The following is a 140,409-nucleotide window of genomic DNA, read 5'->3' as shown; positions in this document are numbered from 1 at the left end:
AAAAAAAAAAAAAGACTGAAGTATTAGTCTTGGGCCACCAACTGGCAATAAAACATGTGAATTTAATTTGATGGGAGCACATGACAAGGAAGCAATTTTTAAATTCACAATAAATGGCTACAGAGATAATGTTTTCTTTATTTTAGGCTCTCCATTTCGACACTGTCAAGGACATTCATTCACGATTTCAGAGTCTGAATGCGGATATCAACAAGTGTGGAGCCTCCTATATCCTGAAACTCGCTAATAGGTTGTTTGGCGAAAAAACCTATCACTTCCTCCCCGTAAGTACTTTGTCTTCAGGCTCTAAACCTCACCAGGCAATGCCGGTTTTTTCCCAGCATGATCCCGTCCCAGAGGCCAGTTTTGATTTCTGTAAAAGCCTTCAGAAAAACGTGATCCCGAATGAAAACAGGACGGAGAGGATTCCCATTCAGGGTGCGGTTTCACTTTCAGCCTCCACGGGGAAAAGACGGACCTTGGCTGTTCTACTGAAGCAAGAGTGAGACGTGTAACTCACCTCCAAGCACACTCAGGATCTGCCTGTTTGTGAGCACCTTGGTCAAAGGCTCGAAATGAATTGGTACATTTTAGGCGGCGCCGCAGCTCCTGAACCGCACGCTTGCAAGTGGTGGAGACTGCCAGTTGGATGTTCCACCGCTTTCACTGTCATAAAACAAAGTAGAAGCGTTGGAATTTTCTGGTGACATGAAACATGCCTTTGGGGATAATTTCTGTTGCTTTTAAGGATTCTAGAAAACCCTTTTTGCATGTAGGAGGAGTTATTCACAACAAGTGTTTTGTCTCACACAGGAATTCTTAGCTTCAACTCAGAAAACCTACGGGGCTGAACTGGCCAGCGTGGACTTCCTGCGGGCCTCGGAAGAGGCCCGGAAGGCGATAAACGAGTGGGTCAAAGAGCAGACGGAAGGTGAGCGAGGGCGGCCGGTCATCCACGCCGGGCCTCGCCTCCCTCCTCCCGCCGCCCCCCTGCGGGCCCCCCTCTCCTCTGCCCTCCCCACCCTGCAGCCTGACCCTGCACCTCGGTCCTACCCAGGACCAGACAGCTTTTTTATTTTTATTTTTTTGTCTTTTCTAGGGCCGTTCCTGCAGCAGCATCTGGAGGCTCCCAGGCTAGGGGTCTAATCAGAGCTGTAGCTACCGGCCTACACCACAGCCACAGCAACTCAGGATCCGAGCCGCATCTGTAACCTACACCACAGCTCACGGCAACGCTGGATCTTTAACCCACTGAGCGAGGCCAGGGATCAAACCGGCAACCTCATGGTTCCTAGTCGGATTCCTTAACCACTGCACCACGACGGGAACTCCCAGACAGGTTTCAAATGTAGAAATTCCTCAAAGCGGAAATGCAAACATGCTTTATCTGAAGAGGCTCAATGTTTTCTCCCCATAAGTTCCCCAAACTACATTTAAAAATTAAAACTAGGGGAGTTCCTGTTGTGGCTCAGTAGTTAACGAATCCAACTGGGAGCCATGAGGTTGCGGGTTCCATCCCTGGCTTTGCTCAATGGGTTAAGGATCCGGCGTTGCCGTGAGCTGTGGTATAGGTCGCAGACGAGGCTTGGATCTGGCATTGCTGTGACTGGTGTAGGCCGGCAGCTACAGCTCCGATCAGACCCCTAGCCTGGGAACCTCCATATGCCGCGGGAGCGGCCCTAGAAAGACCAAAAAAAAAAAAAAAAAAAAAAAATTTAAACTAGGGGTTCAGCAGGTTAAGAATTCAGCGATGTCACTGCTGAGGCCGGGTTTGATCCCGGGGAACTTCCGCATGCTGCAGGCATGGCCAAAAACAAAACAAAGCAAAAACCCTTAAAACTAATATTGAATATAAAATAAAAGGGATGAAAATTTTGCAAGTCAATATTTACAAGAGACTGTGGTCATAAATAATTTGCCACCCCCTTCTCTAGGAAATTGGGGCCAGGGTGTGGGCGGGGGGGGGGCGGGGGCTGAGTCCCTTCAGGCTGCTTTTCCGACCTGTGACTGTATCATGGCCACAGAGCGGCAGAGCTGACACAGGACGCACGAGCTCCTTCCACAGGGGACTGCGGACACTGTGTCATGAGTGGGGCCCGTGGCTCAGAGGAGGAGCCGTCCTACCTTTGGGATGTTTGTTAAGACTTTCCTGCGAGAGTTTGGCTTCCCCTTGGAGGGTGTGAGGAAGGGATTTCTTTACTGGTGGCCAAAAGCATTTTGGAGAAGGATTTTTCTTTCTTGGAGTTCCTGTCGTGCTCGGCAGGTTAAGAACGGACTCGTATCCATGAGGATGTGGGTTTGGTCCTTGTTAAGGATCCCGTGTTGCTGTGGCTGTGGTGTAGGCCGGCGGCTGCAGCTGCCATTGGACCCCTGGCCCAGGAACTTCCATGCACCAGAGGTGTGGCCCTAAAATTAAGGGGAAAAAAGGTTTTTTTTTTTCCTTGAAAAAGAATGGCCATTCACAAAATGAGGCCTATGTTTATCACACACAGAGAAAAGGAGGATTTTCTTATTTTGAGCTCTTTGGACATGCAGAGACGTTCTGAAGCAGGGCCCCTTCCCGGGAGTTTGGGTGCCAGCCTGCTCCGCCCTGGAGTTGGTTTATTTAAAGTAGAAGCCCTCTGGGCTTTCCTACTATGTCAGAGAAAGTTAAGTGGAAGGAAGCCTTTGAATTACATTTCAGAGCTAATCAAAAGTGGGTTCAAATTTGGAATTCTGATAGGTGGGCTTTTCAAACCTAACTTTATCTTTTTAGGGAAAATTCCAGAGCTGCTGGCATCAGGTGTGGTTGATAGCGCCACTAAACTGGTGCTGGTGAATGCCATCTATTTCAAAGGCAGCTGGCAGGAGAAGTTCATGACAGAGGCCACGAAGGATGCCCCGTTCAGGCTGAATAAGGTGAGGCCAGGTGATCGCCCAGGACTCTGACCTCAAGAGGATCACGCCGAGCGAAGGGAGCCAGACAGAGAAAGGCAAATCTCACACGCTCTTGCTTCTACGTGGGAGACGCTAAAAAAAGCATGTCAATGAACGTCTTTGCAAAACAGAAACAGACCCACAGATGTAGAAAACTGGAAACTGCACTTACAGTTACCGAAGGGGATGGCAGGTGGGGGGGGGATACGTTAGGATGTGGGATTAACACGTACACACTGTTAGATGTAAAACAGATAGGCGACAAGGACCTACTCTAGGACACAGGGAAGGTACTCACTCTTCTGTACTAACCTGTAAGGGACAAGAATCTGAAAAAGACGACGTATCGCTAATATAAATAGCAGAGCTGAATCACTGTGCTGTGTGCACCTGACACTCACACAACACTGAGAATCAGCTGCGCTCCGATGAAATGACTCTGCTCTAAAGGCAGGCAGATAATCATGTAAACGATGTGTTTTTCAACTGTTCAGAAAGACAGCAAAACGGTGAAAATGATGTATCAGAAGAAGAAATTCCCATTCGGCTACATCAAGGAGCTCAAGTGCCGGGTGCTGGAATTGCCCTATCAGGGCAAGGACCTCAGCATGGTCATCCTGCTGCCGGACAGCATCGAGGACGAGTCCACGGGTCTGAGGAAGGTGCGGCCTCTCCCCTGCTGTTTGCATGTGATGCTCGGACTCGGGGTGTGTGTGTGAGAGAGACACTGTGTCGTGTAAGTGTTCGGCTGTGCGGACTGAGGTCAGCTGGCTGTCCTTCCTGGGTCTCTGTGCCCACTGATGGCACCTGCAAAGCCCCGAGTTTACTGTTCAGCTACCGTCACCCAACAGCGTGGCGGGAGCATCTAAAGGTACAAACTAAGGCAGCTCCTCTCTAAAGGTACAAACTTCAGGGAGAACACCGTAAATGAGGATTGTTTTCTTGAAACAGATTTGAAAGTTACAACTCCCCGAACAGCAGAGCAAACAGTTGCATCACATGTATGTTATCACACTGCTCCTTCTCACCCAGTGCACAGAGATTGTGCCTTAAGTGTCCCGTCGCTACTCGACAAAGACCAGGTGACTCGTTAGTTAGCAGGAGAGCCCACTTCCCAACGTGACCTTAGGCTGCAGCTTCTGTTGTTCGTAAGCGAAGGGTGCTGGTGTCTCTTGCTGGGACCAGGACGAGGCAAAACTGTGAAGGGGGGTTTTCTCCAGCGTCTCTGGCCCGTTGTGTGCTTTTCCCCTCTGCCCCCCACCACCAAACGTGCCATCGGGAAGGGGTCTAAGATCAGCCGTTTGTCAAAACCGTGTGTTTAAACCAGTGGGTTTCTTCTCTCCGTGGTATTTCCATATTTGTCTCCTGACTGTGAAAAGCCAAGTCTGCAGCCTCACGAGAGGACTTATCAGCATCAGGGGAAGAGGGGAATGTGGTTCTGCTTCGAGCAGTAGCGGTGATCAAGTACCGACAGTGGTTGACACTGTCTAGCACGTCCTGTGTGCCAAGCGCTTTCTAGAGGTGACGCATTCAGGGCTCACAGCAGGGCTCCAGGGCGCTGCTGCTCTTCTCTCATCAGAGGAGGAACTGGGTCGGTTCTGTTCTTACCCGTGAGCCAAATCTATTAGCGATGACGTGGGCTGTGTGAGGCTCACGGATGTGACCAGAGTGACCACTGGAGTCCAGAATGAGGAGAGAAAGCTTTCAATTTCCTCTGCACCACTCCACCCATCAGGGTGGGAGCAGCCCTGGCGGCCTCTCTCTGTTACCCGAAGTCCTGGGTGGGTGGGTGCGGGTTGAGGGACCTCACCTCTAGAGTCCCTGTGCGTGGGCCCGGGGTGGCTTGGACACAGCTCTGTTTATTGAAAGTGGAATCGATTTTGGCGCATGACATGAAGGAAACTGAATAGCAGCTGGTATTACGGATCTGTTCATTTCAAGAATGCTTTACCTATTTAACCATTTTTTTTCTTTTTGGCCACACCCACAACATGTGGAAGTTCCCGGGTCAGGAATAGAACCTGAGCCGCTGCAGTGACAATGCTGGGCTCTTAACGCGGTGCCCTGCCAGGGAGTGCTCGATATGGTTTAAAGCCTCACACGTCCATAAAGTGGCTTCAGCTCTTCTTTTTGCCCCTTCTGATTCCAGATTGAGCAACACCTGACCCTGGAAAAGCTGCGTGAGTGGACCAAACCTGACAATCTGGAGCTCCTGGAGGTCAATGTCCACCTGCCCAGGTTCAGGCTGGAGGAGAGCTACGACCTCAACGCCCCGCTGGCCCGCCTGGGCGTGCAGGATCTCTTTGGCAGCAGGGCTGACCTGACTGGCATGTCGGAAGCCCGCGACCTCTTCATATCCAAGGTGGTCCACAAGTCTTTCGTGGAAGTGAACGAGGAGGGCACGGAGGCGGCCGCTGCCACCGCGGGCATCGCTGTCTTCGCCATGCTGATGCCAGAGGAGGATTTCATCGCTGACCACCCGTTCATTTTCTTCATCCGGCATAATCCCTCCTCCAACATCCTCTTCCTCGGCCGCCTCTCTTCCCCGTAGAGGCGAGATGCAAGGTCACGCTTAGGGCTCCCCCGACCTTTTCATGGCGACCCTTCTCATCTGTCTTTACCAATACCCCTCCTCCTCTCCAAAAACAAATCTTTTAACCTCCTTTGTAAGCTCAGATCTGTTGGCTGTTTACACCCGTTAACTTGGCATGGGCACCTGTTCTTCTTTTTTCCGTACTGAAAAAACAAATCCAGCATCAGGTTAGAGAAAGGAAGAAATCATCAGATGTGTAGATTCTTGACCATGTAGCGACCTGAGCAGTTGCTCTGCTTTTCCTGAGAGGCAAGTGGAACATGCTCACACGGTCACCTGTCTTACAGACAGACTTCTGGAGGCCCTCAGCGAGACACCCAGATTGTTGGAGGGAGGCTTAAAAGCGGATATTCTATTGACATACAGGAGCAGCCCAATGAAGGGCCCGGGCTGTGCGGACAGACTTGCCTTGGCAACGTCCCCGACCGCGTGCGCTGCAGGCCCGGCGTCCCATTTCAGCCCTTTGGGTGTCACACTCTCGAAGGGCCGCCTGGCGATAACCTGACCTCCCTTTTCTGCTCTCCTTGGTCCTTCCTGCTTGGGTTTGGGTGGGGTCACAGGGAATCAAGCAGCAGGTGTCTGTCATATCATGAAAGGTGCCAAGGAGTGACAAAAAGCAGAGCATCACAGGAGAGACTGTTAAGCAAAGAGGTGGAGCAGAGAGCCCGTCGCGAATGGCTTCTCCCGAGATTTCCGATCAAGGCTCTTCACAGCTGGCATCTGGTACAGATTTTATGGCAATGACATGGCTTGATGCAATGCTGCAGTGGGAGATCGCTGGGGGGGGGTGCTTTGATTCATAGAAACCTCTGTCAATATGCTCCTTGGAACGGGGCCTGACGTGCTGCATTTTCTTGCTCCCACAAAGCTCGTGGGCCAGTTAATAAAGCTTCCTAAGGTTCTGCAAACCTGTCCTCAGCCCTCTTCTTGTTGCTCCCCGGCCTCAGACCAGCCAAGGGGGCCCCTGGCCCGACAGTGCGGTGGTCCGTGATGATAGGGAGTGATGCCACGGAACAAAAGCAGAAAGTCTCACGTCTTTTTCTTAAGGTTCTTTCTAGCACCTCCCATGTCCCGGTTCCTCTTAGCCACAACAAGCAAAGCCACGTCACTGGGTCCTCATCCTAAAATCTGCTCAGCAATTTAGAGGAAGTCCTGTTCGTCAAGTCAAAACTGAATGGCGGGCCCCAAGCCACGCTGCTCAAATCCTCCTTTTATATTTGAGGGAAGAAGCCCACAGACTGTCCGTCAGTTGCTGAATCAGAACAACTAGTAAATTCCAGAGCAGCGACTAGATCCAGCGCAAAATAGGGCACATTTTCCAATCCAAAAGAGATAAATGAGGCATGCAGCAGGGGTTTTGATAACGTTCAGGGGTAGGTAGGCAGAGCTGGGACCTGTCAAGAGTGGGGGCCCCATTATACCTCCTGTGCTTTTGCTTGGCATCCTACAAGTATGAGGAAACTGTATCAGGATGCAGCCCTGCTGTAAGTCGTTGGGCAGACTGGAAAATTCCAGTCCCTAGAGTTGGATTAGTTCATCCCGCTTGCTACTGCCCAAACACACACGGCAGAAACAAACACGAAAACTATCTCTGTGGGAAGATCACCCATAAACCTCAGATTATTATTATTATTGCTGTGGTGTGCAGCAGCTTGATGTGGGGTCTCAGTTCCCAGACCAGGAACTGAACCCGGGCTGCCACAGTGACAGCGTCAAGTCCTAACAACTAGACCAACAGATCAATTTTTAGAATCAGATTTTCTGATACCACAGCCAGCATATGATCAAAGACAACTGGATGGGTGAGGAGCCATAACAACGCAGACTAAAACTGCCCCCCCTGCCCCCCCGGCCCCGATACTAGAAACGGAAGTACAGGTGCCCACACAGGGGAGTCCTCGGCACGAAGGCTGAACGACACTGGCTCCCACCCCAAGATGACCAAGGACAGGGTTAAACACTGCGGCACGCAACAGAAACGGAAAAGAGACATCTTTGATAACAATGCAAACAGAAATACCAGAGCTCAAAAATACAGAAATAAAGACTAAATGGTAAGATTTATTAGCAAATTTGAGGTAGCAAAAGAGGGATTGTGAATTGTGAGGCCAGAAGACATCGTTCATAGTTTATTCCAGAAGGAAACGTATATTGAATAAAACCCAGAAAGACGAAGGGATGGGAAACATAAGAGGAAAGACAGGAAACTCAAAGGAATAAGAAGACGCTCGCTTCACAGAACAAGAGAGAGAGTCAGGAGGAGGCAGAACAATGTGTAAAGACCTGGTATTCAACGCGAGGACGCCAAGCTGATACAAGCCATCAGTTCACAGCGTCCCCAAGTCCCGCTCAAGCCAGCAGCCCTGCAGTCACGAGACGCGTACATCCGGGGAAAAGCAGCAGAACGGAGACCGAAGGGCGATCCTAGCAGAGGACAGCGGAAACGACCGAAGAAAACAGAAAAGGCACCTGCACGGGAGCGGCGGTGAGAAGGACAGCACTCGCGTCAACAGCATGAACGCCAGGAGCTCCGAGGACTCTTTCAGCGTGGTGGGAAGAACAACACTACAAAACCCTGCCAGCCGAGAACGCGTCCACACCCGGGAAAAGCATCCCTCAAGATATTTTCAGAGAAACAGAGTGTTCACCATCAGGAGACTTAATAAGAATTTCTAGAGTATTTTTTTATGGAGAAGGGGTGTCAGAATTATAGGAAAAAATAAAGACCCAGGTGGTCAACTTGCTTTGCTCTTGGGGTGAAACATGGCAATTAGTTCTCATATTTGCACAACAATGAAAAAGGCCAAGAATATCCAAGGCAGTCTGGAAGAAGAACCAGACACAACATACTCAACTGCATCAAGACTTACTCTAGGAGTTCCCACTGTGGCTCAGTGGGTTAAGGACTTGACATAGTATCTATGAGGATGTGGGGTTCGAGCAGCTCTGATTTGACCCCTAGTCCAGGAACTTCCATATGTCACAGGTGTGGCCGTAAAAAGAAAAAAAGAAAAAAGACTTACTCTAAGGCTGCAGAAGTAAGACAGAGTGGGTTCTGGTGCAAAGATGTTCAGAAATGGAGCAGAACGGGGAGCCCAGTAACAGCCTCAGAACACGGGCCCTGCTTTATGGCGAGCGACCGGCGTCCCAACTCAAAAAGGCCTATTTATGCCTCTTGTCCTGTTGCAAGTGTCGGCAATGCCCTCTTTTAATCTCAAAACCTAATCACTTTGGAAAATAAATCACATGGTCATTACATTTATGGCAAACGTGGTCCTTCGAAGCTGGGAGTGAAGAGAAGACATTTTCAGTAAGTGGTTCTGTGCACTCGGGAACTCACGGGAAAAAATGAGAGCTGATTCCTGCCTTAAACCTACACAAAACCCACACCAGATGGACTGCAGACTTAACTGTGAAAGCCAGAGTAAGGCTGTTAGAAGATAACATGATAAATAATATACCTGCATGAACCTGTGGAGCTCTTAAAGGGACACCCACACACCCACACACCCCCTTCTGCCACATTGATTCCTAGGCATGTGGACACTGCTGATGCCCAACTGGACCAAATGAAAACTGAGAACTTCAGTTCCGCACAGCGCAGCCCCAACAGTGACAGGGCAGGTCCGGAGAGCCGAGGCCGGCCAGGGCCCCGGGGGGCAGGAGTCCACGTCCAGGGCCGGCCTGCTGCGCCCGTCGCCTCCCGGGCTCCAGCTGAAGCAAACTCGGGGAAGGCAGCCGGGCTTCGTGGGTGCCACTTTGGGGGCCCCTGCTTCCAGACTCTTCGGCGTTTTATACTCAGAAACGCGGCCTCCGCTTCCCAGAGCAAGTGGCGGCCGGACTGGGGGAGGGGGCCAGGGGGGACGGTGTTACCAGCCAAGGGTGTTCAGACCTCATCCAAAAATGTCCAGCGTGTCAGGGGACCTCTGCACAGTCTGTTCCTTAAACAGATTGTGGTCACGGGGCCACGTGCGGACCTCACACCCTGGAACCACCCTCGCCCGATGACCACAGCTGTTCTTGCAGCTTCAGGCCGGAAGCCTGGTGCCCGCCCGTGATGCCCGTAGTAATGCCAACCCACAGGGCGGGGGCTGTTGTCTCTAGTCCGTGGCTGCCCTGGCCTCGCGGCTCTGCCCATGGAGGCTCCCGACTTGTCCCCGAGCCCGACCCGAGGGATGAGAAAGGCCTGGAGGCTCCTCTCGGAGACGCCCCCCTGCAGCCTCAAGGCTGTGTCCGCGGCCTTGGCGGTGAGGCCCCGCCAGTATGAGTGGCATCGGCAATGATTCACAGTCTCGAGTAAACTCACCCGAAAAGGCAGCAGGTAGCCTGGAACCACTTGGGAGCAGGATGTAGCTGGGCCCCCCCCGCAGGACGTGCTGAGTTATGTCTCGTGGCACAAACCCCACACCCTGTCCACCCCCAAGGTCACTGCCGAAGCCGAGATGGCCACAAAAGCCTGGACATCTGGCTGGGGATGAGAAATATACTATGTGTCATTGAAAACAAACAAGAAAAGCCCCTGAGGATACGGAAGGCCCTGTTGAACTTGAACCTGGCGAGGTCGATGGCTCGCAGACACGCTCAGGGTACACGGTGTGAGGCCGTTTCTTCATCTAACCTGGCAGGTTCTAAGTACGCGTACAGAACTGTGACACAGGAGCCCTCGGGTCTGCCAAAGCGGTCGGTAGCCACAGTGAGGGGACCGGCCTGGGGGTGGGGAGAGGGTGAATCAGACAAGTGACTCTGCCCGAGGGTGATGGGCAGTGTGACACGCCACAAATGTTGTGGAGTGGGGGCGAGGGGGGGTTCCAGCACAGGGGAGCGACAATAAAAAAATACACAACCAGCCTGCACAGCAGGAACCAGAGGAAGTTACTGAAAGAGGTTTCTCAAAGTTCTTACGCCAGCCCTTCCTTTATTTGCAAACCTGTTACAACAATCCCGGGCACACATCTTTTGCTTCAGCCGGTGTATTAAGTTTCCTATAAATTAGAAGTGAAAATATTTTATCCCGGCACAAAGAATAAATACACTGCAAACTTCAATCTTCTATGCAAATTTGATACATTAGCTGAAATATTTAGGAAATTGGGTAAAAACTGCTCTCGCTGTAAAGGAAATCCAGATAGTTCCTATCAGGGAAAAACAGTAGCTACTTAGACTTTCCATTGCTTTCATATGACCCTTATCAAGAGGCAAAGACTTCCGTGTCCTTTAAGCTCGTGAATTTCTTCCTGCATCTTATGTCCTACACTGCTTGCTGTTGCGTGCAGAACTAATATTCAAAAAGGATGCTTTTTTAATCATTGTGGTTTTTTTCAATGAACTCCAGAAATATGTTACTCTACAAGAGTCACATTTTCTACAGAACCATGACCACAGCCTGAAACACCTCCCGAGACTGTTCAAGTGAGTTCTCTTCTGACTTCGAAGCCATCCACTTACGGAATTAGCCTTCTCTTGGCGCGTCTTAGCTGCTAAGCTCTGAACCAGGCCCCAAGGCTGCAGCCGTGACGCAAAGATCGCTGCTCCAGGGTAGCTCGTGTCCCTTCAGGAACTGGGTAACTGACCCGGCGGTAGCAGTGGTACCCGGGCTCTGCTGCCTCCTCCTCTCTGCTGCGATGCAGGGTCGTGTTCAGGGTCAGGGCGGCATCCCGGCAGTTCCCTCTGCGTTATGCAGTGAAGGGCTCTTGGGTGAGCTGGTCCCCTCTTTTCTCACTTCGGTGTATTTATTCCACTGTCTCCCATCCTGACTGTGTTTACGCACCTCCTGGAAACACAGCTGCCCTGCAGGGGAGGCGCCCCCTGTGAGGGCACGGGATTCAGAACCCACACTGCGAGGGTGTGACCAGGGCAGGACAGGGAAGGATCCCAGGGGACGTGGCCAGGGAGTGGACAGTCTGGACCACGCAGAGGCAGGTGGACTTGGGGACTTCCGTTTTCAGTGTCATCACCCATCACTCCCCATGTGCATCCCATGCCCTGGTTTAGGAGCGGAAGAAAAGACAGTTAAGAGGGTTTAAAGCCGTGTCCTCTTTGCTGCTGAGGTGCTCCCAAGCAGACAGTGACCGGGCAAATTCAGGACAGTTTTACTCCGCTGTCCTGTGAACACGGGTTGGAGGGTGGCGGGAGGGGAGGCTGAGGATTGCTAGGGGGCACTCCAGATTGCGTCACGGTGGCTTCATCCAGGGGCCAGGGAAGGTGGGGCCCAGCACGTGGATTTGAGATGTGCGTGGAGGCAGCACGTAAATTGTGGGCGATGGAGGGAATGAACATTCGAGGTTTTCTCCAGCCTTCCAGAAGCTGGAGGGGTGGACAGGCCCTCCTGGGGTCTGGGCAGAGAGTCATGGACGGGGCAGGGGTGTCCTCCTGAGGTGGGTCCTTGGGTGTGGGGCTGAGCAGAGAGAGCTGGGGTCACTTAGCTTCTCTTTGGAAGGGAGACGGCAGGGGGGACGTGGGTGAGAGGTTGAGGCCCGGGGGGACCCAGGGGTCCCCACCATCCAGGACGAACGACGATGGGAAGAGCCGGAAAAGGGGCCCCGGGAGGAGCCTTGGGAGGGAGGCTTGAGGAGGAGGAGGAAGTGGGCAAACCGTCCTGCTGGGGTAGCAGCATGGAGGGACCCGGGCCTGGGGGGGCATGGATACCGGTGGCAACAGCGGAAGCCAGAGGGAAGCGGCTCAAATAGGAAAGAGTACAACTTTTGCAAGACTGTGCAAGAGCACTCATGTTTTTTCCGGCTACTCAACCTTAGGAAGCAGAGTTTACATACAGCCACTCATTCTAAGCATGAAGTTGGAGGAACTGTGGAGCTTCCTGGTGGCCTAGTGGTTAAGAGCCTGGTGTTGGCACTGCTGTGGCACAGGTTTGATTCTTGGCCTAGGAACTTTTTTTGAGGGTTGCACCCGTGGCACATGGAAGTTCCCAGGCTAGGGATTGAATCGGAGCTGCAGCTGGCGGCCTACACACAGCAATGTGGGATCTGAGCTATATCTGCAACCTACACCACAGCTCATGGCGATGGCGGATATCTGACCGACTGAGAGGGGCAGGGATTGAACCCACATCCTCATGGATACTGGTCAGGTTTGTTTCCCCTGAACCACCATGGGAACTCCCCTAGGAACTTTTGTATGCCATGGGTGCAGCAAAAAAAAAAAAAAAAAAAAAAAAAAAAGTTGGAGGAGTTTTGAAAAAATATAAGTACCCATGAAGCCACCATCCCAATCATACTCGTCCACTTCTGTCACCCCGGGTGCCCTGTGATTTTTTTATATCACCATAGGTTAATTTTGTCTGTTCTAGAATGTTCTATCAATGGAATCACACAATCCGTGCTGTTTGTGCTTGACTTTTTTCACTTGGTGTGTTTCTGAGATTCACCCCCGTGGTCCCAGGATTCCATGGGACCTGAAAGCCAAGTCCACACAGCCTTCCACCTGGTGGAGAAAGAACGGCGTCACACGCCCCTCCTAGCCCTGCAGGCTGAAGAGCGGAGGGTGAATGAGCTACAGTTATCCTCTTGCAAGGTGGCCGTCAACTTGGGGAGACAACTGTCACCAGCCCTTTGGTACCACAGAGCGTGAGAGGGCAGGGCAGAGGCAGGGGCACAGCACCGGCCAAGGCAGAGGGACCCACTGCCCCAGGGGCGGTCGGCTAGTCTGGGAAGCGGGTGATTGCCCACGCGGTACCACCATCGCACTCTCCTGACTGCTTTTGGATAATGTTTGTTGTTTAGTTATCGCAACCCCCCATCTTCCCAACCCAGAATCACCTTTATTTGACTTTTTAAAACTTACGAAGCTCTTTAAAAGTGTCTGTATTTTGACAAATGGCACGTGACCCGTGCTGAATGTAGTGCCTGCAACGCCTCTCGTGGGATGGGCTCCCCGAGCGCTCAGCACCCAGATCAAGAATTCTCCCAGCCCTCAAGGGCCGCAGCCCTGCCTGGGCACCCTCACCTCTCCTCTCCTGCCCCCCTTTTAGGGATGTACCTGCAGCCTATGGAGGTTCCCAGCCTGGCGGTCGAATTGGAACTACAGCTGCCGGCCTCCACCACAGCCACAGCAATGCAGGGTCCTAGCCATGTCTACAACCTACACCACAGCTCGCGGCAACGCCGGATCCTTAACTCGCTGAGTGAGGCCAAGGATCGAACCCACATCCTCACGGAGACTACTTCGGGTCCTTAACCCACGGAGCCACAGTGGGAACTTTCACCTCTACTTTCCTTTATTTTTGCTTTTTAGGGCCACACCCGAGGCATGTGGAGGTTCCCAGGCCAGGGGTCTAATCAGAGCTGCAGCTGCCGGCCTACCCCACAGCCACGGCAACGCGGGATCCGAGCCACGTCTGCAACCTACACCACAGCTCGCAGCAACGACAGATCCTTAACCCACTGAGCAGGGCCAGGGACCGAACCCGCATCCTCATGGCTCCTAGTCAGGTTTGTTAGTTAATCACGGGGCCACGACGGGAGCTCCTCTCCTCCACTTTTAAAGACGCAGAGGAGTTTCATCCAAATACGGATGCGGAGACAGGGATCGGGATGCTCAGCGTGTGGCGCCCGTGGCACGTGTTCTGCATGACAACTGGCCCCGTGGAGGGAGCAGCACCCGTGTGCACAGCGATGAACCTTTCCGCCCGCCTGGCTCTCTCTCTCCTGCCGCGCGTCTGTCTTGGGTGTTAAGCAAGAGCCTCGGATGATGAGAAATCCTGGCACCAGTGACAGAGGAGACCCTTCTCTTCTGGCCACAGCTTTGTTACTGCGAGTACCACCTTGGCACGGCTGCTCGGCCTGCTGCTTTTCAGAAGAAATAAAAGCAGATCAAATCAGCACGGACCCGGACAACCCCAGTGAGAAGGTGGCAAATGACAGGTTAACGTCGGCCGCCCGGAGACCCCAGCCCAGCAGCCGCGGGCTTCCCGTGGGAGAAGCTGCCTCCTCGGCGGCTCCCCCGGCGTGAACACAGCCTCCTTGTACACACGGCCCTCGGGTCCTGGGTTTTGCTCTGACCTGCGCAGCACGACTTCAACACAGACCAGCCTCTAAAGGGAAGACACTGCCTCTTTCCAGAGTCAGGTGCTCAGGGCAGGGGACCTGTCCCGGCCCCCGAGGAGCCTGTCTGACCCCCTGGCAATCAGATGGATGGGGTGTAACCAGCATCCTCATTTCAGATGACGAAGCCGAGACTCAGGGCTGCGAGGCCAAGGGTCACAGGGGGCTGGGGTTCACCTTGAATCTGGCTCCAGAGTCAGCGCCTCCAGGGCCATGTGCTGACCGAGACTCTCACCCCTTGTCCTGAGGGGCCCTGGTCGGGCTGAGGGGTGAGTGCTCCCGTGTGGTGACGTTCGAATGTGCTGTGCCAGCCGCGGGGACAGGAGGGAGCACAGCAGAGGGAAGTGGGGGGCGGGCCAGTGCATAGAGCTCAGGTCCCGTGGGGACCGGTGGCCTCAGGCCACAGAGGAGGCGGGCGCTTTCACATCCATCCTGGAAGCCACATCCGTCACCAGGGAAAGTAGGCACGGGGCCCGCGTGCCTTAAGCTTCCTCCAAACCCTAACATCTTGCCGTCTTCATGCTTGGTCCCTGCCTGCTCAGGAAAGCGCCCCTGCCACCCTGGCCATGTGGTGGTGACCGGGTCAGCAGGACGTTGCCAGGCTTGCAAATCAAGATGTAGGGACAATCGGGGTGTATCCGGTGACTGCATTTCATTGTGCTGAGTAAAAATGTTATGTACAGCCAGGGCTACAACCATAAAAAATACCAAAAGCGGAGTTCCCACTGTGGTGCAGCAGAAACGAATCCAACTAGGAACCATGAGGTTGTGGGTTCAATCCCTGAGGTTGGGTTAAGGATCCGGCATGGCCGTGAGCTGTGGTGTAGGTCAGAGACGCAGCTCAGATCTGGCATGGCTGTGGCGTAGGCCGGCAGCTACAGCTCTGATTGGACCCCTAGCCTGGCAACCTCTATGTGCCGCAGGTGCGGCCCTAAAAAGACAAAAGACTAAAATAAAATAAAATATAAATAAAATAAATAAATAAATAAATAAAATAAGCAAAAGCCACGAAATGTTCCCATCAGCAAGGACACCCCGCTCCTTGCATGAGCAGAACCCTCATGGGTACCGCGTGGTCCGTGTGTGTGGAAGGGCTGCCTTGGTTCCTCGGAAAAGCGCTGGCCCTCACCCGCCCGTGAGACAGATGTTCTCCAGCTCCGGCACTTGCCATGGTGGCTCTGGGTTCTCACCGAAGACGGTTCTGTCCCTCTGACAACCAAGCAGGTTGCCTGGCAACCTCCTCCTTGTTGAATTCATCCCTCCTCTCACCACTGTTTCTACAGCTTCAGCGAATCTACGCCTCTTCTGCCCCCTCCGACGCGGAATAAAGCCCCTTCCCATTCCTGAATGACCAGGCCGCAGAGGGTGGGTGACAGATGCTCAATAACAAGACGAGAGGTGGAGCCGCACGGCTGTTACTCCCTCTCAACTCTGGTTTGAGTTGGAAGCCTTACGGGAAAAATTCCTCTTGAGATTTTTAAAAATATGACCAGGGAAGGCTGTGGTTAACCTGAGAGGGAGTGAAGGTGAAGTTTAAGTTCAGGCTCAGGAATCTGGTCAGAACTGGACTTTCCTGGGGAGCGGGACGTGTGCGTTGAGTTTTCAACACAAAGCAACGGGGCGCGTTGCCCTTCTCGGGGGTAAAGGCGCTCTTACGTGGCTGTGATTCTAACTTGGAGGTCGCGGGGCGTGGACCGTGCCTGAAGGCGGGCTGGCGCGGCCAGGAGGGATGCTGACGGCCCACAGCTGTGCCTGGAGGGTCCCTCTCCTCTGCCTCTGCGGGCCTTTGGACCAATTCCCGAGGCTCCATGGCTGAGCCACATCCTGCCCCGTTAAAACACAAAGGGCTCCTTACTCTAGAGGGTGACAGTCCTCAGTCACTGAGGCGTCCTGGTGCAGATCAGTCAGCCCACCCTCACGGGCCTGGGGATCTGCCAGCAGGCCTGAAGGGGGCAGACATGGAGCGCTGGGCTCCGGGGAAAATGACAAAATAAGGGGCCCCAACGGGTCCTTGTCTCCAGGGGCTGTCAAGTCTGGTGGGCATCTTTCTCCTCTGCACGTTTTGGAATCTCCGCCAGCCATGGCCCGCGGCCTCTCCCTTGCACCTGCCCTCAGTGGGGTACCAACACCTGCGCCTGTGCCTGCGGATGTTCCACCGTGCGGGTCTCTGCTGAGGGGTTCATGCAGCTGGGGACATGTGGAAGTACCTGGGGACATTGTCAGCTGCCACAACAGGTGACGGTGTCCAGCGGGAGGTGGCAAGGAGCTGCTAAACATCCTACAGGGCCCCCAGGGAAGCCTCTGACCAAATGCCGGCCTGCAGCAGGAAGCCCTCTGCCACCGGACGCGGCGCTGTCCCTGCCCCTTCCTCTTCCCAGAACGCTGTTTCCACACCTGCACCTGGGGGTCGACCTAACCGAGAGTCCCCGTCGGCTGGCCTCCCCCGATCGTCCGATACAGCCGCCTGTGTCACCTCTGTCCCCTCCCTCGACACTTGGCAGATGTGGCTCTGAATTACCCCTGCTGACCTGCCTTAAAGCTGCCAACTGACTAAGCCCCCAGAAGGCAAAGACCCACGTCTGCCTTATTTTTGTCCCGTCCTCAGATCCCAGGAATCGAACTACAACACAAAACGGAGCAGGAAAAGTACGGTAACGCCAAAGGTGCTGGAGCAGCCCTGCCGGAGTGTAACGGAGGGAAAGCCCAAGTCGTCCCCGCGGAGCCGCTGTGGAGGCAAGCCTGCCTGCCACCAGCACGTTTACTCGGACATAAGCGGCAGTAGCTTGAGTACATGGACCCTGCCCTACCCTGATGTGGACACTCTCTCCCTGGCTTCCATATTCCCGGCACTCACACAGGACACCTTTTATTTTATTTTTTGATTTTCAAATGGCTGCACCATGGCATATGGAAGTTCCCAGGCCGGGGATCGAACACGAGCTGCTGCAGTCAGGGGCAGTCTCCACCTTGCCGCAGCAGGAACTCCAACACATTAATTCCTCCAATGAGTGAACGCAATTAGGTGCCCAGGTCCAGTGGCTACCAAGGCGTTACGTCGAGATTCGATGCTGCGAGGTGGAGACACGGAAGCCGGGCTGGTCTCCGCTTCCTCCTTCCACATGCAGCTCGAAGGAGGCCCTTCTGGCTCTTTCTCCAGCGAAACTGGACCATCCACAGGCAGGCCGAGGGAGCTAGCTGACGTCGGGGGATTTGGTTGCATGCCCAGGGTCGGGGGAGGAGGGCCGATCACTCACTGAGAGCAGGCAGGTCACAGGCTAAACTCTCCAGGACCATAAGCCACTGTCAGGGTTTGTTTTTGGGGTTTTTTTCTTTTCTTTTCTTTCTTTCTTTTTTTTTTTTTTTTTTTTTTTTTTTTTTTGTCTTTTTAGGGCTGCACATGTGGCATATGGAAGTTCCCAGGCTAGGAGTCAAATTAGCTACAGCTACCAACCTACACCACAGCTGATGGCAACGCCGGATCCTTAACCCACTGAGCGAGGCCAGGGCTCGAACCCTTGTCCTCATGGATACTTGTCGGGTTTGTTACTGCTGAACCATGACGGGAACTCCAGTCTCGTTTTTTGTCAACTGTCAGTGTTTTTAATGGGTTATTTCTGTTTGTTTCGGAAAGAAGTATCATCCAGACGGCTGACTCAGGCAATGGTGTCTGTTAGGTGTGTACTAATGGGGAGTTAGGGCAGGACAAGTGACCCATCAAATAACTGATTTTGATCTTTTCCCACCACAGTCAAGGGTCACACGGGCAATGGCTGAGCGACCCACGATTACTGCAGGGCCTGGACTGAATGCCTCAGAGGTGCCTTTCCGCCCTGCATGCTGGGACAGCCCTGGTTATCTCTGAGTGATCTGACCTCAGGGCTGAGACACACTGTCCCCCAGTGCTCTGCGTTATTAGTGATCTGACACCACCCGGAAAAGGACCCCACAAGACATCATGAGAAGGCTTTCCAGGTGGAAGGAAGTCACTTCTGGACGGGTCCGAGCACACAAAGGACACTGGTCACCTCTGAAAACACCCAAGATCAGAAAGAAAGATCCCTGCCTTCAACAGAAAGGCAGGGGACTACGCAGGGGTCTTCAAGGCCTTCTAGGGCCGGGCGTTTCAGGGTCAGTATTTTGAGCCCCCTCCACCTCAAGCGGGAGCCTCTTACTGGTAAGAGGCCGAGGAAGGGGGGCAGAGAGCAGAGGTAGGGGCCTGACTCCGCACCAGGCCCCTCACCACCCTGCCGCGTCCAGGCCCCAGGCGGGGACGGGGTGGAGGCCCGGGGGAGAGGGACAGATGCGGAGGGCAGCAGGCTGCCTTTTTGACAGATCTCAGAAACGATAGGAGGACGATGCTCCCACCAGGCTTGACAGCCCTTGGAGCAGGGACCCTGCTCAGCCCCACACGGAGGGCGCTATCATCAGACGGCCAGCAAATGCGGGCTTTCCTCCGAGGGACCTGTGGTGTGAACAGGAATCAGGCGCCTTCAAACCACATGAGTATTTAGAGGTGACAGTCACCAGCCCTGCTTCAAGGCTGGGACGGAGGCCAGAGGCTGGCTGACACCCTGAGACCCCGCCGCTGCCCACGATCCGTGCCTCTGACCTGCAGCGTGCCTGTTCCATGCTTCTCACGCCACTTGATTAAAACGTCGTGGCAAGGTGAGACACGCACGTTGCAATCAGTTTATGGCTTTTGAATAAAGACACTGCAAAAGGGACTGGGTCCTGCTTCAAGTGAGAAGTAGAACATTCACCCCATGTCCTAACACTGTCACTCCCAGCGGCTCCCCAGCTCAGCAGCCAGCTGGGAGGACAGGACCCCCCGACCCCCAGCCAGGGCAAGGTCGCGCCCGCCGTCCCAGACAGGACCAGGTCTCCTCCATGGGCCGTGGGTGTGGCCCTAAAAAGCAAAAAAATCAAAATTAAAAAAAAAAAAAAGCATAAAATGTGAGCAGTGGGTACCACTGAGAAGAGTTCAAGCTGATCTCAACTCTTTATTTCTATGCTGTTTCCTTTTCGGCTTAATTCCCTCTGGTCACACGTTACACACGTTACTTTTGTAATCAAGTAAACAATAAGCTTTCTAAAACACTTGCTCTTGGCCTCGGAGGTTAATCCCCAACAGCAACAGTCCCTGCACGGTCAGGGGCACAGGTGGAAGCCTGTGGAGGTGGCCCTCGCGGTGAGGCACGCCCCCTGGTGGACACACAGGGCAGGACCGACCTTGACCTTGGGACAGCAGCACAAAAGTCTCCGGGAGTTCATTTACTCCCTCACTTTGACTTACTTTCTCTTTCATTGTTATGTATTCACTCACTTCTTACTCACTCGTTCACTAAATACGCACTGATCACACTTTAAATGCCAAGCGTGACAGGAATAGAGAAGGAAATGCGAATCGTGTTTATAGTGGACTCTTGATGATGAAGTCGTGGTTCGGAACGTGGCTCCGTGGGGTTGGTCCTGCGCCTCGGGGATTAGCAAATCACGGCCGGGCCGTTCTGAGAACCAGAGCTTGGTCCTGGTACACCTTCCATCACAACAAGAGTCCAAGCTGCTAATTTCCCTGCATTGTTGACACGTGGCCCTTTTCCTAGACTATGTTGTCAGCCGTCTCGAGGCGCAGATCAGGTGACGCATCTGGGCGAAGAGACCGTCCGCTCTAGGCGTGCCCCCACCCCCAGGCTCTTAACCAGGGACTTCCAGGGGGTTCTCCAAGGGGTGCCAGCCCATCAGAGGGCAGGAGGAGGGGCAGGTCCTCACTTCCTCCCTCGCCCCACTCCTGCTGGGATGTGCAGTGCGCAGTCCAGGCCAAGGTCTCCTGTCTCCTTAAGGCCACCGGCCGACTGCAGCCCTGGGCTGCCTCCAGTTCCCTCCCCTCCTCTCGGGTTGTGAGCTGTGAACTTTAATTTCCTTGAATACTAGTCAGGACGATGGCTCGAACCCATGTCTGACTCCATTTCCTTCCAAGCCCCCACCGACCCCACAGGAAAGGAACCTCTAAGTCGTCAGCCCTTGAGCTGGGGACGAATGACCAAGGGCCGCACAAAGCCGGAGGCTGGGGGGAGGACAGGCATCTGGCAACTTCCAGCTGGAAAGCCAGGACTCTGGTCTTCACGGCAGCGTGTCTGAGGCTCTGGCCGTGGTGGGCACCCTCTCCTCTTCGGGGCCTGGAGAAGCTCTGCACTGGCGCAGGGGGAGCTGGGGCCTGGGTCCCACTTTACATGTGGGGACACACACTGGTCACTGGGAGACGCCTGTGCACGTGGCCCCCAGCACACGGAGATCTGCTCGTGCCACCCTGGTGAGGGCAGAGGCGGCTCTGAGCAGCCCAAGAGAAGCCCCAAGGACACTGATTTCCAGGGTTTCCGACAAATGGCTCACAGGGCAAAGCCAGCCCGGTCAGCCCCAAGCTGCTCTTCATGTCTGGGCACGAGCCGTGAGCCAGGGGGACTGGATGCTGAGGAACGAGCGACAAGAAAGACAGAGCTCCAAACAGAAAACCACCTTGGGAGGAGAGAAGGCTAAGCAGTCACCAACACAGAGGCCGCTGCACACAAGGGACACGAGCAGCTGGGAGCGCACCGAGTCAGAAAACGATGGCGGCAAAGACGGAAAATGAGGTCGAGGGACTCGTCTAGGAGGCCGAGCAAAGTGACCAAGGGCAGAAAACACAGAGGAAAGAAACACTCGGGGACCCAATCAAGAGGCGGAGCTCCAGGGGCTGTTCCCGAAAGAGGGATCAGGGAACACGGGGGTGCGGGCTCTGCAGCCGAGGCTCCCCGAAGAGGCGGGGCGTCAGAGCAGGTGACCCAGGCTCTGAGCCCGGAATGTAGAGGAGGGTACTGTTAACTGGGTTATCGCCAGGACTCCAACCCGCAGTCCCGGTGGCCTGGTGCTTTCGCCGCTGTCTGGGAACTGGGAGTCCCCCCCTGACGACGTCTGCTGCCCCCTTCCTTCCCGTCAGACCCCAGGCCTCCTGCTGGAAGGACCGTGGTTGATGAGGTCTCCTCGGCCACACCACCGCCCCCTGGGTCCCTCCCGGCCAGGGCTCCTCCTCAGCACTGCACTGTCCTGCTGAACCGCGGGCTCCCACATGACCTGTTTCATGATTTGGTCTCTTGTTCACTGCTGCTCCCAACAAGAATCTCAATGTGAGGCAGGCGTTTATTGAATGAATAAAAAAAGAACCTTCCTCGGAACTCAAAAGACTTGAGTTTCCAGACTGAATGTCACCAGAGGCCCAGGAAAACCACTGCAAACTTTCTGATGCCCGGAACAGAGAGAGGACTCAATGGCCTGCAGAGGCCAGAAACCAGTGTCTTCCTCTCGACGGCTGCTGGCAAATAGTTTCCAACGAGAATTGACCAGCAGGCCAACTGGAACGCTGGGCATTTCCAGACTCTCAAGGTCTAAACACTGCCTCCCAGGCAGCTGTGCTCTGTGAAGCTTCCGCAGGGTGCGTCACCCACGCAGAAGAGGGAGCCCGGGACCTGAAGCAGCCACGATGCAGGCGCTGGGACGCACCTGCAGGCCGACCCCTCCACAGAAAAGCACCACCAGCCAGACTGAGGAGGGGCTCTGCACCAGGCCTGCTGTGGTTAGCAGGGGACACGTTGCACAGACACAAGACAGGGCTTGTCACCGGGAGGAAGGCAGGGATCTCTGGGGACGGCCGTGTGGCACTGCAGACAGAGCAGCAGAGCCCAGGAGGGGCTGCTATGAGGGGAACCACCAATGCTGACTTGACCGGACCCTCCTGGTGGAGTGGGCGCCCAGCGGCTAGTAAGGAGCCGGAGAAGAACCAACAGTAGACACAGAGAAGGCCAGCTCCACGTGTGAGCTCTGTAGGTACACCTGTGTGTACACGTGTGTGTGTGTGTGTGTGTGTGTGATGGGGGGACCATCATCACCTGTAGCAAACGCAAGAGGAAATCTGGAAAACTGGATTATCCAGAAACACAGAGCTTCAAGGAAAGGCTGGAGGCTGGGACAGGAGCCTCCGATGCTTCTGGAAGCTATTCAGACGTGTGCGCAGTCCTGTGACACATGACGGGGACTCTGCTTGCCAACATCACCTGTGGTTTTTCCCTGCTGGTGTTCGTGGTTTTCACTCATCAGAGCGTGATGCTGGCAGACGCTGGGACCCCCGGTGGAAAAACACGAAGGAAGTGGAGTGTACTTTGAAATAGTTTTATTGGCTCATAAGACCTTTGCATATAAAAAAAATACCCAAAACACTATGCAGTATTAAATCACAATTACATATTTTTACCAAGTGAAACTACCTAGAATATACATCTTTTAAAGGAAAAGAAAACCTACAGAACCGAATTCTGAAGTGACGTCGTGACTTAAAACTCCATGACAAGATAGGTAACTCCTCACAACATTAAACGACTGCACGGAGCTGCCAGATGTCTCATGAGCATGACACCGCGCAGGGTGCAACTGAACACAATTTCAACGCCACACGCTTAGCTGCAGCAGCTGTGCCCCCGCCAGGCCTCCTACCCTCCCAGCACGAACGTGGGGCGGCCGTCACTTCCACCAGGCCACCCACCTCGCAATCCAGTGACTCTCTGGCCCCCCAGGAAAGGACGCATCCTCCTCGGCCTCAGCCCCCGAGTCAGCACCTCCGCTGCTTAAAGAAATCCACTCCCCGCAGCTCCTCGGGCAGGTACTCCTGGTCCACGGGCTCACTGTACGCGGGGTTGTACTTGTAGCCCTGGCCGTAGCCCAGATCCTTCATGAGCCTGGTGGGCGCGTTGCGCAGGTGCAGCGGGACGGGGGGCAGGGGCCCCTGGTGGCTCCGCAGGCAGGCCTTGACGTTGCTGTAGGCGCTGTACACCTCGATGGACTTGGGGGCTCGGGCCAGGTAGACCACGCACTGGGCCAGGAGCACCTGGGGCGGGAAGGCAGCGCGACAGGAAGGTGGTGGAGCAGCTCCCCACGTCTCCAGGCAATTCTGTACCTGGGACAGGTCTGCGGGGGGCTGAGGGTCGCCTTACCTCGCATTCGGGCATGCCGATGAAGTGACAGCCCTGGTAGGCGGCCACAGCCTGGGTTAATGCAGACGGGTCTGCCAGACCTGCCACACACGGAGACAAGGGCAAGTTATGTCATGATGCACCCACCCCGTCCCGTCGCTGCCTGCAGACTCGGGGCCCCAAAGCCACTCAGCAGGATTGGATCTCAAGAGCTTACTCCAGAGCTGTCCAGGGTCAAGACCTGTTTCCTCGTGGACAAAACCTCTCCACCCATCAGGAAACACAGGAGACTCGGTATAACCAGCATGAGGCAGCGAGGCCGTCAGGACGGTCATCCGGATGGACGCGTTCAAGGCCGAGCATCAGAACAACGAGGAAAGGCAGCCCCCGGCCCCCTGGTTTAAGTCACGCCCAGAACATGCCATTTCTATCTCAGGAGCTGGGGAAAGCCTGAGCACTCGACTGCGAAGCCAATTTAAGTATTTCTTTTATCTGGGAGCTACTACAGGTTTGCTTCCAGACCAGCACAATAACGTGAGTGTTGTGATTGGGCAGACAAGGAATCTGCGGGTTTCCAGCACACAGAGGGGATGCTCGCGCTACCCTGGGGCCTGCAGAGTGGCCAACAGCTTTGTGCCTAAAATACTTTACTGCCGAAACATGCTACCCGTCCCCGGGCCTTCTGCGAGTCATCTTTCTGAAGCAGTGACATCATAGACGACTTGGCCAATTCCATAACCAATGTAACAGGAATGAAAACGCTGGAAACATCACTGAATTACGGAACCGGGACACAGAGACACCAGGCAAACAAATGCCCTCTGAAAAACAGGGTCTGAAGCGGGGTCACCGCAAACCTTCCATCTGCGAAGAATGCACCCCGAGCACAGCGCAGAGCAAACAAGGGGGCCTGCACCCCGCTGGGGAGTGGCCACTGAAGAGGAAACAGAGCCCCTGGCCACGAGGCAGCCGCCGCCCACCCGCCCTTCACACCCCACGCGGCCGTCACTCACCCACGTCCTCGCTGGCAAACCTCACGAGCCGCCTGGCCACGTAGAGCGGGTCCTCGCCGCCCTCCAGCATGCGGCCCAGCCAGTAGAGCGCGGCGTTCTGGTCGGAGCCCCGCATGGCCTTGTGCAGCGCCGAGATGCAGTTGTAGTGCTCCTCTCCTGGGCAGCAGAGCCGTCCCTCAGGCGGGGCTCGCGGCCGCCCGGGCCGCCTCCAGCCCACTGGCCGATCCCAAGGAGGCCCCGACTAGCCTGCGACCCGGGACAGCCCGAGGCGGGCGGGGGCCTGGCCACCCTTGGACACAGAGGACACGTCTGCTGCGACAAAGGTCACCATGGTGATGAAAGCAGGACGGTCAAGGCCCCGGGCTCTAGAACCTTATCAGCCATGTGACTGGGCAGGGTGCTGACCCTGTGTCTCAGCGCTCGTCTGTAAAACGGGCCTGAGACTCACCAGCTCACTGGGTTGCGCCAACAGTGAATGCCATGGAGAGAGGAAGCCTGGGAGCGGGCAGGGGCCAGTGCTGTTCATGCCAGCTTCTACTTTGCTTTAGAGCCTCAAATCCCACCCTACCTCTGCAGAAGCCCCACCTCAGAGAACCGGTTCCATGTGGAAGTGTCTTGACTCTAGAAAGATCTGAGCTGCTTGCTGGATCCCACAGATGGGTCACTTTCTACTAGAAATGACGGCAGTCCTGGGGGTGGGCCTCTGTCTCAGCAGCGTGGTTCCCAGGGCCCGGCTCCCACCTCCGTTTACGGACACGGCCTGGGAGACCATGGCTCTCCAGGAGCTCAAGCGCATCGGAGGGTCTGCACGTCCACTGGGGCGGGGGCAGGGCTGCACGAAGGGGCCGCCCATGGAAAGTGACCCCGAGAAGCAGGAAGCCCAGGCCGGGATGTGTCTGACAGGTGCCGTGTGCGCATGCGTGTGCGGGAGGGCTGGCGTGTGCGGCTGGCGTGGGGGCAGCACTGACACTGGGGAAGGACACGCCCCGGGAACCGGTCAGCCCGCATCTGGGGAGGCGCCGTCCTCTGCAAAGTGGGCACCATTAACACCACCTCCTGAGGCGGTTTTGAAAAATTAAAATCAGGACGAGCTTCAGTGCAAGCTAGTGTCAGCCGGCGGCCTGCTGGTGTTCACACCTGACAGTCTGCTGGCGAGGGACAGAACGGCTCCAGGGGGTCCTGTCAGAAGGAAGGGTCGCCCTGGGACACCCAGTAGGGAGAAGGGCCGCTGTGGCCAGAACCCCCAGAAGCAACGGAGCCCAGCATGGGGACCTATTTCGACGTCTGTAAATGTGAACCTGTGTTCACGCCTCCAACTCCTGCTCTGGCCAAAATGAGGCCAAGCTCTATGGCCGGATGGTCTCATTGTGCAGGTTTTCTGAGCACTTACACGACTTTGGGGGCATGGAGAGCTGGGGTCAGAGATGCCCAGGTTGCTGGGAGAGGCTCTGGTGAGCGGCAGTCACATCAGGACACACAGGACGCTGTGACCAGCCTTCAGCGAGTCCTCAGAGGCCCCAGTTGGCTAAGGAGCTTCAGTCACTTTCCCAAGGTTGCAGGTCCAGCTCTGCGCCCTCCTCGGGAGGCAGCACCTGAAGCTGCAATCACTGCCACCATCCTCCCCCAGCGGAAGTACTGTCCACCACCAAGAAGCATCTGGAAGCGGTCTAGACTTGGCACAGGATGATAGCCGGAGTGCCATCTGCTTCCTTTTACACGTTACTGCAGAGCGCCTGCCCTCCTGAGTCTCAACTCACCTGCCCTTCTCACCACCCAGGCCTCTTACAAACGTGCCATGCTTGTGACATTTAAGAGTGCCAGGTGGGGAGTTCCCATCGTGGCGCAGAGGAAACCAATCCGACTAGGAACCATGAGGTTGCCGGTTCAATCCCTGGCCTCACTCAGTAGATTAAGGATTCAGCATTGCCGTGAGCTGTGGCGTAGGCTGCAGACATGGGCTGGATCCTGCACTGCTGTGGCTGTGGTGTAGGCCGGAGGCTACAGCTATGATTCGACCCCTAGCCTGGGAACCTCCATATGCCAAAGGTGCGGCCCTAAAAAGACAAAAAAAAAAAAAAGACTGCCAGGTTGGGAATTTACTAAGAGCTGACATTAAATCTGAGACGGGTAAGTGCGGTTTTACAAAAACAGGTTTAAGTACACACAACAAAACTAATTTTTTAAACGTTGCTACAAAATAAAAGCATCAAGTTCCATGTAATTTTCAGTTGAGACTCTGAAAGATAAAGATTTTAATTCTCATTAAACTAATAAAAACGAGCCACTTATCACAAAAGTTTGCCCCTCGAGGTGATCACTGACCACACAGCCTGCCAAGTGCCGGCGCTCCAGGGGCAGGGAGACACACGCACCTCCCTGCCAGGCGGCCCAGGGGCCAGGGCTCTGAAACCAGCTCCGAGTGGGGGGCACCTGCCGCACCGGGAGCCCGCCTGCCACGGCCACTCACCTGCACGGTCGTAGAGGATGTGAGAGCGCTGGAGGCCCTCCTTGACGTCACCCTCAGTGACCAGGACGCGACCGGGAGGGTAGGTCTGCCCGGTCTTCTTCCCGAACACCTTCCTGGCACTGAGCCTGGCCAGCACCGCCAGCTGCAGCCCGTTGAGTCCAGCCCGGGCGTCCCCGTCGCTGAGGTGGGCCAGCGTGTCCACGGCTTTGTCCTCTATGAACACGGAGGGCCTGCAACACCACCAGGCAGTGTGTCCCACCACTCACCCTGCAGCGTGTGTGACCCTGCGCCCCCTCCAAGGCCACTAAGAGCCACCGGGGCTCAAGCCCGGCCTGGATTCTAACCACAGTCTACCTGGTTTGGCATCAAGGCAGAGAACTGCCTGCTCCCGGCCCCAGGAGGTTGTTTTATGGGACACACGGCCCTTGGCATCTGTGGGTTCTACACCCGCAGATTCAACCAACTTTGGATGGAAAATGATAGTGGGAAAAATTTCAGGAGGTTCCACAAACCAGAACCTGAATCTGCTACCCGCCAACAATGGTCTGCCGACAACTAGTCAGCATTCACGACGGGTTACATACACTGGCCCGCAGGTGCCACCACTCGGCGGGCGGTGACTCAGAGTCTGTGAGAGAACAGCACAGCGGGGACGTGAGTGCGTGCAGGGCCGGGAGCCCAGGACACTGAGGCGCATGACACAAGCACACTCCTGGCGGCTGCACAGGACACATGGAAAGGCCTCCGGCTCCCGCCTCCAGAGCACTGACAACTGCGCGGGTGCAGGGCCACCTGCCTCCCACGGTGCACACCATGATGGGCCAGGACCGGGCCGCTCGACGCCCTCCACCCAGGGAGGGTCCACCGCGTGCCAGCACGCTGGCTCTAAAGGCCAGGTGGCTCAAGTTCCTCGTCTCACAAACAAGCAACCCGGTGCCCGGCACCTCGGGCACAGCAGGACCGAGCAGCAGGCTGGGACGCTTCCCAGAGGGCGTCCTTCGGGAGACAAGTCACCCAACCTCCCTCGGAACGTGAGCACTGAATTCACCATCGCGTCCCCAAACGCGGCCTTCACAGGGCAGGTCTAACCCGGACTCCTCGAGCCTAATCCAGCAAGGCCCCCCACTCCCGGTCTAGTCACGAGAAACCACCACCCTGGAGGGGTCCATTCCTTCCTGGCGGGCTGCACGCTGCCCCCGTGCAAAGCAGAAGTCACGTTTCCAAGCCACAGCTCACCCAGGTCACTGCCAACCTCCAGCTGAATCCATAGCAACAGGCTGAATCAGGCACCTGCTGGGCCAGGGCATGTGTGACACAGAAGGGGGCCAGCTTCTCCACCAAGGACCTCAGGGAGTTCCTGACCCCACCCCGACCCACTCGCTCGGGTGAACAGCTTGGATGCTATTTCCAGAGCCCAGCCTTCCAGTTAGCGGCCTCCTCTCCCACAACAATCAGCTGGATACTGAACAACTCCCATTAGACTCCTGGTGGCAGCCTGGGCCGTGGGCACAGACTCAATGCCCACCCCCCATTCCAGACCGGACACTCACGACACACTTGGAGGCACCAATGGCTCTTTGCAGAGCTGACAGACCATTCCTGAAACAGATTTTAGATCATTTGGGGAAAAAACTATAGACAGCCCACGCTAAAACGGACCCACAGCAGAGGGGTGCGGCAGCACCGATGTGCTTGGGGGGGATAGGACCCAGGGCTCAGAGACAGCACATCTGTGTGTGTGTGTGGCGGGGGTGGGGTGGGGGGAACACAGGCAGAACCAAATCGGCCTGAACATCTCATCTCAGAGCCAATAACAGCACCACTTCCCATCTCCCGGAAGGCTTCCGAGCGACGAGCCGCAGGACCATTTGCAGGAGGAAAAGGACAGAGCCCCAGCCCTGACAGTGTCCCTGAGGCCAGGCTCCTGGGTGATGACATGGGGGTCTCCCCGTCCCCACCCAGTGCTCAGGCCTCAAGGATAGCAATTATGTTTTATTCTCCTTGTATCCCCAGCGCCTGGCGGGGAGCAGGCGCTCACTATCTCCATGGCAAACGGACTGGCTTTGATCTTCCCACAAACTGTGCCCCCCACCCCCGAAGAGGCACAGGGAAAGGTGAGGGCGCTGATGCTCGCCAGGCGCATCTTCCCTCGGTGCGAACTTGGTGCCAGACCCCTTCTTACCCGAGTTAAAGACAGGCTTTTGGAACCTGCTCAGGTTGGGTGCTCTGGGCACAGGACTTGGCCTTTGTGTGTCTGCCTCCTGATCAAAGGGCAGGGGATCCTGACACCTACTTCCAAGGAGACTAAATGACGAGACAGAACCCTCCGAGCAGCGCCATGCGGGAGCCCTCAGCAAACGTCAACTACTCCATCATCACCCACAAGAATCATTTTATTTTAATTTTACTTTTTTTTTTTTGTCTTTTTAGGGCTGACCCATGGCATATGGAGGTTCCCAGGCTAGTGGTCTAATGGGAGCTACAGCTGCTGGCCTACACCACAGCTCACGGCAACGCCGGATCCTTAACCCACTGAGCAAGGCCAGGGATTGAACCCGCAACCTCATGGTTCCTCGTTGGGTTTGTTGACCACTGAGCCACCATGGGAACTCCACCAGAATCATTTTAATTAGCCTGCTCTCTGGAGCTGCAAATCTTCAAGGCAGAGCAATAAGCTCTGCTGCTTCCATGGTAACCAGAGACAGACAGATGGACAAAAGCCATTTCAGCCCTGTCAGCCAACCCCTGAAGCCCTGCCTCGTCCGTGGCCGGACCCACGGCCTTCACACCACAGGCCTGCACCGTCACCTGGTCCCCAGACGGACTCTTCAGAGCACTCTGGAAGCCGCACGCGACCTACGGCCTGGAATCCACCCTCCTCCACAGCGGCGTGACCACACCACACGCTCGTTCACACTCTCATTTTCAGCAGCACATGCCCGTCAGACGGCAGTCAGACTGCAGACCGAGAACCACTCCCCCCCCCCAAATTAACCCAGCACGCCCAGCAGGCATTACTGTCTCACCACGTGACCAAAACGAGCCAAGGGAACCAGCTTACTGTCCTCCCCACCACAAAGCTGCTGGCGCTGGGCACGCCCCTCCAGCCCAGGGGTCCCCAGGAGGGGCTTACTCGGAGCTGCTGTTGCTGCTGTGGCTCAGAGGGTCGGCGGGGCGGCTGGAGTCCAGGACGTGGATCCCCAGGGAGTTGATGGCCCGCATAAGGATGGTCACCACGGCCTCCACTGGAAGCTTCTCGAGAACGATCACCCGGCAGCGGCTCAGCAGAGCGGCGTTGACCTGGAAGGAGGGGTTCTCCGTGGTTGCCCCGATCAGGGTGATGGTCCCACACTCCACGTGAGGAAGGAAGGTGTCCTGACCGCGGAGAGAAACAGAGCACAGGGACCTGGTCAACAACCTGCAGGACCCCGGGGAAGCCAGCGCTCCTTCCTTTTTCTAACTTTGAGGTCAGCATTAGATCAGCCACTTAAACTGTTCACTGTGAGTCCTGGTGTCTCAGTGAAAAATTTCTAGACACTGGAAACCTGAAGTAAAGTGGCTTTCCCGATTTGCATGACTCAGAAATCTACCAGCAGTTTCACTCACCAGATAAAGCATTTTCTGGTCACTAAGAGAAGGCGGGGAAAGGGACATAAAGGAGAAGGGAGGCAGTCCACGCCTGTGCAGGTGGAGCAAGCAGCACAGCACCCGCCAGACCCGAGCACGTGCACCGTGACCACACGCGCTTCACCTTCAGGTTAACCACCGCAAGGACCAAGAGGCAGACGGGAACACACCTGCTGAGATTTATTGAATCGATGAATCTCATCAATGAAAAGGATGGTTTTCCTCTTGAAAAAGCTCTTCTCGTTCTGAGCCTGTTTGATGACGTCGCGCACGTCGGTTGTCTTGGCGCTGGTTGCCGACAAGGTCACGAACCTTATGCTGTGTTTCTTGCTGTTGTTGGCGATGATGTGAGCCAGCGTGGTCTAGACAGAGGACAGTGTGGGAAGCTGATGAGACAGAGCAGTGCTTCAGGGGCTCGTGCAGCCGCAGCGCGTGTACCCGGCAACCGAACACGGAAGGGGGCTGAGCAGCAGACACAACTCAAAATACTGCGGGACGGTTTTAAACGTCAAGAAAAATGCTGTAAATAAAACAGGGAAGCGACTACACTTGGGCTAACCTTGACCTCTTCCGCTCTGTGCCTACCCCCGGGGATGTCAAGTCCACAGCTGGAAGCTTCTCAGGGCAGCTTAGAAAAGGAGAGCAAGCCTTTGAACTGAGAGACCAACAAAGACCCTGTGGAAGGAGGTGAACCAGCAGCACTTGGGCCCGTCAGTACTTCCTGGGGAGCAGCAGAGAGACGGGGCGGGGGGGGGGGTGGCACTGCTCAAGGCCAGGCACTCAGGGGAGCTCGAGAAATACACACGGACTACTACTCTGCTACCCACCATCTGCAATGAGAATGGGAGTCAGGAAAAAGGAACACTGACCAAGAAGGGACCAAACCTGCTCCTGGATGACCAGAAGGGCGGCATTTTATCTTCTGGACGTCGTGCAGCATGTCAGACACTGTGCTGCTGCTTTGCAACTCCCAGCCTACAGGCCACATGTGCCTTCTGACTGGTCACCAACCACTGCGCCGGGGCGGCCCAGCCCACCAGCTCCCCAGCCCACCAGCTCCTGCTCCGCATCTCCTGGGAGCACACCCAGCACGCCTCCCTAGGGACCTTCCCCGCCACCTGCCTCCACCAACAGCTGAGAGCTGAGAATGCCGCCGCAGGGTAAAGCGCTGTCTGGGTTACCTCCTGGCAAAGAAAGTACACTGAAAACAAGAGGGCGCCACACCAGCAAGACGCATTCTAAGAATGGGAGTAGAGGAAGGTGTGGTTAAGTTGTGGGAGGTGAAACCAGAAAAAAAAGGAGACAACTTATAAAGGCTCTTGTGCACTGAGGAGTCGGAACCTCGACACTCTCTGCACCCCTTTGCACTTGACCCTGGGTTTTTCTCTCCATTCCCTGGAGCTCCTTCTCCCTCCTCCTGCAGAGACAAAAACCATGCCTCCAGCCTTAACTCCTGTCTCCTTAAGACTCCTTAATGCCGTCTCCAGGGTTCTCTAGATCCCGACATCCTAAGTGGCCTCATCTGACTGGAGCTAACCCCTAAGAAGGTTCACAAAACTGGACGCCAAAATGCACCGATGTTTCTTCTCTAAGGGACAAGGCTCACGAGAACAGCTACGGAAACGGTAGGTGACAGTGACTAGCATAGGCACAGCTCTCCCGTGAGTCCCCTTAGATGAGTCAGGCCTCAAGGGGAGATAAAAGCCCGTCTATTAAAATAAACCAACAGCCAGAAAGAGAAGGAAGCACACTGCCATTTGAAATTTTTGCGATTATTTTTTCCAAAACGGAACCCACACATCCACAAATAGGACGCACCAGCTCGCGTTTCCTTGAGACCCGGGTCATGAACCAGGCGGGGGCCTCGAGAGTGGAACGCCGCGGAAACCCAAGTCCAAGCCCCCAGATTCTCGCAAACGGCTGCACTCACACATCGCCATCCTGGCACCGACCAGACCCCGCGATGCGGAGCCCGGGGCGCGCCCTCTCCCGCCACCCCACCCCCCGCCCCTGCCGCGGAGCCCCCCGCGGCCTCACCTTGCCGCAGCCCGGCGGCCCCCATAGGATGAGCGAGGGCACCTCGTTGGCCTCCAGCAGCGAGCGCAGCAGCGTCTCGGGCCCCACGGCGCGGCCCTGTCCCACGAAGTCCTGCAGCGCGTCGGGCCGCAGCCGGTCGGCCAGCGGCTTGCCCTCCAGCATCTGCCGCACCTCCTCGGCCGCGGGCGCCCGGGCGTGCGGGCGGCCCCCGGGGGCCCCGAAGGCGGCGGCGTCCGCGTCCCAGCGGCCTGCGTCCTCCTCGCCGTCCGCGTCGCCCGCCGCCTCCTCCTCCTCCGGCGCCTCCGCCTCGTCCCAGCTCCGCGGGGACGCGCTGCCCGCCGCCGCCGCCGGCCGCTGCCCCGCGCCCTTCCTGGCCGGGCTGCCGGGCCGCGCCACCGGGAAGTCAGGGATGAGGCGCGCGCCGCTGGGCGTGGGCGGCGCGTCGTAGCTCTCGCGGCTCTCGGTCTCGCCGCCGTCGTCCGGCTCCTCAGCCTCGCCCTCGCTGCTCTCGGCCGCCGTCGGCGTGGCCGGCTGCTTGAGCGCCGAGCTCTCCGACGGCCGGCGCCGCTTGGCGCGGGGCGGCGCGGCCGCGGGCTCCGCGTGCCCCGCCGGGTGCAGCAGCAGGCAGCGGTCCAGGTGCGAGTTGATGTGCGCGGCGGGCATGGCCTGCTGGCACACGGGGCACTGCACCCGGTGCAGCTGCGCCAGGAACGGGTCGTCCTCGGGCCCGCTCACCTCCATGGCGGCCGCCGCGCCGCGCACCCCGCGCCGCCCCGCTAGGCCCCGCGCCGCGCGACCCTCGCTCGGGGAGGCGGCAGGACGCGCGCGGGCCGGGGGAGGGCGCCGCTCATGCCTCACGTCCGGGGCTGCCCGCGTCGGCCCGCCCTCGGCCGGCGGCCCCGGCGCCTCGCGCGGTGCGCCGGGAAGGGGAGTCCGTGGAGGTTCGCCCGGCCGCCGCTGGCCACGGCTCACGCGGCCTGTCGGGAAATGTGGTCCGCGGAGGTTCGGGCGGCCTGACGGGAAGTGTGGTCCGTGGAGGTTCGCGCGGCCTGACGGGAAGTGTGGTCCGTGGAGGTTCGCGCGGCCTGACGGGAAGTGTGGTCCGCGGAGGTTCGCGCGGCCTGACGGGAAGTGTGGTCCGTGGAGGCTGGCCCGCGCGTCCCCTTGCGGCTCGGCGAGCACCCTTCCTGGGGCCCTAGAGGCCGGCAGCTTGGGCGTGCGCAGACCTGTTCTTTGTAGAACGTCGCCGCGGCTGCGCGAGGGGAACGGCTTTCGGGGCGGGTGGAGGGCAGAGGTCGCAGGGCAGGGGGTCGGAGGGCAGGGGGCGGGGAAGGGGAGAAGGCCGGGCGCAGCGGCGGGAAACCGGGCGGGACGGAGCAAAGAAAACGCAGAGGTCCGCGTCTGGAAACGCTCGGCTCCGCGGCCGCGGGGAGACGAGCCTGGGGAGACCCCGCCCCCGGGGTGTGGCCTTCGGCCCCGAACGCTGCTCGGACGCGGGGTTGGCCGCCGGGAGACGGCGCTTCCGGGAGGCGGCGCTGCGCGCTTCGAGGGACCGGGCGACCGTCTGTGCGGCCCTTCTGCGTCCCCGAAAGCGTCTTCTCCCCACGCGTGTCACAGACCCGCCCCTTGGTGTTTAGAGGAAGAAAGAGAGTTAAAAGGGTGGACTCTCCCAAAAGCTGCCAGTCTAATTTAATACGAATTTACTCTTCACACGAACATCTCGAAACGTCCAAAAGCAAACACCCGAGGGTTTCAAAAAGAGCCTTTTCGTGTGAGACGATTTTGCAAAACGAGGAATGGCTCACAAAGAACTGGCACCAGGCGGAGGACGGGGTCGAAAGAAAGAGCAAAGGAGGCGTTGCTTTGGGTTGACGTTGGCTGTAGCGCTGTCCCCCCGCCGGGCAGTTGGTAAGAGGACCGAAATCCGATGTTTCGGTGGTTTTCCAAGTAGAGGTGTTCCCACTAGGTAAGGTTAGTGGGAGGCGAGCAAACGTAAGCTAAGAAGGAGCCTTTGGTCCTGGGCCGTCGTTCAGTTTGACGTGCAGGGTCACGGTCATCCCCCCGCGCAACCGCGCCGACCTCGCGGGAGCCAGGACTTGGGGAAGAGCTTTGCAGGGAGGGAAAGACGCCTCCCTCCACCGCCTGAGGCCCCGGCCGGGCCTGCCAGCGAAACTGGCACAAGGCGGGTTGAAAAGAGGAGGAGGAGTTAGGGACGGATAGACTCACGGAGCGCGGTGGGGAGCTTGGGCGTGGAGAGCAGTGCCTTTGTAGGGAAGGGAGGAGACCGACGGAGAGCGTCTTGCGTTTCCAGGGAGGCGGCTTGTGGGAGGGCAGGTACTTGGGAGCGAATGCCAGCCGGGCACTGGCTGGTCAAGGGTGTTAGGCAGCGTCCTCTGGTGCCAGCCGGGGACTGGCTGGTCAAGGGTGTTAGGCAGCGTCCCCTGGTGCCACCTTTGGGCTGCTGAGGGTCTGGGGTTTTCTCCCGCGATTAACTTTTTTTTTTTTTTTTGCCTTTTTCTAGGGCCATTCCCGCGGCATATGGAGGGTCCCAGGCCAGGGGTCCAGTCCGAGCCTAAGCCTACACCACAGCCGCAGCAACGCGAGATCCGAGCCGCCTCTGCAACCTACGCCGCAGCTCACCCACTGAGCAAGGCCGGGGATCGAACCCCCAACCTCGTGGTTCCTAGTTAGATTCGCTAACCACTGAGCCATGACGGGAGCTCCTTCAGTGATTGACTTTTGTCCTTCCTGGGCAGAGGGGGAGGGGGACACCCACAGATTTATGTCCTGCTCTTGGGCAAATTAGCTTCTTCTCAGCTCTCTTCAGCTCAAAATAATCCTTATGCCATATACTCTGCCACCCTTCAGGTTCCAGGGCGGTCCTCAGAAGGAATTTTGGAGAAAATATTACTAAATATGGAAATGTAATGCACTGCCTTAATTTTAAACATGTATAGAAATATATGGACATGCGGTCACCTCTAACACAAGCAAAATACTTTAAAATAGTATTTTAAACAACTGGACAACAACTGTGACGTTTCCTGAATTTTTTTTTTAATAAATGTGAGGCTTAAAACTTTTTTTAAAAGAAATAATACATGCTTATCACGGAAAGTCTACGCAGAGATCCTCCTGGTTAATATTTTAGCTCCCTCTTCCAGTCTTTCAAAATGCACTTCAGTATTACACTGTGCACTTACCTGTAATTTCATTCTTTATTGTTACCTGATGCATATTTTTTAATTTCAATTTTTAAAAAATTTTTATTTTTGTCTTTTCGCCATTTCTTGGGCCACTCCCATGGCATGTGGAGGTTCCCAGGCTAGGGGTCGAATCGGAGCTGTAGCCGCCGGCCTACACCAGAGCCACAGCAACGTGGGATCTGAGCCGTGTCTGCGACCTACACCACAGCTCACAGCAACGGCGGATCCTTAACCCACTTAAGAAGGCCAGGGATCGAACCCGCAACCTCACGGTTCCCAGTCGGATTCGTTAACCACTGTGCCACGACAGGAACTCCCTTGATGTATATTTTTAAAAGTTTTTATTATAGTGGGAAAATATTCAATGTGTAATATGGGGTAAAAATGAGAAGTGACAAACTCATTTATATCATGTAATCCCATTTTATTTTTATACGTGTGTTTATGTGTATTGTATATAATATATGAAAGAAAAAATAAGAAAAGGAAAAACATAGAAAACTCTCTGTGTGTGATACGCACTTTCTTCCCACAGTCCCGCACATGAGTAAGATTGTGCCATTTGGCTGGACTGTGGGTGAAGATACTCGGGACTTGCCCCAGAATGTGGGCTCGAGTTGGCCACAGTTGACCTCGGACAAGCTCCTTGCCTTCCCAGCCTCAGCTTCCAAATCTAAGAGGGAAACAGCAACGCCTCTCTCCCAGTCTCTTGTGAGAATTCAGCGATCTTACGGATGTGAAAGTGACAGTAAGCCCTCTGCTGCTCCTTTTTCCTGGACCCCAGCTCATTCTGTCTGAAGTTCAGAGTTTTCTCCACTAGATGGTGGTGGTAGAAAAACAAAATGAATAAATCATACCAGCTTTTCTAACTAAATTTAAGCTTTCTTTTTAAGTCAGCATGCACACCAACGTTTGGAAGGTTGCAGGAAACGAGAGCAACATAAAGCAGTAAACCCTAGGCCTAAATTTCGCCTTCTCGTACCTCACTGCTGAATTGTTTTCACCTGCTTCGTGGTTCACTTTGAACGGAGTCACCGTCTTTGTCCTCCTGCCCCAGAATCACAGTGGGGATGATGGATTCTGTGGGTGACTCGCCCTCTGTTCTGTGGCCACAAGGTCCTAAGTGCTGCCGTGTAACAAGGCTCCTGGTGTCACGGAGCCTCAGGCAGCATCTCGCCCCAGGATCCACGCCCTTTCGAGTCCCGTTAATCCCAGGGTGAGGCACATCCCTGAGGCTTTAGTCACTGTCCTAAAAGTCAGGCCACTCAGCCCGTGGCCATCTGCGCTGCCCGCTTGGGAGTGCCCTCCCCCAGCCCAACCTCCTGGGCCTTTCTTTTCCCGATTCCCCTCTGTAGCCCCTGGAACCTGCACCCCATTTCTTATTGTCTTTATTCTGATACTTTGCACACAGTGTCTTGCTACTGTAATAAAGCCTTTGAGTGGTTCTACTCTCCTGCTGGTCTTATTGGTATAAAACAAGTGTACTGACGTCTATTAATTTCTTTCGTATTCGGCCTTTGTGAGGGGACTTTTACGTGACTTTCAGTTGGTCCTTGTTGTGTACACATATATCTGAACGTTGTCACTGGTTCCTGGCACAGAGTTTCAGAAACCCATGGAACTTCCTGACTGACAGGAGAGCCAATGAGGTGATGGCACTGGGTCCCTAGAGAACTTCCGGCCCGGGCCGGTCACGTCACCCAAAAGACCCAGCACAATCCAGGCCAGCCATCTGTAGTGTGGGGAGGAACGTGGGACGTGGAGTCGAGTCCCCTGGCCAGTGATTCAATCAGTTGTGCAGCCTACACAGTGGAAGCCCCGTAAAAACTCCGCAAAGGCTGGTGGCGCGTCCTGGTTGCTGAGCTTACCGACGGGGTGGGACGAGCCCTGTCTCCATGGACCTGCCACCAGACCTCGAGTTATGCACATCCTTTGTTAAAAGACTCATCAGAAGTGCTTTCTCTGAGTTCTGCGATTTGGTCCAGAGAATTAGCAAACCTGGGGGCGGGGGGCCCACATTTGTAGCCAGTTGGTAGGAGGGCAGCTGATCCTTGAGCCTTGAGGCTGGAGTGTGCAGCGGGTCGCTCTTGTGGGCAACTGTGCCCTGACCAGCTGGGGAGCCTGTGTCAGATAGAATTGAACTGCAGGATGCCTAGTTGGTGTGGGCGGGTTCGTGTCCCAACAGTGCTTCTCTTTCTTTCTGAATCGCACTGGCCAGTACTAGCTACTGTTAAACCATTGGAGAAAGTAGCTCTCTTGACCGTATCAAGTGAAATGTGCAATGACATAGACAAAATTCTGCTTCAATCTCTGATTTTGAAAAACTTCTGGTAAAACAAAGATACCGCATTACCGCGATGGGTTGTTTGCTTTGCCTCCAACTAGCGGCCACCGTGGTGTTAATGGCGAAAACACTAAGACACTCGTCAGCTCTTCTCACGCTTCTCACCCTGGCGGCCTTTCCCGTCGTTTGCCGTCTGGGTTTCGTTTACTCCTCAGTTTAGAGGAGTCTCTTCATCATCCTGCACCCTCCAGGCTGGTTTGGTCCCTTCGCTCGTTTGAGTTCTTGTCTGTCCCTCACAGCAGGTGCCTCTTGGTAGTGTCATCTCCCACTTTCCTGTCTGTTGCCGCTCCTGCCAGCTTCCATTCCAGGACGGGCAGGCCCCAGCCGGGCGGAGGGGTGCTAAGCAGGCCCTGGAAAATGACTGGGAGCGAAACAGGCAGACAGGTGTCAGGGCGGGCCTGACCCCTCGCCCTAAGTGTCACATCAGGACTGTTTTGTTTTGTCCGGAGAAACAGCCTGGATGGGGCTTTTCATTATCTAAGGCTGAGATGAAGACCTGCTGACGTGGAGCTGTCTAGAGAACCTTCCATAGAGAAAAGACACTTTTCTGGAGGTGGGAGTAAGATGGTCTCCTAGGGTCGGAGAAGAGGTGCCATTGGGAAGGAGACGGGGTTGCTCTGGGGGGAGATGGGTTTCCATGGAGGAGAGGAGAGAACGTGGAGGGTGAGCCGTGCATCTGTGTTCTTCTTGTTCATCAAACTGAAGCCTCCAGGGGGCTGAAGACCAGAGCGGGAGCTTACGATTTGGAGAAACGGCCTTCTGGGCACAAATCTGGGTCTGGAAGACCCAGCAGCCCTGTGCTGGAGGGGAGGCCACCTCCCCCAGCTCTCTCTGGCCCTCGGGACAGGGGCCCCCACAGCTCAGACCCTGGTGTTTGCACCATGGCGCTACCAGCTGGGCCAGTGCCCAGGCTTCTTCAGGGAGGGTGTTGACCGTGGCCATCACCCAGCAGGCGGGAGGACCCTGCAGACACACACGAGGACCACAGCCCAGAGAACACTTGGTGGCCTTCCTAAGCAGCTCTAGGAATTTCCAGAAATGAGCAGGGGGACACTGGGAGCTGCACAGTGGCCTGTTGGCAGAAGGGTCTCCAAGTGTAGTGGAGAGTCTCAGAGACACATTAAAAATTAACCTTAAGTCCAACCAATGAGCCTTTCACATGGAATAAACAGAAGAGCAGAAATGAGCCTTGGCCTCTGCCTGCTGCCACAGGCAAAAAGTCATTCAAATTGGACCACAGGCCTTGGTGTGAAAGCATGAAGCTTCTGTAAGGAGACATGGAAGAATGGCTTCAGGGCTTTGGGTTCATAAGCGTTTCTTACTGAGCACCTAGACAGCACTAGTCATTAAAAATATATGTAAATTGGACTTAATTAAAATGTAAAAATATCTGCTCTTCAAAAGACGTCTGTGGGAAACTAAAAACGCACGTCATAGACCGAGAGAAAATATTTGCAATACATATATCTGCACTGGCCTTGTAATCAGAGTATATAAAGAATTATTGCAACTCAATAATAAGACAAAACACCCCCGTTTTTAAATGGGCAAAAGGCATAAAGGAATACCTCAGGAGTTCCTGTTGAGGCTCAGTGGATTAGGAACCAGACTAGTGTCCATGAAGTTGTGGGTTTGATTCCTGTCCCCACTCAGTGGGTTAAGGATCTGGCATTGCTGTGAGCTGTGATGCAAGTTGCAGACAAGGCTTGGATCCTGCGTTGCTGTGGCCGTGGTGTAGACCAGCAGCTGTAGTTCCAATTTGACCTCTAGCCTGCGGACTTCCATATGCTGGGGCCCTAAAGAGACCAAAAACAAAACAAAACAAAACAAACAAACAACAACAACAACAACAAAAAGAATACTGTACACAAAAGAAGATATATGAATAGAAAGCACACATGAAGCAGCACAGTGAAACACATGAAAACCGTCATGAGATACTGCTGAACTCAGTCTAGAACAACTGAAAATACAGACAATATTAAGTGTTGGCAAAGACAAGGCACGGAGGGAACCTGAGCGTTGCTCTGGAGAGCGCAAAATGGTTAAGTCACTTTGGAAAATCATTTGGCAGTTTTCTTTTTAAATTAAACATATTGAAATACAGTTGATTTACAAGGCGGCGCCAATTTCTTCGGTACAGCAAAGTGCCCCAGTCAGATATATACACACACGCCCTTTCTTCTGTTGGCTCCCATCATGGTCTATCCCATGAGACTGGATATAGTTCCCCGAGCTGAAGAGCTGGACCTCATGGCTCCTCCATTCTAGATGGAATAGTTTGCATCCATCAACCCCAAACTCCCCGTCCCTCCCGCTCCAATTTTCTTCAAAAGAGAAACACACTCTTGCCGCATGATTCCCAAGAGAGATAGAAACACATTCACGTGTTCACAAGACGCCTTGAATGCAAATTCTCAACACAGCCTTGTTCGTAATAGTCCTAAAATGGCAACACCCGAACGGCCATCAAAAGCCGAATGGAAAAATCATGGTGTATTTATGCGGTGGGAAAGGAGCTGCCAATACACGCACAGGAGAGCCTGTCTCCCCCTGAGCCTTGTGCCCTTTCTTCTTACCTGCAGGGCCTCCGGGGGAGACACTGGCGAGACACCTCACTGTCAAGCACGGTACTTAGAATAGAAAAAAATTCTTTAAAAGTAATTAAATTAACGTTAATTAAAAACATCAAAGACTCCTACATGGCAGTAAGAAAACAGCAAATTTAATGAAAACTGAGCAAAGAACAAACATGTACCTAATAAAAGACAAAGACCAAACAGCATGTGTATACCCACGTGTGTGTACATACGAAAAAGATTCTCAGCCCTTTGGTAACCAGAGGAATGCAGTGTAAATTTAATGAGGATGTTACCGCGCGTACTCCAGTGCTCACTGCAGCACTCTACACAACAGCCAAGACATGGAAACAACCAAAATGTCCCTCGACAGAGGAGTGGATCAAGAAGAAGTGGTACCGATACACGATGGAATATTACTCAGCCATTAAGAGGAAAGAAGTAATGACATTTGCGGCAACATGGAGGGACCTAGAAGTTATCATGCTCAGTGCGGTCAGTCAGACGGTGAGACGCCAACATCATGTGCCTTCACTGACATGCGGAATCTAAAGAAAGGACACAATGAACTTTGCAGAGCAGATACCGACTCACAGGCTTTGAAAAACTTATGGTTTCCGAAGGAGACAGGGTGGGGGTTGGGAGGGATGCACTGGGGGTTTGGGATGGAAATGCTATAAAAGTGGGTTGTGATGATTGTTGTGCACCTATAAATGTAATAAAATTCATTAAAAATAAGGATATGGGAGTTCCCACCGTGGCGCAGTGGTTAACGAATCCGACTAGGAACCATGAGGTCGCGGGTTCGATCCCTGCCCTTGCTCAGTGGGTTAACAATCCGGCGTTGCCGTGAGCTGTGGTGTAGGTTGCAGACGCGGCTCGCATCTCTCGTTGCTGTGGCTCTGGCGTAGGCAGGTGGCTAAGCTCCGATTCGACCCCTAGCCTGGGAACCTCCATATGCCGCGGGAGGGGCCCAAAGAAATAGCAAAAAGACCAAAAAAAAAAAAAAATAAGGATATGACTGCACATCCACTAGATTAGCAACATTTCAAGTGTTGTTAAAGACACAGAGCAACGGGAACGTTTCCGCAGTGCTGGCAGTTCTCTGTTGGCGCCCACGCTGCCACGTGCGTCAGGCATCACGGTGGTGTTCTTACAGGCTCCACCGAACACGTCTGGAGCGCGCTTCCGCAGCGGGGCGCATGCACACGCCTTACAACGCGTGAATAATCAAACACTGGGTAGTAATGAAAACCAGGAGAAACACCTATCCACAATAATATGATGGCTCAAAGGTAATTTTAAATGAAAAAAAAAAAACCCAAATAATATAAACAGTACAAGTACATTTACGCACAAGTCCAAATCCAACAAAACAAAGCTTTACATTTAGAGTGTACGTACAGGTGCTAAAAACTGCAAAGAAAGTAAAAGAAATGATTATAAACTTTCAGATTAGTAGTTAATTCATGGGGGAGGACAAGGAATGGGATTTGGAGTTGCTGGCAATATGCCAGCTCTGGCGGTGACTCTTTGGGTGTTGATAATTGTCTCTTAAGTGATTCTTATAATTCTTTGTACTTTCCACAGGCACATGTTACAGTGGAGGAAAAAAAGTATTTTAAGTTAATGTGACTTCATTTTGCAGCCATGGGCTGGTAATGTCCTCGCATACAGTGAGCAAGAAGTGGTTTTGCTCAGGGATTCAGAAAACTGAGATGCTTGGGACTAGTTTTCCCTTTAGAACTGAGCCTCTACAGTGCTCAGTGGATACTCTTATTTTTTATGAGAGTTGGTCACATTAGTGCCAAAAAATATTACCAATCCTGACCATAAAGGCTGCCATTTATCAAGCGCCTCTGATGCCTCAGCTGTCTTCTCCCCCTTCTTTTTAGGGCCACTCTTGCCCTCTCTGCTGCCGTCTCTTCCCGTGGAAACTTTCTCTCCTGAGCCTTACCCTCTGGGGAAACGCAAGCCAACATTTGGTCCCAAGAGCATGGCTTGGGCTTTGCACTTCTGTAATTTCATGCCTTGTTCCTGTCATAAGGTTCTTCTAGCCTGTGAAATTAACTTCCAATTTAGAAGGCAGAAAAGCAGTCTCAAGAACATAAACATAAATATACCCTTCCTCAAATTCCAACTGGGGGGAAAAAAAAAGATGATTCATGCTGCAGAATGGAATTTTTAGAATTTGGGCGTGAATACTCCCCCTTTCCCTGGTTGTTTCAGATGGTCTCAGCAGCAGCGAAGGTTTTACCTTATAGCAAGCGATTTATTTGTTCTTTCCTTTTCGGGCGTAAAGAATCAATGCGAGGGAGGTCCGTGTGCGGAATGGGGGAAGGACAGAGAGAACCTGTGGCGATAGTTGGAACTGGAAAACTCGCAGTGTGAACTCATGGTTTAAAACCTCATCTTTCCTCGCTCCCTCCATGAAAGGACTGGAAGCAATGACAGCCCAGCAGCAAAGAACACTCTCGCCGCCCCCATGGTGACTTCTACATGTCATTCTTCTCCAGAAGGGACAGGAAGTGGCAGATTCGAGAAACAGGGCAGGACATCTACAAGGTGAGCTTGTACCGGCTCGTTATGCCAGAGTAAGGCCGCCTCAAAAGTATGAGGGCGCCCCCACCGGCCAAAGCTGGGACAGGTTGAGCGTGACGACGAGCAACACAGGGACTGTTTATTCGTTTTTGGAAATCCATGGGTTCATACTGATGCCACAAAGGGAGTGAGATCAGGCTGGGGATGGAGAGTCCTTCTTCCGAGCAGAATACCTGTCGATCGATGCAGAAGACGACAGAACCAGAAAATCATCCTTCCAGGATCCCTGTGGTCATGACTGCTTCAGGCAGGAATGAAAACTGCAAGTGACAGATCCCTGGGGAACAGGACACCCTCCCGTCCTCTGAAGTTGTGCATTTCGTACAAAAGAACAAAGGGTAACTTCACTTTGGAGAAATCCGGCAGATGCCACCTGCATCAGGTCACCACATTTAATGTGACTCATCACGACCCAGGCTACCCCACGAGCCCCCTATAGTCCATCACGTCGGTGGCTTTCCCGCCCAGTGGTTTACCTGGTAAACAGGCAGGCAGTTCAGATGGGCAGATACCTTATGAAGAAATATCTGGAGTCTCCAAAAATATCGATGTCATGGAAAGTTAAAGAAAAATAAGAGACTGGGTTATTGTTTCCTGACTAGGTAAAAGGAGACAAGAGAGAAAGATGTGCCAACTGGATGTGCTGTGTGATTTTTGACTGGATCCTGTCTTGTCGTCGAGGAGACATGCGGATGCACTGGGGATAAAGTTTCAGGAGGTCTGTAACTTCCTCTCTGAAAAGAGGCACAGCAGATACCGGAAACAGAAGCACTTGGTGAACCTAGTGCAGGACGTGTGGGTGTTCCTCATACTCTTCCTGCTGATGCTCTGTAGGTTTTAAGTTCTAAAAGAGTAAGTCCAAGGAAAGAAAATATATCCAACAAAAATTCCACGGAATGCGTGTTCACTCTGGAAATGTATTTGTGGATTTATGAATCCTGTTGACCCAGGTACTTTGTTCCTGTCGAATAGCATTCATGTCATTTCCCAAGCAGTGTGTTAGGTCAGTGACGTGTATTTACATTTTATAAGAAAATTTTAAAAAGTTGATACTTAGATGAACAAATTGTGCAGCCATTATAGAACTAAAGAGCTAAAACGGCATTTAGTAACTTCCGAGGAGACTAAGGGTTAAATGGTCCCATCTAGGTTTTTATCCAGTTTTTTCAACCCTCTCTTTTATTTTCATTTTTTATTGCACAAAATTTAGCTCCTTACTCACAGTCACTTGGAAATTTTAAGGGTCTAATATCAGCTGGGTTGTAAACAAGTCTGACTGTTCCATAACATCAGAGCCCTCCTGGCTCCAAGTTTCCTATCCCCGGGGAGAAAGGAAGACAGAGAAGTTGGTTTTTAATTACTGTTAATTTTCTGCTAATCACAAAGTCACACAGCCTGTGGCAGTGCCACCAGGAGAAGGGTAAGAGTCTTAACTCTTCCTCACCCACCTTTTTGACTGGCCTTTCCTCCGGCCGAGTGACCCGACCGGTGTGGGCTGTGATTTACCGCTCCTTGGATCCAGCCTGGGTGCCCTGGAACAGCTGGCCACCGACGGCCGTGGTGCTCGCCTCCCTCTTGTAACAAGTTGACTTTTCATTATTCGTGTGATTGGGTTTCCTATTTCTAAACTACTTCCCTGAAGTATAACTTAGAGATCATAAAATCCACCCGTCCTAAGTTCACAATTCCACTCTGTTTTAGGAAACCGAACGAGGTGCTCAAAGTGATTTTGTTCTGTTTTGTTTCGTTTGGCTGCACCCTCAGCTGTGGCAGTTCTGGGGCACAGGGGTCGAAGCTGCGCTGAGCTACAGCCTGTGCCGTGGCCCCGGCAATGCTGGGTCCTCTGCTCGCTGCACCCCAGGGAACTCCCAAGGGGGTCCGGACAGCTCCATCGCCCAGCAAGATTTCGTTTACCGTGAACCCCTGTTCCTGCTCTCAGCCCCCGGCAACCACTGATCTTCTTCCTGTGTCTGTGCATTTGCCTTTTCTGGACATTTCATACCAACGGAACCTCACCGTTGATGGTCTTTGTTTCTGGCTTTTTTTCACCTACACAGTGTCTTCGTGGGTCCGGGCTGCGTCGGGGTCAGTGCCTCATTCCTTCTCACGGTTGAGTGGCGTCGAATCCCATCGGCGCGGGTGTATCCAGGGCCTTTCTCCAAACCCGTTGCTGGACACGGGGTCGAGTCCATTTCCCAGCCGGTGTGAGTAACGCTGCTGTGGGCATTCGTGTGAGGCTTTGTGTTCATAGGTTTTCATTTCTCTTGGGAAGATACCTGGGAGGAGAATTATTAGGTCACACGGGAATAACGTGACAAGAAACTGCCAAGCTGTTTCCCAAGACGCCTGCACCACTTCAGGCTCCCACCAGCATGAACCCGAGGGTTCCAGTTTCTCCACATCCTCACCAACATTTGCCTTCACCTGACCTTTTGGTTCCTTTGTTTTTTCTCTTTTTAGGGCCACACTTGTGGCCCATGGAAGTTCCCAGGCTAGGGGTGGAATCGGAGCTGCAGCTGGCGCCTACACCACAGCAACTCAGGATTTGAACCACATCTGCGACCTACACCACGGCTTATGGCAACGCTGGATCCTTAACCCACTGAGTGTGTCCGGGGGTGTAACCCACATCCTCGTTGATACTAGTCAGGTTGTTAACCTGCTGAGCCACAGGGGGAGCTCCCCCTTCATCTCGTTTTTTATTGTAGCTCTTCTAGTGGATGTGAAATATTATTTTATGGTAGTTTTAATATGCATTTCCAAAATGACAGATTTTTGAGCATTTTTGTGTGTGTGCATGTTAGCTCTTCTTTTATATAACTTCTTTGATATCTTTCACATCTTTGGTCCATTAAAAAAAAAGTGGTGTGTCATCATATTGTTGATTTATAAGAGTTTATTTCAGGACACAAGTCCTTTATCAAATATGTGATTTCACTGTATTTTCTCCAAGTCTGTAGCTTGTCTTTTCATTTTCCTATGGTGTCTCTTGAAGAGCAAGTATTGGATTTTGGTGACGTGCAATGTATTCGTTTTTGCTTTTATGGGTCGTACCCAGTGGTGCTTTTTGAGAGGAAGAAAATGCAATAGTTGTGTGGAAAGCGGGGGGCCTTTCATTTGCATTTTGGTATTTGTGAAGATTGTTCCACTTTCGTGTGTAGACATTGAGGAAGGCTTGTTGTTCTGGAGACATTCAGAGTGTGCGTGCAGGTGGGAGGCACCACATGGTCCAGTCTGGTGTGGATGCCAACCAGCCCGCAGTCACTGGCCACACGTGCTCCTAAGACAGCAGTCTTTTGCCAGTTTGTGGAAATGTCCCTTGAAAAGAACTGCAGTTTTGGGAGTTCCCGTTGTGGCACAGCAGTAATGAATCCAAGTAGTATCCATGAAGATGTGGGTTCAATCCCTGGCCTCGTTCAGTGGGTCAGGGATCCAGCATTGCCGTGAGCTATGGTGTGGTTTGCAGATGTGGCTCAGATCCTTTGTTGCTGTGGCTGTGGTGTAGGCCGGCAGCTGCAGCTCTGATTCAACCCCTAGCCTGGGAACTTCCATATGCCGCAGGTGCAGCCCTTAAAAAAAAAAAAAAAAAAAAAAAAAAGACATTCCCGTTGTTTATGGGCACGGACTTGGGGGCTGAGTCTCGGTGGACAGACCCCGGTGGGGATGCATGTAGTACCTGTTTGTCCTGATGGTCAATATTGTACCAGGCTGCTTGTCCTCTGTGCCACTAGAAGCTGGACACAGTGTGGCACAGCACAACTGCATTACTGTCATCTAATCTTGGATGGCTTCTTTGAGTTGACTTTTCTTTTAGAACAAATGGACACAGTTAAAAACTTTGTCTCTAGTGATGAGTCAACAGCTCTTTGCTGGATACACAGGATGCATGGGACTTCTGCGTGGGGTGACACCTTTCTGTCTCTGACCTGGACCTCTCCCCCGGCCTCATTCACCGCCGATGTCTAAAGGCCATGTCAAACACTAAGGCCCTGGCTTTTCCCCCCAGATTGCTCCTCCCACAGCTTCTCCATCTTAGTCGATGTCCGCTTTCCCCTTCAGGGGCTCAGGGGAAATGTGGAAAGTGAGCCCCGCCTGCCATCTTTCTTTCGCTCCCGCAGCCAGTCGGTCATAAATCCTAGTGGCCCTAGATGCAATAGGAAACCATAGGTGGGATTCCAGCACAGAAAAGGAGACGAGGGAACAGCTCGTAAAGTCTGAATAAAGCATGGAGCTTAGTTCTTAGTAATGCATCAGCATTGGTTCGAGAGCTGTGACACGCACAGTCTACCAATGTAAGATGCTAAAAGTCAGAGAACTCGGGGGGCAGGGCACAGAGGGACCTGCCATGCTGTCTTTCCACTTTTCACCGTTTCTGTAGCTCTCAGACCCCTCCATGTAAAGATCATTAAGAAAAACCGCAAAGGAGCCGTTTCTGCTAGCTTCTGGCTGATTGGAGCCCTTGGCTGGTTCTCCGGAGCTGATTGGCTGGCTGGGCGGAGGGATACACAGATCAGCTCACGTGGCTTTCTGTGGGGATTTGCCACCGTCTCCGTACTTTTCACAATTTAATTCCTCCAAGGAAAATTGATGACCTCAAATCCGGTTGGTCTTTTTATAAAAACTTTGTTACATAATATATCTTTCACAAATATATATATATATATATATTTGTCTTTTTGTCTTTGCTATGGCCGCACCCGTGTCATATGGAGGTTCCCAGGCTAGGGTTCCAACCAACCCCAATCGGAGCTGTAGCCACCCGCCTACACCACAGCCACAGCAAGTCCAGATCCAAGCCACATCTGCGACCTATACCACAGCTCATGGCAACGCTGGATCCTTAACCCACTGAGCAAGGCCAGGGATGGAACCCACAACCTCCTGGTTCCTAGTCGGATTCGTTTCCACTGCGCCACAATGGGAACTCCAATATGTAATTTTGTTTAGTTTACTCTTCCTGAAGAGCCAAGTTTTCTCATCCTAGAAAAACACCCAAAGCTGGGCTTTTTAAAGATTATGCTGGAGTTCCCGTCGTGGAGCAGTGGTTAACGAATCCGACTAGGAACCATGAGGTTGCGGGTTCGACCCCTGCCGGTGCCCAGTTGGTTAACGATCCGGCGTTGCCGTGAGCTGTGGTGTAGGTTGCAGACGCGGCTCGGATCCCGCGTTGCTGTGGCTCTGGCGTAGGCCGGTGGCTACAGCTCTGATTAGACCCCTAACCTGGGAACCTCCATATGCCGCAGGAGCGGCCCAAGAAATAGAAAAAAAAAAGACAAAAAAAAAAAAAGATTATGCTGTAATTCTTTATACACTGCTCAAAATGGAAATGTGTTTTTATTTTGTATGAAGTACATTGATCGGAATTAAAAGTAAGAACTCTTTTGGAAAAGCAGAGGGCCCTGGAGGCTGGTGGTGTTGGGGCGGACGGAGAGGTGGCAAGGGCTCTGACGGGGTGAAAATGAGAGCGTGGGACGGTCTAGGTTATCAGTCCTGTTTTCTAGGGAGTCAGGGTTCTAGGCAACTTCAGTGAGTCTAGGAATACACGGCTCTTGGAATCGGGCAGGTGGGTCATTTGCACTGGGTTCTCTTTTCTCCGCCTGTGACAAAGCCACGGGACAAAGGCAGAGGGCCTGTAGGGAGAGTTAATGAAAACTCACTCTCGTCCTGGATGCCTCTGCCTGTGACTTTTCCCTTGCTGTAAACAGCTGGAGATGTTGCAAATAATTTTAAGGGCTGAGATCATGAAAACTCGCTGGGTGCTTGCCTTCAGAAGCTCTCTCCTGCCGTCGCTGGCTGCATCCAAGTGCAAAGCGGGCAGAGAAGGCAGCCGTAGGGTTGCCATTCCCCAACCCCCGCTGCTGGGACTGTGCCCCAACTCTCAGGTCTGAAAGGGGCAGGAGGGAAGCTTCTGATGGCCAAGGACAAATGCAGGTTTGTGCTCCTGAGCGTGTTGTCACTCTGACGGGACGGGAAGGTGAAGGTGATATTTCATCCACTGTTACGGCCTGTCCTCTCCTTACCTGACCTCTGAAATGGAGCCATCAACTTTGAAAAGCCTGGTGTCTAAAATTAATATTCTTCCCCATCTGACTAAGAAGGCAACAGCTGAGCAACATGAGATCAAGGACCATCTGAGTTTAAACAGGGGCTCAAAGTGGCATTTGAGAGAGAGGACACTTCCTCTCAGAGTGGACACTTGTCTTTTCAGAAGACTTATTCTGGCTGTGGGTAAAGACTGTCATCAGAGCTGCTCGTCGGTCTGAACTCTTTGAAACTTCTCTTTATCTTCTGGAATGTATGTGCTGCCCCTGGAGCTGCCGAAACCCTGGAATGTCCTCCTATAAATGGTAATTGCTCTATTTTTCTTTCTTTCTATGTTGCTTTAAGTAACAAGTTGTACCAAACTCCAGGGAGGCCTTAACGTTTAGTGTTACTTTGCCAGATTTTAGATCTTGGGCCCAAGCTTTTGTTTAAATATGTTAATTTTTTTGTGGCTTCTTGACCCAAACTAAGTACCATCTCCAACTACCTATTACATTTTAGTGGTAGTTTATCTTAGAAGTAGCCATGTAATCCTCATTTTAAGAAAGTTTTTTTTTTTTTTTAGGGAAACTTGCAAGGAGGCTAATGATGGTCTATAGGGTATTTACAGAGCTCTGTTCACACACTGGTGTGTTTAAAAGTGAGGTCTTTGTATGGCCAAGTAGAATTTTGCAGAACACTGGATTTTAAATAATTTGGAACTCAAGTCATCATTTCACTAGACGCGTTAAGAAAACGAAAGATGAAGTTTTGTGGAGATGTTTACAGAGGATTTCAAAAGGGGGAAAAGCTGGAAGAAGCCATTTCCAGAAAGTCTCCAGCAGGGGGCCTCCGGAGGGAACGGCTGTCTCCTGGGATGGAGCGAAGCGTAGATTCGATGTATCAGGGCATAGGATGCCTTTTACCTGATTTGTAGGCAAGGGTTTCAAGGAAGCACAAAGATGTGACCTCCTGGGGACTAAGCTGCTAATGAGGATGCAAAGAAAGGCGCCTGGGACTCTTACCAAGGAGGGAGGGGCTGGAAAGAAACAAAGTTCTTTTAAAAATAAACAGCATACCTTTTAAGATGTGGCAGAGCAAGGCTCTGGGAAGGCTTGGGTGAGCCCACTCCCCCAAGGGGCAACATTCCCCAGGGGAGCATAAGAGGAGACCCCCCCCCCACCTTCCCCAGCAAGACCCCCCGCCTCCCGCAGGAGAAGAAAACAAAACCCCAGGTAAACCCAAAGGCGCTCTGCATCCTGTGCTTACCCCTTGACATAAATCTTCTGCAGGAAAAAACCTAGTGGCCCAGTGAAAATTCAGGTTGCCCCTTACTGTTTGCTTTTGTAGGACCAAGTGGGGGAAAGGGACCTTTTTCCTTTCAGACTTGCAGCATTTGAAAGTCACTATCGATGTCTGGGTTTCCCTTCGGATTTCGCATCCCTTCTCCCGTTTACATAGAAGCGGCTTCAGAATTTTCCCTGGTCGTCTCCCCAGAGTCAAACGTGTGAGTCAGTGATGAGAACTGTTTCTCTTTTTCCCCGTCGAGAGGACAGTGTGCTCAGAAGTCACGACTGCGTCCTGATTTACAGACCGGAGCCAGAGGGCGACGAGAACCGCGCTGCGGCCGGAACGTGATCGGACTCGCCACCCAGATGCTGCAAGCGAAGCGGCCGGGACAGGGCCCCACGTGCTGCCCCGGCGGCCGGCCGGAGGAGAGGGCCTGTTTTCCGGAGGATGGATGCGTGGAAGAGATGGAGAGAAGGAGGTGTTTTCTGGAAGAGACTTCTAGTGAGCAGGATTCGAGGTCCGGAAAGAACCAGGTAACCGTGCTAATTAAGGCTCCTCTGAGGGGCCGTTCTCGCTAAAGCGGTACGTTCCTTAGACAGCTTTCAGCTGTCACCGGGCGGAATGAAGGACCTTTCCCGAACAGGCAACTTGCACTTTGTTTCCGGGAGGCCCGCGTGAGGGGTGAGGACCATTCGCAGGCCCTGGCGTGGGCGGCCCTCCCCGCGGCCGCCCCGCAGCCGCCCTGCAGCCTGTCGAGGATGCGTGGAAACCCGCGCTGCCTCTGCAGGCTGGCGTCCCAGCCTGGGTTTGGGCGCGGATCGGGCGGGCTGTGGACCGTGGCGTCGGAGTCAGGGACAAGCGAGCCTTGCCTGACGGCCGCCGCGGCCTCGCAGGCCCCGTTCTAGCTGCGGGCTCTCCGGCCAGGACTGTCCCGACCCAGGGGCTGCCTGGCGGAGCCGTGGGCCCGTCGCTGCAGGAAAAGCGAACGTACAGCGAGCCGCGCGCGGAGGACCTGTCCCCAGCGGGGGCGGAGAGTAGGAGTCGGTCGGCAACGCCGCCCCCAGCTCGGGGCGGGGGGGGGGTCCCCATGCGGTCCCCGTCCCCGGCAGCGCCCCTCCCGCCACCGCCCGGCTGGGCCTCGTTGGGTTCCCTGGCGCTCACGTCCGCCTCGCGTTCTCGGCTGCTTTCCTGGTAAAGGCTCCGAATAGGCACCAGGCATGTTTGCGCAACGACAGGTGTATTTCAGTGAGGTCGGCCTTCCGGCTGAGCGCGGGGAATCATTGTCTTTAATCATCCGAGGAGGGGATCGTTGTGAGGCCAGTTTGGGAAACGTCCCCCTCTGTCCAGCTGCTATTCGGGAAAACCCTCTGCGGGTGGGAAGGGCGCTGCTGAGGAGGAGACAGAGAAACACAGCCACGGATTCGAAGGCCAGAGGGTCCTTTCACTGTGCGGGACCAAGTGTAGGAGGCAGAAGGACTGAGTCAGGGTGAAACTCAGGTGTTTTGAGGCTTCCACTCTTCCAGGAAGTCAACATTTTTTTTCTTTTTTTTTTTCATTTTTAAAAGTTGTTTTTATTGAAGTATAGTTGATTTACAGTGTGACAATTTCTGCTCTACAACAGTGATTCAGTTATACACGCATCCATTCTCTTTCAGGTTCTTTCGCCAGGTAGACCATCACAGACTCTTGGGCAGAGTTCCCTGTGCTGGACAGCAGGTCCCCACTGGCCAGTCACTCCATAGACCTCAGGGTGCCCGTGCCAGTCCCAAGCCCCCAGTCCATCGCTCCCCGGCGTCAGCCTCTTGTTCAACAAGCCCCAAGAGGAAATTCCCACGGGCAGAGTTTAAGCAGGTGCCAGGGCTTCCTCATGAGGCTGCTTACAACCAAATGAACCACACAAGGATTTCCCTTCCTGTTCTTTAATTTCTGTAGAGCAGAGGAGACAAAATATTCTTATAATTTTCAACTAGCCAACTGCTTGTAATCGTTTCAGTGAATTTGCTTATTTTCCCAGGACTGTTCTCCAGGTTCTGCGATATGATTTTTGTAAGCAGGCGGCATCTTTAAAGAGCGAAAGCAGGACTATCAACATTTTTAGAAGTTTCTTTTGCGATGAGCCGCTCCTGAGTTTTAGGGGACACCGTTGGTTTGGTGTCCCCTGTGTGACCTGGGCCTCCTGGCGTGGGCCCTGCAGTCACCGCTGTGTGGAAGGTGGGGAGGGACGGCCATATGTCCCATTCAGTTTCTCCTTGGTACGTGGCTGAGGGCCCAGAGATGTGGCAGTAAATTTCCCCGGCTCCCTCCCTTGCCTGGCAGGACGACGGGCACACAGATGGGAGGCGAGGAGCTCGCCTTTCTGTGTCTGCCAAGGCCACAGGGCCCCGGCTGCCCAGGGCGTGGGTGCCAGGCAGCCAGCAGGCCTTGGCAAGGGTGCATGGAGAGGGCTCCCAGCAGCTCCGATGTCCTCAGGAATGCAGACAGAGCTAGGCCGACCCGTCTCCGTGTCCCACTGGGGCCACGGGAAGTCGTTACGGCACCGCTCTTTTCTCTCCGGGGCCGCAAAAAGATGCCTGCCGTGTTTTTCTCCACGTCTTCTTTCTCCTTTCTCCCTTTCCTCCTCGAGGAGATCAGCACGGCTAATCATAGTGGAAACCCTCCCTGCGCCGCATGAAAAGGATTTACCCCCAGTTTCAGGCGCTCTAGTGACATGGACACTGCTTTGAAGGCTTGATGTGCAATTTCTTGCTGGAAGAGTCCTTTCTCTTCCAACAGGACAAATTATGCATTCAGCAGCTTATATTTGTGAAGCTCAGAGGCTGATTCTTTTCCTGCTCTTAACCCAGTTTTTCTTTTTTTTTTTTTCATCCTTTTAGGGCCGAACCTACAGCGTATGGAGGTCCCCAGGCTAGGGGTTGAATCAGAGCTATAGCTGCTGGCCTACACCACAGCCGCAGCCACAGCAACGTCAGATCTGAGCAGCGTCAGTGACCTATACCACAGCTTACGGCAACACTGGATCCTTAACCCATTGAGCAAGGCTAGGAATCAAACCTTCCACCTCATGGATACTAGTTGGGTTCGTTTCTGGTGAGCCACCAGGGGAACTCCAGATCTGAGCTGCGTCTGTGACCTACACCACAGCTCACGGCAACGCCAGATCCTCAACCCACTGAGTGAGGCCAGGGATGGAACCTGTATCCTCGTGGATGCCAGTCAGATTTGCTTCTGCTGGGCCATGACTGGAACACCTTTTTTTTTTTTTTTTTTTAAATCAAGTTTTTCTATTTCAGTCATTTCTCCTCCTCTGGATTTATTTTTAACTCTCTTCTTTTTTCCCCCTACTTCATTTTTTGTTGAATTGATTAAATACCACAGATTCTACTCTTCCCCATGTTTTGTTTCTTTTTCAACTTCCTTTTAGTTTTGTTTTCGAATGACCTTCTCCTCGTATATTCTAGAGGGTGTCCCAAGTGGCTAGATAGTGTAGGTGTTTAAAAGCCTTGAGCAGATACGTCGTAATAAACTAGATCCTAAGCCACTCGATATGGTGTTGAGATAAAGTAAAACTCAAATAGTCGGTCAGCCCCACGAGGGACGGGTTTAAGAGCTTCCGTGTTTACGCCGTGGACTCATGATAATGGCGCTCGGGACTGCTGTTAGTGTCCTTTGACGCAGCCAAGTCCAGGTCTTCCTCCCTCGTTAGTTCCCCGCCGTCCACGTAAATAGCCCTTGTGCTGCACTTCCCTCAGATCTGATTTGCTGGCTCATACACTCGTGCCCACGCACATGCAGGCACACGCACACACACCGTGTGCTTAGTGGAAGACCAGGGAGCCAGATAGTGCTCTCAGGCCACCAGAGTCCACTCTCCTGCCTGCTCCTGTCTGCTCCATTGATGAAACTCATTCCTGCTTTTCATTTTTTATTTGTATTTTACTTTATTTTTTAGGGCTGCCCCCGTGGCATATGGAGGTTCCCAGGCTAGAGGTCTAATCGGAGCTGTAGCTGCCGGCCTACCCCACAGCCATAGCCACAGCTACAGCCACAGCCATGCCAGATCTGAGCCGCGTCTGTGACCTACACCACAGCTCACAGCAATGCTGGATTCTTAACCCACTGAGCGAGGCCAGGGATTGAACCTGCAACCTCATAGTTCCCAGTCGGATTCCTTTCCGCTTCTCCACGACGGGAACTCCCAGTCCTGCTTTTTATGCCTGAGGTTGTGTGTAATCATCTCCTCTGGTCCCTCCCCAGCCTCCCCCACAAGCCCCCAGCCCCCTCCCCTCCACCCAAAAGGTGTGGTCCCCAGGGGCAGAGGGGAAGCTGTGGGCCAGGAGTGGGGACAGCTCCACGGGGGTGGGTCCGCAGCCTCTGGAATGGTTAAGTGCCTGGTACAAATGCTCCAAAGGCCAAACCATAGAATATTGAAGAACAGGACACGAGGAGGCAAGAGTGGGCTGGAGCAAAGCGCGGTGCTCCCTATGCCTTGGCAGTTGGCGCATGTAATGGCAGGTGGCATTTCTTGTCGAGCGGCTGTGAACTTGTACCATCACTCGTGGTCACGGTGACTATAATTTCGATCTCAAAATAAGCTAGCTGGGGGTGGAGGGCTTGTGATTTCACCTGCGTTCGCCCACCCCTTCTCTGCTCCCCACCCGCCCTGGCAGCCGCCCAGCCACAGGGACAGATGCCAGTTTCCGTGGTGCTAATGGCCCTTGAACTGGGGACAAGCGCCTTCCCGGTGGTGTCACTTGTCGCCAGCCGGTCTCCCTGTGCCCCTGCACCTGTTTCAGATCTGTCACCCGGGCCATCATATTTTTCCTTTTAAAGAGGAGAATTATCCGTTGACGGTGTAACTGGAAACGTCTCCCGCAGGACCCGGCAGCCCCACGCCTCCTCCCCCGAGCAGAGTTCATGCTTAGGGACGTGCTGGTGCCGGGCCTGGGGAGGGACAGCGACCATGGACGTATCGCTCAGAAGAAAAGAAGTCTGGATCATAGGTAGCGTGTGCCTTCTCTCGTCTCCTGTCCTCTGGCGCGTCCTCCGGTCCATGATGACACCGGGAGGACACAGACAGGCACCTGCTCTTGAGGACACCCAGGTAGTAATGTCATCACTTTTAACTGTGATGGGTCCGCTTCGCTGTCCTGTCTGAATGTTTCCAGCCAGGGAGTGGGCTTGCCCAAGCAGATGGCATGCATGTCCCCTCTTAATCCCTGCCCAGGATGGCCGTCTTAGGGAGTTGGGAGAAGAGGCAAGAGGCACATTTTGACATTTCAAACTCTTCTTCGACTTTCGGGGAACCTGGAGGCAGCCATACCTGACGCATGCTGAAGTTGGCCATCTATTTTTGTCTGAGAGAGCTAAAAATAATGTCAGCGTCTCTTCTTCTCCTACTTCTATGTGACTTATGAAAATTAAATGACACAAAAGCAAAACGTCCCTGCCCCCTTTTTAAGAAGTCTCTGCAAAAGCAGAATCTGAAGAGTGAGCCCCTCTTCTGACCACGCTGCTGTGCGAATGGCCTTCTGGGCTTTTCCTTTGCACGGTTGCCCTGTGATGCCATAGCTATTCCAGGGATGGAACTCAGTCAGAAAAAGGAGAATTCTGAAATAAGAGAAATTTTTTTTTTTTTTGGTCTTTTTGTCTTTTTTGTTGTTGTTGTTATTGTTGCTATTTCTTGGGCCGCTCCCGCGGCATATGGAGGTTCCCAGGCTAGGGGTCTAATCGGAGCTGTAGCCACCGGCCTACGCCAGAGCCACAGCAACGCGGGATCCGAGCCGCGTCTGCAACCTACACCACAGCTCATGGCAACGCCGGATCGTTAACCCACTGAGCAAGGGCAGGGACCGAACCCGCGACCTCATGGTTCCTAGTCGGATTCGTTAACCACTGCGCCACGACGGGAACTCCTGAAATAAGAGAAATTATTCAGATTCTAAGGACAGCAGCACTTCCCAAGAGAAGGAAAATGAGCTCTTTCTATATATTTTATTCTTTTATCACTTAGCGTAGGATGTGTTATTTGTAAGACAATAGAAGGCAGTTTAGAAAATACTACAGAAAGTGTTCTGAGTCACTGATTGACAGGGGTGTCCCCATTTTTTTTGGCCATTTCTGGGGCCGCTCCTGCTGCACATGGAGGTTCCCAGGCTAGGGGTCGAATTGGAGCTGTAGCCGCCGGCCTACACCACAGCCACAGCCACGCCAGATCCGAGCCGAGTCTGTGACCTACACCACAGCTCACGGCAACGCCGGATCTTTAACCCACTGAGCGAGGCCAGGGATCAAACCGGCAGCCTCATGGTTCCTAGTCGGATTCCTTAACCACTGAGCCACGATGGGAACTCCGGGTGTCCCCATTTTTTCATCACTTTCTACCCATCCCAGGGACACCCAGCTGTATTCTGCTTGGCCAAGCCCCTCCTGTGAAATCCTCGTGCCACAGATGTCCTCTGCCGCCGTGGACGTGTGTGTGCAGGTCTGTCTGTGCTTTGCACATAGAGTAGGATGTTTTCTCTGCTCCTACAGAATCAGTCTCTCCCCCTGAGAGGTGATACTGCCCCATTGAAAAGGCATAATTTATAGTTAAAAAAATTCCTCAGGAGAGTTGGGCCTTGTGTCCCTGTGTCTGCACATAAATACCTTGTTTGTATCTTACTCAGCCGGGAGCCGTCAGCTCCGCGTGCTGTGGCGCTCAGAGGAGCCCACTCGACAGGCAGGCTGCTCGGTGGCCCCGCGCCTCTCCGTGGACCTGGCCCAGTGCGTGTGGTCCTGCTGTTGCCCACGCCTGAACCACGCTGGGCTCCCATGGGAGGCACTGGAGCCTTCACCTCCACGTGGAAAGGAATGAGTTAATTCCCAGCCGGGAGATGTGGCTTCCAGGCGTTTTTCCCAAAGGATAGGTCAGCAGATGGATGGGCTGGTTAGGAATGCTGAGGGTGTGTTCTTAAATAAAGTGTAGCTTTTAACTGTAAAGAAAATGCCTCTGAAATCAGATTTACAGCACATCCCCTCTCCCCCCATTGCTAATGGTCGTTTAGAAGTGGGGCAACCTCTGGTCTTAGACGTTCCTGCGGGCGCGGCGTTTAACAGCTGCCTTCTCAGGGCTTCAGAGAACCCCATCTGGATGCTGGTTTGCATCCAGGACGTGAGACAATTGACAGGTTCTCCAGCGCACGGGGCGCGATCCCTGCCGTGAGAGGGTCTGGGAGCCCCAGGCCAAACACAAAGGAGATGCCTATCTATGTTTGTGTTATTGGGGACCCCAGAATGATTAAACTCATGATAGGTCTATGTTACTGGCTGCAATGGGAGAGAATATCCTCTTCTCTCTCTGTAGAAGTTAAGTCGCTGTAACAAAGTACGTAAATGTTGCAGAGCCAGTCTTGGTTCTTAAGGAAGAAAATGATTAGCATCCTTGAACATGAAATTCCCAAGTACAGCTGACCAGACCATGTCCTTATCCACCCTCCCGAAACGTTATGGTTGTAAAGTCACATTTCTCTTTCACGTCGCTTTTGCTCACACCCCCGTCACGGTTCTCGCTCTGTCTTCACACTCCTAGTTGATTCTGTCATTTACTAAGTCCTTAACAAATTTTAGCAAATCAAGACCAGAGCGGGCTCACCGTTTAGATATGCTTATTCCAGAATTTCAAATACACAGCAGCACGCACGTATATAAATTTTTTAAATGGTCTGTTAGTTTGCAACCAAAGATCACTCCACACTGCTAGTAAGGAGGCGCTGCCAGGTCAGCAGGTGGACGCTGGCCTCAGGACACTGTGTCCAGGTCTTGGTCCTGGGCCCCTGGCCACCTTGGGCTTCATTTCTCACCCTCTGCCCAACATGTAGCAGTGATAACAAAGGCGGGGGTGAGGAGCAGGCAGCAGGGGAAGAGAGGCCCAGAGCCCCCGCTCTAGACCCAGACCCACAGAAAACCCCCCCACAGGTCAGATGACCTGGGGCCCCTCACGTGCTCCCGCTGTTGCTCCTGAGGCCATCAGAAGGTGGAGCCGGCCGGGAGCCTTTGTGCAAGGCTAGGATTGGCACTGGGGCCTGGGAGTTGAAGCAGGGATGCCCCACAGGTCGAGGCGCCAGACAGGACAGCCTCAGCGGATGGAGGTGGGGGGTACCATCCATCGCCCCTCTCGTTGGTCCAGGGCCGTCGTGTCTGGGTGAACTGCACACGTCATGAGAACTTTGCATCAGAGAAAGTGTCCGATCTGCTAGTCCCCTGACTGGGGACATGCCAGGCACCCACTTGGATGCCAGCTGGGACCTGGCGCTTGGGCGTGGCTCCTGGCTTTGTCCACAAGGACCTGGATGAGCATGAGTGCGGCTGCTGTGGCACTCCCATGACAATGGGTATGAAAGGCCTGTGTCTTGGGGCCCAGGAGGGACCCTGGAAGTAAGTGCATCCAGCCCCTGCCTGGGGAGAATTTGAAGCCCAAGAGAGGTACAGCAGACTGGCCCCCGATTCCAGGGACAGCCCCTCCCCCAAAGACAGCCACGCCCAGGCTGCTCTGCACCCGCTTTCTCGTCAGAGGGCCGGGCAGCCCTTGGCGTGGTTGCTGTCAGGTTCAGTACAGCGGCTACAGGGCAGGCCTGGGCCAGCGGGCAGAGGCCCCACAGGCCCGCGGCCTCCTGTCTTGGCACCACCTCTTCCTGACCGCTACCCCCTGCTCTGGGACTGACCCCCTCTCCCCGCACCCCCACCCCAGGCCTCAGGCTGGGGGCTGGGAGTCTGAGCTCCAGAGGGGGCCTGGTGTCAGGAGATTCTGCAAAGAGGCAGAGACCAGACCGGAAGTGAGGGTGGGTGAGCCCCTGTGGTTTGCCCAGTTGACCTTTAGCCTGTGGGGTTTGCGCCCCACATGTGAGCAGTGAACACGGCTGTTGGCTTTTCCTGTCCTGGTGCTTTTCGTACTGTTCCCGGTTTATCTGAACTGACTTAGGACGGGGCAGGCATAGAAATGAGCTATGAAGACAGGATTTTAGTTCCTGAGCGGGGCAAGGGCCCCACCTTCTGTGCGATGCTTTATGCCGGCCCATCCCCTGCCAGCCTGCGACCCTAAGGTGGCTTTCGCGCTGTTGCTGTGGGTGGGGCAGCGCCCGGCAGGGGCCCTGGGGTGTAGCAGGCAGGCAGTCACCTTGGCAAGCGCTGCTCTACCCTGGGCCTGTCCCAGGTGCCTGTCTGTTCCGGGCCCACGTCCAGCTTGGGTGTCCTTGAGTCCAGCAGATGTGTGGTTCGCGGGGCGGTTTGCGCGCCCCTGGACACCAGGAGGTAGGAGAGGAGGCGACAGCTGGAGATGGAGATTTTTCTTGGAGCTGCCAAGTGACTCAGAGCTGTTGAAGGCCCCACCCTCCTGAGTCTCTCAAGCCCCTTCTGTTCTCTGGAGGGGGGTCGTTCATCACACCGCCCAGCCTAAGCCCCAAGGGAGGTGCCCATGCCCCCAGGTTTTCCCAAATAGCTGGAGAAGGAGAGGCCGGGCCGGGCAAGGCGACGCCTGGGGGGCTGCAGTGTCCCCGGGACCAGCAGCTCTCAAAGTGAGGACTCCCGTCATTGCATTTTACCTACTTAGGATTTATGCTTTAAACGAGGCTCTATTTATTGAGCTATTTTCTTGAACAATCAGGTAAATGGCGCTCGCTGGCCTGGGGGACCCTCAGGCGCTCAGAGGTCGCACCGCAAAACCGTTTTCAGAGTAATTCTAACTTGCGTTTGCCTTTTCCACTGCGCCGTCCTCTGTGCTGATGACGAAAAGGCGATGGTGGGAGAAACTGCTGCGCCGCCGCACAAAATCCAGCCGTGGCACCAGGGGGCGCTAGTCGTCAGGGCGCTTACCGCCGCGCACGCGCAGCTTTTGTTTTTTAGAGAGCCTGTCTTCCTTAGGAAAGTACTCGGTGGAGCAGGAACGTAAATGCGTTTAATCAGCCTGTATCAGAGTCTAAGTGTCCCTGTAAATCTCTGTGTCTGGATTCGATGTTATTTACTCGGGGAGGACCACTGAGCTTCCACTGCAAAAAGATCCTCCCGTCATCCAGGCCGAAGGCAACTCCGTCTGGAGGGCAGACCCTGCGGGCCCAAAGTCCAGAGCCGTTTCACCTATTGGTGGTCAGTAGTGGGCTCAGAAAGAGGCAGAATCTGATGAAACAAGGCCACTTGTTTGGAGGGTGTGTAGTCTGCAGCTCAGCGCGCTTGCGCAGGTGTTTGTGCCTGGGTCTGCCTGTAGACTGCGGGCAACCTCTCTTTATCTCAACACTTAGAAACGGAAGTGCGAGCGTAAAACTTCATATCCTGTAACCCTCTAGAGCGGGTTGAACTGCTGTGATACTGCGGGTAAGTTCCCATATTCTCAAGGCTGTGTTTGCATTCTGCTTCTTTTGCATTTTCTGAATGGCTGCACCCATGGCATATGGAGGTTCCTGAGCCAGGGATTAAATCTGAGCCACAGCTGCCACCCATGTCACAGCTGTGGCAACGCCAGGGATCAAACCCGAGCCTCCATAGTGACCTGAGCTGCTGTCGTCGATTCTTAACCCACTGCACCATAGCAGGAGCTCCTGTGTTTGCATTTTGCCTACTTAGGATTTATGCTTTAAATGAGGATCGATTTATTTACTCTTGTGATTTAACAAACAGGTAAATGGCCCTCACTGTGTGCCAGGCTCTGCTCTAAGCACTTTGCAAATATGAACTCACTTAAACCCTTTGGGTACCACCCCGATGGGTACTAGGGGTGATAAAAATAGTCACCAGCATTCATATGTGTTCACTGTGGTCCAGGCGCCGTGCTGAGCACCCTTCATCCCAGTTACTCCTCACAAACGTCCCACGAATTTGGTATAATTATTTTCTCCATTTTACAGATGAGTAAACTGGGGTGTCGTGAGGTCAGGAACTCCCCAAAGTCAGCAGTTACACACCATGACCCCCCTTTTTGAACAGATTAGCTTGCCCAGTGCATGAAACAGGTAATCCCGTTCATTTGTAGAACATTTAACGGGAATTTATTTTTCAGGGATGAACCGTTAGGTGTTGGAGAACCACCTCTGATGAGTTTTCTAGGGACAGTTTGCATTATCCTCCCTTTATCTGAAATTCACTTCACCTTTGGTGAATGCTTTGGGTTTTGTTCTGTTTCTTTGCACAGACTCAGCCGGACCGGGTGGATAGATGAAAACGGTCTGGTTTCACTTTCCGCAAAATTGAGGCTCTTCCCGGAACCCACGTAACAGAGACCTCCAGTGGGAGGGAGGTGCGAAAGTTCCCGCAGCCCTGCAGTGAAGTCCCAACACCTCTGGCTAATCCTTCCGACTGCTTTAAGGACGTTTTTTTAGGGAGCTCCCTGGCGGCCTAGTCGTTAGGACTCAGTGTTTTCCCTGCTGCGGCCGGAGTTCAGGCCCTGGTCTGGGAACTGAGATCCCACATCAAGCTGCTGCACGCAGTGGCCAGAGATTTTTTTCAATGAATAAATTATTTAGTTGAAGTATGGTTGATTTTCAATATTGTATTAATTACAGGTGTACAACATAGTGATTCAATGTTTGCATAGATTACACCCCACTTAAGGTTGTTATTATGTCCTTGTTGCTCATCTACTTTCCCATAGTCGTTTGTGCATCTTAATCCTAAGCCCTTATTTACCCCTCCCCCTCGCGCTCTCCTTTCTCCTCACCACTATCTGTTAGGAAAACAGATATTTTCCTAACCTCTGTTTGTGAGTTTGTTTCTGTTTTGCATATACCTTCATATTTATTATTTTTTACAATAAGTCATAACATACAGTACTTGTCTTTCTCTGTCTGACTTATTTCACCAAGCATAATATCCTCTGTGTCCATCCATGTTGTTTCAAATGGCATTATTTTGTCCTTTTTTATGGCTGAGTAATATTCCATTCTATACGTACCACATCTTTGTCCATTCATTTGTCGATGGACCTTTAGGTTGCTTCCATGTCTTGACTATTGTACATTGTGCTGCAGGGAACATTGGGGTAAATGTGTTTTTTCAAAGTAGAGTTTTTGTTTTCTTCAGGTGTACACCCAGGAGTGGGATTGCTGGATCATGTGGTGGTTCTGTTTTTCGTTTTTTGAGGCATCTCTGTACTGTTTTTTACTGGTGAGCAGCTGGTTCAAACCTGACACAGGTAGAGTTTGCAAAGATTCACAAACACTCGAGTTACAACCGTTACCGTCACCGATACAACAAAAGGGCAGGAGAGGTCCCACTGTGCCCTGTCAGGACCTCCGCCGCCTGATATTTCCCATGGGGTGTGACCAGGCCCCACTCGCCCAGCTGTCGGGTCCCCTGGGAAGCTGCCTGCTTCCCCTCCCGGCCACTGACCCTCCTGACAACCGTCCCTGCCCCGAGCTCCGAAGGCCACCCAGGGTTCACCTGGAGCCATGCGTTCTGTGAAGTTGTCTGGGGATGAAGGAAGGATGGACACTCACCAGGCACCATGTCTGAGCTGCAGCCTGTCCAGCAGCAGGTGACCGCTCACAACCCAGCTGCTGTTTCCAGTTATTCGGTGTCAACGTTACCTGTTTACGTGATCACCTCACCTCGTGGGGGTTAACAGCCGTCTCTTCTCCCCAACACTCGATGGTGGAAGTTCACGTGCATCAGGCCGCTCCAGGCTCTGAGAGGTGGGCCTGCAGAAGCAAAGGCAACAAGAGTGGCGCCCGGGGAGCATCCAGGAGGCGTTAACGCACGTCTGAAACCTTATTCGCATTGATAGTTAATCCCAAGAGCTCCCAGGGTTTATTTGATGCTGAAGGCTCTGCTTCCTGACTCATACTCACATCTCCAGGCGCGGCAGGTGCCCCTTGGGGAATGCTGGTTTAGAGAAAACCCGTGAGCGCCTTAGGCGTCAGAGCCCTGGGTGCAGAGCCCCGTGGGAGCCCTCACTGCCTGTGTGCCTCAGTCTTTCCACTTTGGTTCAGCCAGGTGGTGCCATGATGCCAGGCCGGCAGGAAGAGTGGGAGCGGGAAGTTTGCTGCAGCTGTTAGCAGCTGGCGTGGCCTGGCGCAGAGATGCCATCCCACATTCAACTTCTCCTCCCTCTTCTTCGCTCTTCACAGCTTGCCTCATTCTTCCCCCTCCTCTGCGCCTTTAGGGATCCTTCTGTCCTTCCAGGTCAGATTCTCATCCCGTCGGAATGCGCTGGATTCCAATCTGACCTCCCCAGGTGGCACTGACCGCGTCACCCTTTGAGCACACGGATTAGATACCCTGTGCCGTTTGTGTGGGTCTTTGGGGTGCCTTCTCTGGGACCTACCTCGCCTTTGGGCTCTGCTCCTAGAAAGCAGTGGCTTGTTCCCTGACTCTCTTTGTATCCTTCACGGCGTTTTCATTTGTGTCCTAGTTCTTAACGGCACAGTCTCGGGACAGCTTCGAGGTGAGCATAACATCAGTTTACTTACTTCAAGTTGTCGCGCAGACTAATGAGTGGGGCCAGCCTCTAAGGAGCAGCGTGTTTGGAATAAGATCAGCGTTGGACGCTCTCCCCAGGAGGATGTACATCAGGGGAGCTTTAATCGCCCCTAGGTCGCGGAGTCGCCTGTGAGCGCTCAGTGTGATCCCGTGTGCCCTCGCCGTTTACCCTCGATCAGCGTCCGTGGCGGGAGGACAGCTGTGGCCCGGACGCCTCTGCCTCATCCTGCCACCTCGTCCTCTCAAGGTGGAATTCCTCTATCGGCTTGTGCTCTGAAAGGGCTCATAACAGAGAGTAGAAACTGTTCACCATGAGGGCTCTAAAACGGGGTCGTGATGATCATTGTACAACCAGAAATGTGCCAAAATTCACTGGTAATTAAAAAAAAAGAAGAAAAAGCAACGAGGGCCGAGAGGCATTGCGTAGATCACAGATTCCTAAGTCCGTTCTGAGAGTCTTTATCCAAGAGAGAGTAAGTTGATTTGAACGTAGCTTTTATTTGCTTGTTTCTTTTATGTCGTCTGATCTTCCACGGTTGCTGTTTTCTGTGTGCCCAAGGTGGTCATTCGTGACAAACCAGAGTCCTCTTACGCCCAGAGTGGGACGTCCATGGCTCTCGCCAGCATCCCCTGGGAGCTGGTTTGCGATGCAGCTTCAGGTCCTACCCAGACCTGCTGGGTGACAAGGTCCCTGGGTGACTCTGCATATTAAAGGGAGAGAGGCACCACAATATTTGTTAACTCCCGTAATGGAAAAATGAAAGATTAATTGAAGTTTACTGTAAAAAAAATGCTTAGAGAAAAAGGAAACATTGATTACTGCAGGTGATACGTGCTTATATACACGCACACACACACACCCCCAGAATGCCTGTGCGTGTGTGTGCACGTGTGTGTGCACGTGTGTGTGTTCCTACCAGGGATCTGTCAGGCTGCTCCTTGGAAACCAGGCAATGTCCCTTCTTGAACATTTAAAGGACATATTTTCCGTGGTAAAGTAAATATGCTAATAATAGTTCTTTCTGTTGGATTTCCTGACAGACAAAATACAAGGCTTGTACTATGGCCATTAGATAAGCTGGGCTGGGGGACTGGTGAGGTCCCGGGCATGGCCCGCCTCCCCTGGACTGTCACTGGGCTTCTCAGAGTGGGTCTGGGCCTCGGGTCCTCGCCCCTTTGAAAGGTGGTGGCCGGTGGTGAGACACAGTGTCACGGAAGCTCCGTGATCTGCCCGTGTCGTGTGTACCGGGGCAGGGGATCATCCGAGAGATTCGTCTTGTGACCGAGTCGCTTCTGCAGATGTTTCTAGGGTGCAGACCTGAGCACGGGTGGCGTGAGGCGGCCGGAGCCGTTGTAGCTGCTCTTGCAGGTCTGAGGGTGGCCCTATTTCCCAGGGTCAAGGGCAAATGTTACTGGGTCTGGAGCTCGTGTTTGGTCCACGCAGGCTGGCCGGTTGCACGTTGCCCAGCGCCCAAGAGGGAGAAGGGCCTGTCTCTGCGAATAGTGACAGCCAGGCCGACCTTCCTTGAATCAACTTGAGAAACGGAATGAAATCCAGCCCAAGTGCTATCATCCCGAGACACAGCCACAAATAGAAGGAGGGAGCGTGTGGGGACAGAGGGTCAGGGGAGGTGGCGACGAGAGTTTGGGAGGACAGCCAGGTGCAGGTGGAGTGAAGGCCAGGCTTTCTGCCCTGCGAGGTCACTTTGAGCTGAGGCGAGCACCGGTGCCATCCCTGTGGCCCTTCCTGCCACACGCTCGAGGCTCCCAGTTTCAGGGCCACCCTCCCAGAATCTTGGGTCCACACCTGCCCTCAAGGCCAGCGGCCTCGGGGTTCCCTGAGTGTGGCTGGCACAGAACAGCCATCCCGGGGCGCTGGGAACGGGCCAGGGAGCTCTCCAGACCAGGGCCCAGCTCAGACGGGCGCGCTGGACCGTGGGCCCAGGTGGGGATTTCTGTGACCAGAGAGGCCAGGGCTTGTGCCCAGCTGCTCAGGCCCAGGGGAGGGACTTACTAAGGGCCTCCCATGCACCCAGACGCCCGCCAGGGTCTGCAGAGGAGGACAAAGAGCCCGGCGTGCCTGGCTGTGTGACCGTGGCACAGACACACCCAGACAGCGTGGCCGTCCTTAGCCCTGCACCCCCCGCACACAGCGAGCGCTCGAGGAGCTCCTGGTTTAGTTGAGGTCGGAACCCGATTGTGTGAGCGGAAGCCAACAGGATGGGCCGTCGAATCTGCTTCCTGGGGGTCGGTGGTGATTCCCCAAGAATCCCTCTGCCTTCGCCTGGGGGTGCAGAACGGGGCCGCCCCAGGCCGTGGCCGGCTGCCTGCTGACCCCTCACTGCCGCAGGAGGGCAACGTCATGGCTAGCTACTGTGACGGTCACTCTGTCTTTGCTGCCACTTTCCTTTCCTGACCAATCCCCGTACAACGCCAACTTCAGAGCTGACTCTCCAGGTCCTTTTGGAGTAAAAGAAACTGGGTACTCAGAACTGGGATCTCTGGGCCTGGTGTTTGTCCACCGCCCTGCTGTTCCCTGAGCTCCCAGCGGGTGTGTGTGTGGGGGGAGGCTGGACACCGTGGTGAGTAATGGCCAGGCCCCCCACGCCCCCACAGTCTTACAGAGCAGTCAGGTCTCGAGGGCAGGGCAGACGCGGGGGGATTACCAAATCTGCTCGGATTCAGGAAGGTCTCTGTCTCTCCTGCCTTGGCCCTGAAGGATGGGCAGGAACAGGGCCAGGACAGCATACAGGAGGCGCTCAATAAAGGCGCAGCGTGAAGGAGGGAGGAAGCAGAGGGGGTGGGGAAGGCGGCCCTCGCAGACCTCCCAGCCAGAGCTGAGCGGAGGGCAGGGGCCCTTCAGGCCGGAGAGCAGTGTCCCCCTCCCCACCGCCCCAAGTTAGCTCTGGAGGCTCCAGGGCACCCCCCCCCCAGGACTTCTTAGAAGTGAATTTATACCCGGTGCCATTTCCCTTCCTTCTGAAATTACCATTGCTATAATTTTTGTACGTTTTGGGGGAGTAGAAAGCATTACTTAGTCTGGTTTTCCATGTAACCCCTTCTGATGACTGCCCTCCTTTTAAATACTTTCTTTTTTTTCCAGGCGATCCAGCCTGAATTAACTTTTCTGTGAGAAAAGGTCTTTCGTGGTTTATAAATTTTAATGCAGGATGCTAAGTGCCAGGATATTTTTGGACCACAACCCGGGCTTTAACCAGCCTCCCTGGACGATGAAACGAGACGGGCCTGGGCCGCACCTGGACACGGTGGCTCTTTCATCGTCCACGTTCAAAGTCATGACACCTCCTGGCTTAACCTCAGGACGTCAAGAATTTTCTTTTAAAAATCTGTTTCCTGGAAATGGGTCTTTGCTGTGCTAATGGGTAATTTTTCACTTCATATGTTTTTAAGGTGCATAAATTCTATTTTTTTCCCCTTGCAAATGAAAAAACAACCCAGGGTATGGAGGGCACCGTGAGAGCTCCTCTGTACTGAACAGAACAGGCCGTCCCTGACCTGGGATTTAAATATTCCACTAGCCGCTTGGGAGTCGCACACTGCTCCATTCATCCTGTGCTCCCCCCAGACACTGGACTGGTTATTTTGATGGAAAATGCTGAGTAAGAGAATGGGGCCTGAGAATTAGCCTCTTAAGTAAACTCCAGAGTCTTCATCCACGGAGGGACCTGCTTCTGTGGCCATTTAGGTTTTTTTGGTTTTTGTTCTTTTGCTTTTTGGGCTGCACTGGCAGCCTGTGGAAGTTCCCAGGCTGGAGGTTGAATTGGAGCTGCAGCTTCTGGCCTACGCCACAGCCACACCAGATCCGAGCCACGTCTGTGACCTACACCGCAGCGCACAGCAGTTCCGGATCCTTAACCCACGGAGCGAGGCCAGGGATGGAACCCACGTCCTCCTGGATCTGGTCGGGTTCGTTACCACTGAGCCACGGTGGGGACTCCCGTTTAGGGTTCTTTGTTCACCAGGCAGTTAAGGAAAGCTGTTTTTTGTTTGTTTGTTTGTTTTTCCTGTGTTTTCTTCCCCTGCGCCGAGCAGTCCCCCTCACTCCAGCTGGCAGAGGTTCCCTGTGCAAAACTTAAAAACCACTCCCTCTGGGCAGGTAGATTTTCGGGACCTTCTCCCTTGTCCTGGGCAGGGGGCCGACACCACGGCCAGCTGGTGACGCTGATTGGAGAGGTCCCTTCTGGGGGCTCAGCCCCGAGAGCACCTGTGTTCGACCCCAGGCAGCTGTGTCCAGGTGTGAACCACACACCGTGCACGTCTGGCTGGCCCGCGGATTTTGTTCTTAGCCAGCCAGCCATTCCTTCTCGCCGATATATCTTATTCCTGAGACTCTAAGTAACATACCGTGTTTGTGAAAGAGCGGGGCGGGCTTCCTGGTCAGGCGGTGCTTGAGGGGGAGGGAGCACCTGCAGGTCCCGCCTGCTCTCCACATGGACAGGGGAAGCTCCTTGGGGCCCAGGGGTCCTGCGGGGGAGCAACTGCTGGAGCCACCCTCCTGGGTCAGTGAAAAATCCCAGAGACTGCTGCCTCCAGGGGAGGTTTTAATAGGCTCCTGTGTAGTTTGTCAAAAACTGCTTTCCCAGGGTCTTCGTGTGTAAATGCTGACAAACGCCCAGGGGGAGCCTCCTGGAAAGACACAGAAGGGGGCTTTCGGTGCCCAGAGGTTCGAGTCTCTAAAACCTGTCTGATGAACCGAGGCCCACCATCTGGCCCGGCCAGGCTGGCCCGGAGTCCTCAAGAGGGCATCTGCTCAGCACTGTGCGGGGCGGTAGAGGGGCAGATACAGTTCAGACCCCCAGTGAAATTTGAATTTCAGATGAACAAGGCATCATGTTTGGCATATGTGTGTCCGTATAATATCTGGGACGGACTTATCCCCCAGAGTTACCCGGTGCCTTTCCAAGCCTCAGATTTCACCAGGCCTCCTGCATGTTCAGTTCCACGGTGACAGGGCAAGGCCTGTGGGTAGGGCTGCCCCAGAGGCGCTTTGGGACTGAGAGCTGACGCTGGGACCCGGGAGCCAGGTGTGTGCACAGCTGGTGGGTTGGAAAGAGGAAGGAGAGAGGGCGTGTGTCCCCTGCTGGGGCACCGGTGTCCTTACAGTGCTGGGGGTGTCCCAGCCCAGCGGGGAGGCAGGGGCAGGGACAGAGCTGCAGATGCCAGAGGCGGGTGGGGCTGTGGGCACTGTGTGTGGTCGCCTGCCGGGGGAGGGGGGCCAGAGAGGGGCCCCCTGGGAGGTGGGGGCTTGATGGATTGACTTGAAGGTCAAGAAGAAACAGATGTGAGTGTCCGGGTTCCCACGTTGGTGAAGAGAAGCCAGGAGGGTGCAGAGGACTTTGGGTCCCTGTGACAACCCGAGGGGGAGAAATGCATCCTGCGGCCCCTGCTTGGCCCTGAGGCCCAGCCTGACCGGGCGTGTGGGGCAATGAGGCGAGTGGTAGGGAGAAGGGGGCCCAGCATCCGGTGCCTCTTGTTGGGACTCTGTGGTTCAAACTGCGGTACTGGTTACCTTGAAAAACAGACGTGGGCTCTGCTGCTTATGACGCAAGTGACCTTGGAGATGCCACCAAACCTCTCTGTGCCTTGGTTTACCGGTGTTGACTGGTGGGGAAAACAGCCAGGCCGTCGTGGGTCCTCAGAGAGTGGTCTCTCCCTTGGTTCCCGAGCCCCACTCCACACCTGTGACGTCAAATTTCTGATGATTCTGAAATTTTGGAAACCCTGACTTTTGTTTTCTGTGAACGAATGCTGTCCTGGGGTGGGGGGCGTCTCTGGGGCACAGGGGAGCACCCCCCCTGGCCCGGGCCACCCCCTTTCCTGGCGTCTCCCCCTCTTCTCAGTTTTCATGTTTACCCCGTTGGGGGGACGCTCCAGTGCCTTGCTCCTTCCTGTGGCCTGAATCATGGCAGCCCAGACTCCAAACGCCTTGTGTTTGAGTTGTGTTGGGTCTGTTTTGTTTTAAAGGGCGGCAGCCCTTGACTTTGGTTTAGTTAATGGAGCCCGTTCTCGAATATTCATGAACACCAGGAAGAGCGAATGCTCCTTGCTCCTGGGTGCCACCCGTCTGCCTACACCCTGTGCTCCCCGCCCCCTCCCCACGGGAATGTCACAGGTCCCCATTTCAGGTAGCACAGCAGCCTGTGACTCGTCTCAATTCAGTGGGCCTGGAGGTGCACACTCCTGTCTTAGGATGTGTGCCTGGGAGGTTGCTTGAGCCTGAATCGCCGTCTGGTTAATCACACGGTAATTACCTGGGACGCCAAGCCGGGGGTCCGGGGCCCTTTTGAGCCTCGCTGCTTGTCCCCGCGTCTCGTGTAGCAGCCTGACAGCCCCCCGAGCTGGAGTGAAGGGCCACAGGGAGAGCACGTCAAGGGTGGCATCCCCTTCCGCAGACACCTGACACGGAGACCTGGCTTCACGCACGCCACTCACCTGCGGTCTCGAAAACTGAAACCCCTTCCTGGGAAATGGCTCCGGCTCCATGAGGGACCCCCACCTCTCCCCTGCTTCTCTGCTTTGGATCTGAAACCTGAAACCTTGTGCTTTTTTTTCCCTCAACGTCTCGGTACCGTCTTGGGGCGCTCACCAGCAGTGTGCTGAATCCACTGGGGAGGCTGGTTCCTCCCAGCCTTTTCAGAAAGGTCCCAGTGCCCCTTAGCGCCTGGGTCACGTGTGCACCTGACCGCAATGGAAGCCCCTCACCCTCAGGCACTCCTTCCTCCTCGGTGAACCCTTAAGGTCGTGTCTTGAAGCTCAGAGGCCAGGCGGGCTAACCTCGATGTACAGGGAAGATCTTCCAGCGCTTAGGTCCTTCCAACCGGAACAGGCTCCTGGAGACGGCGGGAGGCTGGGACTGTGTGTCCAGGCGTTGGGAAGGGACTGGAAACGAGAGACCCTCAGCGATGCCTCTCCCAACAGGAGGAGTGCGGCTTCTGTTGGGAGCTGAATTTTGGTGTCTCTTCCCTCAGGACTCAGGAGGGTAGCAACTGACCATCAAGGTCTAAAGAATGAATTTCTGAAGCGTGGTTTTTACTTGGCAAAAAGAAAAAAAAAAAAAAAGCTTTATTCTTCCATGCTCCCCCAGGGCTCTCCTGGCCTTTATTTCACTCCTCGGCTGGGGTGACAAGGCCCCAGGCACCTCTCTCCTTCAGCTGGGGTTTGGCTCCCCCTTAGCTGGGTCAAAGTTGAAGCCCCTGTTTCGGGGCCCCCTTGGGTCTGAACCCTCTGGGATTCCTGTTGTTTTTTCTTAACTACCCCTGCCTGGAGCAGGCCCCCCTGCCTGATCCCCAGGAGCAGGAACACCAGGACCCAGGGTCAGGGACTAGGATGCCCCTGCAGTGCCCCTTGTGGGTCCAGCGGATGGCACAGGTGCTGGTTGAGGAGTGGACACGCCCTTCTTGGCTGCAAGGTTCTGATGGAGGGCGAACAGCCCAGTGTGATGGGTATGGAAACACAAAATCCCTTTGTGGAGAAGAGCCCAGAAAGGGCGAGACTCCCGCGGGCTGGCGGCCTCAGGAAGGCGTCTGTGTCCCGAGACGCCTGGAGCCAGAGGCACCCACGGCCCCACCGCTTCCACCTGAGCTCCTGGTGCAGCTGCAAGAAGCCAAACCCATAACTCTACGAGGTGCCCTGGCCGGGCGAGCGTGAAGAGGAAGTGCGGGAACTGAATCTAAACGAGGCGCCAGCGCAGACCCGGGGGTGCCAGTGGGGCCACAGAAGCTCAGAAGAAGGCCCCCCACCCTGGCACTTCTGAGGGACCTTCGCATCCTCTGTACTTGGAAGGTTTGCATGTTGAGGTGCTTGAGCAAGTTTGTTTCAACTTCAAGCTTTAGAATAAACTCTTTCCAATGCTCAACAGGGTTGGGAAAGGCTACGTGTAAGACCTTGCTTAATCTTCCAAATAATTCTTAGAGTTCACATAATTTTTTTTAATCAAAGAAGTGGAAATTTGAGAAGGTGGTGTGTCAGTGAAAAACTGTAAATTATTCAGTGTAAAAGTGAATTATTAAGGTGCTATAATTGGATTTCAATTATCATGCTAAAATTGGGGCAGTCCACTCATCATTAAAACGTAGGAAATACATAAACATCTTTTTAATTAAAATCTTTATATTTTTCATATTCATTTTACATTCACAACCTTTAAAGAGTCATAAAGTCCTACAAAGATTTTCATGAGAAATATCAGTCCCACCCCTCTTGTCCCTGTGCCCCCCCATCGCAGGAAAACCTTTTCATTTGTTTTAGCTGATTCTTCCGATTATCTCCGTATGTCTAGAGAATGTGTATCCTTTTTCCTTTTTCATGTTTAGGCTCTTGAAACGAATGGTGTAGACAGAAAGGAGAGGACTGGGTCTCTTTCGTCTTCTACCTCCACCCCTTTCATGCACACCCGTTAGGTCCTATTTCTTGTCCTTGTTCTCCCAAATTAGTCATATCATAATGTTTGGTTAAAAATTTCTGTTTCAAGACATTTTGAAAATTTTATTCACGTGATTCTGAAAATTCTGTTCATGACCGAGAGCCATGTAGTGTGCAATGGTGAATTTTCATTTTCTGCTCAGCCCTTTCTTTCCCCTGTAATTCTTGATTGCCTTTAATTTTAAATTTTGCTTCACTTTTAAAAGCACGTATCATGGTGCAAAGCCAAACTTTCTATTCACTGTCTAAGTCCTTTCCACAGGCCTTCAGGTATTTTTGGTATCCCCCCAGTTTCAGCTTCCTGCAGAAACCCCTGCCAGCGACCCGAGCAGGCTGGTTTTCCACCCCACCTGAAGCACAGCCGAAGTCCCGGGCTTTCTGTGCCCATCAGTCTGGAGAATGCACCTCTGATGGATCCTTTGCGTTTCCGTCTGCTTTACTCCTGTGTTTAGACGGAACATACCTTCCAGTAATTTCCTAATGTAATGTTTTGGGATCTTCCATGTCCAAAAATGTCTTTATTTTACACGTATGCGTGGAGAAGGGTTTATCTGGCTAGTTCCTTTTCAGAGTTTGGCAGGCGTGTACGGTTGTTTCCTGGCTCCCATGGAGGCTGAGAAGCCCACCGAGTCCAGCATCCCGACCCTCCGTAAGTGGCGGGTTCTCTTCCCTCTGGATGCTTGGGAGACCCTCTTTGTCCCTGACCCCGTGACAGAGCTTGCGTGGGTGTCCCATCCCCTGGGCTCTTACATCCTTCCGACTGGGAAGCTGTGGTGGGCGAGCTCACGTGCTCTTTTTTTCCGGAACACCTCGTACCTGAATGTTGGATCTCCCGGCCGGGTCTCGGAGCCTCTTACCCTTTTGCTCCCACTTTCCTTCTCTGCTCTCCTTTCAGGGAGATTTCTTTACTCTGTTGTGGAAGCGCCTTTAAGCTCTCTTGTCAACTGTCAGAGTCCATTCTGAGAACACTCTTATTCGCTGAGCATTTTTTGCATGAGTCCTGCTCCTCTAAGAGAGAGTGAGTGCATATTATCTAAGGATGTCGATTAGTTTTTAAAGTTGTCCTCTCTCTGCATCATCTCTGCTTCCTCCAGCTTTGCTTTGTTGCATTAGTTTTAGCCTCTGATTTTCATGCTCGGGCAAAAGTCTCCACACTTATCTGTGTATTAGAATTACCTAGGAAAGCTTTAAGAACTCCAGTGTCCAGACTGCATGCCAGACCAATGAAGTCATAATCTCTGGGGTGAAAGCAAAGGGATCCGTATTTTTTGAAGCTTTCCAGGTGAGATTATGGGTGTTGCGTGGGACAATTCCAGCTGCTCCTCAGCGTCCCTCCTCTGTTGTCTTAGATTCGGTTTTCCTGGCTGGGCCTAGTTGATTACTGCTTACCCGTCTGCCTCCAGTTTAGTGTTATGCCTTCTCTTATTATTTTTGACCCTGCAAGTGTGTGTCTTCGCCATTTCACAGATCCCTTTACTGTCATTTTAATAGGGTTTGAGGAAGAAGCAGAGCGCGGAGTAAGACTGAGTAGGAAGGGATGGCTTAGGGAGTGAGTGTTAAGCTGGAAGAGCCTTCTTCTAGTTCAGTTCCCGTGTATTTTGACAAATACACAAATCCATCAGCAGGAATTTTAGTTGTATTTATTCACAAAGGAGCTTCTAGCTTAAAATCAACCCAGATTTCCCTTAAATCTGAGACACTGGCACCACAGTCAGCTATACAGTTAAAACTGCATGCAGTCAAACTTTACTAATTTAAAATTTGCAAAAATGAGCTTGGTTAAAGTTTGCCTTTGGTTTTTGATTTAAAAAAATTAGTGTACATACAAGATTGCAGAACGGTAACCTGGCTAAGAGAAAAAATATGCAAGGACGTTATTAGCACTTCTGTGCGCAGAGACGACCACGTTTCTCCGCTGACCGACGCGCCGCTGGTGTGACTCTGCTACGCCGTGTCCCCAACCACCGCCGTAGCGATTCGTCCGTGTTGCTGAGTCAGCAGAACTGGAATAAAACCCGTGCTTCTTTTTAAGCCAATTTCATGATTTTTTCGCAGACTTTTTTGTCTGCCTGAACTTGGAATTGTTCAGGGCTTGTTCTGATGCAACAGAAAGACAAACAGTGAAGTATAACATGTCATTTATAATTCATCAACCACTAAACACGGGCAAGGACTCCGGGGCTATAGAATGCCGTGCATTTTCACAGCCAATTAATACAAAATTTTTTTGGCACATTCAATCCTGTATTGAGGTGGGAAGTTACTGTATTTCATTGCTTTCAAACTCACCATTTCCCCTGGGAAACAGTGGCCCTCTTCTCAGCCTCCAGTCCCCGGAAGCGTGGTTGGTTGGTCTCTCCTTCGCTGACCCATCGCTCTGTCCTCCCTCCCACCCCACCCCCTCCTTCCTTCTAGTGCGCTGCTCCCGGGTGTGGGTGGATGTGACTCAAGGATGTAAGCCCAGACTTAGCTGCACATCCTGCCTTTGATGTGTGTGTGTGTGTGTGTGTGTACGTGTGTGTGTGTGTGTGTGTGTGTGTGTGTGTGTGTGGGAAGAGGGCGGCCTTCCCTCAGAAGCCCGGGACCTCCGCTTCCCCTCGCTGGTCCGTCCTGAGTGCTGTCGGTAGGCTGTGGAAAGAGACCCGCATCGCGGACCCAGAGGGCTGGCCTTAGAAAGTCCCTGAAGGCTCCAATGGCACTCGTGACATTCCGCCTTTTCCATTCAAAATTAAAAAATTCCTAGACAAAAAAAAAAAAAAAAAAAAAAAAGGAGTTCCCGTCGTGGCGCAGTGGTTAACGAATCCGACTAGGAACCATGAGGTTGCGGGTTCGGTCCCTGCCCTTGCTCAGTGGGTTAACAATCCGGCGTTGCCGTGAGCTGTGGTGTAGGTTGCAGACGCGGCTCGGATCCTGCGTTGCTGTGGCTCTGGCGTAGGCCAGTGGCTACAGCTCCGATTAGACCCCTAGCCTGGGAACCTCCATATGCCTCGGGAGCGGCCCAAAGAAATAGCAAAAAGACAAAAAAAAAAAAAAAAAATTCCCAGACTCCCTTATAACCGCAGCTATACTTCTGTTATTTCCTGTTGAGAAAACACATGACTGAAAGCTATTTTTATGCATCAATTCTTTCAAAGAAGTTCGATTTTTACTAACTCGCACCAGTGTAAACAAACCTTTGAACACTAGTCAGGGTCGGTATGTGCCCCTACTTAATCGGTGTCTCACTTGGGAGTTGTACGTGGCTTCTAGAAACAGAACTCTCGCTCCGGTGAGCGAAATACGTGCAGATGCAGACCCCGACACTCAGGAGGTCCGGAGGTGTTAGTTTGTAGACAAGGTCTCTGAAATCCCCTGGCCTTTTCTTCATGGTCCCAAGGAGGCTGCTGGAGTTCCTGCACGACACCTGCTCTTCCTGCGGCCCGAGGAATATGGAAGGGCAAAAATTCTCCCTGAAAGCCTCTTATTGTTGGACGCTTGTCTCGTGGGCCACCCCCTCTGCAGAGGAGGCTGATGAGTGTAATTTTCCAGCGAGCGCATTATCCAGGTTGCTCTTAGAAGGGAAGATGGGACTGAGGACACTGGATAGGCTCCTAGCCTCCGGGGACACGGCCAGCCTAGGCACAGTGCCCAAGTATTTCTGGAATCATGCGCAGCGAGGGCATTCTCAGCGTGTCAGCTGGTCCTCAGCCTGGACCTCAGGCTAAGGGTCCAGGCTTTCCTGCGACCCCAACACTCTGATTCTGCAAGGCTGACACCTTGGGGTGCTCAGTTTAAGGCCTTTTCAGAGGAGGCAGCTCGTAGACGCGAAAGGGCAGGGGCTGGGACAAACTGCTGACCTTCTCAAAGCTCAGACTCTGCCCCCGCGGAGGCAGTGGGGACATTTGCCTCTGTGAGTGGCGGAGATGAGGTTTATGATCGCCCGTTGGGGGGGCGGGGGGTCTCACACGCACAGGTGCTTATCCACCTCAGCATTAGATGCGGGAGCCCGAGCTCACGGTCTGACCTCGGATTGGGGTCAGCCGGGCAGATGTCAGCTGCTGAGCCTTCACTTGGAGTCTGAGGTGGAGGGCCGGCCACAGGCTCATCTCCCGATGCCGGAGGGCCTGTCGTAAACCGCTCGACCCCAGGAGCAGGTGCGGGGGTGGTGGGGGGGGAGGAAGCTGTGAGGCCGGCCTCCACCGCCGGCCGCTGGAGGGCTGCGTGCGCGTCTGCTTTGTTTCAGGATTTTCATTCTTTATACTGGTTCATTTACAGAGGTTTGATCAGGTGTGAACTTCTACCAAGAAGACTGTCAAAAAGCAATTTCACAACTGAGTCTGAAATGCCATACGAAGGGTCAGACTTTACGCACCCATTACGCACTGGACTTTAAAAATGAACAGAATCCCTCTTTCTTTTTTGTTTCCTTGAGAAGCTCCTGGAAGGCAAGTTCAAGAGTTTGCTTTGCCTGTTGGGGGCTGGTATCCGGGCAGCCGCCCTCCCCACCTTTCCTCAGATTCTTCTCTCCTGTCCCCACCGTCCTAGTCCCCTGGAGAGAATCTGCTTATCTTTTAAGTCTTGGCTCAAGCAGCAACTCTGCTTCAAAGCCCTGATACCCCAGGCCCCAGGCGGGAGAAACCCCTCTTTCCCCTGAGGCTTGTATCCCCACTTGTGTCTTTACTGTAACAGCAGGTGTCTGCTGAGCGCTTGCCATGTGCCAGGCCCTGGTCTGAGTGCTTTGTATACATCCATTTCAAGCTCATGAAAGCTCTGTAAGGTAGGAACTGTTATTGTGCTCATTTTACAGATGGAAATTGAACGGTGGGAAGTTTAAGTGGCTTGACCAAGATCACACAGCTAGAAAAAGGGCCAAGTCAGGACGTGAACCCAGTTTCTTAAGCAGTTATTACACATACACAATGATTATGTTAATGATGCTCTCATCAGATTTTCTCCCTAGATTATAAGAATTTTCTGTCAGGGGCTCCGTCTTATCCCTCTCAGCACACCCAGCGTTTTATCGTAAATGAATGAGGGAATGAATGCATATGTATACACGTAATAGCATAGGGTAACAGAATCAAATTGCACAGGGAACTCTAAAGTTTCCACATTAAACACTGCTAATTATTTCTTGTAATTTATTTTAGAAATACCAGCCTATATATATGTGCTTTAAAGAGTTTATCTAGGAGTTCCTGTTGTGGCTCAGTGGGTTAAGAACCAGACTAGTATTCATGAGGAACTGGGTTCAGTCCTTGCCTTGCTCAGTGGGTTAAGGATCCAGCATTGCCGTGAGCTGTGGTGTAGGCTGGCCGCTGCAGCTCCAATTCGACCCCTAGCCTGGGAAGTTCCATGTGCCACAGGTGGTGAGGCCCTAAAAAAAAAGAAAAAAAGAAAAAAAGAATTTATCCAAATAGGATCACACAAACACATTCTGCGCATTCCTAATACACATGGGTCTATTTTCAACTTATTAAAAAATGAATTATTTATTATGCTTTGATTATCTATTACACATTGCTTTTGTGTCCATAAAAATTGTTGATCATTGAAAATAATTGATCAGGAATACCGTGATGGCCTGCCAGGTTAAGGATCTGGCATTGTCACTGCTCTGGCTTGGGTCACTGCTGTGGCATGGGTTAAATCCCTGGCCTGGGAACTTTTGCATGCCACGGGCATAGCCAAAAAAAGTAATAAAAAATAAACTTATTGATCATAGCCTCAAATCTAATTTTTAACCATCTAACCCCATGGCAGTGACTTCAGATCCTTTGGGAAGAGGGAAAGAAACGAGATAATGGCCTCTCTTAGCCAGGCTGCCCTGAGCTCATTCAGAGCCCTTTCATTTCTGCTAGTCTCCTGCCTTTATAGAGGAGCACTCGCTGGAGTTTTGTTTTTTTTTTAAGGACTGGGGAGGGGTGTGGTCAGGGGGTGGGGGGCAGAGAGCTTTGAGCAGCGGTCTTGGGAGCCTGGGGGGCGGGGGTCACAAACCGTGGCCTCCGGACCCGCAGGAAGAGGGCGCGTAGCTGGTGGGTTTTCCAAGGGCCCTGAGTGCGCTGGGTTCTTCTGCTGTGCAGCCGTTCCCTCTCCTCTGGCGGGAAACCCTGCACTTGCCATCGCGCACGAAGCTGCGGCTCCGGCGGAGCGAGGGGAACCGAGGAGAACAGTTTGTGATTGTGACGCTACCACAGGCTGGACACGTGCGGCAGGCCTGGCTCTGCCTTGGAGCGGGCAGGCGCCACGCCCGTGCCCTTGCCCGTGCCCTGTGGACGCACCCCTCCCCGCAGTCCCGAAACCCTCCTGTGCTCAGGCCCTTGACGCCGCAGGAAACCCACCGTGGGGAACTTTTCTCTGCCCACCAGGGTCTGGATCCGCCTTCTTTTCCTCCGAAAGTTCTCAAACAGCAAATCATGCGAAATTAGCTGTTACTACTTTTTAAAAACCACGGTAAGATCAACATCACTGAAGCTCGCCATTTTAAGCATTTTTAAAGTGCCCGGTTCTGTGGTGTTCACACTGTGGCACATCCACACTGCTGTGTGACCATCAAAACCGTCCATCCCCAGAAGGTCCTCGGTCTTGCCAAACCCAGGCTTGTCCCCATGAAACACTGACCCCACCCCGGTCCCTGCACCCGCATTCTGCTCTCTGTCGCCAAATCCATCTCCTCTAGGGACCTCATGGGCACAGGCTCGGGTAGCATTTGCCCTTCTGCGTCTCTCATTTCACTGGGTGTGTTTTCAGGGCTCATCCATGGTGTAGCCTGGGCCAGAACTCCCTGCCTTTTTGAGGCGGAGCAATATTCTGTTTGCTGGACAGACGGGCTGCATCTTGTTTGTCCATCCAGCCATCAACAGGTACCTGGGCCGCTTCCACCTCTCGGCTGTCGTGCTGCCATGAACATGGGTGTGCAAATATCTCTTTGAACCCTTGTTTGTAATTCTTTTGGGGGTGTCTCCAGAAGTGGCGTTGCCGGATCATGAAGTTTCTCCAAGTTGAGGTTTTGAGAGGCCGCCGTGCTGTTTCCCCAGCGGCTGCGCCGTTTGCTGTTTCCAGCACTAGCGTGCAGGTTCCAGTTTCTCCACGCCCTCACCGACACTTGGGGTTTTTTGGTGCCACAGTGTGGTGGCAGGGTGGTGGTATCGTTGTGGTTTTGACTTTTTGTTGCTGTTCACTCAAGAAAAATTGTTCTTCATTCTGGGTTTGGATGGGAGTGCTTTGAGGAGGAGAATACAAGCCAAGCTGCCCGCCGAAGGCGGCTCAGGGTGCACTTGCCAGGACACCTGGGCCCAAACAGGGGACCCGACCTTTAGGAGGAGCTGGCTGGGGACCACGCACTGCCTGGCGGCTCTGCCTCCCGGTGACCTCCCTGAGGGATTCCCAACAGCGAGAAGTGCCCTGACTCTGGGGCGGGGAGCGGCCCTCTCTAACATAACACTGCTGGCAGCTTTGTGCCAGCCCTTATGTAAAGGGAGCGTGTTCTTCCAAGTGTCGGGTCAGCCCCGGACACCCGCCGTCTCAGCATCAGAGGAGGATTCGGAGCAGTGCGGTCTGTGCGGGTAGTTAGACTCGCTCTTCCCAGGGCGGCGGCATCGAGTTAGCGTCTTTGTTGCCTTTCTGTCCCCCCAAACCCTTCCACATTTGTCCCTGTATCTAAACCTCACTGTAATCTTTGGAACTAGCAGGAAGAAGCTATTGGACAGAGAGAATGAGGCTCTGAGATATGAAGTGCCTTCCTCAGGGGCCTCGGTGGGTTGGCAGAAATGTCACAGAAGCCAGCTTCCTGGCTGTGGACCCATGGTCCGTTTGGCAGAGGTGACTGCAAGCAGGCATTAACATTCCATGCACTGGAGTGGCCTGCTTTCTGCAGGACTGCGGGGGGCCCGAAGCAGAATACTCTGTTGAGCTCTGGGCGAGAGTCGCTTGCGTCTGACCCTTTCTGCATGGAGCCTGGTGTCAGAGCCCAGCTCCATGAAGATGGTACAGCTTGCTGGACCTTCCCACCCAGGGCTGCTCACAAGCCTTGAGGCTCAGTTGCTCAACGGCTTGGCTTCGGCTTGGCAGCTGCTGCCGATCGATGACTCCCGCCACCATCCAGACCAACTCTGAGAACAGGAAAGTCATGTTCTGATGAATGTTCTGGGCTTGTTGTTACGGCTCTGTTTAGCTCAGGTCAGAGATCTCACGAACTCTTGTACCCTTGGAGACGGGCTTTGGCTGCCTGGTGGTTTCCTACTGGATTGTCAGTGGCCTGAAGGGGACAGGCAGGTGTGGGCAGACCTCACCAGGCCCCTCGTAAATATGCCAGCCCACGCATGTGGGTCCCTCTCTGCAGTTTGCTGACTTGAGACCTGGGCGGCAGAGAGCGCGTGGGCTTGGGGACGCAGCAGGTCCACTGACAGACAAAGGGAACCAGGTGGTTCCAGGGCCTCTCTCCCTGGAGGTCACCGTGGGCACAGGCGGCTCTGCTGCATCTGAGCCCTGGAGCACGATGAAGTGTTGTCACAGGGAGGAGCGGAGTCAGCGCGCCAGGGTTTCAGGTTACGAGAGAGCGTGAGTGGGGACCTGGGGAGGGTTTCCGTAAATAAACCAGTTAACAGCAGTCCCTTTTCTGCTTTAAAACAAAGGATGAGACGAACCCACCTCCAGTGCCAACCCTGATCTGTTTCCTGTTAGGTGTTTACCTGCAAAATGTATAACTATGATTTGTTAGTTACGTCTTTACAGAAGCTCCTTTTGTCAAGGGGGTCGTGAGTGGAGGGAAGAGCTGTTGTTGTGAAACCCGGTTCTCAGCTGCCTGGCGCTCTTTGGAATGAAGTCCTCAGAGCCTACGTTAAAATTATGCACCTCAAACGTTGTCTTCTTTCTCTGAAACCAAAGATACCCCGCGTTAGCATTACTTAAAAATAGCCTTTAATTAGTGGATAACGTTACGTATGAGATGCCCGTCTCAGATGCCCTTCGAGCATCTTTGCACTTTATAGCGTCTCAGATGATGCCAGCCCGTTCAAGCTTGTTCATGGAGCGTCGTGTCTGTTCCCCGGGGCTGACACCCTGCGAAAAGGCCACGCGGGGCAGCCAGAAGCTCTCGTCCTGTGCCAGGCTCGCAGTTCGAAAAGAGAGCCCTCCCTCCTTTCATGCCGCCTTTGCTAAGCCGTAAGCCAGAGAGCCCACCGAGATACGTGGAAGTAATGGTAGCTAAGAGTAATTAGGGTCTGGGCCCTCTGGGGACAAAAATAGGGGCTACTAACACCCCGCAAACACCAACAAAGTGCGTAGCTAGAGTTCATCACGGACAGGTGGTGCTACGCGCCTCCTACTCCTTTGTCTCCCGGGTGACGGAGCTGGTTGATGTGGGAGTGCTGTGACGTAGGTTAGTTTCTGCAGTTAAATTTCTGACCATGTCTTGTGGGAAACTCAGAGGCGTGTCCACTGGGTAACACGAGCCGCGTGACGTTGTGGGTAACGAGAGAGCCGTACTCAGTGCGTGTGAGCCGCGGGTCGACCTGAACTCGGAGCCGAGGCCCCCTGCGTGCTTTCTGCTGTGTGCACGGGGAGGGTGGCTGCTCCCGGTCTGGACGCGAGTCCACGCTGTGTGTCTGCCCCATCCCCCACTCCAGAAAACACGCCTGGAGATGAGTCAGTGCAAGAGAGGGTAAACTGACCTCTCTGACCTGGAAAATGAAAGGCTGGCCGATTCCAGTATCTTGGACCTGATTGGTAACAAGTAATTGTGTTACTCGAAGAGAACCTAAGACAGTCTGTGCTGTGACCTGGCCCCTTGGCTCCGGTTTCATCCTGTTCAACTTTTTTTTTTTTTTTTTTTTTTTTGCTTTTTAGAGCTGCACCTACAGCATATGGAAGTTTCCAGGCTAGGGGTCGAATTGGAGCAGCAACGCTGGATCCTTAACCCATGGAGCAAGGCAAGGGATCGAACCTGAGACCTCATGAATACTAGTCGGGTTCGTTTCCACTAAGCCACCCCGGGAGCTCCTCTGTTCAACGTTCTAAACTCCAGGTTTAAAGAATACTAGAAGGCATATGCTGCGAATCTCTTAAGGAACTCGTGGCTTTAGAGCCTCCATCTCCACAGCTGAGAGCTGCTTATAGGCGGAGGCTCCTTCAAAACTTGGAGTGGCTTTGGGAGCTTTAAGACTATATTTAAAAGTGGTTCTTTTTTTTCTTTTGTCTTTTTAGGGCTGTACCTGCAGCGTATAGAGTTTCGGAGCTACAACTGCTGGCCTGCGCCACAGCCACAGCAACGCCAGGTCTGAGCTGCGTCTGCGACCTACACCACAGCTCACAGCAATGCCAGATCCTTAACCCACTGAGCAAGGCCAGGAATCAAACCTGCATCCTCAAGGATACTAGGCAGATTTGTTACTGCTGAGCCACGACGGGAACTCCCTAAAAGTGGTTCATTTTTAAGAAGGAAGTTTTGATGTTCCATCCAAAAGTTTCCAAAAAGGTTTTATTTCTGTAAGTCTTACTCCAAATGGGCTTCTCTCATAAACAGAAATGTCAACATGATCAGTTACTATTTAGGTTTTTTTTTTTTTTTTTTTTTTTTTTGTCTTTTTAGGGCCGCATGCACGGCATTTGGAAGTTCCCAGGCAAGGGGTTGAATTGGAGCTGCAGCCACAGCAACGCCAGATCCAAGCTGCCTCTGAGACCTACACCACAGCTCACAGCAACACCAGAGCCTTAAGCCACTGAGTGAGGCCAGGGATTGAACCCTCAACCTCATGGTTCCTAGTCAGGTTCTTAACCTACTGAGACACAGTGGGAACTCCTTTAGGTGAATATTTTAAAGAAAGTATTTCTTATTTGAATGGAATATATGTCCAAGTATGGAAGGGGTTATTTTATTTCACTTCTGGATGGGTAGTCCCTTGGGACAGCGACTGTCTTGTTTGTTTCCCTCCTGTCAGCCTGAGCTGTGTCCTGAACATACCACTGAGGTTTGCTGCACTAAACCTCACTTCACAGACCTGGCAGAGGAGTGGCTGTGACAGAACCCACTTTCCACTTAAGACAAACTTTGCAAATTAGGGAGAGAGGCCCTGGCAAGCTAAGCCCAGGGTAGCCGTTCCCAACCTTTGATGGATACCAGTCACCGTAAGTTGCCTGAGAAAATATATGGGGCGCCCTTAAAATGGAATTTCAGATAAACAATGATTAATGTTTGTTTTAGTGTAGGTATGTGCCAAATATTGTAAGAGATGTACTTATATTTAAAAAAAAATACTTGTTGGAGTTCTCCCCGTGTCTCAGTGGGTTAAGAACCTGACTAGTATCCATAAGGATGTGGGTTTGATCCCTGGCTTCACTCAGTGGGTGAAGTATCTGGCGTTGCCATGAGCTGCGGTGTAGGTTGCAGACGCGGCTCAGATCTGGTGTTGCTGTGGCTGTGGTGGAGGCCGGCAGCTGCAGCTTCAATTCGACCCCTGGCTTGGGAACCTCCATATGTGGCAGGTGCAGCAATAAAAAAAAAATTGTTGTTTATCGAATTTGAATTTGACTGCGAGTGCTGTGCTTTCATTCACTACATCTGGCAGGTCTAAGCCTCAGAAAACACTGACGCGTGGCCCCTCCCAGAGGTTTGCATATAACGGGCACCAGGGTTGGTATTTGCAGACTCTCCAGGTGATTCGGTTGTGCAGCTGAGGTGGAGGCCCCTGCCCCTGGAATGTGCGTTTCAACCTTGAACCTGTTCCCTGGACTTCCCGCTGTAAGCGGCCACCTCCTTTCTAAGGTGCACTGGCCTTAGCGTCCCAGAAGCTGACTGCGGGGTCTGTGGACCATGGGCTGGGGCGAAGCAGGAGCTGCTCGGGGCCCTGACCTCTCTGCCCTCTGTCGACAGGGCAGCCTGTTCTAGGAACGTCTCCCTGTTGGAATTCTCGGGAGATGAAATGTCTGCCCGAGCACGGCTCCTCTCGGCACATCAGCCATCGCACCGAGCTGACCGTGGCCTCTACACAGTCCGCGGGGCGGAGTGCACCCCTCGGGCACCCTGAGTTCTGGGTGGGCTTCCTTGGCCTGAGTCCACAGCAGAGCACCCCATCTCCCGCGAAGGCCCCAGATATTAGGCCTGCCGGCCCCCGCTTCAGCCTTTGGTCGTTGGTGTGAGAGCTGAGTCTAGACCTCGGACTTGCCTGTCTGCCCCGGAGGTTGAGGCTGCGGCCCGGGACCCGAGCTCAGCACGGGGGCCTCCTCGGCCACGAGCAGACCTTCCGGAACTTGTGCTCCTGGCTGGAGTTCAGAGCTGGGTTTCTCTGGGTCTCCACTTGTTTTTCTCGGCTCTCTTGGAGACGGGACCAATCTCATGCCCCAAACCCTGGAGCCGGCCGTGGCCTGGGATGTAAGGTGGGTGAGCCTCCTCCTGGATGGCGCCCAGCGGGAGGGCGGGGGCTCGAGCAAGGCCTGGCCCTGTCTTGCTTTGAATGGGACCCTGTGCCACTGTGGCAGCTAACAGATGGGACCAAGGTGTCACAGCACGACTGACAGAGACTGGAGCAACTGAAGGCCATCCCAGACGTGGAAGATGTGGGATTTTATTTTAGATTTGCACAGTTGGAAATCCTTAGGGCATGACAGAATGCTAAGATCCAGTCATCATTGGGATGAAGGGATTACAGGTTGAATCCTGAGGTCATTTGCAGAGAGTCGAGTTGGAAGGGCCGGCGAGTTCTCCAAGGGGACCAAGCTGGGTCTCGACGCTCACAGATGTCGGGTAGGCGAGTCTAGGAGAAGCCTGGTGCAGTGCAAAGGGGGCGAAGCCGGAAGGAGCGGGCACGCTCCGTTTCTGAGCACCCCGGGATCACGAGCGCCGCTGAGGGATGAGGTCTGAGAGGACGGGGGTCATCTGAAACCCGAGAGGCGCCGGGCTTTCGGAGGGGGGTGGACTTCAGATGCTTTCACAAGTGCCTCTCGAGCCGCTCACCTAGAAAGAAACCAGATAGTGTTTTCGGGGATGGGAGCCACGTAGGAGAAGTACTGAGGTGTTGCAGCCAGAAGACAAACCCCGTCTTAATGGAGACCTCGGCCCCGAGGGATCCAAGCAGGAGGAGCCCGGAACTTTTAACTCGCGCCGGAGCACAAAGCAGGGATCCAGAAGATTAAGTGGGAGGCACACGAAGTCCTGCCTGTAAACGGAGCCCAGCCTCCCGAGAAGCTGAGTCGCCAGAGCCCCTGAGCTGGTAGCTGATTAGGCCCCGGGCTGCTTACAGCTGATGACGGCCAAGGTCAGAGCCGACTGAGCGGACAGCTCCCGCTGCGCCCTTCGCGGAGAAGATGGGAAGGCGAGGCCGGCCTTTCTCTTCTCACGGCCGAGGTTCAGGACGACGAAGGCTGCGTTGTACGGCGCATCCGTGACGTTAAAAGTCTCTCGCTCCTCCTCTGAAAAACTGATTTGGAAACTATGAGGAGAGAGTGTGACAGAATAGAGCGCTTCCAGGCCGGTGTTTAAAAATGGAGTTTTCGTCAAAAATGCTCACGCCTCAACATACCTTTCTATTATTTCTGAGCGCAAGTATGTTTATAGATTCCGTCGGCTTTCCCCACTTTTATTTATTTATTTATTTTTGTCTTTTTTTGCCATTTCTTTGGGCCGCTCCCGCGGCACATGGAGGTTCCCAGGTTAGGGGTCGAATCGGAGCTGTAGCCACCGGCCTACGCCAGAGCCACAGCAACGCGGGATCCGAGCCGCGTCTGCAACCTACACCACAGCTCACGGCAACGCTGGATCCTCAACCCACTGAGCAAGGCAGGGACCGAACCCGCAGCCTCATGGTTCCTAGTCGGATTCGTTAACCACTGCACCACCACGGGAACTCCTTTCCCCACTTTTATTTTGGAGCTGATGTTCTTTGACTAGTACTTCAATTTAGTAAGGAAACATTTTAATGTTATTAATTATTAAAATGTTGAGGAGAAGTGCGTTTAGGCCTAAGGTTGAGATTAATCCTATCAAAACTCCCATTTTAAACTTTTAATAAAGATGTTAGGTCATCTGGGGGAAAAGGTTACGAAAACTTTGCAGACACGCATTTGATTAAATCATACGGATGGGGAGCAATATTTAATAAAAATATGGATGATTACGAGATGTGTATAAAAGGTATGCTATTTCATTAAAAAACATATATCCATATTGTAAAATAAACCAGTCTTAGTTATTTAATCACTTGAGAAAGAAAATAGGTTCTAGCATTTTGTGTTGAAGATTTTTTGCAGCTGGAATCCCCGTTTTATAGAATGGGGATTTTTTAATAGGCGTTGTAATCCTCATCTGGTTAATTTTCTTTAAAATTAAAAAAAAAAAACACCCTGCCTTTAACTTTGACATTCATCGTCACAACTTTTAGGAGAGAAAAAAGTTGAGGCGATGCGAATGAAAAGTAGAACTCATAAAAAGTAGTTAATATTTTTTACGGCACCTACCTGGAACCCGAACTTGTTTATTTTTAAATAGCACTGCTTCTCTGTTAAATAGGAAGAGTTGGTGCCAATTTGAGTAATTTTGTGGGAGTGACTAGAACACGAGCAGCCACAGAGCAATAGCGGGTGAAAACATACGTTCATATCCAGACCTGAGCGATGTTGCCGCAGGAAGTTACACATTTGTGTAAACGTGCTCCACCAATGGTGAGGTCAGTCTGAAAAATACATGGCTCCGAGCTGAATTCAATCAAAATGAAAATTTTACAGGGATTGTTAAAGGCCAAATTGAATGATCTCATTAAATGTGAAATTCAAGTATATTTAGACGATTGCCTGAATGTTAATACGTGAAAATAATGAGATATGACCAGAATCGCTGGAAAAGTTACTTCAGTTTTTTTTGTTTCTCTTAGCAGTTCTCCTTTCACAGCTTGGATGTATTTTCTGGAATTTGATGAAACAGCCTAGCGGGCAGGGCGAAGCATGCAGCCCCTCTCAGGGACAGCGGAAGAGCACACGGGGCTGCCCGGTGCGTCCCACGGCTCTCTGCTCCTGGTTTGCACCTACCGCTGCCGCCGCCGCCGAGATCGCAAAGAAAGGGGTCGTGATTGCTTCGAGGGGCACAGCTGCACTGAGGGGCACGCTTTTCTACGGGGTTCCTAACCGAACACAGACTTGAATTCTGTTCTCGGAACACCCGTGTCTGACCTTGGCCTCTGCGCTCATGCGGTTCTGCGGCCAGGCCCGAGGTCACCTCACCGGAGGCCACCTGTTTACTTCCTGCTCTTCTGGGCGGGCACACAGTCTAGCAAGCGGTCTCCGGCACGGCAGACGAGCAAGCAGGCATCGTTTTTGCTTCCTAGCGAAACACCTGGCACGCTGGAGTCTGCTTCCTGTGGCCCAGGGAGCATGCCCAGTGGGACCCCAAAGCCGAGGGAGGCACGCTGGCCCCAACCTAGAGACCCCCTTCACATACTCACGGCAGGTGCTAACAGAGTGTCCTGAATCCTGTCCATTGTTCTGTCTTATTTGAGAGGACTTTCCTCCAAACAAAAATAGTAACTTCATTTATTTGTTTAGTTGACTTTGTCAAACCCTGACCACAGCAGTGACAATGCCAGGTCCTTAACCGGATGAACCACCATGGAACTCCAAAAGTCACCCCCCCCATTTTTTCTTTTCTTTTAGGGCCGCACCTGTGGCATTGGAAGCTCCCAGGCTATGGGTTGCATCAGAGCTGCAGCTGCCGACCTGCACCACAGCCCCCGCCACGCGGGATCCAAGCCCCATGTCTGTGACCTACACCCCAGCTCACGGCAGCACTGCTGGATCCTTAACCCACTGAGCAAGGCCAGGGATCGACCCCCGCGTCCTGGTGGATACTAATCAGCTTCTTAACCTGTTGAGCCACGAGGGGAACTAAAAAAAATAGCCACTTTAAAGCTTACCTAACTCTGTCCTTCTCAGTCTGGCAAGCCAATACCACAGCATAGATTCATGCTCATGCCCGTTCCTAACGTAAATTACTCTGCAGCTGCCTCCTTCTTCCCAACGTCATAGAAAACTCGTGTGTGGCATCACGCGGGATGGAGAGAATCAACACTGGGACATGCACTGTGGTGGGTGGGTGTTGAGTGAGAGGGGCCGGGACAGAGGCTGGCTTCCACGAGGCCCTGTTAACCTTTTCAGGGATGAAGCGTTGTGGGCAAGATCACCGGTGGTACCGAGAGCTGTCGCTTCCGGCGGAAATGCTTCAAACAGTGTTAACACGTCCTACAATTGGCTGAAGTTGGGAACGATCTCATTTGCTTCTCTTCACTTGAGCCGATTGGGCTACATGCTCTTCAGTTTCTTCAAATTCGAAGCGGATTTTATGATGTCGCAAGTTTTCCATTTTTTTCTTATTTTGACCCCTTAAAATACTCTTTTCTAGAGTTCCCGTTGCGGCTCAGCAGTAACAAACCCGACAGAGTGTCCCTGAGGATGTGGGTTGGATCCTTGGCTTTGATCAGTGGGTTAAGGATCCAGCGTTGCTGCTGTGAGCTGTGGTGTAGGTCACAGATGTGGCTTGGATCCTGCGGTGCCATGGCTGTGGTGTAGGCTGGCAGCTGCAGCTCTGGTAGCTTCCATACGCTGTGGGTGTGGCCATAAAAAGAAGAAAAAAAGTGCTGTGCTCTGTTTGGGTAAATTGTGTGGTTGGAAGTACAAAAGAGTTGTGTGTCTAACCCACCAGACTGCGAAGCAAACTCCTTTTGTTATCTCACTTTCTTTAACCCTGTGACGTTTGGCTAAGGTGATTTATCACATTTCTCTGTGTTCTGCCTTCGGCCCACGTGGAAAGTAGAGAGCTGATCTGCAATGAAAACTCACTCCCTTTCCCGCTGCTCTGTGGGCAGAGCCACCTCTGGCCAGTAAGAGAGTGTTCTTCTCATTTGACTCGCAAATGAAGCTCCCACTGAAGCGTGAGGACGGGCTCCTGCTGTGGCTGCCTGAGACAGGAGCAGAGGCCTGTCTACAAGCCTGTCCCCAGAAACGGGGCTCTGCCATCACACTCCCATCCCCTTGGGGGGAGGGACAGATGGGGAACTGGTGATGGTTCCCAAGAGAACCCCTCCGTGTTGACAGGGCGTGATGCAGTGGGGCGACGCCAGGTGCATCGCAGTGAGACCGAGAAATAGAAAACAGACAGCACAGCCAAACTAACGAGCACGCCGCCGTCTCTGCTCTGCCCTGAAACGTGTCCACCTAAGCATCTGGTCACTCCTTTGTCTCAGGGAAAGAGAGACTCCAGGAGGAAGGGAGTTGGAAAAGCCCCCAGGAAGTGGTTTCTCGCCCACAGGTGAAGATTCGGGGCGGGCTCTTCAATTGGGCCAAGTTTCACTCTCGATTCTGTGGCGTCCGGGACTTTGGGAGCTGCAGGGTCCCTGGCGCAAGCCTGTGATGCATAGCCGGCCACATAGTCCCGCTACAGATCCAGCAAAGGGTGTTGGCAGCGAACCGCAGAGGCATCGATTCAGCACCTGTTTCAGCGTTGAGCGAGGTGAGGACAAACTAATCAGGCGTTTCAGAGGGAGTCCTTGCTGCTCGCCCTGCCTCTGGCAAATTTAAGTTTCATAATCATAATGCAGTAAAACGGGGCCGCGACGATTCCCGACTCCACCCTCTTCTCGTTTCCTTCATCCGTGGTCATCGTGAAAGTGGGGACTTGCAGGTGCCTCGCCAGCCTGGGGGCTGGACCTCAAAGCCTGGTGTTGCCTGGAGCGCAGTGAAGCTGTGCCGGGTCATCGCTTAAGGAAACCCTCGCACCGGTGCTCGAGAGGCTCCGTGAACCCCGCCCGGCGTCAGCACCCCCCTTGCCCCCCTCCTCCACGTCCTAGGGAGTAAATCAGTCCGGCACGGAGTTAGAGGCTAAAGACACGAGCTGCCTGGGCAGAGTCGCTCTGCTAAACGCATGAGAGATGCCAGCCCACATGTGGAAGAACGGTCTCCTCATTCCGTGAGGGGGAGCGTGGAGGGGGCGCTTCAAGGAAGACGTCGGGGTGGGGGACTTCTTGAGCACCGTCTCAAATAATGAGGAGTTTTCTCGAAGCTGGGTCCTGGTCCCCTTACATCAGAATCACTTCCAGAGTTTGTGGAGAATGTTCCCGGGCTCTAGCCCAGCCTCTCTGCGGGCAGGAGCTTCATACATTTTAGAACCGCTGCCCCAAGGGTGTGGGCAGCAGAGGTGTGGCTGGAGGACCCCCCGCCCCACCTTTGCAGTGAACCCCCACTGCTCTCCCCTTGACTGTCAAGGCACGCTTCCAGTGTCCCACCGATAACTGCTGGAAGAGCTAGCAAACGGGAGAGCTTTTATTCAAATAATGAAAATTGCACAGCCAGGAGCCTCCTCGTGAGGCCTGGAACATTCACACTTGGTCCCTGATCCAACCCTGTACTGCATTTGCTAAGTGGGAGGCCACAGTCACTCGCTTACTGGAAGGGACTGCATCGGGGCAGTGGCCTCGAGGTCCCCCCAGCCAGTCACCAGCTCTCGAGTTACTGGGGCTTAGGCAGGTCCTGAGGCAGGTGGGCCAGGCCGGAAGTTGGGGGGTCTCAGGACATCCTCCGTCTAGCGACCAGCGTGGAGGTACTTCCCTATTTTATAGTGCCTGCTGCGTATTTTCCTGCGTGTTCACGGTGAAACGAAAGACAAGGCAATGAAACACCAGGAGTGCAGGGAGGCACGTGTGTTCTCCATAAACTGGGGTGCGGCACCCCTGAGGAGCCAAAGCACAGAAAACCAGATGGCGTCCAAGGCTGGGTACCACCTGTGTGCTTCTGAACTTTTGTTGTGTGAGAACTGGGCTAAATGGAATTCCTTGTGTTCCTTTTAAAGTCGATAGTCAGCTTTATAGCAACCAAGTTGTACCACTTGCGTAAATAACCCTGACTCTAGTCTTTGCATGTTGGGGCCGATCAGAACAGACGCCTAATTCTCTAGAGTTTTTGTTGGCACAGTTTTCACTGTCGCTGTCCTAACAAAATACCGTAGACTGGATGGCTTAAACAACAGCCGTTTGTTTCTCACGGTTCTAGAGGCTGGAGGTCCCAGGTCAGAGCCCGGCACGGTCTGGTTCCGAGGGGCCCTCTGTGGGGCTGGCAGACGGCCGCCTTGTCCCCGTGCCCTCACGTGGCCGCGAGACCGGAAGACCCTGAAGCCTTCCTCGTCTCCAAAAACACTAACTTCACGGAGGAACCCCAGCCTCGTGACCTCGTCTAAACCTGGTCACCCCCCAGAGGCCCCGCCTCCAAACCCCATCATTCTGCGAGCTGGGCTTCCCGACACATGCATCTTCAGGGACATAGACACTCAGCCTGGCAGAGTCACCACACCTCGATGCTGCTCTTCTCCGAGGCTTGTGTTGAGGCCCCTGCGGGCCCCCAGAGGTCAGCAGACAGTTCTGGGCATGGGATGTCCAGGCTGGCATTGTCTTCTGAGTCCCTGCCAGGACTCCCGGGTCGGTGTCAAGACTCTGGACATTCTGGCAGGATCACTCATGTTCCACACGTGCTGGACTCTGCCTTCCTCCTTGGCACCAAGTCTGTTTTCAATGTCTGTGAGTCTGTCTCTGTTCTGTACACGGGTTCTTCTGTGCCATATTTTAGATTCCACATAGAACTGATACCATATGCTCTTTGTCATTCTCTGTTTGACTTACTTCACTTAGTATGAGAATCTAGGTGCATCCATGTTGCTGCAGATGGCATTATTTTATTCTTTTTTATGGCTGAGTAGTATTCCCTTGCATATATGTACCACATCTTCTTAATCCATTCATCAGTTGATGGACATTTAGTTTGCTTCCGTGTCTCAGCTATTGTGAATAGTGCTGCAGTGAACAGAGGGGTGCGTGTATCTTTTCGAATTATAGTTTCTTCCAGATAGATGCCCAGGAGTGGGATTGCTGGATCACATGGTAGTTCACATGGCATTTAGTTTTCTGAGAAACCTCCATACAGTTTTTTGAAAGCTTTGCCTGCATCACTTGCTGCCCTGGGGAAGACACAGAAAGACAAACCATAGGAGGTTATGTATTTTGCTCAGTGAATCTAAGCTCAGATCTCTGATCTTCCCTTTGCAGCGGAGGGACCACACGTGGCCTCCCTTGGGGAGCGCCGGGAGCTCTGTGAGCCCAGGCAGCATGCCACCTCTGTGAGCCGCCCGCAGAGGGGCTGAGCTGAGCCGCCGACGGCTTACTCAGAGCAGGAGACAGGCGATGGGGTGAAAAAGCGAACCTGAAATAAAATGAAAAAGCGTACTGAGAACATCACGTGAAGTGAGTCCTTATAAAACTGTCTGCGGCCGGGAGAAATCAAAGGGTTTTATTAGGTGATGAAAAAGCGTTGTAAGCTTCATGTGAAAACATTCCAAGGTCGGGTCTTGTGTATAAAAGAGGAATTTTACTAAGACTCATCTTTAATCAAATGAACCTTAAGGAGCCCTAATCCCATTTATACCTGCCTGTGAGCTGGTTCTCCTCTCTCTCTCACACACACACACACACACACACACACGCACACGCACACGCACACATTCTCTCTCTCTGTCTCACACACACACGCACACGCACACACACAGAGTGGCCACTGCTCCTCAGTGACCTTGCCACATGTCCAAAGAACTCAGATGTGTGTGGCGACAGATCCCCAGAAGGCAGGGACGCGACATGACCCGGGTTTTCAGATGTCCTTTTGTGTGAAGTCCGTCAGCAGCCCTCCGCCCTGGGAGGTGGTGTCACCCCACTTCAGCCTGAGTCACTTTGGGGGAGGAGCGACGACACTGGCAGTTGCTACATCTTGACCAGGAAGCACGGCCTCAGGCAGAGGGCAGAGGCGGGGCTGGCAAAGCCGGCTTTCTCTTGGCTCCCCCCTTGGACGCCCCAGGTCACTTGGGGAGGGTGGCCCCCAGGGCGGAGCGCCGTGGCTCCTTTCCCCGGGGGCCCTGGGTGGTTGGGGGGGGCGCCGTTTGCTGCGTGAGCCACGCTGGGGAGGATCAAAGACCCTGGACGCGGGTGGGAGGCGGCGGGATCAGGAGAAACGCGGCCTGGCCAGCGTTTTACTGCCTCACGCTGTGCTGAGCAGCGCAGCCTGGGTGGTAAGAACTCAAGAAGAACCAAAAAAACCACAGAAACCTGGCTCCTAAACCCTACAGTCAGAGTGGGGGTGGGAGCGGGGTTCAAAAATTCAGCGTCCATGCCCCCCTGCCCCAAGGCAGTTTGGTCAGTGTCCTCAGGGCTGGCACCAGGCACCTGGAGTTCCCAGCCACTGCCACCCCACCCGGGTTAGAGCAAAGGAGAGTCTGGGCAGATGGGCAGCGGGGCAGCCAGGGGCTGCAGGGCAGGCGCATTGTGGCAACTTGGGGGAAAAGAGAGCAGTTGCGAGTCAGAGGGCTGAGCGTGTTCTGTTTGGGGACGAGGGGGAGGTGGCGGTGGGGAGAAGTGAGAAAATGAGAGTCGGCCGTAGGACGTCTCTGCTACGCCCACCGGCAGCCGCTGATGAGGGAAGATGGAACCTGCAGGGTCAGGTACCCACGTGACCGGCGCTTTAGGAGAAGAGCCTTAATTGGTTCCAGGTTAATTCGAACAGGTCCTTTTGAGATGAACAGAGGCAGGCGGGATGGAAGAGGCGAGGGAGCGCTTGTTTTCACTAGTCTGTAGTTCTGTCCACAGCCTGGTCGCCGAGGGTGGCAGGACGGACGCAGAGCCGGCCTCTCCCTTAACCCTGGGTCTGCACAGCCCTGCTCGGGACCCAGCCTCTGGCCACGCGCTCTCAGCCGGCTAAACGTCAGGCTCGTCTGGGCCATGGTGTGAATCCAGCCAAGGAACCCAGCGTCAGACACGCTGTTTACCCCTCAGCAGAGGGTGATCTGATCCTTCCGGGGGCGGCGTGGGGACTGGCACCCACTGTCCTCCTTGATCAGAAGAGAATATGTTTGTTTCGGGAAAACAAAGGGGACGTGTCTACCGCCAGCCCTTCCCGTTTCAGCACATTCTCCACGTGGCTCGGAAACGGGTGAGGTCTTCATGCTGGGGCTGCCGTCCAGAAACAGGAAAAGGAGAAAAGCATCCGTGCTCTCCGGAGCCCGCGGCTCGCAGTGCCTCTAGGTGTCAGCATCACACAGGGCGACGGGAGATGGCAGCGGGGCAGGCAGTGCCTCTAGGTGTCAGCATTCCACAGGGCAAGGGGAGATGGCAGCGGGGCGGGCAGTGCCTCTAGGTGTCAGCATCACACAGGGCGACGGGAGATGGCAGCGGGGCCGGCAGGGCGAGACCGCGCAGTGGTTCAGGGGTAACACAGCGCCGAGGCGTGATGGAAGGGAGAGCCCACCCTAGAAACCAGTGTCTTATATTCCTCAGACCTGCGCCCAGAGGAGGGCGGCACGACCCGTGGGTGGGCCCCAAGTGACACCGAGACCCCCAGCCCCCCAGGGGCAAAAGGCTGGGGTCAGAGCAGCACGGAGCCTGACAACCAAATTCTCCGTTTCACGTAGAATTCGACTGACACCTGCGGGTTTTCATTGCGAAGTCCTGCGCTTTTACCATCATGGGTGCTCACAGTCCTGAATAGAAACCCGGCCCTCCTGTCAACCGGGGGTTCACTTCAAAAGAGAAGCATTGAAAGACAAAGCTGTAACTTTGTTAAACTATCTTATTTGACTCATTTTCAAAATTGGAATGTAATTCTCTCTCTCTTCCATCTTAATTCCACCCTTTTGACCAAGAAATATTTATTTCTTTGCTAATTTGTTTTCATTTTACACCCTTCTCTTTTAATCCTTTTTCTTGTCTCCTGTGGTGCTGGCTACATGGTAGCTGTTCAATCAATATTAATGATAGGAGTTTCCTTCATGGCTCAGCAGTTAGTGAACCCAACTAGATCCATGAGGACGTGGGTTCGATCCCTGGCCTCACTCAGTGGGTTGGGGATCCGGTGTTGCCGTGAGCTGTGGTATAGGTCGCAGACGTGGCTAGTATCCCGTGTTGCTGTGGCTGTGGCATAGGCCTGGGAACCTCCATATGCCATGGGTGCGGCCCTAAAATAGCAAAAAAAAAAAAAATATACCTTGCCTATAATCTTCTATTTCCCTTTCATAGTGACTGTATAGCTCAGTAGCACAGACTGAAGCGGACAACTGAGTTAGAATCCTGGTTATGCCATTTCTGAATTATATAACTGTGAAATTGCCCAACTTAATTATAAAATAGGGCTGAGCATATCGATCCCAAAGAGTTGCCATGAGGAACAACTTGGCTACCAATGTGATGTGCTTAGAAATGTGCCTGATGTGTAGTCATTACTCAGTATGTATTAGCCATCAGCACCACCACCACCACCGTCACCACCAATACCATTATCACCACCACCACCACCATCACCGTCACCACCATCATCACCAATACCATCATCACCACCACCATCTTCACCACCAATACCATCATCACCACCACCATCATTGTCACCGTTATCACCACCACCACCATCATTGTCATCATCACCACCACCACCACCAATACCATTATCACCACCACCACCACCGTCACCACCATCACCGTCACCACCACCATCACCACCAATACCATCATCACCACCACCACCACCACCACCGTCACCACCATCACCGTCACCACCATCATCACCACCACATCACCACCACCATCACCATCCTCAACATCCTCACCACCACCACCACCATCACCACCAATACCATCATCACCACCACCATCATCACCATCGTCACCATCCTCACTGCCATCACGTCCATCATCCTCACCACCACCACCAATACCATCATTACCATCACCACCACCACCATCACCAATACCATTACCACCACCACCGTCACCACCACCATCTTCACCACCAATACCATCATCACCACCACCACCATCACTGTCACCGTTATCACCACCACCACCATCATTGTCACCACCATCACCACCACCGCCACCATCACCAGCCCTGCCACCATCATCACCAGCACCATCAGTCTCTTGGCTAAGTGCCAGGGATTCAAAGATTAGTCAGTCTTTTTGCCCATTTGAGGCCTACGATCTGGTGGGAAATTGATGAGAAAAAAGGATTGAGGAAGTGTTGCCTGCTGTCCTGGGTGGGGTGTGTGCTGAGGCTGTGCAAGCGTAGAGGAGGGAAGCCAGGGACGTTTTCCTGCCCTTTCACTTAAAAGAGAAAGTTACGAACTCCATGGCTCTAATCTCTAACTTTGGTTTTCCAGATTTACTAAACATGCCTCTGTGTTTGGAGGTCTTTATCTGAAAAATGGAAATGCTCTGAACCTACTGGGCTGCCCTTCGGATTGTTTAAAAGTGTGGTCCCAGAGTGTCCCGCCGTCTCTGAGCTGCGCTTTGGGGAGCTTCATGCTCGCAAGTCACCCTCAGGCAAATTTTGCTCTCTTTCCAAAGAACAAACGACTGATTCTTCGGACTTCCATACAATTTCTTTGATTTATAATATGCATAACTTCAGAATTTGTGATAATTTGGTGGATTGGGCTAATGTTTACCTTTGATGTGGTATTTCAGAAGGGTTTGCTAAGCTAATTCAGAGAAGCCAGGCTGTGAGGAAAATGTTTATCTTCTTAGGAGCAGGGCCATCTGTTCTAAGCCATGTGAGAGCTCCTTTTATGAAAGCTTTCTTTGGGCTCCTACTCTCTGGTTTATAAAACCCATTCACAGATAGCCTCTCCTTTTTATTTGGTTTATATGTGAACGATATCAAGACAATATAAACAGAGGTCAAGGGTGACGTATACGTTATCAACATCCTTTAATCTATTCCTGAGGATGGGCCTTCTTTGGCAAACAATGCTGGAGTTTTGTAAAATTTCTTTTAAAATAGCGAGGTCAGGAGTTCCCGTCGTGGCTCAGCAGAAACAAATCCCACTAATATCCATGAGGATGTGGGTTCCATCCCTGGCCTCGCTCAGTGGGTCGGGAATCCGGGCGTTGCTGTGAGCTGTGGTGTAGACTGCAGACTCGGCTTGGATCCTATGTTGCTGTGGCTGTGCCGTAGGCCAGCAGATGTAGCTCCAATTCAGTCCCTAGCCTGGGAACTTCCATGTGTGTCGGGTGCGGTCCTACAAAGCAAAACAAAACAAAACGAAACAAAAAAGAAAAAGCAAAAAGAAAAAAAGAAGAAAGAAAAGCTGGTTCATCTGCTTTCAGATATGCTAGCCTCTGCAGGCCTTCGTTAACGCACACTGTTCTGCCCTCTCAGCGATGAGTTTGGCATTTTTCTGTGAACTGTGTAGCAAAGTAGTTCTCCTTCTGGGGTGAGTTTGCCCACGGGAGTCAGATACCAGTTTCTGGAGGCAGTTTTGGGTGTTACACCCGGGAGGGAGGCTACTGCAGTGGGCTGGTGGGCAGAGGCCCCAGGCCTTCTTGGCGCCATCCCGCAGGACTGTCCAGCCCCAGGGGTCAGAAGTGCTGAGGTCGAGAGACCCTGACAGGGCGTGTGGCTTCGATCACTCATGACCAATCGTGTGTCCACAGGCGAAGGAGGACGCGTGGTCACACCCCGGCCTGGAAACAGCACCTGCCGAAGACAAGAGGACAGCGCCCCCTTCAGGTAACCCCTTTTCCGAGGCAGGTGTGGGCTCATGAAGCCAGCCTGGGGGGAGGCCGTGTGACTGTCTGTATTTGACTGGTCTGAGTCTCACTCCTTGTGGACTAGGAGGTCTTTGGGGCCCACGGTCCGTCCAGTGGCCGCGCTCATTCCCACGTTGCTTTCCCGCAAAGAGACACCTGAATAGAGATGCCGGTCCGTGAAGCCAAAATGACACTGGTCGTGTGCCTCCGTGGCTAAACCACCGTGTGTCCTGTGGTGGCTTTTAGAGAGACCTTCCCAGAAGAGCCAGCCCTCCCCTGAGACGGAAACGGGTAACGAATGCGACAAGCCACCTGCCGAGAAGACCCCCGCCTCTGCGGCTCAGAGGGGGTCTGCCGCCCCTCCTCCCGAAGGACCCCACGACGGAGTCCAAGACCTCGCTCCAGGGACGCCTGCAGAGTTCAGACGACGTGCAGACGGAAGGGACGTCTTGCTCCCAGAGGGACCGAGTGCCGGGGAGGGAGAGGCGCAGGGCCGTGCGGACCGAACCCCGCGTCCGGCCCGCGAAGGGCGGCACGAAGAGCGTCGCTCTGAGGAGGAGCCTGGCGGCGGGGAAGCTCGGGCCCAGGGCAGGTCCGAGACTCCAGGTGAGCCGGAGCCGGACCAGCGTTCAGGTGACGAGCAGTGCGCTGATCGGACCGAAGGCGAGCACGTCGGTGACAGGTAGGGTCACAGCGCCGTCCGCAGCGGAGTTCCCTGTAGCTCTCTGTGCCCTTCAGCTGAAGCCCAAGCCAAAAGACACCTGAAGCGAGCTTTAAAGCGGTGGTGTAGAAGCCACGTGGACCGTTCTTGGCCGAGTTTTCTTGCCATCCATTCTTCTTCTTGCCTGTGATGCTTTCGGGCATTTGAGTGTTTTCTGAATCTCCCGCCAAGTGACAGACAGAGATAACGACTATTAGGAGCCCACGTCCAGTGGGGTTTCGGCCGCACCGTGCAGTGGCTTGATCTGGGGTGTTGGTCCTAGACCAGAAATTGAACCCGGGCCACAGTGGTGAACGTGCTGAATCTTAACTCACCACCAGGGAACGCCCATCCGGTCCTTTTTAAAGATCAAGTAAAATGGTCTTTTTAGCAATCTCGAGCTCATTCTTCCTCAGATCAAGAACTGAGCAGTGGTCACATGCATCAGCTTCTAAGTGGGCTGGTTCCCCAGTATTGAGAGGATAATTCTTCCTCGACTGCAGTTTCAGATGGATATCCAGGCAATTGCGTAGCCAATTAAAATGCATTAATCTATACATTATGATGAGCCATGGAACCTACTTGGAACAAACCGTGTCTACATCCGGACACTCGGGGTCTTTTTAGGAATGTAAGAGGTAATTCTTATTTCATTCTAAAATGACATAATCTGGAAACTAATTGTAGACAAGTCTCATTTTCCAAGAATTAAACATAAATGCTAATGTTTACTCATCCATCACCACAGAGATGCCTAAGATCTGGAGCTGCTGGAAAACTGACATAAGTCAGTTCTTTTACCAGTAAAGACTCACTCTCACTGCTGTTACCATTCAGAGACCGTCGTGCGGTCATTTCTCTCTCCTTTAAGGAGAGGAAGTGACGGATGAAGACCAGACTAGTGAGGTGGTCCAGAAATGCTTCTGCAGAGGGTCAGTGGCCTGCCTTGGGGTTGCAAGGAGGTCCTTCGGGAGAGTCCCCAGGATGCCAGTTGTCACCCACACGTGTGACCTGCTGCTTGGGCTTGATGGGGACGCATCTGCCCCGCCTCCCCCCAACACGGACGTCACCAACGCTCTCGCGAAGCTCACATCCCTTCACGGCAGCGTCGCTTGGGGAAGCGTTAGCTCTCAGAAGTTTAGTCGCTGAGCGTGTCCTCCTGGAAACTTTGAGCACTGTGGCCGGCTCTTATTTTCCAGGTGTATCAGCAGCATAAAAGCTGTTGCCACATCACGCACCCCGGGAAACTCAGCGATAGGACCGGCTCTGCCGCACGCCGAGCCCGCAGAGCCCTCGGGAGGCAGTAAGCGGAGAGGAGCGGCCGAGAGCTCGGTCCAGGAGGAGAACAAGAAGAGCAGAATCGATGCGGCCTGTGCAGGCGAGGGACATGCACGCAGGAGGACACTGGAAACCCGACAGGCTGCGGGGAGCACCCAAGGCCAAGCCCAGGCAGCAGCCGGAAGCAAGAGCCCGGGGCAGCAAGACCCACTGGGTAGGACACGCCTTTGTCCCGGCCTTTAAAGCTTTTTAGCCTCTTGCAGCCGGCACTTCCGACTGAATCCCTCGTAGCCTCACAGCCACGTTGATGCCATACTGTGTGTAACCCAGTCACTTTGGGGGGGGTTCCAAAGAGACGGATGCCACCAGGGGAATTCTCTCACGACCTCCTCGTTTGCGGCATGTTCACGGTGTCAGGGGAGAGGGTCCCGTCCGACCAGATGCCTGGAGATTTACGTTAACCGCATCTTAAAGAATGTTAACGCTTGGCAGAGGGCCCAGCTCAAGAGAAGTGCTCAAGAATTACATTTTGAATAAATGTCAGCTTTTGAAAGCAAAGTTATTAACTGCTTGCCTCGCTTTCTCCCTTTGCCTGCACGCGAGAGGCTGCACAGTAGGTATTAATGAATTGTGATCATTATTAGATAGCGAATAAGGGGGATCATGAGCAGGTTCATGGCCAGCAGCTTTTAACAGCAGTAACCGGTGAAAAGTAAAAAAGGATGCTGGGTGACTATTAGTGAGTAATTATGTATTTTAGAACTGATCCCCTAGGTGGACTGGAGTTTAATCACTTGGGCTGAAAGGTAGAAAGTGGAAGAAATTTGAGAGCTGGGGACCATACCCTTAGCCAGTTTTACTGGGTGTTTTATTTCCAGCCAGGAAAAATTCATCTTTGTGCCTTAAACGTATCTTAAATAAGGGCTGAAATATTTTGGAAAGTCATATATAGTAATATCAACTCTTTCATTGACATAAAGACATTTTCATTTTTCCTCTCTGCTTTAATTAAAATAACGGACTTTATCAGTGGTGCTTTTTAATAAAATGGGTCAAACAGTTTCTCCGCTTTGAATGTAATTGTCTCAGGCTTGGAAGTCGTACCTGTCGGACTGTTTCAGGGCTGGAGACTTCTGGCTGCTTCTAAAAGCCCAGAAGGAGGTAGGCGCCAGGGTTCAGAGGTCCTGACAGCTTTTCTCAAAGGTGTCAGGTGTCACCTTCGTGACCTTAACATGACCTTAAGGATCACGACCTTCGTGAGCAAAACACGAAGCAAAAATGGGTATTTCCCGGATCATTAGGAATAAAGCAGATGGCCTGTTGGGCTTCTTACTAAATGAGCGCGTTTGCGCTCGGGCCCAGGCTGGGGCCTCGGGCCGTTTCACACATGGCCTCTCTCTCACCTCCCAGATGACGGCCCGGTCCCTGCCGCCCCCTTCGATCACCGCATCGTGACAGCTAAGCAGGCCGCGGTCACCAGCTTCTACACCGTGAGCAGAACGGAGATCCTCGGAGGGTGAGTGGCGCTCAGCTTCACCCTCTTTCAACCAAAGAGGCGCACTGGCAAAGAGAAGGGTCTCGGGGATTTCGTAAAGTGTTCGCCAGTCTCGACTGGAGAACTGGAAACGTCATAAACCTTTTAAGAGGACGTTCACCGTTTCTGCAAAAATTGTCGCTGACGCCAGGCAGGTCGATGCGGTGACTGTGGCTGAAGTCCACCTTTACTTCCGCCTCGCTTTCCGCCTTGTCCCGAGCCTGGAGGCGAGCGGCACCTGGTGGGAGTCGCCAGGTGGGTCAGAAGCTTGGAGACCGAGGCGCAGGCCGTAGAGACGAGGGAAGGCGTTCTTTCTCGTGCACCTGCCGCACCGCCGCTCACTGCCAGTTTTGCGTTTATGTGGTCACGAGCTACTCTTGCCCGTCTCAGGGGGCCACGAGCCTCACGGAAGGACTCGCTGGCGGGACATCCGCGCGCTCCCTGGAGGAGGAGGGGTCGAGGCCCCCCGGGGAGGGCCATCCCTGGGGAGCCCTGCCTCGGCACAGCCCCCATGGGATTTTGTAATTAAAGCCTAATTTAGTAAGTTGACCCCATCAGCGCATCCATGTGACATGGGGCGAGGGGAGCAGAGAGCTTAACTGCCTGGACTTTCTGGTCCTCAGCTAGCTTCTCGAGCCTGTGAGGACGGGCCAGGGAGGGAGAGGGGTCTGAAGCAGGTGTAGGAGCCCCAGGACTCTGTGGGATCACTGCACGCAGCAGCTTTTGGGGGTTTTGAGGGACGTCGGTGGCAAGGCAGCAACTGTTCTCCAAAGGAGAGGAAGTTGTTTGCAGACGCGGCTTGGAAACAACTGCCAGGTTCGTGTGTGTTTCTGATCGAGTTTGTTGGTGACCCTAGAGTTTCCTTCCTGCCCCTTTGGGCAGTGCTGGGTCTTCTCCGTGGCCCGCAGGTGAGACCAGCTGCCTGGCACCCGCCCTGGGCTCAGTGAGAAAGCCAGAGGCACACAGTCAAAGGGGTACATGTGCCTGAAAAGGCAAACCGTCACCAGCTGGTGTCCCTCCTTCCAGCAGTAGGAGAGTCAAGATGCAAGCGATTCTCTTTCACTTTTGGTAGCGGAGGCGCCCAGAGGATCCCTGCATTTCCCGCGGGTCGTCTCTCCCGCAGCCTGTAGAGCATTTAGAGTCCCTGCTGCTTATGCTCAGCCAGCCTGAGGGTATCGGTCTGGGGGGCAGTGGGGAGCCTGTGAGGTCACCACATCACTCACGGCCTTGCAGAGGGAAGCGGGCCAGGGGGACAGAGGGGTGGCCTGAAGTTAGACAGGGACGTGGTACCCCCGCGGGACCGGCCCTTCTGGGGGCCGCTGCTAATTAAGAGAAAGAAGCCTTTTCTTACTGGGTGGCCCCGTCTGATGCTCCTGGGCTCTGTTCCCACCCAGGAGAAAGACCAGGTCTGGAGCCGAGGGTGGGATTGAAGTCACACCTGGCTGTGTTTACAGTAATGTCACCCCCCCCCCCAGGACCATGGGCTTCTGCTCCAGGGTGGGGCTGGGTAGGGAGGGACGTGGCGGCCTCCCCACCTGCCGCGACCCTCTCTCCCCTCTGGGTCCCCAGGGAGCCGTGGGCCTGGGAGGCTCCCCTTTGGCTCCTGGGTGAGGTGATCCCCCGCCCCCAGGCAGGCACCTGGGTTCCAGCTCTTTTACTAAATCCGGAATCACAGCAACCAAGTCCAATTCGCAGGCTGTTCGCGAGTGTATGTGTGATGACATTTGTAAGAAACACTCTTACGAAGTATATTTAAATTTATATCCGAGCTAAACTGTGAAAAATCTCACAGGCGATTATGTAATATGCATCTTTGATTATAGCGTCAATATGCAATGTTGTTATTACTTCTTATTTATTTACATGTGGTTTCCAGAAATAACTCGACGTGCCTGACCTGCAGCCTCTGTGGTTCACATGCTTGCAAAGCCTCGCTTAGTCCATTTGTATCTACTCAGAAAGATGCGCTTTTTTTCTGTAACGGAAGTTCTAGAGATATAGGGTGCCTATGAATCACCCAAGGGGTGCTGCAAAGGTGCAGATTTTGGGGTCCCCCCGCCTTGTTGCGTCATAGGTCTGGGGTCGGGTCCGGACCCCCTCTCCCCGGTTCTGATGCCAGTGGTGTGCATCGGAACGGAACACTGTTCTAGGGACACTGGCCACAGCAAGTGCGTAACAGGCTCAAGCTCTACAGGGGGGTGCCCGGCCGCCGCCTGGCCCCTGGGCAGGGCTGGAGCGCAGCCCCGGCGGCAGAGCCTCACACTGGGCCCCGTCTCTCCTCCGGCAGGGGGCGCTTCGGCCAGGTTCACAAGTGTGAAGAGAAAGCCACAGGCCTGAAGCTGGCGGCCAAGATCATCAAGACCAGAGGCGCGAAGGACAAGGTAGGCCCGGGTGTGGCTGCCCGCGCGGTGTCCGCCAGGCACTGAGCCCGCCCTTCGTCTTGCAGGACGAGGCGAAGAACGAGATCAATGTCATGAACCAGCTGGACCACGTGAACCTCATTCAGCTGTACGACGCCTTCGAGTCTAAGCACGACATCGTCCTGGTCCTGGAGTAGTACGTGCCCCCCGCCCCGCCCCAGCCCCTCAGCCAGGGCCCTGACCTGCCCCGAGCCGTGCTGGAGGGGGCGGGAAGACTCCCATCCCCTGGAGGAAGGAAATCACTTTGGAATCCACAGCCATTTCCACATGCGGGTTTGCAGATACGAGGCGGGCGGCGGCCCAGGTCCAGCTTTATATCTGAGCTGTGTTGTCAAAACTCCAGCCTAATGCTGTTCTGGGTCGCCCGGGAAGGGTGACTTTTTTTTTTTTTTTTTTTGTCCTTTTTAGGGCCACACCTGCAACATCTGGAAGTTCCCAGGCGAGGGTTCAGAGCGGAGCTGCAGTTGCCGGCCTCCACCACAGCCACAGCAGCGTGAGATCCAGGCTGTGTCTGTGACCTACACCACGGCTCGCGGCGACACCAGATCCTTGACCCACTGAGCGAGGCCAGGGATCGAACTTGCATCCTCAGGGATACTAGTTGGGTTCATTACCACTAAGCTACCACGGAAACCCCAGAAAGTGATACTTAAGCTGTCTTTTCACTTTCAACTAATTGCTAAGACAACGTTCATGCCAAACTTTTACTAAATAGGGCTGAGGATCTTTCGTTTACAATCACTTTGTGTATTTTAATGTGCTTTGCTCTTCTAAGATGAGTCCTGCAATAGTATTTTTAAGGAATAAATTCATTTCTCTCAAAAATTTTCTGAAATTTCAGAGAGAACTAACTCCAAGAGGAAGTAATTCCCGGGCATCCGAAGCTAGGCAGTTCCTTATTAGAGCTGATGCAGATGGAAATATTTATGAGACCTTGTGACTTCCGATAAATACAAATAATTCTAGGTCTCCGAAAAATGAAATCACTTTTGTAGAAACTTAGTGTTTAGTTAGAAAGTGAGCCCTCTAACCGACGCTGGATGGGTGTTTCTAGTTTTTGCTTTTGGGTTTTGCTCATCATTGTGCGATAAGGAATCTGGGGTCATGAAATAGCCAGCAGCGCCCACGCAGAAGCACTTTATCACTCAAGTTAGTCTACCCTCCCCTTGGTTTAGACTCGGCCCTCCCCCTCGCCCACCGCATTTTCAGCATCCCCTCTCTCCTCCACATACCTCCGGCAATGGCGGTGTGGTCTCGCTCCAAAGCTAGAGCCACTGGGTGCAAGGGGCTTTGAAGGAGCTCCCTGGTGGCTCAGGGGTTAAGGACCTGGTGTTGTCACTGCTGCGGCTCAGGGCACTGCTGTGGTGCGGGTTAAGTTCCCGGCCCTGGATCTTCCACATGCTCTAGGCACTGCATCCACCCCCCAGAAGAAAAGAAAGGAAGGGGCTTTGAGATTCCCATTTGTGAAATTGCTGTGGCTCATATAGGGGCCTTCAGAGTGAGAGTTGCAGAACTGAGAAGGCAGAGAAGTAGCTGCACAGTCTCCTGGAAGACTCAGGGAGCTCCGACACGAGAGCCTGTGCTCGCTGAGGGGTGGCGGCTCAGGACGTCCCCCACTCTGTCCCCGCAGCGTGGACGGAGGGGAGCCGTTCGACCGCATCATTGACGACAACTGCAGCCTGACCGAGCTCGACACCATCCTGTTCATCAGGCAGATCTGCGAGGGGATACGACACATGCACCAGATGTACGTCCTCCACCTGGACCTGAAGGTGGGCCGTGCTCCGTGTGCCTTGAAATGCCAGCCGTCCCAGACCCTCCCTGCTCACGGATCCGGGGGCCCTGCTGGGGACTGGACACCTGCTTGGGAAACTGATCCTGTCGCTGTGTACTCGGGAATTTAAACATCTGGATTCTTAGCCTCGTCTCCCCACTCCCAACTTCTGTCACCCCTAATGTGTGCACGTTTCCATCTTTAGGGGGAGCTTCTCAGAGTCTTGTAACTTGCCTGCGTTAAAGGAATTCACATGGGGGATGGTTTCCACCATCACCTCCCTCCACCTCCCCACCACTGCCACCACCGCCACCACCATCACCTCCGCTGCACCACCATCACCTCCACCTCCACCATCCTCCGCCACCACCACCATCACCACCGTCACCACCACCATCACTTCCGCCACCACCATCACCTCCCCACCACCACCCCCCCCCCCCCCCCCCCCCCCCCCCCCCCCCCCCCCCCCCCCCCCCCCCCCCCCCCCCCCCCCCCCCCCCCCCCCCCCCCCCCCCCCCCCCCATCACCTCCCCACCACCACCTCCCCACCCACCTCCCTCCCATGGCATCCTTGTTGCATCCTTTCATCTTTAGGTTGAGCAAGTGGGAGGATTTTAGCTAACTCAGAATTCCCTGGTAGCAGTCCAACTTTCCAGCTCTCCAAGAATCCACAGCACTCTCCTAAAATCTCTCAGGAAGCACTGGACTTTGGGGATTGTTTTCTACGGGCTTGCTGGAGCACAGAGGAGAACCTATGGCAGGATGGGAAACAGGGCAGGCGGAGGGGAGGCGCTTAGGGTTAAGGGGCAGAAGGGCGGCGGATGGGGTCGGGCACCACACTGGGAGCAATGGAGAACCCATGTGAGCAGCAGGGGGCCCCCGGCGTCTTTCTCCTCTGACTTAACGGCCTTCCCTTTCGCCCTCTCCCATTACGAAGTCCCTAGAACCGGACTGTGCACAGTTACCACCGATGAAAGAGCCGGCCCAACAGCTCGGGCTCTAAGGTCGTAAAGTCCATCTTCTTGGGTGGCTCAGCCGTCTTCTCTTTTCCCTGTTTGCACAGCATGACAGAGAGATCAAATATATATTCTGCCTAAATACCATCTATTGTAAGTCATCAGGGAGTGCAGAGCTAAATAAATTTAACTTCCTTAAATAGGTTTCCATGGGCCTCTGTTCCTATAGCCTGGCTTCCCTCACTGTCTTGATTTATGAGCCTTGCCTCTCCCATTCTCAGGGAAGAAGGAAGCGGTATATAAAATGACAAAGTCAGAGGTTAAAAGCCATTAGCGAAGCCCGCGGCTATGAGCTGGTTTGATAACGCATTTTTTTCCCGGAGCATTTTCATTGCACAAGGATGTTCTGCAAATGTCCCTAAAGGGGTTTGATTGGCAGCTGGAACTACGACCTGACCCGTCGTAAGTCAAACAGCTCCCTATGTGGCTTCATAGTGCTGACGGAGCACTTGCAATGGGCAAGTTTAGTTACGGCTTGTACGTAAAGATAATAATACAGGCGACAGCTGGATGAGTCATTAAGGGCCAGTCATCCTTTTCAGAAAGCTCCTTGGAAGGAAAAGGGCCAAAAATACTGAACGCATGTCACTGTGCAGGCGGGATGAGGGGTGGCTTAGAAATGTCTCCTTTACATTTTCTGTGAGTGTTTTGCAAATCTTATTCAGTGAATATACTTTAATTTCATACAGAAAACAATTTAACTTTCGGAAGTGCCTTCAGAGCTGTTTCCTTACATTCTGCACACACGTTTTTTTCGTGTCATCGTTTTCTTTGGCAATCGGTCAGCTTTATATGTGATCGATCAGTTATTTTAAGCATGAGGCCACATACTCTCACAGAGCACCCACCCCTCTACACATCACCTTTGCTTCCAGACATCTGGTTTAGAGATATTTTAGAAAAAGGCTTCTGCAGGCATTCTGCTCCATGCAGTGGGCTATTGGATATGGACAAGGAGACACTGGGTCATGCCACAAAGGGTTCCTGGGTTCCTGCTCTCATTCTAGCCTGTTTTCTACTTAGACAGGCGGGGAAGCGCAGCCGTGATCCCACCTACAGGATGGGACGTGGACTGCGGGGGGGCGGGGGGGCAACATGGCTGAGTCCCATGCTCAGGGAAAGTTGGGATTAATGAGACCTCGGGAGTTTCAGGCAATTCTTTGAAAACGCTCTCTTTTTTTGGGTGACCTTGACTTTGAATCAAATCCCTTGCTTTCCCCTGATCTCAGTTTTTCCATCCTAACAAATACACTTGGGAGTCATTCCGTGAACGCCACGTCGCAGCATCATCTGGCCTTCTCCACTTTCACCCCGAGACCGTCCCTCTGGTGGGGCAACGACTTTCCTGAGTCCGACTCCAAGGGAACACTCAGTCAAGGGCTTTGGGCACTGAGGCCGAGCTCAGCAAACCTCTGGAATTGTCGAGAATGAAGGGCGAGCGGGGGCGGGCGGGCCGTCATTTTCCAGAGGACTTTCCCATAGACGGCGCGCAAGGGGAGCATCGGAGCCCGGCAGCCATCACGTTATCCCGCCTGCTCAGGGCGACGGCCCAAATGAATCGGGCCCTTTCTCTTGGAACTCATAAATCCTTGGGAAAACGATTCCTCCAAGAAGGGGAAATTCATACTTAATAATTTTAGGGGGGCAGATGTCAAGCCTGAGACGGCCTCCACCAGTCCGTTTGCAGAGTCCCGAGGCAGGAGGCCCCGGCCTGAACTCACGCACTCTGCTCAGCTGCAGACGCGGACGGGGGTTTGGCAGGCGACCCACAACCTCATCCACCACATAATTAAAGGAGAAAATACCCACGCAGACAAGCCAGCCCCACAGTGAAAGGCCTGATGTGTTTTTCCTGAGGATGGCTGTATTTTTAGTTGTGGTTCAGGACAATTTGGGTGAGGGATTGTTGTTTTCATTGCTAATGTGTCTCTCTCTCTCCGGCAGCCTGAGAACATCCTGTGTGTGAATCGCGACACTAAACAAATAAAAATTATTGACTTTGGATTGGCCAGAAGGTATGTCAGTTTGGACGTAGGGATGTGAGCCGTGCTGGGGAGCCTGCTGCTCCTCTTTCTCTGCAGAGATACATCTGCGACAACCTCGGTTTCACGTCCCTGTTTAGAATCAACTTAACAAAAATTACGTTTCAGCTTTACCTCCCTGGCTTCAGAATGTGAGCGCTTCGGAGTTTCTACGGCGCGTGCAGGACAAATAGGGGTTGTGAAAACCGAATACGGTGCAGCTATTACATTTGGAGACACTAATTCCGAATTTGTAGGAGCTTGTCTTAGTCTTTCACATTTGTTCTGTCCACAAAGAGGAGATTTACTTGAAAAAAATTAAGCGTGAAAAGCAAGACTGGAAAGGGTTCTGGCACAGATGTGCTTCTTAAAGGACAGAGAGTTTACACGGCCCTCAGCGCATCAGTGAGAATATAAAATGGTTGTAAATCACTGCATCCTATTTATCCATTAAAACAGGCTGAGGCCGGCCATCCGCCCGTCAGAGTCTGCACCCCTGCTCCCCCGGTCTTATTCCGTAACTCAGGTGTTCTAAGTATCGGGCGGCTTTTTCCACAACCGTTTGGGAGTGTTAAGGCTTTGCAGGAGGAAGCTTCTTTGCGGTCGTAGACGCTGTCTCTCCAGGACGTGACTCCCTTGGAAGTCTGTTGATTTTAAGCTCGCCGAGAGGCTGCCGTCGGTGTGCTTAGCGATTGCCTCCTCTCAGTTGCCCTGATTCTGATGGGCGGACCCCTTGTCCCCAAACTCCAGGTACAAGCCCAGAGAGAAGCTGAAGGTGAATTTTGGGACGCCCGAGTTCCTCGCCCCCGAGGTGGTCAACTATGACTTCGTGTCGTTTCCCACGGACATGTGGAGCGTGGGCGTCATCACCTACATGCTGTGAGCAGACCCCGGCCCCGCCCTCGCTCTCCAGCACCGCGCCTGCTCTGCGGGCTTTTGCCATTTTGAATAAGAGCCCCAGTTTAGGTCTTTCAAAATAACGAGCTTGTACATGTTCTGGGACTTCCTAGATCCTGCTGACCCCCGTGGGGAAAGGGTTACAGCCTTTCCCTGTACACCCTCTGAAAAAGCGAGTCTTCTTCGCCAGCCACTTGGACTTCTAGGACAGCACCCAGAGCCCGAGAAGTAATGAAAAGAAACCCCCAAACTCATGTCCGGACTCCCTGAATGACTAAGTAGGCTTCCTCTTGTAGGTCCCCGTGCTGGGGTTTGCCATCTGAGGTCGTGGCAGCACTTTGCCAGCTGCCTCCTGCTGCCCGAGGCGGCCGTGCCATGAGATTCATAGCTGAGGCTGCCTGCCGCCTTCACTGCGACGTTGTTTGATTAGGCGTCAGGGTAGGAGAGCCAGCATTTTCTCAATTGCAAAAACATATTATAAAATTAGGCCTGGAGTTCCCACTGTGGACATAGTGAGTTCAGAATCCACTGACGGCAGCGTCTTGGGTCACTGCGGACGCATGGGTTTGATCCCTGGCCCAGAAACTTCCATATGCCTTGGGTGCAGCCATTAAAAAAAAAAAAAAAGTTATACTTCATTGTTGGCTGTTTGCCTTCTTTCAGTTTTAAACGACAGACCCCCAAAGCCAATCCCTCAGTAAAGGGCCTGAGGGGTTTAGAAAACTCACCCGGATGCTGTGTCTTACAGACTCAGCGGCTTGTCCCCGTTCCTGGGAGATACTGACGCCGAGACCCTGAACAACATCCTGGCCTGCAGGTGGGACCTTGAGGATGCAGAATTTCAGGACGTGTCGGAGGAGGCCCGGGAGTTCATCTCCAAGCTTCTGATCAAGGAGAAGAGGTGATCCTGTCCCCTGTGTGAAGGAAAGAGGGTAACAGCGAGGCGGTGACACTTGCCCGCGACGTCTCTGACGCGCGCGCGTGCAGAGCTGGAGTTGGACGAGTTGGGTGCTCTGGACGCAGGTTCCTGAGATCTGCGAGGGCTTCGTTGAGAGGCTTGGACGGGGCTGCAAGGCTCCCTCCTTCTGCCTTTTGCTCGAGGCTCCGGCAGTGAGGTCCCTTGCTGGGCCTCAGTGGACTCAGCCTCGAAAGGAGAGCTTTGGGATAAGTTACTCCTGGGTCCCTTCCAATCTACCAGGCGAGTGTGACTCCAGGCAGCCGAACACCAGCCTGTGGTTTCACTGGAGGGCCTGGGCCGACTGCTTCAGAGACGTCCTCTCGGTAGCCCCCCAGCTCCGTGGGTGAAACGCGCATCTCTCTGCGATGCAGGAGACTCCGAGTAGTTTGCCCAAGGTCACTGGCCAGTGAAGTGACAGGACTGATAATCAACAGGAGTCAGCCCTCCCCCAAGGCCGAGCGCGTTCTGTATTAATTGGCCTTCTATTTCTGTCTTGCTGAAACCACATAATTCGAGTTCAGTGGATGAAGAAGAGTGATAGTGAAACCTAGGGGCTTGTATTTTAGAATCATGAGGGGTGGGTTTTGATTAGACTTTCAAACACACTTTCAGGTGGTTTTGTCTGAAATGTTCATTGGTAGATAACATTTAAGACTTCAGGGCCAACAGTACCTACTTTGATATTTTCGTATCTTACTGCTGTTTATGTATTTATTTATTTTGTCTTTTTAGGGCCGCACCTGCGGCACATGGAGGTTCCCAGGCTAGGGGTTAAATCAGAGCTGCAGCTGCCGGCCCACACGGCAGCCACAGCAAGGCCAGGGCCGAGCCGCACCTGCGACCTACACCCCAGCTCACAGCAATGCCGGATCCTTAACCCACTGAGCGAGACCGGGGATGGAACCTGTGTCCTCATGGATGGCAGATTCCTTTCCACTGAGCCACGACAGGAACTCCAAAAAATCACGTCTGTTAATTTAGGGTCCTGCTCGTGATGTTGTCACCATGTCATCCTTCGCTGACTAAAGACTCGTCTCCTCTTTTTATACTTAAATAGTTGGTTATCTGATCAAGTAATTTTATTGAAGTAGTTATACAAACTGAGCTTCATGACTGCTTGAAACTACTTAATACTCTTTCAGAAGGCAGACTTCAGACGGTTTATTTTTTTTTTATTTTGAAACGTTATTTCATTTAATGTAACAAACATTACATAATTTTTTATTTTGAAAAATTACCTCATTTACTGTAATAAACATTAGCACAGAAAACAAGTTTACAAAGCTTAGAAGTAGGAAGTAATATAATGTTTATAATTCTTCCTCATATTTTTTGACTGTATAAACCTCTACTGGCTCGAGAGTTTCTAATACACTCTTTCTCAATATTACATTAACTCACCATCGATTTCTCTATTTGACTCTTCAAAACTTCTTAATTCAAGCCTTGGTAATACATATTATTCAAAAGTTTTAATATGCATGTTGCTTTTGCAGCCATCAAGAATCACTGTAGAATTTTGTTCTTAGAATGACAAACTTGCTTATTCTTCAACTGACTGATGGACATTCAATTTATGAAGTTCAGACATCCATCAAGAATGGTTACTTCTTTTGTAAACAAGAACTTATTTACAAAACAGAAACAGACTCACAAACGGAAAATAAATGTGTGGTTGCCGAAGGGGAGAGAGAGGTTGGAGAGGGGATAAGTTAGAAGCTTGGGGTTAATACATACACACTGCTGTATGTAAAATTGATAATCAGCAGGCATCTACTGTACAGCACAGGGAACTCTGCTCAGCAGTCTGTAGTTCCTCTACGGGAAAAGACTCTGAGAAAGAATAGATATATGACTGGCTTCTTTGAAGGTGGATGTTCAGTCATTAACAAGCATTCCGAATTCCTCGCTTTGCTTGTCTTACCAATATTGCTACCCGATGGGTTTGGACGGTAACCTACAGTCCTTGACTGCAATTCCAGAAAAGACAGAAGTGCCTGGGAATCTGGCGTTGGGCCGTCTGGTCTCCCAAAGGCAGCAGCCAGAGCCAGGCTCGCCTGGGCTGGGTCTTCGCTCCTGACTGCCTGCCTTTCCCTTTAGCTGGAGAATAAGTGCGAGTAAAGCCCTGAAGCACCCCTGGCTGTCAGACCACCAGCTCCATTCCAGGCTCAGCGCACAGGTAACCGTGCTTGGTATTTCCCCTCCCCTTTGCCGGTCGGCGTCAGTCTTCAGATGCTCAGATGCCACAGGCACCTGAGCCTTAAGTGAAGTTCTTTCTCACTAATGCCCCAGCCTTCCAATCTCGTGCTAGTGTTAAATTGCTTAAAGATGCTTTTATCGAGCCATTTGTGTGTTTTTAAATGAATGCTAACTACGGTGTTTAGTAGCGTGTTATTTTCAGAGGCCTGTTTATTATGTTTATCATTTCATCCCTGTATCCATTGCGAAGTGAATTAGATCACCGGAACGTGCGTGCGCCGTTACACGCAGCCGAGCATATGTACACATGTACAGTTTTGGAAAATATATGTTAATGTACATTCAGGGTAAGTGTCCGCCTTGAAACAGAACGAAGAATTCTAACCTCTGTGCTTACCCGGTTGGGTCGGTTCTGGGCGCCAAAGCTGTGATGTTTAGTGTGGTCAGGAGATTACTGCAAGTGTGTTTGAAGGAGATTCTTACCAAAGACTCGAGGAGCCTGTGTGGAGTTGAGGGTAATTGAGCCCAAACTCTGTGATCACTTTTTTTTTTTTTTAATCTTTTTAAGGCCGCACCCGCGGCACCTGGAGGTTCCCGGGCTAGGGGTCGAATTGGAGCTGCCACTGCCGGCCTACCCCACAGCCGCAGCCACGCGGGATCCGAGCCGCGTCTGCGACCCACACCACAGCTCATGGCGACGTGTCCCCAGCTCACCTCGTCCTCGCCCATCCTCCAACCGCCTCGACCAGACCCCAGAGCGTCCTCGTCCGCCTCCCTCACCCTCGGTCCCCGCGCCTCACATGCAGCTTAGCTCCAAGTTTGCACGTGGCTCTCCCTCCCTATTTCTGCGATCTGGGCAGCCCTGGGCGGCCCCCTGGTTCCCCTGGCCCAGGACCCCGGCCACCTGGATGACTGGAAGAGCCTTCTCCAGGGTACCTCCCTCCTGATCCCCGCGGGTGACATAGGCGGCCCAGAAGCAGATGCGTAGCATTCAAGGAACTTGACGAAACTTCTGGGGTGGTCAACGAGGCAGGGCACACGGGGGGCCGTGGGCTGTCTCTGCATAAGGCCTCGAGGGGGACAGAGCTCCGCCAGAGCGTCCGAGGGACAAGCGGTCGGTCGAGCCCGGACACCGGGCGGGTCTGGGCGCCCTCACCTCCCCCAGCTCTGCCCCTCGGCCCCAGGGGCTTTGGGGCGGAGCTTTTCCACTGACCAAAACCTTGGAATGACTGTGCTACGGGTATTCATTTTTTCCACATCCAGTTTTTATTGAAATTAGCTTCCCGTCTAAATTCAGCATCAGTAGTACGTTTTATTTGTGTCTGAATATACCTTTCCTTGATAATTGGTACTGATGTCAAGTAAAAATAGGCTTAGTACCTAGTTGGTGCCTTACCCAGACTGCATAAACTGCTTATTAGGGTTACCAGCCTATTCTGGGCCGATTTTCCACCGAAGTGTTTCTACCCAAAAGCCTATGGGTTTCCAAATACACCTTTTGCCGTGGACAGTGTGGAAACCACAGCAGGTAATTAATGACATCATACAGTTGAAAAGGGTTTAAAAATATTTTTCAAACCACGGAACAACAACAGCAAAAAATCACCTTTTTGTTATTCGATCCAACTGTTGGTACCTGAGATGAATAGATATTTCAAGAATGCTGAGAATTAAAAAGAAAATTCCATTGTGGAAATCCAGCTAGTTACCACGAAAGTTAAAATTACCCAGCCCGGTGCCAGGCACTGTTCTAACTGCTTTGTGAAAACCAGCTCCTTGAATCCTCACACCGCGCCTCGGACCGGCACGGCCGTACCCCCATCTCGTCGTCCGCTCGTCCCACTGGGAACAGGTAGCACCCAGGCTCTGGACCAGGTGTGGTCCCCACTCGCCGTCCTGGTGGAGGGCTGCTGGGTCAAGCGGCCGTGTGACGTTTCTGGAACCGGGCATGTTCCGGGCACTTTCGACATTACTGGAAGATGATCCTCCAGCTTAACAGATGTTGTTTTTCAATGAACTATGGCGACTGATGTTTTCCTAAAGAGTCCCTTTCGAAATGATCTCGGTTCTCTGTTCTGTAGAATGAATTTAACTTTAGGTTGAAAGTTTCAGTCTCACCCAAACTATGGACTTATCTACAACTAAACTCTTTTTAGAAAATTTTTGGATGAACTTCTCTTTTAATTGTTTCATGCTTCAAAGCCCTTCCTGTTTCTGAACCACTGAGCATCAATCAGTGAATCAATCACCTATAATCAATGACTCTAAGAAGGATTTCCCTTCTCAGGCGGTGAGGCCCCGAAGGTCTCCGCCTTCTGTGTTCTGCTCACGCTGCTGTGGGGCTCACTGCTCTTCGGTCCACCGCCACCCGTGACCCACCTTCCATCGGAAACAGCTGCCGCCGGGGTGGAGCAGAGCCAGTGACAGAGCTCTGAGAGCTGATCCCTGCCTGCGATGGGCTCCAGGCTGCGGGGCCGGAGGACGGAAAGCGGGACAACTGTCACCTGATTCATCCCTCCCTTTGCCTCTCCTTCCCGTCCCCCTCGCGCCCTCCGGCCCACTCGCTGCGCTAAGAAAACAACGTCTGAGCTGGAGTTCCCGCTGTGGCGCGGTGGGATTGCCAGCGCTTCTGCAGCGCCAGGGCGTGGGTTCCATCCCTGGCCTCACCCAAGGGTTCAGGATCCGGTGTTGCTGTGGCTGCAGGGTAGGCCTTGGCTGCAGCTCCGATTTGACCCCTGGCCTTGGAACGTCCGTATGCTGCAGGTGCGGCCGTCGAAGGGTACAAATCCAGCGTGTCTGGGCTGATTCTCAGCCTCCGCTTGCTCTCCTCCGAGTTCACCCCATCCTCGTTCCCCCCGTCTCAGCTCTGATGGTGCTATTCCTGACCACAGAGTCCCCATCAGCCCAGCACCCGGCAGGGCCCGCCAGCCCCAGGTGCCCAGTGCTGGGTTCCCAGCACTGCCCCTGCTCCTTCTGGATCAGCCCCGGGTGTCTGAGGCCACTTTAATGCCACCTCCTCCGAGATGGCTTGTCTCAAGCCCCAGACTGGAGGGCGTCTCTGTCCTCGTGAGCCTGTTGGTGGTGCTGAGCCTTGTCTGCTGGCTTAGAGGGCGCCTGGGAGAAGCAGCCCCTGAGTCTGACTCATCCTGTGGTCAGTCTGACTCTTGTGCTTTGTCAAAACGAGTGTTTGTCAAAGAGAGTTTTGACAAAACACACACGTGTAAAAGCCAGTGTCACTGGGTGCGAAGCTCGTTGTCCCTGCCTCTTAGAGGCCAGGCAGTGATGACAGGAGCGTTGGGGGGCTGTGGGGGATGCGGGCGCTGAGCTCTGGAGGTGTCAGGGCCTTTGTCAAAGGCCCTCAGCCATTCAGGCTCCAAGTTGTCTCTGCAGGAGCTTGTCCCACTTGGGGACAAGTCGCTGCTGCCTCTGGTGTCCTCAGATCATAAGTCGGGGACGGATGCAAAGGCTCTAATCCTCCCCCAAATGCTTTCTGGTTTTTCTCAGAAGAGGAAGAACTGCTGCCCTGATGCCCAGGACCTCGAGGCCAAGTAGCCTTTGGAAGGCGCCCTTCAGAAAGGTGGGTGTCGGGCTGTTCCCGAGGCTGTTTGAGCCTGGGGGTGGGGGTGGGGCCGGGCGGCACTGGGCCGTGTTTCCACCGCTGAAAAGGCCCTGAGGGCACTGCTGTGTCTGCACCCCCTCCACCACCTTGCAGTGGAGAAACCCCCGTTTCCTGGTTAGGGGTGGGGTGGTCTTACTTCCTGCGTTTGTCGAGTGGCTCCAGTGAGATCGTTGGAGCAGAGCCAGGAGACGGGGCCTGGCGCATCGTGGGTGCGCAGGGACTAGTAACCACACAGAAACTGTCCCTGGGCATCCTGGCAGCCACTGCGTGAGATCAGAGGAGGCAGTGCCTCTCCTCTAGAGGCGGGGAGCCCGGGTCCCAGAGGCTGAGCCCCAGCGCCACACCCCGGGTCACGTGATCCTCTCTGGTGTCTGCCTCCCAAGCCCCGGCTTCTTTCCCCCGGAGCTCCCTGAGGTCTGGGCCCACCCTCGGACCCCGAGGCACCCCCTCTGCATACAGAGCCTCTGCCCTGCTTAGAACGCGGTTGCGGTTATTCAGAGAGAGGGTTTTACGCCTCAGTACCTTGGGTTCCATCAACTAAGGGCCCAAGGGAGAGGCCTGGGCGAGGGCGCTTAGCTCTGCAGACCTCCAGGAAGCCCAGCATGATGTCCCCTCCCGGTCGAGGACCTGGGCGTCTGCGTTCTTGCTGCCCCGTCTCACCTCCTACCCCGTTGGCTCTGACCCCGAGGGGCCGTCTGACTGCAGACGCTCTTGGAAGCTGCCTTGCGTCTGTTGTAGAAAAAGATCAGGTGGAAATAAACTAGTAAGTCACAGAGAAAGTCGCAAGCCAGCGTTCGGCCAGCGTTCGGCCTTTGAGGTGAGGGTCACTTCCTGCTGGCTGTCACTCTTCAGAAACCGCGTGACGTCAACGGGAAGGCTTCGGCTTCCTACTGACAAAGACCATTCTTGTTTGTCAAAAAGAGCAAGGACTTGGACTCTGGGGACAGAAGGTGGTTTGGGGTCTGGGGACAGCGTGGAGAAGGGGGACTTTCTGTGTTCCCCAGGCCTGGGCACCCCCTGAGGTGCCCCGGAGTCTGCGGGCAGCGGGTCTGGTCGGTCCTTCTCCCTCCCCCCGCCCCCCAGAGGCAGCCTCGTCCCCAGTGACCACAAACCCCAGGGTCTGCCACAAACCACCTTCCCACCATCAGCGCCGGGGTCCCTTGGAGGCCTGGCGGGGTGATTCTGGGGTGACAGGAGGAAACGGCGTGTCACCAGGGCCTGGCAGGAAGAGTGGGAGCTGGTGGGAGAGGGATGAGTCCTTCCAAGCAGGTTGGCTCTTGCAGCCCAGGCGGTGGGGGGGGCAGCCGGGCCGTGACGGGTGCGAGGAGGACGGAGACAGCTGCGTGTGCGCTGGTCCCTCTGGCCCGGACCCGCTGGGGGAGCCCCCCCAGCCTGGGCAGCTCTGCTGGGCGCCGGCCGCTCAGGCTGCCTTCCCTTCCCGGGTCCCCCGCGGGGGTCCCAGGCCGCCTGGTCCCACAGCCGGTCCACGCGATGCAGAGGCTTCCTGGGGGCCTCCCTCCCTTTTGTTTTGTTTCCGATTAAAACGTGAGCTTAAGATACCAACTCTGAGAGCCGCTCCTTCGAGAAGAATGTTGATCCTGCCCCACGGCCTTTCCTGCCAGGATGAGACGGGGGTTTTGGCAAAGACAGAATCTGAGGAAAACCAACGCTGAGATAATATTGATTTTTAAAATCTGGTGGTTGGGGGTGTTGGCTGTGGGAAAGGCGCAGCTCGCAGGCCGTCGGAATAAGGCCTAATCGGCGCTGTCAGCTGCGGCGTGGAGACGCCTGCACTTGGTCGGAGGTCTTCTGTCGGGTCGGGCGGAGGACACGCCAAAAGCCAGGCGGGTGGCGTTTTGTTTCTCGTTTCCGTTGCCCTGCAGCCCCTGCCCGGGAGGCAGGAACCAGGGGCACCTCCGGATTTGCAGGGCCATGCGGACGCGGCCCCGGGGGCGGCCCCGGGTCACAGGTGGCCGCAGAGCAAATGGAAAAGTTCCCACGGGCCGGCTTTGATGCCGGGACCAGGCCGCTGGGCGCACGGGTGGCGGCCGCTGTGGCGCTGGCCTGGCTTCGGAGGAAACAAAGAGGCCTTGTCTTCCGATTCGGCGAATGGGACTAAAATATCTTGCATAAACGAAAAGAAAAAAAAAAAACCCAAACCCCAAAAAACCTCCCCCAGCTCTGGGAAGCGGTGGGTCCTTCAAGGGGTTTCTTTTCTTTCTTTTTTTTTTTTTTCTCACAGACACACATTCATTATAAAAAGTCGTCTGTGGTTTTCCGAAGGGACACAACCAACTAATTACAATTTTTAAAGCCCTGCTGAATTAACAAGAGTCATATTTTGTTTGCTTTGCAGGAAAACTGCTGTGGTTGCTGCTGCTTTGAGAGGATTTTGGAAAAATCAGCAGTTCTGATGCCTTGACCCCATGAAGACTATGGTGGCTCTGGGGGAGGGGGGTCACTGCCCTGAACTCTGAGCTCCCCTGTCACCTGGGGGGGCATCCAGGGCCGTGTTCCCGGGGTTCAGGCAGACCCCCCCACACACACACCTGCATCCCTCGGCACACCTGAGTTTTAACAAGGTCCATCCTAGTCCTGGGGCGACGGCTAGGTTATTCCTGCTACTTCTCAGGTCGCTGGAGCAGGCACACCCCAGACTTAGTTGAGATTTTAAACCAGGTTGAAAGGAGAATTGCCTTCCAAAGGGGTGACTCTGTCGTCAGAAAAAAAGTCTAAGTGCAGGGCAGCCTGGCACACTTGGTGTCTACAGCTTTACTGCTTTGATTTGGTCTGAAACCATGAATCCAGCCCATGAAGAATTTGCTTTCTGGAACTTGCGCTCTCTGAGTTCCGAGGCATCTTCCTTTTATTCTGAAATCTCTCCAAGAGCAGCTGATCTGCCTTCAAATGAGGGACGTGCCTGGTCAGCGTGCCCGCTCCCTTCTGATGGAACCTTCCCTGGAAGGAAGGAGGTTGCCCAGTGCTGACGGGCGGTGCGGTGGGATCTGTTCACAGTTCGTGTTTGCAACCACGGCCTTCGGAAGCGTGTTCACAGCCCCAGGAGCTTCCCTGGACACCGTCGAAAGGAGAAGAGATGGGTCTCGCGGTCCCCAGGGCGACAGAGCTGTGTTGCCTGTCTTGGTGACCTCACCACGTGGCATCTCTGTGGCTCTGCGCTGGGCAAGGAGTGTTTGGGGACTGAAGGCCGGGGCACCTCCGATGGCCCTGGGGGGTGTGACAGCTTCTCTCACTGGTTGGCAGCTTCTTCCTCTTCTGAGCTCATCTCATCACATCTAGTTAACAGGGGACACGAGGCCACGGCAGAAACATGTGCTGTTTCTTCCTGAAGCAGAGGCCGCGCAGACAGCTGGCCCTGCGGTGACACATCCAGTGCCGGCCCACCCCTCAGGCTCTCCACCCCCAGCACCTGCTGTGTGAGACCAGCTAGAAGAATGCCTTTCTTTTTAGCTGACATCGTTCTAGGCTCCTGTTGTCCCGATAGTGATGAGACCAAGTAAGACCTGCTCGGCGGCCCCGTCGGCGAGGGCAGCTCGGACGTGGGTTGGCTTCTGCCACCATTTCCGATCCCACCGAGTGACTTCTCATCACATGCCCAGAGAAGTCCACGTACGACACCCCTGTTCCTAGGTTTCAGGTGCGGGGGAAGCAGAGGCGAAGGCGGGTGTGTGATGAGTTCAGCCTGGCTGAGCAGTGCCGCGGGGCGTGTGCTTTTCCAGGCTTCGCTCCCACGTCGTGATGCGTTTCTTTCCCCCTGGGCCGCTGCATGTTTCTGAGGTTGGTTCCTCCTGTTCCTGTTGTGTGACTCTGCTTCAAATGTTTAATTTAGTTTCCCTAAACACACACACACACACACACACACACACACGCGAAGCCCTGTGACGGGAGTGTTACGTTTCTGCTGCGCTATCTTTAGCTGATGGTTTTCATCAAGTCTGGAAAAACACAAGCCAGGGTAGGCTTAACGCTCAGCCCACAGAGAGCTGGCGTCCACTCAGATGCTCAGCAGGATGCAGGGGTCGGATCCGAAACCCCTGGTGGAGGGTGTGTTCTGTCCCAGGCTGCAGCCCCCCCGCCCCCGCCGCCCCCCACCACCAGCCGAGCAGGAGGCCTCCTGCAGGATGTGCAGAGCTCGTCCAGCTCTCTCTCAGACCCCCGGCCGCCCCCACACGGGGAAGAGGCAGCGCAGGCCCAGTGGAGGAATGGTTTCTTTGCCAGATTCATCCACTGCTGACCCCACGGTCACTGGGTGTGATTTCTTGTAGGGTTAGGAAGGAGGCCCTGCTCTGAAAGTGGAGCCTCGTAGAACTTGCCGTTCAGTTCCCACTGCTGGATGGAGAGGCCTTTCCTGTGGGAGCTGAGGAGGGTGTGTCCTGCGGAGCTGACCCTGCCGAGCTCTTACCGTCTAGAATTACGTGAAACGGGAGCGTTTAGGTCCCCAGCTGGTCCCGTCCCCTCCCTCCACGCCCTTGTGTGGGAATGGGCTTTGCACACCGGAGTCGTCAAACCAGATGTGAGCGTGGACCGTGGAGGGGGGCCTGGCTGCGCTGGGACCGTCGGATCCGCTTTTCCAAGAAGCCATGCGGCTTTGAGCAGCTCTGAGGCTTCTCTACCCTCCTGGAGGGCGGCAGGGCCTCGCTCACTCCCGCTAGGCCTTTGCCATTTCTCCAGTAAATGGGGGAGGAAGCACCAGCGTGGCACTTCCCACTGCCTGCAGCGAGAGAGAGAGACCCCACTGCGATTAAGGAGAAGCCCAGCGCATTTGCAACTTGTGAGACCCCACCCGTTACCCAGAATCAGTCACTATTTAAAATCAGGGAGAAAGGGCTCATGTCCAGCTGGGGACATAAGAACTTCTGCAGTGACTTCTCACCCGAAGTGACGCGGGGAGAAGGCCTCTGGGTGGCCCACGGGTAAGCCGGGTCTGTAACTACCTAGGTTTGCCTGTGGTTGCTTTCGGTTGGACTTGAAATTATTTCTTTTTCTTTCCTCAACAATGTAGATAAGCTTGGACGTAACTTGTTCGAACGTGGATCTCACCCACATTTTCACCATTTTTATGGAAATCGTTACGGCAATTATTTTCCTGCTTTAGAATCAAAATATGGAGTTTATAGTAGCGACATGAGCGGGGCTCTTGTTTTGCTCCTTTCTGTCCTTCCACGCCAGCGACCCTGACCCCACCGCAGGGGTGGGGCCCATACCGGACCCAAGCTTGTTCAGCCCGGTGGAGGGGCTTCAGTTGGAAAACCGGTCTGTGTGCTCGTGGCGGGAGGGCGGCGGGCCCCTCCCGCCACGGGCCTCTGTCCAGGTACCAGCTGCAGGGCCGCATGTCCTTTTCAACAGCTACGATGCCCCCACTTTGCTTTTGCTTTTTTTTTTTCTTCTTTCTCTTTTTCTTAAGTTAGAACCAAAGTCCATATGCTTGGAGTTCCTGTTGTGGCTCAGCAGTAACAAACCTGACTAGCATCCATGAGGACTCGGGTTCGATCCCTGGCCCTTCTCAGTGGGTTAAGGATCCGGCGTGGCTGTGGCTGTGGTGTAGGCCGGCAGCTGCTGCTCCAATTAGACCCCTAGCCTGGGAACTTCCATGGGCCACAGGTGCAGCCCTAAAAAGCAAAAAAAAAAAGTCCACTTTCTCATCCATCACCACGTCCCCCGGAGCCTCTTTGAGATGCAAGCTGTTCCCTTTAAGGGCAGGTTCCTTGCTGTCCTGAAGGACATTTGCCGCTGGGACGTCCTGGATTAGGGTTACTGCCTTGCATTGCATGAAGGCTAAGGCTTCTCGTCTTAGAAAATCTGTGTATTTCCTTCTTAGAAGCTCCGATCCAGCGTGCTGCCCATACATGGTCTTTATATGGGCAGTTTCACCTTCCATGAAGGCGTATAATTCACGCCCGCCCCCCCCCCCCACTCAAAGGAGAGACGACACTCTGCACCCCAGTGTGCCTGTGCTGGGTTCCACCTGAAGTAGTTGTCCCGGCTGATAGATGCTGGCGAGCCCTTTGGACGAGCGTAATCAGTGTTGATAAGAAGTAAAGATGGAGGCAGAGGGTGGCGATTGCAACAACCATGTGTATTTTCTCTTTCTGAACCCAGTTTCATCCAGCTGTAATCCTTTGCCTTGTAAAGAAGTCACACGTATGTATTATGCTGAAGAATAAACATGGACCTTATTTATCCTGTGCTTAAAAAGCCTATTTATTCACTGACGTGGACTTGGTGCGTGTGATACCAGCTCTTGCCTTGGTGACCAGGCTGACGTGTGAGTCCTGTCATGTCTAGAAGCCAAGCTATCTTGAAACAGTGTGGTCACACAAGGCCCCCGGGACCACCTGCAGGGACCACGGGGAACACGGCTCCCCCATCTAAACACAGGGGTTACAAGGTACCAACACATGCTTCTGGGCTTTTCCCTAATTTTTTTGGCTGTTCCTGTGGCATGCAGAAGTTCCCAGGCCAGGGATTGAACCTGCACCACAGCAGTGACCGGAGCTGCTGCAGTGACAACGCCAGATCCTTAACCCGTGAGGCCACTGGGCGGCTTGGACACTCCTGCCCAAGGTTTTTATGTGACAGCAAACCACACATGTATAACTATGGACTCTTGAGAATGATAAGATGGTCATAAGAAATTTTCAGAAGCACCTAAAGGAATGGCCACTTTCTGTGACAGCCATGGTCTTATCGCGAAGGGGCTTTTTAGCAAACATCTCCCCTTTAGAGAACTACCTACACTGTTTAAACCAATCAATTAAAACTAAAACTTCTTGGAGTTCCTGTCATGGCTCAGTGGTTAACAAACCTGACTAGTATTTATGAGGACATGGATTTAATCCCTGGCCTCGCTCAGTGGGTTAAGGATCCAGCATTGTCGTGAGCTGTGGTGTAGGTTGCAGACGCGGCTCGGATACCAGGTTGCTGTGGCTGTGGTGTAGGCTAGTGGCTACAGCTCTGATTTGACCCCTAGGCTGGAAACTTCTATACGCCACGAGTGTGGCCCAAAAAAGCCAAAATAAAATAAAATAAAATAAAATAAAATAAAATAAAATAAAATAAAATAAAATAAAATAAAATAAATAAAATAAAATAAATAAAATAAAATAAAAAAATAAAATAAAATAAAATAGTAAAAAATACAAAACTAAGGCTTCTTTAGAAAATTGTTGTTATTCACAAGCCCCTTGTGCCCACACCTGAGCTGTTGCCTTCAAGTGACTCTCAGAGGACGAGGCCAGGAACAGAAGGGCCAACCAGGTCACAAGGGGCTGGTGCTCACAGCCACCCCCACACACACACACCGCTACCCCCACCTCCGGGACGGGAGAGGAGCTGAGACTGAGTGGTCACCAACAGCCACCAGGGACCAATCAGGCCCGTGTACTGAACCTCCTGTTAAAACCCTAAGGACGGGGTCTGGAGAGTTTCCGGGTTGGTGAACCTGCTGGACTCACGGGGAGGGAAGTCCCGCTCGCAGGCCTGTTCGCGCCTCTGCGCCTCCTCTCCTGCTCCCCGAGTCCTCACTGCAGCCTTCGCAGTGCACAGGTAACAGCCAAGCTTCCCCTGGGTCTGTTCACCATTAGAGCAAATCACTGGGGCTTCGGAGGGAGTCTTGGGAAGCCTTGGCTTGTGGTCAAGTCAGGCAGGACTTGGTGGGGAGTCTGGGAGCAAACCCTTAACCTGGGGCGGGGGGTCCACACTGACTTGCAGCTCTAGCATCGGGCTTGTTTATTCGAGGAAAACCCTAAGTGTTTGCTGTCGGAAATGTCCTGAGTAGAGAGGCAGGTATCCTTCCCCCCAGCCTGAGCACAGGCAGGCCCCTGAGGCCAGCTCCGTGGGTGCCTGGAGTCTCACTGCTGGACCGCTGCCCCTGCCCTCTCCCGGGGAAGGGAGGGACAGTGTCCATCCCTCTCCCTCAGCAACGCTTCCTGTCCACACCCTGCTCTGAAAGGAGCAGAGGCTCCAGACCCAACAAGGAGAGAGTGGGTTAATTTTGCAGTTCTGATCACAGGGCTGCCCGAGAGCTTGTCATCCATGTCCTGGACATCGCTGTGGGTACTCATATGCTCAGCGGGTACCGATACTCCCAGTGGGTACCAATACTCTCTCAGGAGGGACACTGACCTGTGCTCAGCGGGTACCAATACACTCAGCAGGTACCACTACGCTCAGCTAGTACCAATACGCTCAGTGGGTACCAATACGCTCAGCGGGTACCAATATGCTCTCAGGAGAGGCACTGACCTGTGCTCAGCAGGTACCAATACACTCAGCGGGCATCAGTAAGTTCAGTGGGTACCAATATGCTATTAGGAGAGATACTGACCTGTGCTCAGCTGGCTCCTGGCCTCAAAGCAGAGTTCAGCCTCCTCAAAACTCCCCCAGTTATTTCTAGAGACTTCCAAAGTACTTGTGCATCGCTTAGGAACCAGTGTGCAGGGACAGAGGCCTCTTCCTGCTGCTCTGAGCTACCCCAACACCTGCTACCCTGCCAGGGGTGCTGCCTCCAGCTTCTTGGAGACCTGGCCCTCTGGGGACCGAGGTGGCCTTTCCCCAAGTCCCAATCACCCCATGGCTGTGCAGGTCGGGCAGCCTCCAAGTTGGTGATTTTATGTTAAAACACATATCCAGTCATATCACTTTAAAGTTTGGAACTATAGTCTCAAACAAACAAACAAACAAAAAAGAACAAACCCTCCCTAATGGCAGGTGTGAGATCCTCGTGTATGAGCGTGGTCGACCTTACTTTTCAGCCCCATTTGCCACACACGTCCCCCTCTCATCCTGTTTTAAGACACAGGAATTATTTCCTAGGCTTCCAGCAGCGTCCTAAAATGCCATCTCTGGCCAGATTAGGACTTTATTGTTTTTTAAAATTGAAGTAGAGTTGATTTACAATGCGTTAATTTCAGGTGTTCAGCACAGCCATTCAGATACACACACACACACACACACACACAGATTCTTTTTCAGATTCTTTTCCCTTACGATAACATATTGAGCATAGCTCCCTGTGCTGTACAGTAGGTCCTTGTTGGTTATCTGTTTATGTAGGGAGTGTGCATAGTTGATGCCAAAATCCTAGTCGAGGCCTTCAGATGCGAATCTTTTTGGACACCACGGCTGCTGACATTTTGGCTGGAACACCTTTAGGCCATTCGGGCACCCAGGAAGCGCTCAGACTACCTGTGTGTGACTTCTCTTTATCACAGACAACTAGTGCTAGAAAGGACAGCGACAGAGGAGCATCCATTTCCGGGGTGGCCCGCTTGCACAGCTGGTGCCGACGCCGGGCAGGGGACCTCAGTTCCTGGCCAGCTGAAACTCTCTGCAGGGCTCTCCTGTGAAGCTGGACCCTCAGAGCGAGGAACCAAAGAGAGAGTGGGATGAAATCTCAGCCTCTTCTATGACCTACTCCCCGATGCCCATGCTGCCCTATGATGTGGGAAGGGACTACACGGGCAAGAGCAGTAAGAGGTGAGAACCACTAGGGATTTTAAAGGCTAGTGTCCTGTGGCTCCTCGATGCCAAACACACCCACCCACGCCAAATCCCCTCAGAGTCTCATCCTGTTACAGCAGGAGCTCCGAGGCAGGAATCTCATCTTAGAAACCATGTCTAGCTGCAGAAGAGTCGTCCCTGGGGAAGCCCCTTACGTACAGCTCCTCGAGTACAGCTCCTCTCGATCCAAAGTCATGTAAACCAAAGAGAAAAGCCATCCTTCCCCCGACGTACGCCCCTGAAACCAGTGGTGGGCAGCTCTGGGGCAGCCACTGAAATATTCCTATTCAAAAGGAGGGGAAGGGCCCACATGCAGGAATCACTGGTTCACAGCAATTACAAAATTCAGCAGGGTCAATGTTGGGAGCTTCTCGTTCAGAGCCCAGTCTCACTCCTCCCCAGGGTTGACTCACCATGACTTTGGCTCTGCCCTCGGGGCCCTGGGTTTCAGCCTCTGAGCCGTTCCTCCTTGTCCTTGGGAACTAGTCTGTGTGTGCAGCTGTGGTGCAAGAGAAGGTTGAGGGTGCAAAGGCCTCTTTCCGCTTTGGGCTCTCTCTGCCCGTTTCAGTCCAAGAGGGCTGTGCACCTGGCAAAGGAAATCTGTTTAAAACTTTACAGGTCACCTGTGGATTTTACTGGGGTTGCCTCCCTTAGAGGAAGGCCATGCCTACAGGTGCATTCTGGGCACACTCTCCTCCACCTTGGGGGTTGAGGCCCCGGACTTTGCAGAAGCCCTGTTGTTGGACTGCATGATTTCTGATGTATTGCCTTGGATATTTCTGAGGTCTTAGCAAAGACTCTAAACTCTTGGCTTCATGGTCAGACCGCATTTTCTTCAGAGAGCCCTGGAGTTGATTTTTTTACCTGGAGGCCGTTACTTAATTGTTGCATTCTTGCCCGTGTGGAGAGGCTGAGTTGTAAAGTTTATTTTTGTTTAAAAGTCCTCCTTTAGTTTAGCTTTCTCTTCTCACGTTTTGTTACCAAAGCAGCAAGAAGACACCAAGCCACGCTCGCGGTGGTCCCTGGAAATCTCCTCGGCCAGATCTCTCAGCTCATCGGGCACGTCTCCCACGCCCCTTATTGCAGGTGCCAGGGTGGCCGAATGCTCTGCCTCTGCACAGCAGAGATTGCTTTCTTCCAGCTTCAAATAACATTCTCTGCTTCCTTCAAGCCCTCACCACAACTCCCTGGGAGGGCATCAGGACTTCCCGAGACACCTCTGAAGTCTCTGGAGGCTTCACAATCACTCTCCCCAGGGTTTTTCAGCTTCTTCCCACAGCGCATTTCCAAAGCAGCGCCTACCTTTTAGGTGTCTATTCTAGGAGCATCCCACACTTCTGACGGCATCAGGACAATAGGCTTGTTTATGATTCTGATGAAGCTTTATGCATCCTGGTCTCTCTGTCTGAAATGTCCTCCACTAGCCTCTCTACCTGGTAAACCCCCAAATCCCACTGTCCCCCCTCATCCAGGGCAAAGCCCTTATATCCTTGTCATCCCCTCCCTCGAGTCCTCGTGGAACTTGTCACATTACTTTCCAGCCTTCAGCTTTTTTGGGCTGGCTTCCCTCCTCCTGTACGTTCCTTGAGGGTAGGATGTGGGGTCTTATTTTTGGCATAATTGCCCTTTTCTCTCCAAGTTTCAATAGAGCTAATCTTTGAGATCATGAATCCTTATTTTGTTGGATTTGGAATGAGAATATTTCAACCCTATTAGCAAGACTTACTGAATACATTTCCAAAAATATTTAGGATCATATTTTTCTCTTGGTTTAGACCCACTCTCTGGTTTTCCTTCCATGTCTCATTAAGTGATTGATGGCAAAAATACAGAACATTAGGAATAAGTAAGATTTTATTTTCTATGTGTACTCATAATTTTGAAAATATTTCCTCTATACATATGCTTAAAAATACGTCAACTTGAGAGAAAACAACCTAACGAGGATATTCATAATTCTTGCTAATTAATATCTGAACTTTTTTTCCCCTCAATTATTTCACACACCTGTTCTCTGTAAATTTCCTTAGCAATTTTTATACCATATTAATGTTGTCCAGAACTTGGACACGCACCTGAGGTTTTTCCTGAATTTTAATTATTTCCAAATTAATTTTGGTATTCTGAATAATTTCAAACTTGCCCATATGCTTAATAAAATTGGACTTTATATTTCAGACTATTATGAAGTTTCCCTAAGATTTCAAAAAACAATGTATGGCCTGCTTTATAAATGCTTTTAAAATCATTTTCCAGTCTTCTTTTACTGAAAATCTTCCCACTTGCCCCAAATCTTAGCATTCCGTAATTAACATAGCAGATTTTCTTATGTGCAGCATCTCTCAGCGTTCCAAGGTGAGATGTGGTCTCTGATACTCTGTCAAGCCTACCTTCTGCTATCTTCTTGCAAGTCAGATGCCATGGGTTTGATGCATTTTCCTGCACCGTTTTCACTTTGCTTCTGTCTCACCAATTCGGTAACATCCCGCTGTTTCTTAAGATGTAAACAGTTTGGTGGGACTTCACGACACAAGGGGCTGGTTGCCAATGACATAAAAAGGAACAAACCAGACAGTGATGGTTCCTGCCCTGATCTTCTCCCGGGACTTGTCATTTCAAAACCGTTCTCTTTAAAGTAAAGGGTAAGAAAAGGCCTTGTCCTTATTGGCAAAGTAAGGTCTCCATTTTCTCACAGTAAGCGGTGAACAGTGTTTACTGTTTCACCTCTATATAGACTTTTATTGCATAGTAACTTACTAGCCATTTTTATTAGTTATTGGTAGTTATTATGTGGGAACATTACAGAAGCAGCTGGGGGCCAACACTTTAGGCTTAGCTGGGTATTTGTGGTGATGGGCTTTCTGACTCGGAAAGAGTCTTTTTGTAAGTAAGTTTTTGTGTGTGCACACTCACACGCCCCAGACTCACAAACAGATTATCTATCGTCAAAACAGTGGAGAAAGTCAAATCAAGAGCAAAGGAAAACTCGCGTCATCAATATGAACTTGACCTAAAAGGTCCACAGCCGAGGCCAATTCTTGCCTCGTCGCCATTTCCAATTTGCCTTTATTGCAACCTGGGCAGACACGTGACGGCCAGCTGGACGCCGTGCAGGACGTGAGTCATTAATGAGGTGCGAGGACGCGTCCTGCACAATGTGCCTGGGACGAGGGCAGCTGGGGGACTGTGGTACCCAGGGTTGTCACCCGCCCAGCTGTGCACGTCTTCCGGTCCTTCTCTTTTCTTCGCACCTGTCGACCATCCCTGTTTGGGGGCTGCGTGCTACCCCGTCTTGTAGGGTGTGCGCCCTGAGGTCCGACATGTGTCTCTGCCCGCGACACCACGGCCACAGTGGAGATCGCGAGCCCATCGCCCCCGGAAGTCCCCCCCACCCTTCCTTCCTGCCGTCGCGGCTCTCGCCCACATTCCCACCCAGACATTGATCTGTTTTCTGACTGATCTAATCCTGAGGCGTTTGCATTTTCTAGAATTGCATATAAATGAAATTTACATGACTCACGTAGGATGTACGTATTTTCTGTCCCGCTCGTTTACATTCTTATCTTGATTATTCCCTTTCTTTTTCAGTTTTTGCTTTTTTGTTTTTTAAAGGCCGCACCTGTGGCATATGGAAGTTCCCAGGCTCGGGGTCAAATCGGAGCTGTAGCCACCGGCCTACGCCACAGCCACAGCAACGCGGGATCCTTAACCCACTGAGCGAGGCCAGGGGTCAAACCTGCGTCCTCGTGGATGCCAGGCCTGCTGAACCACGACGGGAACCCTCCCTTTCTTCCCTTTACTTTGGGTTCAGTTTGCTCTTTTTTAAAACAAATTTCTTGATGAGGACTCTTAGGCCATTGACGTGAAATACATCTTTTCTAATAGAGGCCCTTAGTGCGAATAAGTCCCCAAGAACTGCTTTGTCTGTAACCCCCAGCAAGCCTGCGATGCTCCTGGGAGGCCATCCAGGTTGCATCAAACACTGAAATACCCAGCAGTCTCCTGCTAGCGCTGCAGGCAGCATCCAGTCCGTGGGGCGTCCCCGCCGGCAGGACCGGGCTGACTCCTTCATGGCCGCACTCCCTCGGACACAACCCGTGAGAGGGTGGTGGTACTGAGTTTTAAACGCTCACGTACTGTTTAACAGTGTTCCCATTGTGTCTCAGGGGGTTAAGAACCTGACATTGTCTCTGAGGATGCAGATCCCTGGCCTTGCTCAGTGGGTGAAGGACCCAGCATTGCTGCAAGCTGTAGTGCAGGCTGCAATGCAGGCTGGATCTGGTGTTGCCGTGGCTGTGTGTAGCCGGCAGCTGCAGCTCCAGTTCGACCTCTGGCCTGGGAAAGTCCGTATGCCGCCTGGGATGTGAAACTAAGAAACTCTCTTTATGCCTGTGTTCCCTGGTGATTCTTTTCTAGTCTGTATGAATTCACACACGCACACTCAACCTCAAGGAAACTTTTTACAAAAACTCAGCCAAAGGATCATGGATTCATATGTCAAACACGAGATACAATTAAGGATAGAAAAGTGTTTAAAGGCGCGCACGCGCACGCGCACGCGCACGCAGAGGTAGGATTTCCTGTGTGCTGCCTTGTAGCCCCCGCCCTGAAGGGCCACAAGTCTAAGTGGAGGACGAGGATGCTGGCGGGGACCATCGGATACCCGCCTTCTCCCAGCCGGGCCAGTGCTCCCCAGGTGGTTTCTCGCTGGAAACGTGTCTCTGAGCTCATCTCTCATCTCTGTTTTAGGGTCCATGTGTTTATTCAGAAAGAAATGCCCTGTTACTTTTCCGCTCTCCCTTCTAAGCTAGAGCTGTGTTCCCATCTGTCAGCCATTCTGAGAGCATTTAAACCGGCCCAGGGTTTTATTAAGTGTCAGATACACTCTGGGGATGGGCTGGCCTGCGGTCATCCCGAAGTGCTCAGCCGGGTCCTGGGAAGTTGTGAGGCAGGGCCACACCACGGGGCCTGAGAGGTTTTTCTCGCTGAGAGCTTCTCGGGATCCCTCCTCTGGCTTCGGATCCCCCTGCGAGCTGCCCCGGGCTGGGGCCCTCCTGCTGCGGAGGGAGGAGAGTATTGTCCCGGATGTGAGCTTCTCAGAGAGTCAGAGACATTTCCTCGGAGCTCCAGGGTGGAGCAGCCTCCACAGAGCTGGCCACACATGTCGGCTGTTATTTCAAAAATGAGAGAGAAGGAGTTCCCGTCCTGGCGCAGTGGTTGACGAATCCGACTAGGAACCATGAGGTTGCGGGTTCGATCCCTGCCCTGGCTCAGTGGGTCAAGGATCCGGCGCTGCCGTGAGCTGTGGTGTAGGTCACAGACGTGGCTCGGATCCCGCGTTGCTGTGGCTCTGGTGTAGGCTGGCAGCCACAGCTCTGATTAGACCACTCGCCTGGGAACCTCCATATGCTGTGGGAGCGGCCCAAGAAATGGCAAAAAGACAAAAAAAAAAAAAAAAAAAAAAAAAAAGAGAGAGAGAGAGGAGTTCCTGTTGTGGCACAGCGGTAACAAACTGACTGGTATCCATGAGGACACAGGTTCGATCCCTGGTGTCACTCAGTGGATCAGGGATCAGGCCTTGCTTTGAGCGGTGGTGTAGGTCACAGACGTGGCTTGGATCTGCATTGCTGTGGCTGTGGTGTAGCCCAGCCGCTGCAGCTCCGATTTGATCCCTAACCTGGGAACTTCCATACGCCGCAGGTGCAGCTCCAAAAGCAAAAAAAAAAATAAAAAAAAAAGAACAAAAAAGGGAGAAGCCTGCTGATGCCCCCCCCAATCTCCAAAGAAAAGTTCCAGAACACAGAGGCCCCCCACCCCCCAGGCCTTCAGCAAGCGTCTGGGTGTCCGGAGCACTTGATTCATCCATGCGCTCCCTCCCCCGCTCCCTCGGCCCCTGCCCCCAGCGCTCCGTCCCATCCATTCAGACGCTGGGCCTTGGTTGCAGGTGCTGGGGCCCGGGCAGGAAGCGCCCTGCCTGGGAGGAACTGGACACCATTAAAGTGAAACTGTAAAAACCTCTGCGTGGTTGTGCGCTGGTTTAGCCTGAGTCTTAGGATGAGAGTTGTGCACTGGTTTAGCCTGAGTCTTAGGATGAGAGGTGGCCTGGTGACAATTCTGCACCTCTGGGTCCTCCAGAGTCAGGGAGACCCAGCCTGACAGGGACTCAGCTGGGAGGGCCAGGCAGCTTGGGAAGCCCTCCAGCTCACCTCTGAGGCTCGGGGCTGCGCCCAGGGGCTCCCAAGTGTCCTAGGGGGTGAAGTGGCCTCTGCTTCAGCATCTCCAAGCACGACGGCTTTGTGTTGTCTTTGGCCACAAGGATGGGTGTGGCCCTGCGGTGGCGTCACAGACCTCAGCTCACCTGAGTCCAGGCAGCTGCCCAGACGGTCCTGTCCCCACCGTTGTGCCCGGGTGGCTTTCCTGCGCCACAGAAAGTGGCTTCATCCGGGTACGCAGAGCCCTGGAGCCCAACCCCAGGGACCCTCAACCCGCAGGAGTTGGAGCGAGAGAAGTGGCCCATCCCCAGAGGGAGGCTGAGGGTCCCGGTCACCGTCCCCGGAGCCCCCTCGGCCCCTTGGTCCTCCTCTCCAACCGTCCTCCCCACCCCTGCTCCTTCCTGGGACCAGGTTCCCCAGAAACTACCCCTGGAGGTTGGGTCTATACTCCAAAATGACCTCCTACCCGGCCGCTCCGCTAACCCTCACCACCAGCCCAAGCGGAAAAGCAGCTCCATTTACTGGAATCAGCAACCCAGCCGCCTCTTCACTGAACGGCCTGCCCTGTGGTTACTTTTCACGCAACAGCGGGAACCTTCTAGGGCCGGTTTTCCTCGCAGGACCGGTTTTCCGCGCAGGACCTGCGCCAGGATTCGCTCCCTCCGGACCCGCCCTCGTGCTCAGCCCGCACCGCCTCTGCGCGCCAGGCCCCGCCACCCCGGGGAGGGTCCCCTGCGCAGCGAGGGGCCCCGAAAGCCGCTCTGTCCCAGCCTCTGTCCCCTTAGAAAGGCCCGAGGTGATGGGGCTGAGCCGAGGCCAATCCCTACACTCGCCGCCCGCCCCGCAAGCCTGGGATGCGGGCCTGAGTGGGAAGCTGCCAGCGCCGCTGCCCCGAGCCCGATGCCGCCGTGACAGCAGCGACGTGGATGTCGCACGGGGAGGGGCTATGAGTTTTTCGAGCTTTATTGAGGCGCTATTTACATTTAATAAAATGTGCTGGTGGCACATTTCACATTACTGTTTTGACGTGACTATTTGACTTTCGTAGTCAGCCATTCAGCGCTGCTGCATACCCTGCGTTTTTAAGCTGGTGTGTCTCCAGCCATCTGGACCAGAGTTAGTGGAAGGCTCTGTCCTGCGATTAACTAGCAGGGGCTGAACGCTGCTGCGCTGTCCGCCTTCCTCTCAACCAGTTTGGCCCATTTGGATTTGCAGGAAGGCGGTTTTATGATTCTTTGCTTGTTATTTCTATGACCTTGTCTATTTCTCTGTATTTTTTTAAATGAGAGTCTCTAAAATCCAAAGAACGTGTAAGTTTATTTTTAGGAGTGTAGAAGGGCCCTGGGAAACAGCTATTCTCAGGGAAGGAGGAGAACGTTTTTAAGAAGCCAAAAAAAAAAAAAAAAAAAAAAAAAAAAAAAAAACCCAGCTCATCTAAGGCTGGAAAGGAAGATGGAGATTCATACAGTGGTGGTTAGTGAGTGTGTGCGCGCACACACGTGTGCGTTGCCTGGGTGTGTGCGTATGCACACGTGTGCACGTGTGTGCCTGGGCGTGGGAGGAGGGCTGCAGGGCATCTCTGCGCTGGCTGACTCTGGAGTGAAACCTTTGAATTCACACCTAGAGAGCAGTTCTAACGAGGTCGGGGGAGGAGAGTCTTTGGGTGAAGAAGGGGGTTTTAAGGCTCTACTCTTGGTCCTGGGGTTGATGGGTTTGGTGCTTCACTGTAAAACTACCTGAAACCCACACGTCTCTCCAAGGCCACCTGCTCCCTGCCCCAAATCAGGGGCCGTTCCATCCGCTGTTTCTTTCCAAACGCCCTCCTGCTGTGGTTCCTGCTGGCGGCTCTCCTAGACCTGGGACCGGGGGTCTCCTGCCTGGCCTGCAACTGCGGGTGAGCCAGGGACCCTTCTCACCTGCTGCCCCCACCCCCTGCCACGGCCACCCCTCCCTCTGGGCTCTTCAAAGCCTCCCAGTGACCCTCACATGTAACGTCGTCAGGGACAACTCGCTGCAGAAAGAACGGGGACAGAGAGCCACTGCAGGGCCTCAGAACTGGAGAATGACCCAAACGTGGGAAAGGCTGCCCTCCGGGTATTTTGGGTTTTTACCGGGGTGTCGGGACTCAGTTTACTCCCGGGCTGCGTTGCACTGAGTCCACTCTGCTGGTTTGTTTTCCATGGGGAGGCTCTTACCATGCTTGCAACTCCACTCTGGCCCCAAGACCACAGTTCCAGGACGGGGGCCCCCTGCTCGACCACGGCCCCCACTTACCGTCGTAGAGACGGCGGCAACGAGGTTTATTTATATTTGCAAAACCCTCGTGCGCGTGCAGAGTCAAGGGAGACATTTCAGCAGGAAACGGAGGATGAGCTTGGGATGTGAAAAAAGACATGGTCCCTTCAGCTCTGCTTTACCTCGTTTTCGATTTGCAAGCAGGTGGCGAGGTGACGTTTTCATGGGAGCAGTGCCTGTCTTCCAGCCACAGCCGGGGCCATGGTTCTCTGCTCCCTGCAGTAAAATCGTTTCAAGTGCAAATAAAAAGCCAGTGATAAAAGTGGCCAGTTTCGAACAATTGTGCTGCTGACACCCACTGGCACCAAAGCCCAGCCTGAGAAGGTCGGCGCTGGGCATCGGCAGGCTTATTCAGATGATTTTCCTTCCCACTCACTCCCAGACCCGGTCGGGGCCACAGTGGCTTCTGCTGGGTCATTTCTGGCCCTCAGGGTCTCCTCCCCTTCTAATCTGGGTCCCTCCTCAGCCCCAGGTTCCCAGGAAACCACGTCAGCCCAGCTTCCCTGATGCAGCCCCCGAACCCTGGGCTGCAGGGCTGATGGCTTAGGGCACCAGGGCTTTGTGAGGTGGCCAGAAGCCGAGCCTGGCTGCTGCTGGCCATGAGTGTCAGCCGAGCACTGGGCCACACGGGCTCCAGGGTCCTCAAGTCCTGGCTGTCCTCCCTCCACCAACTCCCAAGTCCTTTAGGTGAAAAGGTGGAGACGTGGGGGTGGGGCCGCAGAGTCTGGAGCCCCAGACTTATCCCAAGACTGTGCCCAGGAGAGATGACAGACTATGTCCCATGACGTTACTTTCTCTCCCGAGATACTGCGAACAGAACTCGATTTCTGTGAGTTTCCGTGTGGCACAGTAGGTTAGGAACCTGCTAGTATCCACAAGGATGCAGGTTCCGTCCCTGGCCTCGCTCAGTGGGTTGAGGATCCAAATACTTAAGATGCAGTGTAGGTCACAGATGCGGCTGGGAATCTGCTATGGCTGTGGCTGTGGTGTAGGCCGGCAGCTGTAGCTCCTACTTGACCCTAGCCTGGACCCTCCATGTGCTGTGAGTGTGGCGTAAAAGAAAAAGGAAGAAAGAAAGAAAGAAAGAGGAGAATGGAAAGAGAGAAAGGAAAGAAAGAGAGAAAGAGAAGAAGAAAGAGAAAGAAAGAGGAGCTCCCGCCGTGGTGCAGCAGAAATGAATCCGACTAGGAACCATGAGGTGGTGGGTTCAGTCCGTGGCCTCGCTCAGTGGGTTAAGGATCCGGAGCTGTGGTGCAGGTCACAGACCGCGTGGATCCCGCGTTGCTGTGGCTGTGGTGTAGGCCATGTTACAGCTCTGATTTGACTCCCAGCCTGGGAACCTCCAGATGCCACAGGTGTGGCCCTAAAAAGCAAAAAAAAAAAAAAAAAGAAAGAAAGAAAGAAAAGAAAAAGAAAGAGAGAGGGAAGGGCGGGAAGGGAGGGAGGAAGAATCACTTTCTATAAAACTTCCGGGCAGGGGTGTGGGTGTCACATTAATCAGAGGAAGTGGCTCTGTCCCCTCTAACCCATCAGGAGCCTCCTTCGAAGAAACAGAAAACGGATGTTGGCAAGAAATCGGAGACCTGTGCACTGTCGGTGGGCATGTAAAGTGTGCGGCTGTCACGTCTGGTCCCTAAAAAGTTAAACATGGAGTCGCTACACAATCCAGCAATTTCATTCCCCTGAACAGCCACCGGAAAGAGTTAAAGTGTAGTGAATCAACTACACTTTAATAAAAAAAAAAAAGCCAGGACTCAAAAAGAGTGTTCGCAGAATCGTTATTTACAAGAACCCAAGGTGGAAGCGACCCAGCTGTCCATCAGCAGATGGTGGACAGGAGTTCCGTCATGGTGCATCGGAAATGAATCTGACTGGGAACCATGAGACGTGGGTTCGATCCCTGGCCTCCCGCAGTGGGTTAAGGATCTGGCGTTGCTATGAGCTGTGGTGGAGGCCGGCGGCTGTAGCTCTGATTAGACCCTAGCCTGGGAACCTCCCTATGCTACGGGTATGGCCTAAAAGGCAAAAGACACACACACAAAAACAGATGTTAGATAAACAAGTGTGTCTGTACATACAAGGTGTGTTGTTTAGCCTTATAAAGGAAGGACATTCTTTTTAATTTTTAAACAATTTTATGTATGTATGTATTTATGTATTACTTATTTGTCGAAGTATAATTAATTTACAAGAGTGTTAGTTTCAGGTGTATAGCAAAATGATTCAGTTATACACCTATCTCTCCACACACAATATATTCTCAAGATGTATATATTCTCACAATATATATGTTCCCTTTCAGATTTGTTCTCTTATAGGTTAACATAAAATATTGACTAGAATTCCCTGTGCTGCACAGTAGGTTCTGGTTGGTTAGGAAGGGAATTCTGACCCAGGCCACACCATGGACAAACCTTGAAAACACACTCAAGAGAAGCTGAGACAGCCAGACACAAGAGGCCACACACCATATGACTCCACCTGTACGAGGTCCCTAGAGGGGAGAGACTCTCAGGGACAGAAAGCGGCAGGGTGGATTCCAGGGGCTGCGGGAGGGGGTGGGGAGCTGGTGTCTAATGGGGACAGAGTTTGGGGTGTGCAGAGGGAGAGCCGTCTGGAGACGACGGCGGTGACGACGGTGGGACAGTGGGAGCCCCTTGGTGCCGCCGAGCTGTGCACTTTCCTAGATGGCGAGGACGGGCAGTTTGCTGTTGGGGCCTTTTACTGCAATGAAAGAAAGATCGGCAGCTCTCGGACCAGCGGAAGCTGAGCCCTCCGTGTGTGGGTGAACTGGTTTCCCGCCTCGCTGCCTGGGGTCTCGCCCACTCCCCCACCTCCATGGCTGGTGGCTGGTCTTCCCCTGCACGCGGCAGGGCCTCTGCTCCCTTCCACCGGTGGCTCTGCGGTGGGACAAGCACCCAGTCACACACAGGGGCCTTTGCCGACTTCGTGTTTGTCTGGGTTTTTCTTTTCCTAGCTGTGATCCTTCCAACTCCGCTGGAAACACACCTCCCGTCAGGCCCGAGTTTCTGCTCATCATTACATTTACAGGTAAGCCCCACAACAGTAAGCATCCAAGGCCACTTGCAGGTTTCCCTGAATTTATAACAGTGTCTTTTAAGGTGGATTTGATCCGGACTGTTTAGAGCACTTCCTGCTTGGGGGCGTCCTAGGTAAATAGCAGCCTAGATTTTTCTCCTTTACTGGGGTCACTTTCAGGAAGCTGTTCCCTTGAAAGAAGCTCAGAGTGCTTTATAAAAATCCGTCTTATTTGCTTTCCCACACAACAAGGGGTAGAACCAGAAATGGGAGAAAGACACAGTCGAGGGCGTGGAAAATACCAGAAGGAATAAGCCTTCTTGGTCTCTAAGCCCACCTCCTTTCCAAATATGCTACAGCTTGTTCCTCTGTCTGGACCGGAGACATTTAGTGAGTGGTTGAAAACTTTAATGCAACGCTCTGTTACAGGCGGACCTCCCAAGCTTGGCTTACACATCCAACATCACGCATGCCGTTTCACGGGGGTGTGGATGAGGGCAGAAGCCAGATTTCTGGCTCAGAAAGAATCTAACCTCTGACTTTATATATGAAGTTCCGTCTGAATAATTAACACAAAACCAGCATTTTAACTTAATGCAAAGGAAGCACAAACTGTCATTCCTTTTAGGAGTTCACAAGCATTTTTTGGTCAACAGTCACGCTCATTAACAGAGATAGCAATGCCCTAAATATTTCGCTTATGAAAAGCAACCTTATAAAATGCCCAAAAAATCGAGGCTTCTTTAGTCAGCTCTGAACAATTCAGAAATTCGGCTCACTATTTGGAGATCAAAAAAAAGAAAACATAAAAATTGAAGTCTAAAAAAAATGGGAGTTTTCTCCTATGCTTCTTCCCAGCTTGAAATCTTCCTGGGGAATTCTCTCTTCATTGCTGGGTTACGGTTTCAGTGGGATTTAGTGGTAAAACTGGTCCGCCCTGCGCAGACGCCCCAGGCTGGCGGCACCCTGTCGCTCTAGCCCTGTGGCCACCAGGGGGCAGTGTTGTCATTCACTAGCGCGCCCTGCAGCTCCCGCGCCCGCAGGGCCGCTGAGCTTCTTCCGGCCTCTTGGCGAGCCCTACGTTATTATTTTGATTTATAGCGCCATTCTCCGCAGAGTGGAGGGGACCCAGCACAGCTGGTCTGTCCGAACGAGGGATCTGGCAATGCATGGCATGGTCCCAAGAAGCCGAGGAGAGGGGAGGCCAGCTTGGCTGCGAGAGAAAGAAACACCCCAGGCCCCATCTGCTGGGCCCGCCTTGGCCCTCGTTCTCCACCCAGGGCTGGACCGGCTCCCGAAGGCCCGGCTCAGTCTGCGGGGAGCAGAAGTGCTCCTCCTGGTTTAGAGAACCGAGGCTGGTGAGGCCCGAGTAGGGGTGGGACCCCAGCTCTGGGGCCCGTGCTCTGAGCAGGGCCGAGTTTACAGATGGAGGCTTTCTAACAGCCCAGAAAGCAGTGATGACCCAGAGTCCTGGGACATTGGAAAGGGGGCAAGCCACCCCTGGGGTGGGGGACAACCCCCAAAATAAAGACGCTGGATGAAAATGAACTGCTTGGGGAATCTGGGCAGTGGCAGCTGGCGGTCCCTACCACATAGGCCAGAGCAGGTGCCCAGCTGCAGCACAGCAGTGCCTGGTGGATATGCCCTCAGTCCCAGGTCCTCCAAGGCGCTGCCATCTACCCGTTTACTTGAAGGATGCCCCAACAACCTATAGCCAAGTGGGCACTGCTTCCACCTCTGCACAGAGCAGGAAGCTGAGGGCGGGGTGGTCAGTGTTTCTCGGCCATCGAGGTGCATTTGAGAACTGGGACGGGGCCCCTCGGCTCCCAGACCCCCAGTCCCTTTGCTGCACGTTGCTGCTTCCCGAGAAACTCAGAGCCTCAGAAGGCTGTTACCTTGATCCACAGGCTTCCTGCCCAGGGACGAAGGAGGCGCCCAGAGCCTGGCTGCCTGTCTGCCCTCCTCCTGAGGCTCCAGGGGGAAGGGGGCTGTTGGGGGGTGCTGGGAAGACACGGGGTGGGCGAGGGGTCTCCTCTGGCCCAGCCTTGGCTGGCGGTCCCTCCCCCTGTGCCTGTGGCCCAGCCGCGTCCCCGAGGCCACAGCCCCTGCACAGTGGCCAAGGAAAGGGGCAAACTTTTCAAAACAAGAGCAGCATATTCTGCTTTAGGTAGGAAATCCCTCTCTGCTACAAAACTGAGGAAAATCCTAGAATGGTGGGTCACAGGGGAGCCACTGAGTGCCGATTGCCGAGCAGAAACAGTGGATGGATTAAAACAGGGAGAGAAAGCTGCAGGCCCTCGTGGCGGGAGGTGGGTTGATGGGCAGGCTGGACCCACCCCCACCCCCAGGCCCCGGCCCCTGGCCCCTGGCCCCAGGCCCCCCGGGCCTGGCCGGTCACAACCTAGTGGGAGAGAGGGCTGGTGGGAGGAGGTGTGGAAGGATGTGCAATGAATTATGGATGAGCTGCCGGTGGATTCCTGGCCCCTCTGGGGAAATCGAAGCTGAAGCGGGAAAGACGGAGATGCTGGCGGGGGACTCATCTCCAGCTCAGCTGCCAACTTTTGGAAAGAGATGGACGCCGACAAGACACATGGGAGAAGACTGGGGCCTCCCCACCCCCCGCCCCCCCCCCGTGGAGTTCTCCCCAAAGAGCCTGGACGCCCCTCCAGGGGAGATGGGCCTGAGCCCTGCCGCTCGGGCAGGGGCCCTGGGACGGGGGGAGGCGGGGG

General features: G+C 53.4%; 3 protein-coding genes across 8 annotated transcripts in view; 2 read left to right on the top strand and 1 right to left on the bottom strand.

The window, feature by feature from the left end:
* SERPINB1 (serpin family B member 1) overlaps nt 1-6,417 on the top strand; it is a 9,102-nt gene extending 2,685 nt beyond the window's left edge. The window contains exons 3-7 of the mRNA XM_003482119.4: nt 147-284; nt 814-931; nt 2,756-2,898; nt 3,411-3,578; nt 5,066-6,417. Coding sequence (XP_003482167.1) covers nt 147-284; nt 814-931; nt 2,756-2,898; nt 3,411-3,578; nt 5,066-5,467 — 969 coding nt within the window. The 3' untranslated portion in view covers nt 5,468-6,417. The remainder of the gene's footprint in view (nt 1-146; nt 285-813; nt 932-2,755; nt 2,899-3,410; nt 3,579-5,065) is intronic.
* On the bottom strand, nt 22,744-33,677 carry WRNIP1 (Werner helicase interacting protein 1). Its single transcript, XM_021100108.1, has 7 exons — nt 32,706-33,677; nt 30,839-31,030; nt 30,175-30,416; nt 27,042-27,271; nt 24,575-24,730; nt 23,583-23,662; nt 22,744-23,476 (listed from the first exon to the last, which is right to left on the bottom strand). Exons 1-7 carry the CDS (start codon nt 33,444-33,446, stop codon nt 23,201-23,203), a joined length of 1,917 nt encoding a protein of 638 aa, XP_020955767.1. The 5' UTR covers nt 33,447-33,677; the 3' UTR covers nt 22,744-23,200.
* On the top strand, nt 34,399-122,813 carry MYLK4 (myosin light chain kinase family member 4). Of its 6 annotated transcripts, none has more exons than XM_021100110.1 (16): nt 34,399-34,613; nt 49,644-49,782; nt 51,049-51,279; nt 98,101-98,176; nt 98,443-98,878; nt 100,096-100,388; nt 101,585-101,690; nt 103,996-104,089; nt 104,155-104,264; nt 105,759-105,900; nt 108,866-108,936; nt 109,693-109,821; nt 110,588-110,740; nt 112,898-112,976; nt 116,501-116,573; nt 118,972-122,813. In XM_021100110.1, exons 2-15 carry the CDS (start codon nt 49,780-49,782, stop codon nt 116,546-116,548), a joined length of 1,971 nt encoding a protein of 656 aa, XP_020955769.1. In that variant the 5' UTR covers nt 34,399-34,613; nt 49,644-49,779; the 3' UTR covers nt 116,549-116,573; nt 118,972-122,813. The 6 variants fall into 6 exon arrangements, with proteins under 6 accessions (XP_020955769.1, XP_020955768.1, XP_020955770.1 ...); XM_021100109.1 differs by having other exon boundaries at nt 51,013-51,279; XM_021100111.1 differs by having other exon boundaries at nt 51,008-51,279.

The sequence above is a fragment of the Sus scrofa genome, chromosome 7, assembly GCF_000003025.6.
Source record: "Sus scrofa isolate TJ Tabasco breed Duroc chromosome 7, Sscrofa11.1, whole genome shotgun sequence".
NCBI lineage: Eukaryota > Metazoa > Chordata > Mammalia > Artiodactyla > Suidae > Sus > Sus scrofa.
The sequence above is the reverse complement of the archived record's forward strand: the minus strand, read 5'-3'. Positions and strand labels throughout refer to the sequence as shown.

Excerpts from the sequence above, each read along its gene's own strand:
- WRNIP1 (XM_021100108.1), bottom strand. The coding sequence starts at position 33,446 with ATGGAGGTGAGCGGGCCCGAGGACGACCCGTTCCTGGCGCAGCTGCAC. Across the intron at positions 31,031-32,705 it reads GGCCGCCGGGCTGCGGCAAG|ACCACGCTGGCTCACATCAT; the intron begins GTGAGGCCGCGG and ends TCCTCTGTCTAG. Across the intron at positions 30,417-30,838 it reads GATTCAATAAATCTCAGCAG|GACACCTTCCTTCCTCACGT; the intron begins GTGTGTTCCCGT and ends CTCCGCGGTCAG.
- MYLK4 (XM_021100109.1), top strand. Across the intron at positions 108,937-109,692 it reads GACTTTGGATTGGCCAGAAG|GTACAAGCCCAGAGAGAAGC; the intron begins GTATGTCAGTTT and ends CCCAAACTCCAG. Across the intron at positions 110,741-112,897 it reads CTTCTGATCAAGGAGAAGAG|CTGGAGAATAAGTGCGAGTA; the intron begins GTGATCCTGTCC and ends CTTTCCCTTTAG.